Source organism: Talpa occidentalis, unplaced genomic scaffold, assembly GCF_014898055.3.
Source record: "Talpa occidentalis isolate TD23 unplaced genomic scaffold, MPIMG_talOcc4v2.1 talOcc4.3, whole genome shotgun sequence".
In the NCBI taxonomy this organism is placed as follows: domain Eukaryota; kingdom Metazoa; phylum Chordata; class Mammalia; order Eulipotyphla; family Talpidae; genus Talpa; species Talpa occidentalis.
This window is the reverse complement of record NW_023603184.1, coordinates 124,480,875-124,625,053: the sequence shown is the minus strand read 5'-3', so window position 1 is coordinate 124,625,053 and position 144,179 is coordinate 124,480,875. Positions and strand designations below refer to the sequence as shown.

The following is a 144,179-nucleotide window of genomic DNA, read 5'->3' as shown; positions in this document are numbered from 1 at the left end:
GTTTTCAGGTATTTTGACCGGGCAGGAAGGAAGAAATTATAGATTTGGGGTCATTTTTGCAGCAGTGAGGGTAGGAGATAGTGTGTTTATGAAGCACTAATTTAAAACTCGTAGGGAAACTCTCAGGTCATTTAACAAGAGTATTTGGGTGCTGGGAAAATGTGAGTCATGAAACTTCCATGATTTGATGGAAACATCCCCTCCAGACAACTGAAGTTCTTTTTCCTATGGTTCTGTTCTCACAGGCTTCTGGCTCCACGTTGGGAAAGAAGGATTCTGACTTCTGGCCAGTCTGGCTGTATTTGGTATTAGCAATCTCACATTTTGGTGCATTTCAGTATTTCAGGAATCAATTCCTTCTGGATGATTGGACCACCATGGTCACAAGGGTTGAGAAATGGGAATTTCAACTCAGTGTGATGAGTTTACACTCCAAGGTATAAGGAGGCCTGGGGGAAATAGCCCGTCCTCCTCGGCCATCACTAGCAGCGTCAGTTCCCATGGCCAGTCCTGGGTCTGGACAACACATGCCTTGTGGACAGTGTCCAGTGGGACCAGAAAGATATCTCAGTGTCTGCTGATATTTCCGCACATGGGTGGGCTGAACTACAGGGCTAACTGTGAAGGGGCAGTGAGATGGGAGGTGGCAGACAAGGGTGGGGAAGAGGGCAGAACACATTTTTGAAAAAAAAAAAAAAAAAAAAAAAAAGATTTATTTATTTATTTATGCATACAAGAACTAGGGTGTAGGCCAGAGGTGCACGGGGTGAGAGGATTCACCAGAGACAGAGTGGGGAGCAGAACAGGCAGACTGACTGAAATACACTGCTGAGGGAGCAGCGAGCGAGACAGGAGAGGTCTGCTGCACCATGAGCCTTGCTCCCTGGCCAGCTGGGGATCAAAGTCATGCTGATGAGGCAGAAAGGAGGACACCAGGCAGTTCTGAAGCCTATCCCCGTTCAGGGCAACCCACACCGGCCCAGGGTAACTTCTCTTGTGCCTGCCTTTCCAGAGGGTCCTCCACTGCATGGAGTGACCCTGCCAGAACACTCTTCCTCCTTACCATCCATGCACTGCTTGTTCTCAAGTGACCATATGCATTTGTGGTTCTGCTGGCAGGAATTGGGGAATCTTCTGCCATCAGGTAAAATCAGGGGCATCAGAGAAGATTCCATTACTGAGCAGGAAAAGGGGAGAGTGTGCTCCAGGGACCCCGGTGAAAAATAGCCGAAAACATTAAGCCAGCATCTCGGGCTGGGGCATGGCACCCATTCTCCTGCCCTTCCCAAGATTTCTCATTTCCTCCTCTGAGTGGTGGTTCATGTACAGGGCCAGCTGAGCAATGAGCAAGGTTTGGGTCATTCTCCAGGGAAGGCATGAGGCAGCTGTGTTCGTTTTCTAGGGCTGCCGTAGCAAGATATCACAGACTGGGGGGCTTAAGTAATAAGAATTAGTCAGTCTCACAGTTCTGGAGACTGAAAGTCCAAGATCAAGGTGTGTGCAGGTCCAGTTTCTTCTGAGGCCTCACCCTTTGTGGCTTGCTGGTGGTGATCTTCTCCTTAAGTCTTTCCTGGGTCTTTTCTCTGGGAACGCATCTCCTTGGTGTCTCTCGCATTTCTTATAAAGCCACCAGTCAGATTGGATTTGAATTAACCACAGTGGTCTTATTTTACCTTAATTACCTCTTTAAAGCCCTATCTCCAAATACAGTTACATTCTGAGGTACTGGGGGTTAGAGTTTCAACGGAAGGTCATAGTTGTAGGGGACACTATTCATCCCGTCACAGCGGCATATCCTGGTGATTGAAAGAAGTCACTTTATTTATTTATTTTTTTTTTATAGAGGCATGTTTTATTTATTTATTTTATTTGTTTGTTTGTTTTGTTTATACATGCACTGGGTACAGTCAGAAGCGTGGGAGGGTGAGAGAATTCACCAGAGCCAGAGCAGGGAGCAGAGCAGGCAGAAGGATCAAAGTACACTGCTGAGGGGAGCAGCGGGCGGCAGGAGAGGTCTGCGCGCCATGTGGGACCCTCCTCCGGTGGCCGGAGAGCAGCCGGGGATCGAACCGGCGCCGCAGAGGCCGTGGGCAGCTTCACAACCCAGCGCTCAACCGCTGCGCCACCGGGGAGGCCCGAAAGAAGTCACTTTAAAGTTTAATCTTTGTTCCTCTGTTCCCTATCTGCACACTCTTGGCAAGTGCTTGGTCTCTTTAGGCCTCAGTTTCTCACAAGATACTTACTTACCTCAAGTAATTTTTATGAGAATTAAACGAGAGGATGAAGCTGCTTGGCATATTACTTGGCATTAAGTATCTGATGTCTGGAAACTTGACTCTTATTCGTGAATAGTCAGGGAGTGTCATTTAGAACCAACCCCGCAAAGAAGGCGGGCATCAGCCAGGCAGAAACTCCCTGGACCCGTTGTGGGAAAAAGCACAATTGAGATTGGCACAGATTCATCCCTACAGGCACCCCAGGTCCTCCTGGCCACAGTTATTTGAATGAGTTAAAATAATACCTATTACCTTGCGGTGAGAAACAATTCTATGACGTCGGTTGGGAAGGTATTGACACCCCATTTCACAGATGTAGAGAATCAGCACATGGATCAGCACAGGGTCATGTGGAGGGAGCCCTGGAGTCAAGGCCAGCCATGGTCCAACAAATCCAAGGGCAGAGATCGTCCCACACCCTACCATTCTTGAGCTTGAAACCTAAGACGCCAGCAGCAATTCTGATTCTGAATGAATGAAAAGGTTGAGGTCAAGGGTATAGCTTTGACTTGTGGACAAAGTGTGCATGTGTGTGTGTGTGAGTGTGTTGGGGGGCGGGGTGGGGATGCCTGCTGGAGAATTGAAGGATAGAGATTCAGAGGCTGGGCCTGGGGTTAGAGTTGGTACGTGGCAGTGACAAGGGGATTAGGGGGATAATTTGGTGTTGGGTGAAGGTTTGGGCTGAGGGTGGCCATCCAGCACCCTTAGGTTTGAGTGGAAAAGGCAGGTAGGTAGGTGGCCAAGGGTGGCCACGGGCAGTTCTGTCATCTGGGCTATCAGCACCTTTCACATTTTCCCAAGCTCTCTCTGTTTTCATTAAGACCAGGACTCGCTCAGAAAGCCCATACCCCGAGAGAGTGCCTTCTCCTTTCCTGGCAGCTGTGCCAGAGCCCCTTGCAAAGGTCGATTCTTTGGTCTTCAGACCTTTAAGGCATCGGGCGTGTGTAAACTAGGTCCTGGCATTTGTCTTTGGAAACCAGAGAAGGGATGGTCAGATATTTGGAGGCCACATCAGGCAGTGGGGGAATTCTAAAAGTAGTCAGAGGCCCTGAAGAACAAGCAAGAAAGAGGATAATGGCAGAGCGGGCTGTTTTAATTTCACTTTCGGCTGACCAGGGGATGTGGGAGAGGCTGGTGCCTGCTGGCTTGGTGCAGTACTGGCTGGTGTGTGTGTGTGTGTGTTTCTTTTGCCACAGTTGCTTGCAGTCCTGTTAAAACAAATGACTGTGATTAGGAGGGAAAAGTGGAGAGGAGCCCCAGTGAGCTCCCACCCACCACCCACGGGAAACAGGAGAGAAATAGAAACAGATGCTCGGGGCTGGCACTTGGCATTAATGGGCAGACTGTTGTCATGCTCGACTGGTTTGGCTAGTCAGCCAGAGGGAAATAAATAAAATGAAGGGCCTCTCCTCACAGTGCTTTGTGGAGTCTCCTCTGGGGCCCTGGGTTCCTCTCAACTTGGGGGAGCTGGCATTTGGGGAGGGGGCTGATGGTCTAGGAGCAGCTGGCTGTCGCTGGGGGCTGGGCTGAAACGTTCCTTCCCAGCTCAGCAGGAGCACTCAGACAAATGGCTCAAGACTGCAGGCCTGGCTCCCCTCCTTCCTTCCTGAGGACTCTGTGGTCAGTCCTTCTTTTATCTCCTGTGCCCCATGCCTGGATTCTGGCCTCCATCCCCAGGTTGCCCAGCAGAAGCTCCAAACCCATGCAGCATTCTCTCACTTATGCCAGAAGGGACTAAAGCAGAGTAGGGATTTTCACACAATAGGATATAGTTCTACAATAAAAAGGACCAAACTTTTCTCCCATTCAACCACGTAAGCTGGTAACATAGGTAAAATATTAAGTCCAAGAAGATAGACACAAACATGTATGTCCTGATTCCAGTTTTTCACATGGAGTTCTAGAATTGGCAAAACTGTCTACAGTGACAGGAGTCAGAAAAGCACTCACCTCTAGATCTTGATGGTTCTCTGTGAGGGACAGGAGGGAGACCCCAGGCTGCCAGAAATGTTCTATAGCTTATGGGGGTGGGGGAAGGCTGTAAAAATTCACCAAGCTGTCTGCTTAAGATCTGTGGACTTTAATGTGTATTCTACTTCATAAAAAAGCAAAAAGCATAAATCAAACAAATAATAAGCCATAAAATAAGGTAAGCCTTGCCCTTCACTACCATCTTGAATCATGTCTTGATGATCCCTGTGTGATTACTCTTCTGAACCTCAGAATGTATAAGGGGGTATTTCAGAGATTACTTTATCAGCAGTTTGTTTAAGTTCACTCTTCTTAAGAGTTCTGAGTTTCCAAGGCAGCATTCTGGAGAGGGCGGGCCTTCATCATCTTTGAAGAAATCCTTTTGCACTGATGGATATATGAGGTGGGCCTACTGGCCTGAGGCTAGTGTGAAACATGTGAATCCTGTCTTTCAAATAGCCACCCCCTTCTCTAGTCTAGGTAGAGAATTATGCAGTAAGGAAAGGAGTCAAGGGTAGTTCCCGTGAGGAAGGCAATTGTGGGTTCTTGGTGACAAGAATGACTTGTTGGGGCATTCTCCATTACCTGATCCACTGGTAAGTCACAGATGGTCTCACTCATACAGTGTTTTCTTCTGGAACTGATGAGCAGGTACAAACCAGCTTGATGCCTGGGGTCTAACTGGGCTTCCCTTGCTCCTTGAACAGCCTTTGGTGGGACCCAAAGTGAAACACAGAGGAAGCTCTTGGAGATGATCCTAGAAAACATACAAGAGAGGCCCAATCATTTGTTCCGGGGCAGCCATTTGTCCTGGGTCCCCGGGAGCCTGGTGTTTAGCAGGGAGAGAGCGAGCTCTGTCATTAGCTTCTGTTTCTCAATAACTGACCCTCTCAGGTTGCTCCAGAGGTATTGGGAGGGCAGCTGAGTTTCTGATAAGTTCCTGCCAACTGTTTCCTTGACTGATAATGTGGGGCAGGATGAGAATGTAACAACCTTTTCTTCAAAGCTAGAATCCAGCTAACTCTGCCTCAGAAAAGTGCTGACACACAGCCCGGATGCGATCAGACACATTTCTCCCATTTTCTGCTGCTCTCGGTGAAAGCTACTGGTGTTTGATGAGCGAAAACAAGCTGCCCTGCTGAGATAGCCTGCCAGTGCCAAGCGTTTCTGCCAAGAGTGCTGAATCTCCGCCATGTTGAAGAGGTAACTTTGTGTAGCTGGGCTCAATAACAGCCCTCCTTACAAATCAGTGGGGCCTGTGACATTACCCCACTGCTCTGTAGACAGTGAAGCTAGAGCAGAAGTGTGTGTGCATGGTGCATGCCCACAACACACGTCACAAGCCCTGGAGCTGTGTGGAGGGTGGGAAACTGTTCCTTCCCATGTCACCTGAAGCTTAGCTGAAAACTACTTTCCTTACCTATATATAACATATTCTACTTGGAAAACCTGAGGCTTGGGAAAAGAAACATTTCCCTTTGAGCTGTATTTTCCCTCTATTCCTTAGGTTTATTTTCTTTTTTTCTTGCAGCACTAACCCTGCAGACTGTTAAAATCATTTCTCCAGCAGCATTTCTTCCAATAATTCTGTGCAAGTTTCTGTTAGAGACAAGAGACGCTATTAGTTATCTTTACAATTCTCTGGATAATGGAGAGACCTCCCATACTACAGAGAAATAAAAACCTGAAGTTAAGGGCACAGTGGATGGGGCTGGACACACCCCCTCTCCCATAGTTAGTGGTGCATTAATAACTGAGATAATTGCAACCATGAGGATCCCAGCAACAATAATTTCTCTGGCACATCCAGGGCAGAGTTTGCTGGTGTGCAAAGTCCTCTACAATTAGGTCCTTTCTGGAACTTCCAGGCCAGGGCTTTGCAACACTTCTTCCCAACAACCTCTGCCCCTCCTTGGTACAGTCTGCCTGGGTCCAAACTGCCTTGAATCCTACTGACTTTTTTCCTTTTCCCCTGAGTTACTTCTCTGGGACTGCCATGAAGGACTGTATCTCCATGGGGTAGTGGAGAGAAGACCCCCTTCATTCTGTCATTACAGTATAATTTTACAAGGCCTTTATAATACCCTAGCATGCAGAGAGGAGCAGGGAAGAGCTCTGCATGTCTTCTTGGTATCACAGGAATTTTCCCCAGATTTCTCTGTGGAACTTGGCCTACCCCAAAGCCCAAACGAAGACAAGAAGACAAAGGCCAAGACACACAGCAGCAGCACAGCTCCCAAACTTCCCAGAAGTTACCATGGCTAGAAACTGGAATCCCCATTGGGTTTTCTTTTTAAAACATTACTTTTACTAAATACTGTGAGTTGGCTACTGTTAAGACAATGGACCTGTCCAAGCATCTTGTCTAGGAATGAAGGGGAGAAAGACATTGTGAGGCCCTAGAGCAGATGAATTGCTCCCAAGAATGGAAAACAAATGAGCCGAGGTACAAATGGACGGAAAAACAAAAGGAAGAGATTCCCTGAACAATGCTGACTATTGATGGGAAGGGGGCGGTGGACAGAGGCCCAGGTCGTGGGACCAGCTGAGGAGTGGTGGGATAGGGTAGTTTAGCTGTCACAACTCAGGAACAGTGTCTGTTCCCCTTTGCCTTGTGAGTCATAAAAATGCCACACTCATCTCATTTTCTTGCTGCAACTAGTATCTGCCCCGCTGCTAGAATTTTTGTGGCTCTCCAAGAGAGGGTGAAGCCAGGGTCTCCCCACTCCACTCACTCTTGCTCCCAGCTGGGTTGGCATCATGTGCTCATCTGGGGGATTATTTGAGGCTGGGCTGCAGTAGGCCTGTGGATTTCAGGAGAACATATGGACTTCCATGGAACTTGACCTCTTTGTCCTGGTGAACCTGTTCATAATGAATCCAACAGGAACACAATGGCCCCAGTCTCCCTCACCCTCTGGGAGATGTGGTGAGGGAGTTTCTTTCTCTCGAGAATACATGATCACCTTGCCCTCAGGGCACATTCACAAAAGTCATTATGTGGGACATCTTTGTAGACAGTGAGGAAATGTGGGGAGCAAGGGCTGCCATATGCATTTTTCCCTCATCATTCCCTCTTCTCAGAGGGGGCTAATGGAACCCAAAGAGGTGATTTTCCCAAGTAGCACTAATCAGAAGCAGTATCAAATTCCAAACCCAAGCCTGTCTGACTTTCCCACCTATATGCTCTCTGATATTTCTTTGCGGGTCTTCTTCCTTGGACTATGGAGAGATTGTGAAACCAAGCAGGCTGTGGAGGCACCTGAGGGAAAGAGTCCTCAAGTCCTGGACAGCAGTGCCAAGTGGGCTTCCCTTCTACATGATTCAGCTTCTATTTAACCATGGGCCACCCCCAGTGTTTCTTCTAGGTCCCCTGCGATCCCCTCCTCACCTCCACTTGTTTCCCCATATGTTGTTCTGTCCAGGCCTCTAGGTTACTCTCTGGAGAAAACAACTTCTTGTTATAACCAAATGGGGTAAGTTTGGTTCAAGAAGCTCATTATACCAGCTCATCCCCCAAGTGACCCAGCCTTGGGTCTTTACACACACACACACAAACACACAAACACACACACACACACACCCCATAATGGCACCTGTTTGGAAAAAAGAAATTGAGATAGCCACTTTAGGAGAAAAATTTGCTCAATTCTGACTCTATTGAAGAAGAAACAAGAAGTTTTCTAGACACAGAGAATGGGAAACTGAGTGAAAAGCCAAGGGAGCATGGGGCACTGGGGGTGAGCAAGAGGGTGCTGAGAAGGGCAGAGTCTTCAAGGTATTTATGTCTCCCCAGATTAACTGCATATCTGTGATTGTAAGTGCAGAGAAGATGGCTGGGATCTGGAAAGCAAATCTTAAATATTCCTCTTTGGAAAGATGATGGATATGGAGGGAATATCTTAGTAATGAGTCATGGGCAAGAAAACCTGAGAGAAATCCCTTCTAAGGCAAGGGCATGCGGATCCTACAGCCGTCATCCTTTTAGGTTAGAAGTTAATGTGTTGACTGGAGCCCCATGTGGAAAAAAACTAAGGGTAAGCTGGCATCATTCAGGGACCTGATTTGTTGCTCCTGAACGTCTGTGTGGGAACACTGCGGGGGACTGGGAGGTGGGTGTCATGTGAGCCTGGAAGCAAAGGAAGATACAAAGTTTAGCATGCACACATAGAAGCTTTCTGTTCCAAAATCTAGACTTTTAAATTGGTAGAATCCACAGAAGTTTGCAAAACACTTTTGCATCATCTCACTTAAAAGCCTTACTATGTAGGAAGGGCAAGTGTGGGAAGGAGCATTTTGCAGATGAAAAAATGGGGTTGAAGCAGATGCAGTGACACCCAGCTCACATAGCTTGGAAGTGGTAGGGATCAGGTGATTTCAGGTCCACTTCAGATCAATGTGGGTTTTTCCTGGAGTTGGGGCTACAGGTGTCCTTTCCTGGGGAATGGATCCCTAGGATATTGAGTCTCTCTTCACATCGAAGATGGGGACAGATGGTGATAAATTAGTACCCACCAGATGCCCATTACATTCAATCAGTCCTGTTATTAGACACCTTCAACTTATTTCAGATTTTGGCTTGAGCACGCACCACCACAGCAAACAGCCCGCGAACATTATTGCCCTCGAGTACATTCATTTCAGTAGGTGAGTGTTCCTAAGTGGGACTGCTGGTACCAAGCACATGTGTTTTATTTTTTTAAAAATTTATTTTTAAAGATTTATTTTATTTATTTATGCATTTATGCTGGAGTGTAGACCAGAGGTGCGGGGGTGAGGGGATTCACCAGAGACAGAGTGGGGAGAAGAACAGGCAGAGCTACTGAAATACACTGCTGAGGGGAGCAGAGGGCGAGACAGGAGAAGTCTGCTGTACCATGTGGGTTAGCTCCCTGGCTGGAGATTGAACTCATGCTTCAGTGGCTGCTGACAGCTTGATAGCACTGAGACTTAACCCCTTGCGCCACCAGGGAGGCCCCAAGCATATGTGTTTTGTAAGTTTTAATATAGACTGCCTGATTCTTGCCACAAATGTCATGGCATTCACATGCCCGGCATGGGTGAGAAAGCCAGGCTCCACACATCCTCTCCTGCTACCAGTTTATTTTCCATTGTACACAACCACCATCCTTTTGGGTAGCACTTGCTGATTGCTAAGCAGATATGCTTATAGTAGCCCACTGAGTTAGTGTTAGTTAATTGCCTTCAGACACTTGACACCTAAAAGACATCTGTTCTTAAATGAGAAATGAAGCCAGTCTGGGGATGACAAGTTTCACATCAGCTGCAACTGTCACAGTCTCTGAAAGCTGAGTTTTGATTCTCCATCTGCTTGTTAGGCGGTTCTTCCCCTTCATTTATTGGCGTACACACTATAAAATGCTTTGTCCTTACTCTATATATTCACTGGGTCCTTAAAACATTCCACTTAATTCTCCATAAATCTGAATTTATACTTAGAATATTCTGGAAGGTTTTTGGTTTTGTTTGGTTTTGGTTTTGGCTTTTGCCTTTGACCAATTAATTTATAGAGATGTGCCAGGAATCAGCCATGCTGGTCATCTCTCTGCCTGGGAAGGGTCATCTGTCTAATTATTTAATAGTCATTGCCTTGACATGGGAGGGATTAGCTTGAGAGAGAAGGCTGAGGTTTAGACACATGTGCTTTGCCAATTCCAAGCCTATCTTGCAGGTGGTGGTGGAGGCACTTTTACAGCACGATGATACTTCTACATATCACATTACCATTGCTCCACATAGCAAGTAATTCTGATGACTCTCTGCTGAAACCATAAGCCATTCAAAATCCCAACACAGTGCTCAGATATCCTTTGCCTCAGCACCGGAGTCTGTGTTTGTATCCTTATGGTCACAGGCTATCTTGCCCCTGGGGTCAGTGTTTAAATATAGAAAACATCATATTCTCTGACATCACATTAAGAATTTGAGTTAAAGAAATTTATGATACTATCTACAAAGCTGTTTATTATAAGCATTGTTTTTTTTTTTAAAGATTTATTTTTATTTTTATTTATTTATACAAGCACTGGGTACAGTCAGAAGCGCGGGAGGGCGAGAGAATCCACCAGAGCCAGAGCGGGGAGCAGAGCAGGCAGAAGGACCAAAGTACACTGCTGAGGGGAGCAGGGGGCGGCAGGAGAGGTCTGCGTGCCATGTGGGACCCTCCTCTGGTGGCTTGGGAGCAGCCGGGGATCGAACCAGCGCTGCAGAGGCTGTGGGCAGCTTCGCAACCCAGCGCTCAACCGCTGCGCCACCGGGGAGGCCCCTATAAGCATTGTTTTTTTAAAAAAAAATTTGGGTGTCTTTTGATGCATCAGCCATTAGAAATTTGTCTCTGAATGAGCATAGATTACAGTGTTATTAACATCTTGCAGTTTGATGATTCAACAGAAGAAACACCCCCCCCCCCAAATATGCATGTTTATGTCTTTCTTCCAAGCATACCTCTTCTTAGCTATCTCATATCTGGAGCTCACATCATAAATGTGTCTTCAATTTTATGTACAAATCAGGTCTTTTGGTAATTTAAATACTACCGACATATCTTTATTGAGTCCTCCACAGTACCAAGCATTAAACAACAGGTTAAAATGAATCACAAGAACTTTCTAAGTACAAGACCACTGCCATCAAAATCTTCGTAAACTCAACAACTATGTAACCTGGCAGGGCTGGGGTGAGAGTTGGTTAATGGCAGTATAATGTAATGGATTCTGGATTTGAATCCTGCTTCTCACTACATGACCTGGGGCAAATTCCTTTCCATTTTTGTGCTTTGGGATTGTATCCATGAGCGTAATAATTGCACTAAACTGGTGGGTTATTATGATGAGGATTAAATGAGATAATTCACTCAAAGTGCTTGGAATAATACAGTATCTAGCTATAGAAGCGCACAATATACGTTGTTATCATTTTGGAAGAGAAGGTAGTTTTGCTGGGGAGTATTTCCTTCCTCTGCTTCAGCAATGCTAACTGATGGGGAAAATGTAGATGTAAGAGGCCCGTTAGACTGTGTGAGTTATAAGTGGTCAAGAAATGAGAAGACCCAAGGAGGACAAAGATCTGGTTCAGGAGGGGTGGGGAAGTGGGAAGTCAGCAGGCGAGAGGTTGTGGTCAAAGACAAACAGCACCACGCTTGAGGTCTTGGAGGAGGCTGAACCATGTAATGTGGTCCAGCTGTGGTCACCACACTGTGGAACAAAGGTCATTGGGGTGGAGGGGGGCATGCAGGAGGGTGGTCAGAGTACTGGACAGGTCAGTGACATGCAGGTTGAGGTCACCAGGCATGGTAACAGGGAAAAGAGGGAAAATGTGAATCATGAAGCAGCAGGGACTTGCAGAAGATGGTGTGGCCAGATAATAAGGACTTGACTGGCATAACCAAATGGCTCCCTCTTGACATGCTCTTCCCTCTTCTCTGTGGTGAGGACTCTGGGAGGAGAGAAGGCAGAGAGGGGCTGGGTTAAAGTGAGGGGAAAAGTCAGACAATAGTGTTTTTTTTGGGGTATTGTAGAAAAGTGGGGAGTCAGGAGACCACCTGAGAAAGGAGGAGAAGGGAGACTAGGCACAGTTGGGTAGGGGTGAGGGTTTATGGGGGTAGTGGTATAGGTTTCACACACACACGCACACACACACAGAGTGTAGGTGGAGGAACTGAGAGAGAAAATGAAAAGACAATGGAAAAGGATCTCTCCTTGGAGTCTGGCTCAGCCATAGCAAGCAAGAATAATAAGAAAGTGAGAGAAAATGATTATTTTTCTCCAAAGAGGAGTGGAAAATTTTGCTCCCTGATGGTCTGAGCAGCCAACATGGCCTCTCTTTCCCAGGGCAGGGGAGTCCCTGCCCATCCCTTTGCTTGGCTATTGGTGTGGGAAGTTGTTGGTTCCTGGAGGGCAGGGACCACTTGTGTGAGGTGTTGTGTCCCCTCCTCCCCTCCCCAAGACACGCAGCTGAAACCTACCTGCTGCAGGACACTTGCGGTTTCTGCTAATGTTGAAGTGAGCTGAATGGCTAATTCATTCCTGGCACCTCTGGGGATCATGAGCTCATCGTATCATTAAAGGAAGAATAAACAGGAATAGGGGAGCTGCTCAGGAGTGGAGAAACCTCTGGCACTTGCTGCCTTCCACACATCTTTGGAGAGACAAAGGGGCCAGGACAGCCCTTCTGCCTTTCCATCTCCTCAGCCAGCTCTGGGCCTGCCCTCCTGCTGAATTTTCCTACACATCTGTGAATACCACCACTGCATCTCACTCCTGCGATGCTGTCCGAGGGCCTCTCTGCAAAGAGAGAATCGTTCTTCCTGATATTGGAGCATCACACTTTTTATCCACCAGTCTTTTCCCCTCAATTTAACTCTTGCTCTCCTAGTATCCAACTGAGAAAACAGGTACACTGAAAATGCATTGCTTTTTTGTCATCTCTGCGTCATCTCCTGTCTTGTTCCATCATCTCTTGTCTTGTTCCACATGTCCCCTTCCTTCTCTTTCTGAAATGATGCCAAAAAGTACATCATCAATACCTAAAGGCTGTTTCTGGCGCTATCAAGCCTGGATCCTTGACCCCCATTGCTGCTATCTCTTCAGAGACTAAGGATAGTCCCTTTCTTATTTTCCATACCTTCCAATTCCTGGGTGTTTCTGGGTTTCCCTGTGTCAGCAGGGGAGTTATGTCTCTTCCCCTGCTTGTCTTCTTAGTGAGGCACTCATCAGAGAAATTTTAGAAAATGTTATCAGGATCAAGTCGAGAAGCCAACAACTTAAATGCTCATTTGGCACCGATCTCATTTTGCTCAGTTGGCTAGATTTTGCCTTTGGGTGAGCTAAAGTGGGGGTACTTCTTGGAGTGTAGTATAGTAGATTATCCTTCAACCTCTACCGCCCATCCAGCCTCCTAAACCCAGAGAGATTCCGCCCTGTTTTTCCAAATCCTCACCTGAAGCCTTCTCAGCAGCCAGCGTGACTTGAACCTGCACATACGTGTGGGAACAGAAATGGCCCAGCTCAAGCTCAATTTTAGGGGAAAAGGAAGTTCTGCATCATTAAACAATACTGGCCCCAGGGCAGAATTAAGTGTGGCAGAAGGAAAAGGGGTTGGGTACTGTTACCCTGCTCTCACCTAGCTCCTCACCCAGCTGCTGGTAGCTGGGGCTGCCACCTCTCTGGGTTTTCTGAAGGTTTCTTGTGTTTTCACTCTGAGTTCATTTTATGCTTTCAAAATAGAGGCCTTTGTGCCTGTTTACTATGCAAAGTGGCCACAGTCATTTTCCTCATTCTTTTGTTTTTCTTGAGAGATTTTTTTTTGGTGGACAGTTCAGAGGCTTGAAGGGAGCTCCAGAAATTGAGCAAGGGTTCAATGTTGGCTCTTTCTTCACGTAAGTTTTTCTCATGTCATCTAGAAGAGTCCATTTTCTTTAGTGTTAAACAAGTTCAATTGTTTGCTGTCTATGTTATATGTTGTTTATTATTATTTTAAAATATGTCTCAATACTTTTTCTTCTTTTTTCGGGAGAACGAGAAGGGTGAGATTTACCACAATTCTCAAAGTCTCACATGGACACAGGAAAGACTCTCACAGCCACACTCTCTTTACAGGTTGACTTTTAAAACCTCCAGGCTCAAATTTTGTTTCAGCATGTACCTGTTGAACTGCTTTAGCGTTTGCTCATGGAGTACAACCTCCATGCTGACTTGAAGAGGGAAAGCTCTTTGTTTCCCCCCCCCCCACACACACACAAAATGAAGGGTCTTCTTTCATTACAGAGGTCAGTAAACTGACCACAATTAATTACATTGGCTGTATTTTTGCATTCTTTGAGCATTTTAGAGTTCGCATTGCTAATTGTCCATGATGTTTTCGTAAAATAGGCCACAGGTTCACCCTCTTGTCTCAGAAGAAAAACAGAAGCATAAGATTAGTCAACAGGCTAATGGCACAAAGCGTTCTTGGGCAGAATGCCTGGGTGTTTTTATTTAACACACTTTTTATTGAACATTCACGCAAATCAGGCTCTGCGCTAGTCCCTCCAGGTGCACAGACAGAGGATATGGACTCTGCTGCTAACTTGCGCTCGGTCTGGCAGGAAGAGGGACACCAAAGGCTGCCCCACCAGGGCTCTGCTGTGATGGAGCTATGCCTGGTGTGGGCCACAATTTGGGAGGAGGGAAGGTGTTGATCTTGTTGGGACTCAGAGCTTTGTTTTAGTTTCTTAATCTGTTTCTCCATCTATAAATTGGGGATGAAATAATCGCTACCAAATAGGCTTGATATAAGGATGAAATATCATGCAGGTAAAGGGACTTTGCATAATTATTAGCTACTACCATAGTTGATACCTCATGTCTTGTTCTGTGGGCATGTGAGAACTTCCTTGTCTGTAAAGCCCCTCAGGACTCCTGCTCTGAGTTAATCACTCATCCTCCTAGCCTCCCCCACCTCAAGTTTCCCCATCATCTTCCAAATTAAGTACAAATGTCTCTCATGACTTCTTTTTTTTTTTTTTTTAAAGATATATTTATTTATTCATACAAGCACTGGGTACAGTCAGAAGCGCGGGAGGGTGAGAGAATTCACCAGAGCCAGAGCGGGGAGCAGAGCAGGCAGAGGGACCGAGGTACACTGCTGAGGGGAGCAGCGGGCAGCAGGAGAGGTCTGCGCGCCATGTGGGACCCTTCTCCGGTGGCTGGGGAGCAGCCGAGGATCGAACCGGCGCCGCAGAGGCTGCGGGCAGCTTCGCAACCCAGCGCTCAACTGCTGCGCCACCGGGGAGGCCCCCTCATGACTTCTTAAATATTGTAACAATAACTAAGTTTAATGAGTATTTACTCAATGCCAGGTGCTTTTCTAAGTACTTTTCACTTGCTTATTTTATCCTCTTTCCCCTTTTTCTGTATCAAAACCTTAAATTCCCAACATACCCCAAACAGCCCCAACACTAAAGGAATAGGATCTGTCATTCTCCTATATCCATGTGAATGGCAGTTAATCTGGAAAGAATTCAGCTTCAGTGGCCCCCTGCCTCCAGGCGGTTCAGGTAACGATTATAGTTGTTATGGAGCCGGCCCAGTCCCCAAGATTGAAACAGAGATAATTCTTTGCTCTTTAACTCGAAGTTGGAGTCCTTTGGAGACAAATTGGAAAAAGAGGAGGGAGGCAGCAGGGGAGAAGGGAGACCTATTTAATCTCTTTATTTTCAGGAAAACAATCATTTTAATGATTCGCCTTTTAATTTATAAAACAAACACAGCTGTGGCTTGACACCCTTTATCTGATTTCAAAGGTGCTAACCTTTCAGCATTGGGCTCCAGAGTGGCAGCCCAACACAGGAACAAATGAAGGTCACATCTTGGGCTCAGAAATGCTGCCCAGAGTTGGGGGGCAAGCCTGGGATGTCTGACAGTCCTGGTGCCGAGGCCCCTCTAGGTGATGACTCACGATGTGTGGTGGGGTCAGCTCATCTGTTTGCAAATGGTTTCAGATCCAAACACAGTAATAACATTTTATAGTAAGAACGTCTCCTCAAATGTCTGCAGCACAGAGCCTACCACAAGCTCCTTTCCCCCAGTATCGTTTATATGCTCCTAAATTTAGGACTGTTGGTTTCGTTGGTTCTCCAAGATGCAGGGACTTAGTAGGTATCAAGAGTCTCAGTCAATCAAAAGACATTTATGTTAAGAACAATGTCGACTCATGCATTGGACACTGGAACAGTAAAAGGACATTAGTGTAAAAATTGGTGTTTAATCAAGTCTGTTGCTTAATCAGTAGTGATGGCCAATATTAATTTTATTAGTTTTGACAAAAGCCCCAAGGTTACAGAAGATGTTACTATTAGCTGAAGCTGGGTAAAGGCTATACAGGAACACTCTGTAATATCTTTGCAATGTGTTTGCAATATTCCAAAATAAAAGGTTTGTCATTAAAAAAAATTTTTTTGAGCTTAGAAATAAAGATAGTTATGGAGGCACACAAAGAAACAAAATATGATATAAAAGATAACATCCCCCATGAAGCTTTGATAAAAATATATATGCATAATTTAAAAGTTGTTGTGACAATTCAGTAAGAGAATAAAAGAGTAGCACTTCTCAGACTTTTCTACACAGGTACTCCAGAGAGACAGAGACAGAAAAGGACTGGGGGGTGGGGGGAGGGGAGAAAGGAGGTGGGGGAGAGAGAGAGAACTGGAATTTAGCCAGAGATTTCAAGAATGAAATCTCTTTGAAGATTTACTTTTAAAAATCATAAATATTTTCATTCTCTCTTCTTTAGGTGCTGTTTTATAGAAAAGAATTTGTCATTCTGTATCTGCAATTGCGAGTAAAAATAGATAATCTGGGACGATTTTTCAAGTTTATTTTGTGGGTTCAGACATACCTTGATTATACATTTCTGTATCACACGTGGCCCCTGTGATAATACTGAACTTGACCTAAACCGTGTGCTCCTGGAAAACAGGTACAGCTAAGAAATTCCTACCCCCTTTCGTATTCCAGAAATGGGTGACTGCAAAGTTCTACACTGCCGTCTGTGGAATATTCTAAGGTAATCCTTCCTTGTGACTCTGGTAAGACTCCGGGATGACTCCCTCTCTACCTGTCTCTATAAAACCTCTGCCCCCTCCCTTTTCTCAGATACAGCCCTCATTAATGAACATTCTCCCTATGGCAAGAGCCTGAGTAAAATCATCTTCTTAATTGCTCTATTTTGTCTTTGATGCCTGCTTGAGAAATTAGAGCTGTATGTGGCAGAGCCTGTCTCAATGACTGGTACAGGAGATGTTTCTAAATGTTAGTTAAAAGTGTTAATAGCAACCACAATTGAATTAAATTTTAGTGCTAAATGTGTTTGTGATAGTCCAAAATAAAAGATAATGCATTGTTCAATCCCACCCCTCATTTTATACCCGTGGAAACTGGGGTCCAGTGGGCTTAATTGAGGTCGCAGAAGGTTAACAGCAGGATAGGCCCAGATGTCAGGGCTTCCCTGGTTGGGGAAGCACCTCTACACCCCATGGGGTCATGTCCCGAACTCAGTGTCCTGAGTGTAGGGGACCTGAGGCTGAGTTATCATCCCTCAGGAACCCAGCAAAGTGTGTGCATGCAGTAGGCCCCTAATAACAGTGTTTTGAATGAATGAGTGATGAAAATTATCACCTTCTTCCTGAAGTTTGAAAAGTGCTGAAATTCTTTAAGAGACACTCAGACAACAGAACTAGACTTTATATACCATTTCTGGCCCATGGGTAGGAAAATGGACTGACACAGTTCTAGTGAGCAAGCCTACTCTGAACATCATAGGGGCTTGAGACCAATATTATACCCTATTTGCGGCTCAGGGGGCCTGTTTCATATGAGATGTGTGGGACAGGAGCCATCTGAAAGTTGTGTGCTGACCACAGGATGAGTATAGTAGAAGGGTAGGAAATACAAACTGAGGCCAGACTTCTGGGGTACCAGGGCCACCTCACCTTCTTACTACCTATGTAACTTTGGGCAAGTTATTTACTTTCTCTGATCCTTAGCTTCCTCTTCTGTAAAATGGGGATAATGATAATACACCTATCCCATGAATTGTGTGTGTGTGTATTTGTGTGTGTGCCTGAATAGTACCTGGCCCTTGAATAGCCTGTACAAGAGTTAGCTATTATTATTTTTATGTACTAATACTGCCATTATTATTAGTGTTTGAGGTAACATTGATTTTCAACACTGTATGTGACTCAGAGACATAGGATCACACCTTGTCAGATGCATGTCACCTCAGCACACCCACCACCAAGACCCCCATATTCCCCCATATTCCACCATAGTCTAATTTCTATGGTCAAGACAGGGAAAAACGGACCCCCTTACATAACTATTTTATAACTTTTCTGGTTCCTCATAGCAAAGAAAGTATCTTCCCTGCCTTGAGATATTTTCTTTGTCACAGGGGAATTATCTTCGAAGCTCCTTATATGCCTGTTTGTCTTTGGCTCTAGGTACCACTCTTCGGTGGGATCTGGTCTCTTAGTCCCACTCCAGTAAACAATAAGAGTCCACATTGTTAGAGTGAAGGGTCACCTGTGAGGAAACTCACCCTCTCCTTTTCTTTACTGTAGATGTGGGAGCACAGACCTGCTCAAGGTTAAGTTTTCTTTTTTCCCCAATTATTTTTGTTGAGGTCCAGTTGGTTTGGGGGTTATAGGTTCAAACGTCTATAAATGTACATTTTCTTCCTTCTCTACAAAAGTCCACTCAGGAAGTTATGGTCCTTTGAGCTCAGCATTCCCTTCAGCTCCAGTCAGCATCAGACTTGAATTCCCCAGAAGAAAGTCAATAAACACAGGACTGAAGATGTAATATAAAGAGAAGTTTTTATTTTAATTAAGAGCTTCTTTTCCGAGCCAAATTGCCTTCCTTGGCAAGGCCATTTATAGTTGGGACCAGGACAAATGTCTTGAACTTGCTTTAACAGGAGAAGCAGGTAGAAGTGGCCAGAATGAGAGAGTGTCCTATGAGGAACCATATGTGTATGAGGCATAACCCAGTTGCTGCAAAAGATGACTTTAGAATTTTAATATTGAAGACATGTACAATAAAACCATATGTAGATAGTTTTATATAGCAACCCATAGAGATTAAGGAAATTGAGATGTAAATAGAAGAAAAATCAAATATACACATTTATATGGTAAATGGAGACAGTATAAAAGAAACCTACACTAACGTATTTGTTGGAATTGAGTACTGATTGCAGCTCTGGGATTTCTGTCAGCCAAGTCAAAGTAGGAAATACAATGGGAGATACTTTTCATCAAGTAAAAGATACTGAGATCGCCAAGATCCACAAAGCCAGATATTAACAAACAAATTTCTCTGTTGCCAAATAATCTTACTAAATGTATTCAGGTCAGAAACAGCCCGCTTGTGCTTCCTGCCCAGATTGATTTTTGTGTTTGTAGTTGATAAAGTACCAGGTATATTTTGTCTCAGAGTTAAAAACAGGCAATTAAGAAAGTAAACGGCCTCCAAAGGAAAAAAAAAAAAAAAAGGAAAAGAAAACCTTATGTGTTCCTTACTGGCCAGAGACTGTGGGGGAATGGGGAGAAAATCACCATTGCCCTGGAAAGGTTTCAGCAGGATCTCAGTTAAGCAAATAATAAAGTCCTTGAGATGGCCTTGGCTTCCAGGAAGGATCCATTTTCACGGATATGGATGTATTAACACAGGCTCAGAAATACATCTTTGCCTAAAGAAAATACAGGGCTGATATAAAGTACTGTTTGCTCTGCTGAAAAATCTTACAAGTTCTTCTTTCTTTGTTTTTGTAAAACTGAGAAGGAAAATAAAGGCTACGATGGGCCTCCTTGGTGGCAGAAGGGGTTAAGCACCTCACTACGAAGCAATCCTCAGCCTCTGCAGCACCAGTTCTATCCCCAGCCAGCCAGGGAGCAACCCACATGGCACAGCAGACCTCTCCTGTCTCGCCCACTGCTCCCCTCAGCAGTGTACTTCAGTCAGTCTGCCTGTTCTGATCCCCACTCTGTCTCTGGTGAATCCTCTGACCCCCTGCATCTCTGGCCTGTACCCCAGCTCTTGTATGCATATAAATAAATCTTTAAAAAAAAAAAAGGGCTATGAGCTTAGCAGACATGAAGGTCAGGCCAGTATGCCTCCACACAATTATGCCACTGCTCACTTCCTAGGTGGACCTATATCCTGCCTAGGTTCTCAGGAAATAGTTCTTGGCAACTAATGTATTATTTAAGAGGATGCTATTCAGGAGACCACAATTAACTCAGACCATATCCCACCCGTCCAGGGGCTGCTGCTGAGAAATCAGGAAATAAGTTCAGTTTTTATATGCTCCCTAGTTTGGGAGGAAATACTATAAAGGAATTTATTAGGTCAGTTGCTAAAAGTATTGTTATCAATGTTAAGTTTATTGAATTTGATAATATACCCATGGTTATATAAGATTTTTTTTTGTTCTTAGTAAATACATGCTGATATATTTAGGAGCAAAAGTCCATGACATACGTATTTATTCTCTGAAGGTTCAGAAAAATATCTTACCTATACATGTATCTCTTTGTAAAAGTATATACAGTTGATCCTTGAACAATGCAGGGAATGCTGACCCCCATGTAGTCAAAAATCCATAAATAATTTTTGACTCCCCAAAGTCTTAACTACTAATAACCTGCTGTTGGCTGGAAGCCTTCATGATAACATAGTCAATTAATACATATTTTGTATGTTATGTATGTATTACATTCTTACAATAAAGTAAGCTATGGAAAAGAAAGTGTTAAGAAAATAAGAGAGATACATTGACAACACTCTATTGATGTATTGATATTACAAGTTTATGTCATTTGTTTATAAGATGAATCATCTGTCAGTACTTCCATCAATATTGTCTTATATGATACAGAACACTATAGATCTTATAATATTACTAACACTAGAATCAAAAGTAAAGAGGTAATGTGAAAAAAATTCATATTTACTTACAGGTATAATGATTCATGCATTGATAATGAAAAAGCACCAAAATGATGTAAAAGATATTTAAAAGCCTGTGTGTAAGTGGACTGTATAGTTCAGATCTGTGTTGCTCAAGGATCAGCAGTATTTACATAAATATGCATACACACCTACAGAAAGAGAGCAAGAAAATGTTGAACCAACTGGCAAAATGTTAGTAGGTGAATCTGAGTAAAACACAGATATTCTATGACTTATATTCTTGCAACTTTTCTGCACGTTTGAACTTGTTGTCAAATAAAAAGTTAAAAAAATTGTGTTCTGAGATTAATAACTCTTTGAACTTGTCACACAAACTTAGAATGCCTTCTTTCCTTTTGCTCTTCAACAAGCTTCCCAAAAGAAATCCACGCTCTACCTCATCTCCCTGTCTTCAGCTCAGGTCTTGACCCAGCAAAACTGTCAGCTACCTGCAGCCCTCAGCTGTCACTCCTAGCCAGTCTCTCAATAGTTCACAGCCTGCCCCTTCACGATGTGATCTCTCTGTATTATCTAACATTGCTGACCACACTGTCCAACTGGGAACTCCTTCCAGAGCTTCTGCCCCACCTCCCTCTGATAGTATAATCTGCATCTTTCCCTGAACCATTGCTCCAGCAAATACACGCTGATCCTACCTGTGGTCTTGGGTTCTCTTCTCTTTTTACTTTCTTCCTTTCATTATCTGAACCACAAATATGAAGATAACCTTGGGAATGACTTCCAGAGTCATATCTCTGTTCTGCTTGCTCCCCCAAATTCCAGATTCCACTTCCAGCAGTTTTCACCGCAGCCTCCGCATGACTCCTAATCTGAGGCCATCTTGTAGGTCATTCAGACTCATGACCCAACATCTTCTCTCCATCCCTTCACTTCATGTCCAATCTCATTGGTCATTCTCTTCTGCAATACATGTCTAATATTATCCCTCTTATTGTGGCCACTTCCCTGGCCTAGTTACACCCTCATCATTCTTACTTTCACTGTTAGAACCTACTCTAACTGCTCTTCCCACCTCTAACCCCTACATTTTTGTCCTGCCAAGAACCTATGTTTCTAGAACACTGGTCTAAACACATCAGTCCCCATAGTGGCATCTCTTCATGATTCCCTAGCACCAACATAAAATTCAAATACCTTAACATTTAAAGTCCCCCATTATTTAAATTATTTTATTCTAATCTTATTTTCAAAACACCATATACTTCATGCTTCAGAGCTGTTTACAACTGAGAATCCTGAATTTTTCTATTCTTGAATCTCTGCCCCTTTCCTGCTCATTATATTCCAACTTTCCTGTCATTCAACACTGAACCCAAATGCTGTGCATAAAAATGTCCTCCCACGCTGAGCTGATCTCTTGCTCCTTTGGGCTCCCTTGGTGCTTTATTCTCTCCATGTCTCTACCACCTACCCGACCTGTGATGGACTCTCTGCTCCAAAGGTGGGCTCCACATTTCTTTCTTCGGTATCTTATTCATTATGGAGGCACTCGGTCAATGGCTATGATTTATAAGAAGACACTACAGACTCAGAATCTCACACATGAAAAGCAAAAAACATTTTCTACAGCCTGTGACATTTTCCCCCCTTGTTGACTAGTCTGAGGATCACATTTGCTTTTCTGGAAGCCTGGGATCTGAGAGAAGACATTCTTGGCACTGGTTGGCAGAGTTCCAGGCCACACGTTGCCTGGCCTGTGGGACTGGGGCAAGAGCAAACAGGGAGGGGACTTCTGTTGGGGATCTGAGTAGGGCTGGGAAGAAATGGGGAGAAAGGAACAGCCTTTTGGGTGTGGGACATGCCCCTAGATAGAGGGTTCTATGAGTTGGGTCTTCTGGGAAGCAGATGCTAAGATAGTCTGGAGTGTAAGAAGTATATTGTAGGGTTATAGACTGAAATGTGTTTCCTCCTCCACTCCAATGTGACTTATTTAGAGATAGGGACTTTAATGAGCCAATGAAGTTTAGATGCGATCATAAAGATGGGGCCTTGATCTGATAGGACCAGAGTCCTTATAAGGAGACAAAGAGAATTCTCTTTTAACAGGTATAGTGGAAAGGCCTTGTGAGCTCATGGTGAGAAGGTGGTCATCTACAAACCAGGAGGCCCTTACCAGAACCCAGTGGCCCCTTGATCGTGGATTTCTAGCTTGCAGATCTGTAAGGAAATAAATGCCTGTTATTTAAGACTCCCAGTCCATGGTGTTTTTTTATGACAGCATGAGCAGACTAATCCTGGGGGGGAGTGCCTGTGAAAGCTCAAAGAGCGAGCAAGCAGAATCAAGTAGAGAAAGCCTCAGAACACAGTGTAGATCTCATAAAGTCCCAGCCAATTCAATGGGGAGGTCTGAAGCCAAGACTGCCTAGAAGAGGAGTCTCACCTTGGCAAGAAGTTCAGGCCTTGGTGCTCTGCCATGCTCGCTGACTGGGGGCTCCCAGGAAGAGGGCAGCCTCAGAGCTGAGGTGGGGCCTGGGCTCTAATAGGTGGCTGACTGGCAAGTCTTTCTCAAGGGGAAATCCAAACGGCACGTCTCCATGGTGCCATGGAGGCACAGGAGAAGTGTCCAGATTGGCTAGTCCCAACTAGTTGTGAAGACATCACTGTTTCCCTCTTCATCTGTGCTCCCAACTGCACTATTCTCCAGGCTCCAAAGTTTACTGAACATGGTACTCCAGGTACTTTGCTGAGAAATATAGAGAGGACCCAAGGACTCCCTAATCACCACTTTAGTGAAATGAGCAGTGAGGAAAGAGCTTTCAAATCGTGTGTGAACTCTATAAACCAAAACCCAGGCTCCTACCCTGCCAGTAGGCGCCTGCCTCTAGCACTGACCCATAATCCCTGTTAGAGCTGTGGCCCTGAGTCTGTGTCTAGGGCCTGTTCACAACTGTTTCATTCAATTGACAAGGACTTGTGTCTTTGTCATCTATTTGCTGCCTTTGAAAGACAGGCTACTCCTCCCAAGCTTTCCTATGCTGGAAACCACTGCGATGCTACTGTCCCCTTAAGAAAGAAAGAAATGGGAATCTTGAGCAGACAGGTTCCTGCAAAGAGCACCCTCCTCTTGCCCTGACTCTCCCCTCACCCATCCCATTCTTTTCCCCAAACCCAGACTGGTGAGAAACTGCTGAGAAACAACATCAACAATTAAGTACGAGGTCACGTTTAGTTCAGCACCATTGGCTGCTTAATTGGCTGATTCTATTGCTGCTCTCCTCATCTGCCAACATAGCCTCTAACAAGCTGCTTGCAGGGCAATTAATCCTCAGGTTCCTGAGACCTGACTGATGTAAAGATCTCTTCCCTTGCTGACCATGGTTTATCTGTGAACCTGTTGGTTGCAGGGGGGAGTAGGCTCTTATTCAGAGGTTCCGCATGAAACTTAGTGGGGCTCAGAAGACCAGATGTCATAGGAGGAGGCTCCAGGATCCAGGAAGGAAAATCTAGCTTTACTTATCAGCCTAGCAAGAGCAGGCCTGACTGTCCCTCTTGGCTGGCCCTCCCGGTAGCCTAGATGAAGAGAATGAAGCAGCAGTAAACCCAAGGGTTAGAAAATGCACAAAGTCAAGCGGGCCCTCAATGCTTTGAAACTTGGCCCTGTCTGTTGTTAGTCATGTGGTCCTGGGAATGTTAAAGTTACTAATCTTTTCTGGGTCTCAGATCCTCCCTGTGTAAAAATGGGAAAAGCACGATCATTATTATACTGTCACCTACAAATGGGAATGACATTGTGTATGTAAAGTGCTCAGCATAGTTCCTGACGCCCACTGTTGGGGCAATAATGAGATTGGAGAAGCAAATGAAATCACATAGTCAAAGTCAGACATTTTCAACCCAGAGTTGGCAGAGGGAACTGTGTGAAGGGCACTGGGGAGAAGGCCTGATCCTCAGTGGGCATGGGAGGCAGCTGTGAAGTCAAACAAGTTTGAGCAGAGTTGAAACTTGGGTTCTCTGACTGCAGCCCTTAGAGGGGAGGTGTGTGTAATAGCATTGTCATCAGATGGTAATTCCACCATTCCTGTAGCTGGGACAAACTGCACACACCCATTGTGTGTGCACGTCCTTGTACAGTGATGCATTTGGTGCTTAGAACAATCCTGTGAAGTGTGTTGAGTCACATTTCAGGTGAGGCCACTGAGGCTCAGAGAGGTTGCTCTTTGCTTCAGTAGGTCATTTAGGGTGGGTGCATCTGGAGTCCATTTCTTTGGTTCTGGGTTCAGCACCCCATTATTCTCCATGATAATAGTTACCATGAACATTGTTGAGGGCCCCAGGTGCTTAGGACCCTTCTAACCTTTGCTGGGGGAGGTTGTCACCATGTGACTTAACTCTGCCTGCAGACATGCAGGACACTTGGGCCAGACCACGTTGCTGGTAAAGGCAGTGCGTGCTACAGATAATATGTGTGTCCCATGAAAATTCATTTGAAACCGATGGTACCAGAAGTAGGGATCTCTCAAGTCATGAGAGATTAGTGCCCTTGTCGAAGAGAACAAGGGAGTTCCTTCCCTTTAATCCATGTGAAGACATGGTGAAAAATGAACAGATAGCTGCCTAGAAGCAGGAAGAGGGCTGCAGGGTAAGGTAAAAAGTATCAGGCTTTTCTGCCCTCCCGCCATCAGGATAGATGACGGAACCCTGCGGTCCTGAATGCATGCCTGATGGCGGGCACCTGGAGTAGGGTGTGGGCAGAGGTAGATGGGATTCACCTGGGCTGAGAGACTGGCCTTATAAGGGCGGCGTCCCGGGGATGCTGGCAGAACCACAAGCAGAAGCAGGAGAAGCCAAGAGTGGAAGAGAAGCAGAGAGAATGCCAGAGAACACCGGAGAGCCCAGAAAGAGCCCAGAAAGAGCCCAGAGAGTGAAGACTTGCTGGGGGCTGGGATGCCTACCAGCCTGCTGGCCCCCCAGCACCCCTGCCTGCTGTATAACTGGTAAATCCCAATAAAAGCCTGAAAAGCCACTGAGGCCTCCAGGACTCTCTAGACTCCTCCTATACCCCATCTCCTGGATTAGAAAACCTGCACTGTGTCCCTTCCTGCCCTTTACAGGGCCCTCACCAGACATCTGGTGTGCGGCATGGTGATCTTCCCATCTCCCGAATGGTGGGAAATAAACGTTTGTTGTTTATGGTCTATTTTGTTATAGCAACCTGAATGGACTAAGACAACCCTCAACTCTTCTACTATCTCTTCCAGGTTGAATGTGGGAATAGTGACTTCGATGTGAACATATGCCCATCAGGATTGTTACTGAAACTAAAGCCCTGGGTTGCTCTCACAGTGCAGCATGAACACAGGTGCTGGGTCTTCCCAATAACTCCTTTCACTGCTCTCTTCTGGCGGCTGAACTGGAAATTCTGTTCCCCCAGGTATGGTCAGGAGAAAGACAAACCCCAAAGGGAAATCTTTGTTTTTAGATGTTGGGGGAAGAAGTTCTTTAAAAAAACAGAAATGATAACCTTTTGCTTTTTTTTTTTTTGAATTCTGGAGGTCATCACCAATTACTGTGCAGCCTACCAGGCTCAGGACAAGTCAGCTGGAGGTGGGTGGTGGGTAGAAATAGTGACAGATGCTTGGTGGAGGTGATGGAAGTGCTGTAGCTTGCCCACACCCCCACCATGCCCTTGGTCTCAAACTTTACTTTGTTTTCCCGATTTAGCAAGGGGATTGTGTTTATTTGACTCCTTTCATTAGGGAAGCAGGAAACGTGGGGTCTGAGTTTTCAACTTGAGCAGAGGAGTTAAGCTGCTATCCTTTAAATAGGCCTCAATAAATGTCTCGATTTTAAAAATATTTTTTAAAAAGCTATTTAAATGTTCCTGGGGAAACGAGAGAACAAGAAAAGGAGCATTTGGGGCCTCCCCAGTGGCGCAGCGGTTGAGCACTGGGCTGCAAAGTTGCCCGCAGCCTCTGCAGTGCGGGTTCGATCCCCAGCCTCCTGCGAGGGTCCCACATGGCGCGCAGACCTCTCCTGCCATGCCCTCTGCTCCCCTCAGCAGTGTACTTTGTCAGTCTGCCTGTTCTGCTCCCCGCTCTGGCTCTGGTGAATCTTCTCACCCTCTCGCGTTTCTGACTGTACCCAGTGCTTGTATAAATAAATCTTTAAAAAAAAAAAAGGAGCATTTGAAATGGCTGGGTGTCTAAGGGATGGGCCTTTTCAGAGGATTCAGCTGTTTGTTTCTAAGGAGGATGGGGTAGAGGTGGAAGAGTTATCATAGATGATGGAAATTCAAGATAATTTCACGCTATAATTTCTAGCTTTCTCCTCAAAAATTTTTACCAGAGTTAAGGCGCTAAATCGTCCTATTTGGAGTTCTATTTCTTTCTTTTTTTCTTTTTTTTTAAGTTTTTTTTTTTTTTTTTTTTTTTTTGTCCAGGCAGGCTTGTTAATGAGCAGGGGGATCGCTAAAAGGCAGGCAGGATGTGGGAAGAAAAAGGAGGAGTCCAGATAATCCACAAACTAGATAATTGGCCTGTGATTAATCAAGGGCAATATTTCAGCACTGCTTCTTTTAGGGGAAGCACAGAGCGGGAACTGAGGGAAGAGCTGGCATCTAAAACCCCTGTAGCCTTAATGAAGGAGAAATCTGTTCATCGGAGTGTTAAGGAGAATGTGATATCATACGTACCCAATTAAGGAAGCCCTTGCAAATTTTATTCACTAGAGGAAGTATTAAGAAGGGTAGAAAACTTGTTCATTTAAGATCAAAACGGCAACAACAAAACCTTATCAGTTTTGTAGACATTTCATAGACATTTTTTGGTTGGCTCCCCCGTTTCTGGCCATTTCCACCTGCCCCTTCATATTAACACCCTCAATTTCCTGTGGGAAATCACCCTTCCTCCCCTTCTCAGTTGTATGCTCCTGGGTGGTTTGATCCCCCCTCAACCCCCTCCATGCTAGGTTGGAGCTTGTGATCTGCTCGAACCAAGACCATTACATCTCTCCTGTCCTTCTGACTGGATCCCAGCTGGGAGCACCACCCTAGTCTGCACAGCAGAGCCAACAGCAATGAATTTGGGCTACTGGCAGCCATCTTGAGATTCACAAGGAGAAGCCAGAAGTATGGAAGAGTTTTGTTGTGCTATGATTAAGGTGTTACCAGGGATGGTTCTAGAGGAGAGTCTGTTTCTTTGCCTTTTTTGGTTTTTAGTGGCTGCCTTCTTCCTTGGCCCATGGCCCTTTCCTCTAGTATTTTTTTTTTAAAGATTTATTTATGCATACAAGAGCTGGGGTGCAAGCCAGAGGTTTGGGGGGCCAAGGGGTGAGAGGATTTACCAGAGACAGAGTGGGGAGCAGAACAGGCAGATTGACTGAAAGACACTGCTGAGGGGAGCAGTGGGCGAGACAGGAGAGGTCTGCTGTGCCATGTGGGTCACCTCCCTGGCCGTGGATCAAATTTGTGCTGCAGTGGCTGCAGATAACTTCATAGTGCTGACGCTGAACCCCTTGCACCACCAGGGAGGTCCCCCCTTTCCTCTATTTTCAAAGAACATCTCTCGGGTTTCTGCTTCTGTGATGATGTTGCCTTTGCCTCTTCTGCAATCATGTCTCCCTCAGCTTCCTTTTTCTAAATCACCTGTGATTATATTCAGGACCCACCCAGATAACCCAGGATTATCTCCCCATCACAAGATCTTTAATCACATCACCAAGTCTCTTTTGCATGCAGTTTCCAGGGATTAGGACTGGATATCTTTGAGGCCATTAGTCACCCACTCCAGGGATAAAGCCACAAGGAAGCCTGGTTGGTGCAGGTCACACGCAGGGGCCTGCTTCTCTGTGCTGTGATGATGGCTATTCCACCAGAGGAGACAAAATGCACTTCTCAAAGGACTCCATGGCTGCCCTGTGAGTTGTGTTTTCTTTGCTGGTGAACTCATTCTGCTAACTATGGTCATTTGTCAAAGGCAGTAGGCAATAAAAGTCCTGGCCACATTCATCTTGCCCATCCCCCCTCCAGGATGTGCATTCATGAATGCCACCTCTGTTGGCCCTGGGGCCCCACATGAAGCCTCTGCGGGTGCCCAGTTGTTGGACCTGTCTCTACTCCAGACTATCAGACCATCCATTCCTGGGAGGCAGGTCAGAGTTCCCTCCAAGGCTTCAAAAATATTGTTCCACTCATTGGCTGAGACTGGCAGTCTTTGGAGACTGTGGTAGGTGTCCAAACCCCAGGGAAGTCTTTCTCAACAGAGTCCTGAGCTGGGCTTCACGGAGGAAGAGCACCTGAATCAGTGAAAATAAAGTGAAACCACAAGGTCCTGCTTGGTGGGGCTTTGTTCTGGCAAATTCTCAGGTCAAAGTTCATCCCTCCTCCCTGTGCTGGGACATTCTGATGTGACTTTGCGAGGAGAGGACTGTTGGTTTTCAGGAGTTGCAAAACAGGACTTTATAGGATCAGCCTCTCTAGAGCAAGAAGGGGGAGAGAAAGGGAGAGAAAATTCCCCTCAGGCCTGAAGGTGGGCCAGAGTTCTTATTAGGATCAAGATTAAGTTAAGATGTTGCCCTGGCTGTTATTTCTGAGAAACTTTGTTTTAAAAAATTAATTTTTAACAGCAAGAAGGAGGTACATGTTATAACCACCTCAAAATAAAAGAACTAGGAGACAATAACCCCAGATACTGGGGAATGGCATTTTAAAATAGATTTCTCATGGATGACTATGACTTTATGTATTTATTCAATGTCCTCATCTGAGCAGAAATGAAAACATTTTGCTCATTCAGATTAATTGGGTGGGAGACCTAAGTGACATGTCTGAATTAATATTTTTTTATTATTTTCAAGAGTTTTATTATTTTCAAAAGTTAAGATTTTACCTAGGAGACGTATTCACACATTTATTACTGAGATTAAAAAAAGACTGTAGGGGCCTCCCTGGTGGCGCAGCGGCTGAGCGCTGGGCTGCGAAGCTGCCCTCAGCCTCTGTAGCGCTGGTTCAATCCCCGGCTGTCGGCTAGGGTCCCACATGGCACACAGACCTCTCCTGCTGCCCGCTGCTCCCCTCAGCAGTGTACTTCGGTCCTTCTGCCTGTTCTGCTCCCCGCTCTGGCTCTGGTGAATTCTCTCACCCTCCCGCACTTCTGACTGTACCCAGTGCTTATATAAATAAATCTTTTTTTTAAAAAAAAAGACCTTAGAATTCAGCTGTTGGGAGGTCAACATTGGTAACTGAAGGTGTGTTTTCACTGGAGGTGGGGATGTATTGGGGGGGTTTTGATTCATAGAAAATATGAATACATACAGCAGTCACTGAAGCAGTGGCCACCTATGCAGGGCATGGTCCGTGCCAGACACTTCTCTAAGCACTTTGCATGGAGTTAGTCCTTAGCACAGCCATGTGAAGTAGGTACTATTATTAACCATGGTCCATCTGTGTGGGGCCTGAGGTAGGAAGTGATTAAATAATTCGCTCAAGGGTCGTAATAAGTAACTGAGCCAGGACTCAAATCCAAGCCCTCTAACTTCAGAGCCCTCTCCCGCCCTGCACTGCTCTGCCCTAACAGTTTTCTCTGTGGGATGTCTCCCAATGGCTGGCACGAAATATTGACCTCTTGGTCATTGAGTGTCCAGGCATGGCCTGGAATGGCTGGAGCCACTTGGTTATAAACAACCACATCTAAATTTTATCCTGAATTATTATTGTATTATCATTATATTGCATTATCCTTTCTGTGTGCCAAGATGTGAGTTAGGAAGAATTGGTCTATTCATAATACAGCCTCGATGAATGAGTCACTCTGTTTGTATATTGTTTATGCTGTCTGACTAGCTCAGGATAAAGTACAGCCAGACGTTTAGGCCTGCAGGCTGGAGATTTAGTCCCCCAAACTCCACTTGTTCCTCTGGAGTCATCTCATAAACACAAGGGAGAGGGGACACAGATGTGTCCGGACCCATGTAAACCAATCATTGTCCACAAGGGTTGTTGAACATGTGCCCTCTAGTTACAGGTCAACATGATCACTTATATGAAAGACAGGACCTTCCAGCCCAAGGAGGAAAAAATCACGAAGGTTCGGGGTCACAGAATGTCTTTATGTCTCTATTTTCCTGGGTGTCATTTCCACTTTTAATAACATCTCTACCTGTCATGCCAGTGCACCTAAACTTTGTGCTGGTATTGCAATATGTTCTTTAAAGGAGAACTACCTGTTCTGGAGATGTCAGGGTGAGAGGAGTCAGCAATTATGAGCTTATGAGATAATGACATGTGTGTTTAGTGTGATGGTAAATTACACCACAGAAAAAAATTTTAAGATTCAGAGTGAACTATTTTCCCATATAAACTTACTGCCTCAGGAAAACTGTGGTTAAAATTATAAATTACCAGGAAACTTCAAATTTCCCCTAGAGAACCAAAATAGAAATACAAGAAGCAGCATCGTTGAAATCATCCCAAATTGGAAGCAATGATTATTCAATTAAAAATAAGAGTAGTAACACTTTCTGTTTATATGGTCTCTTCTTGCAGTTTTTAGCCACGAGGCTCACAGGGAGATCTTGTAATCCTAGACTCTAATCTTCTCGTCTCTATGACAGCCCCAACAGCTCGCCTAGTTCCTTCGAATCTGGCTATGAAGTAGTAGCTTCCTCTCATTTCTGACATGAATCTACTTCAGCTACTCCTGACTGTCATGGTGAGAAAATTCCTTTTAATGTCTACCCTGGATTTTTCTGCTATGATTTAACTCCACAATTTTTGCCTTGTCCTAGGAAAAATGACAGGCACAGTTAACCCTTCACATTCTTAGAGAATATGTCTAGACCTCCCCCCACCTACAAAGACAGAGAGTGCTTCTCATTTCTTCCGTTTTGGGAGGGAGTCTTCTCTGGGGATTCTCCAAACCCACATCATAGTGCAATTCCAGGGTCCACACCCTAGTGTGATGTGGCAGTGGACATGGTGGTCTCTGTGATGTACTGTCCCAGAGGCACAGTCAAGGCTCAGCTAGTGCCTAGGCTCACTGAGCAATGTATGTGTGGTTTCTTCATTCCACACACTCCAAGGGAGTGCAGGGTTTGAAGGAAAGAGTAACAGAAGTGTTCTTCTGAAAGGGCAAGACTGGTCTGGACACCACTGTGTGCTGGCCTGGGATTGTGGCTTCATTTAAGGCTAATGAAACCTCTCAGCACCCATATCTATGTAGAGGAAGTGACACCTACCTCTTACCAACTCACAGGGTGTTCTAAGATCCAACAAAGTGTGGATATCATTCAAAAACTAATTTCCTCAGTTTGCCCCATGGTTGAGTCTAGCTCATTGAGAAGGTGCAGTGAAATCTAGGACACATGGCCCTCTAGGCTATGACCCACTAAGTTAAAGATTGGGGAAAGCTTTATAATTTTATGATTTTTCCCTTTATTTCCCTTTATTTCAAATATTACAGAGGCAGCTCATTGGCAGTCGTTCCACATTGTCACTGGTAAGAGTTGTTTGGGGGGGAATTAGGGTGTTGGCCACCCCGCATGGGCAGGGTGTGGAACAGGGAGTTTGGGGTGGGAAACAGAATATTGAACTTCAGTTCTAGATCTGCCATTTGTAAATTGTGTGCCCTTGGGTATTGCGCTTAACTCCTCTGAGCCTTAGCTTTCCCTTCTGAAAAAATGAGGATGCACATATACCCCACAGGGCAGTTCTGAGGATTAAATAATAGGGTGTGGGTGTTTGTGCTTTATGAACCAGGAAGGGAAATGTGAATGTTGGTTGTTGTCCTTACTATGATCCCCATCTGGCTTCCCAGGACCCAGGGCCAATGGGGAGAGAATGTACATCACAAGTTAGTTACTTTGCTACACTGGGTGTGTCTGGCGTGGTGTGTGTTTGTGTATGAGTGGAGTGTGTTTGTCTGTGGGCATTCGTGAAGGTGTCAGATGCCAAGATCAACACAACTGAAACAGCTTTCAGTATGGAGCCCCTACTGGGTGCCAGGCACTGCGTTCACCACCTGTCTATATTACTGGAATCCTCATAACAACCCTGATATTATTGACATTTCTTTTTTTTTGATGAAAAAATGAGCCAGAAAGGGTAAGTAATAGTCCAAGTTCACACAGCCAGTGAGGAGTGACTCTAAGACTCAAACTCAGGCTAGGAGACGCTGGGACTCTTGCTTTTTCTTTTTTTTTCCTTTTTAAAGATTTATTTATTTTACGCATACAAGATCTAGGGTACAGGCCAGAGGTTTCGGGGGTGAGATTTACCAGAGACAGAGTGGGGAGCAGAATAGGCAGATCTACTGAAATACACTGCTGAGGGGAGCAGCAGGCGAGGCAGGAGAGGTCTGCTGCTCCATGAGGGTTGCTCCCTGGCCAGCCGGGGATTAAACTCATGCTGAAGTGGCTGGCGATAGCTTGGGCGTGCTGTCTTTAACCCTTGCACCATCAGGGAGTCCCCAAGACTCCTGCTTTTTTTTTCAGGTTCCACACCTCCAAGCCTTCATCAGGCAGCCCTGGTTTAAACAGGAGACCAGCAGATCCCAGTCCCACTCCAACTCTGATAACAGACTCAGCAACCTTGCCCTGCCATCAAACTATGGTTCCCTGGATGTTCTTTGGAAGACTGGAAGATCCCAAATGAGAAGTGACCAACCTGTGTTTGAAGTTACCCCAAAGCGCCTGTTCCTCATTTGGGGCATTAGTGGTTGTAACAGAAGTAGAAGTATTTCAACAACACTGTGATTAGGTACAGAAGGAGCCAAGTGGCAGCTCATCTCCATGTAAAAAGAGCTTTAGACCTTTGGGGCTCCTGTCTGTGCTGTCCCTTGTTAACAGGGAGCTTGTCCCCTGCCTGTGCCCAGCTGGCAGCTTCATGTGACATGAAGCCCTTCAAACGCAAAGAGTTTCCAACAGCCTGCAAGAGAGGAAAAAATGGAAGAAAGGTAGTAGGATCACAGCAGCAAACAAGTGAGAAATTATGCAAGAGGAAATTAACCTCTTCTGTATACAGGGGCTGGTTCCAGCTTGTGGGTCTTCTTTCCTGAAAAAATACCAGCACGGAGGGTGTGTAGAGATGGAACTGTCAGGAGACAAACAAGCATCTGGCAGTCCAAACACTTATTGTTAAATTCTGGGGTCTCAGCTCAGTCGTGACTTGATGTCACTTGCTTGTTAATGCTTGGCGGCTGAGCTGGGCGTACGTGACTTGGGAAGAGGAATGAGGATGTGATTTGTTTCAATCACATAATCCTTCATCCACAGGAAATAGTGGGACTGTTGGCTTCCCCTGGAGGCCTCCTGAACCAGAAGGCCAGCTCCGTAGGTGTGCAGTTTCACACCCTGGGCGTCTACCATCAGGGGACCCATGAGGCAGACGGGAAGAAAAACATCCCTGCATCTGACTGGGGTCGCCTCCCGCTCCGTGGGAGTGTAGGGACCAGCCGGGGCGGAGGCCTGGGCCAGAGGAGCGCCGGGTGTTACCATGTGGCAGGAGCCAAGAACACATGCGGGTGAAGTGGATGAGGTTTAATTTAGCAAGGGAAGTGTCATAACTGTCTCCTCGGTGACCACAGGGTGCAGACTCTGGGAAAGATGACTATCTGCCCACCTTTATTTAAAGATCCTTATATAATCTTAAGTATTAATAATACATGCAGGAAAATTTTTTTTTTTGGTTTTGCTGTTAAATTTTTGGTGTACAAATTCCAAAACTACCCAGCTAAGTCAAGATGAGAAAAAAAAATGCTTTGCCTTTATTTCCCCAACTTCTAAGCTCCCTCTCTTGTCTCCTAAACCTTGGATCGTGGCCTTGCTGTGGTTTCTGTTTGCTTTTCTCCTGTGGAGAAAGATTTCAATCAATAGTCTTTATTGATCTAGTAGATACTACCAAGTCTATTGCATGTTGAGGAGAAGGGAGCCTGCATTAAAAGCCAGCGGTCTCTGTGCGCCAAGTGAAGAAACAAAAGCAAGTACACAAGGTCAATGCTCGGATGACCAGCAGTCAGGCAATCTGAGCTTCTCTCACCCCAGAATATATTCTTGGTGCCATTCTTAGTGATTTCCCACATATAACCTCATCTATGTTCTTATATTTTATCATTCATGTTAGTTTGTATCATTAATGCTAATATATTTCCAATTCTGATGTTCTTGCCTGTAAGGGAGAGTCTGGCACTAGTTAGACTAGTTGTCAGGGCGTCCCCATTCACCATCTCCCTCCACTCCCTCTCCCCAATAAAATGAAACGTTTAAGCCAGACCTTTCTTATTAACAAATTTCCTGCTAAATGACTTCAGCTGAGAATATTGATTTATAGGCCTTAGAAAGCACCATTCCGCCGTGCCCCTCCCCATGGGTCTGAGGGCCTGGGTGAAACATCTTTCCTGGTGACATTGGGAGAGGCAAAAACAACCCTCCAAGAAGCAGTTCCAGAAGGGGATTTTCCCCCTTCTTCGTATTTTAATTATGGAAATGTTCAAGCACACAAAATTAGAGAAAATAATGTAAAGGAACCTCTTGACCCTTGACCTTGCCAATCTTATTTTATCTACTCCCTACTTCCCAAACTGCCCCCACCAGTTAGATTATTTTAAATTAAATTCAAAACATTTCATCATTTTACGTATGAATATTTCAGTATGTTTCCTAAGAGATAAGGACTATCTGTTCTTCTACCATAACCACATTACTATGATCACATCTAAAAATATGAACAATCCCTCTATATTGTCTAATATTCTGTGTTCAAATTTTCTTGATTGCCCCATAATTTTTTTATTATTTGATTCATTCAAATCAGAATCTAACAATGTTGCATTTGATTAATATGACTCTTATGTTTCTTCCTAATCTCTAACAGTTCTTTACCTTTCTGTTTTTTTTCCAAAGGCACATTGATGTAGTCAAGTTCCCAAAACATATACACACTGTGCCATCACAAACGAGGAAATCCTGAAAGCACCCTTGTCAACAGAGATCTTCCTTATACTATGGACCTAACCCACAGGTCTCTTTCTATTACCCCTCAGCACTTTTTTTTTTTTTTCAAGAATTATTCCTTTATTGTAAGATTTTAATTTTATTTATTTTTGCATAGAAGAACTAGGGTGTAGGCCAGATGTGCGGGAGGGCGAGAGGATTCACCAGAGCCAGAGCGGGGAGCAGAACAGGCAGACTGACTGAAATACACTGCTGAGGGGAGCAGCGGGTGAGACAGGAGAGGTCTGCTGTGCCATGTGGGTTAGCAACCTGGCCGGGGATTGAACTCAGGCCACTTTGCTGTGGGAGGGCCATCGTGGTGGTAGCGCTCTCTGCACATCTTCAGAAAGTTAAATCATCTTATCCTAATAAGTTTGCAAAGAAGGGATCCTACAACCCTGACCAGTGACCAATCCATTCACCTCTATAGTAACTCACATTTATCAACACATAAGTATTTACTATTATCCACTAGGATTGGTCTTTTACTATCCCTATTTTCTGGATAAGGAAAGGGAAGGTTAGAAGAATCTATCTTATTCTTTCTGATCAGTGGGTTTGGGCTATGAGATCAGGTTGTATAGAGGATGCATTCATTTGCTGAATCATTGAGGAAGCCTGCCCCCTTGTGTGATGTCTCACTTCCCACCAGAGCCTTTGCTGGGCCTCCAGGGTCTGGTCAGGCAGGGCCAGCAGGAGAAGATGAAAAATCTTTTTTTTTTTAAAGATTTATTTATTTATTTATACAAGCACTGGGTACAGTCAGAAGCGCGGGAGGATGAGAGAATTCACCAGAGCCAGAGCAGGGAACAGAGCAGGCAGAAGGACCGAAGTACACTGCTGAAGGTGGCTGGGGAGCAGCAGGAGGCTGCGGGCAGTTTCGCATACCAGCGCTCAACCGCTGCGCCACCGGGGAGGCCCAAGATGAGAAATCTTGATCAGAAGGATGCCTTTGCAGTTCTGGGGAAATGGCAAGGAGGCAGCAGAGTGACAAATCCAACACAGAGCTCCAATCACCTGCAGATTCCTTTTGTCCAAGCTGGGCTTGTGCCCATCTGCACTAGTTCCCTGGGGGAGGCCATGAGCAGGCCTTTCCACCCCCTCTCTCTCACAAGTCCACACAAACCACCATTACCACACACTCCTAAGCCCACACAAATACCACATCCACATGCCCTCAGACCCACACCACTTGGCTGGCAGGCCAGACCCACATGGCTCATTTCTACAAGCACATACTTGCGCGCACACACACACACACACACCCCCCCTCACTGTCATGAATAAACACAAACCCTGTAGGCAATAGGTGGATGAGTGGTGTATTTTTGGTGACAGCCAGAACTAAAGGCTGATTGACTTCAGATAGAAAGATGGTCTACCTACCTACCTACCTACCTACCTATATTTAATAGGCTTCTTTAGTTTTGGAAAAAGCAAAGGCTTTGGAGTTTCTGGTCTGTAGGCCCAAGGAGTCCAGAAGAGGCTTGAGGGTCGGTAAGTGAAGCCAGGCCTGGGAGGCAGGAGTGGGGTGGGTTAAACAGAGCTAAATCTAATTCCCCCACATCTGAAAGAGGGGAGCTTTCATCTTTGGTTCTGAGATAGCAAAACACTAAGTGCTAGCAAGATAATCCAATTTCCTTTCTCCTTTGCTCTGAAAGGGATGGTCCTGGCCCTCCTGCTCCAACTTCATGCTGGGTCTCAGTCTGGCTAAAACTCTTTACCCCTCCAGCAGAATTCATATCAAAGCCTCAGCCCCCAGGGTTCATTAGGAGGCATTTATTTCTGCATATTCTTGGAGAGCAGGAGGGAGGATAACTTGATTCGCAATGCAAATTGCTTGGCCCTAATTTCAACACTTCCTCCCTTCTCACAGAGAGATTTTGCAGGTCATTAAAAATATATGATTACCTCCAAAATAGCAGGGACAGCAGCTGCTCTGCTGGGCAGGGCCAGGTGCTGGTGCTGAAGGGTTACTGACTGATAGTGGAATGGGTGTGCGTGGGCACATGGAGCCAGCCCTTGCTATACTCTAGTCTCTAGGCTAGATCACGGGGTTGGTGGCCTCATTTTCAGGCCAAACTAGGGATTCAGACCTCTGTCTTTAATTCGGTTTTGCCTGCTGTTTCTGTGAAACATCTGAGTTCTTGGTTTTTCATCTCCGAGCTCTTGGTTTTCTCTTCTCTAAGAATGGATATTAATAAGGAGCTGGGTTCACAGTGCCAGGCACAGGGTAGATGGGCAATCAGTTCTGCAGGCCAGACCCTTGTCCACCCTGGGCTTGCTGCTAGCTCAGTGACATGTTTCTTCATATCTTCATCTTCCCCAGTTTGGCTACTGGAAGTATTGCCCAGACCTGGTCATGGTGACTGTCTCAAAAACCAAGAAAAGATTTTAGGCCAGACAAGAAGGAAACTGGTTCCATCATGATCTGTGGATCCCCTGGCAGGATGTAGAGCCCTTTAGGCAGAGCCCACCTGAGTCCCAGGACCCTCCAGCCCTGACTGCAGAGCTAGAAGATATCCTGTTTATATCATAAACACAAAGCCCTGGCAGAGCATGGATTGCTGTGTGTGGTTAATGAAGATAATTAGGGGGCCTCCCCGGTGGCGCAGCGGTTGAGCGCTGGGTTGCGAAGCTGCCCGCGGCCTCTGCAGCGCCGGTTCGATCCCCGGCTGCTCCCCGGCCACCGGAGGAGGGTCCCACATGGCGCGCAGACCTCTCCTGCCTCCCGCTGCTCCCCTCAGCAGTGTACCTCGGTCCTTCTGCCTGCTCTGCTCCCCGCTCTGGCTCTGGTGAATTCTCTCACCCTCCCGCGCTTCTGACTGTACCCAGTGCATGTATAAACAAACAAACAAACAAACAAACAAATAAATAAATAAATAAAAAACTTAAAAAAAAAAAAAAAGATAATTAGGATTTTAATAGGTACGTGAAAAGAGAGATTGATAGTTCCTCAAAATGCCAGACATAGAGTACCTCTGACCCAGCAATGCCACTTACACACCTATAACTGAATGAAATGAAAATACACAAAAACTTGGACATTAATGTTCATAGCAGCATTATTTATCATTTATTGTCAAAAAGCCAAACAACCTAAATGTCCGTCAAAGATAAATGGAGAAATAGAATGTTTCCTCTCCCCCCATGTCTCAATCTCCCTCTCTCTCTCTCTCTCTCTCTCTCTCTCTCTCTCTCTCTCTCACACACACACACACACATACACACACACACTTGCATTCATGATTTCATTTCATTATTTTGATGAAGAAACCAGGAGCATTTTACAGAAGGGGTCTGAAGTCAATCCACCCCTGGCTCCTGAGAAGAAAGGTCTCTTGTCCCCAGTCTCACTTTCTGTTGCTTTGTCTAACATATCTTCTCTACATCCACGTTATGCTTCACATCTTCAATCTTTCTTTTGCAGTTCTGGCAATCTTCCATGCCTTTGTGCATCCTGACCATGGAATGCTTTTCTCCTGTTTCTCTGCCCATTGACCACCTGCCTGTCTTCTACAGCCTTCCCTGCCCTCCCCTCCTCCTGCAGGCAGCTGGTCTCTGCCGCCTCCTTGGACTGTGGGACATCTCGTGGCTATCCCCCGGGTAGGGACCAAGCACAGGCCCTGCTGGGCTGAGCTCCTTGGGTGCAGGGCCTGCTGTTCCCTCGCTGGAATCCTGGCATGATGTGGGGCCCAGACTAGGCGCTCAAGTGATGAGGGGAAGGGACAAAGAAAAGGAAGGTGGAGGGCCAGAAGGAAGGGGGCATTGTTTTGATATTATTTCTATTTTTATGCAAGAACATTTAAAAAGAAAAAAATGGAATTAGTCACAAAAGTTTTCTGAGTTCACCTATATAATCTTTTGTTGATATTAATTTAATCATTAATAAAGTAGAAAAGGAGAAACATATTTTATATTCTAGTGAAATTAGCATAGAGGATTTTAAAAATGGCTATTTTTTAATAGTCAATATTCATTTCTCCCCTGTGGAAAAAATATTTTCCTCCCTCAGAATGACCTTGGTCCTTACTGTTTCCAAGGAAATGTGGCTTGGTTGATCTCAGGGCTGACTGTAGAACTCCCTTTCGCTTTCTTCAAGTAGAAGCACAGTCATTCTCTCTCAAATCAGAAGAGGTTTTATTTCTTTACTTTGGTTCAAACCCACCCCCTTCCACACTCCCTGTGTACAAATACATCAAGTTTGTGGACTTCAAAGGACGTTCCACATGAGTGCAGGAGATATGGGGGTTCAGGAGGTAAGAATAGCCCCTCTTTATTAGTTAGCATTTACCAAGCCTTTATAATCATTAACTCGTTACCCTAATGGAGTAATTCCCACAGGCATTGATGAGAATTGTCTGAACATAGCAGGATGGAAACTGACATTTTCCAGTCTCTAAATAGGTCCCTTTATGAGGCACTTTTCAGAACTGGTGCAGGGTGGCACAGAGGATAAGGCATTGAACTTATTTTTGTTCCAAGTTCATCATTACCCAGCTGGACCTTGACTGTGTGACCTTGACTGTGTCCTCAGCAGTACTATGGCTGACTTCAATCAGGTGAAGCAAATAGGTAGCATATTTGCACATCTGTTCACCACTGATGCCCTCCTATCACCAGAGCAGACATCACTAATCAAACCCAGCCCTTTCTCTGAGTCTGGACAGAGCTGCATAATCCCACACACCAACACTGGACTAGACTGCCTGTGAGCTGCAGCTTATTTACCATGCCTGGACCAGATAGTCCCCTTACTGTTTCTGAAAGGCTAACATTCAATAATTTAAAGTATTACAGTTATTTGTATTGTTGTGGCAACTACCACCAACAGACTCCATAAAATTGTACTATTCCATTTCAAGGATCACAAAGAATTTGCCTCTGCAAAACACTGCTAAGAAATAGGAAAATAAGCATTCCATTCCAACCAAGCCAGAGGCTGAAGCTGCCTGAAACAAAGGGAGTAGCCTGGATACTCTACAACAACTTTCAGCAGGGCTGAAAGCAAAGACTGCCACAGCAACCACTTCCTACTCCTCCCTCAGGATTAACGGCCAAGAGCCAGTCCTTCTATGCAAGGGGGAGTTCCTATAGGAGTTAATGAGAATTTGGCATTAAAATGAATTGGTTTCTCTCCTACACTGCTGGTGGGAATATAAAATGATACGACTGCTTTGGAAAGCAGTCCAAAGTTCTTCAAAATGTTAAACATAGAGATACCCTATGACTCAACGATTCTACTCCAAGATATTTACCCAAGAGAAATAAAAACATATCTCCACATAAAAATGTGTGCATGAGTATTCATAGTAGCATTGTTCAAGATAAAGTAGAAATAATCAAAAAATAGAAACAATCAAAAAAAATCTACCAAGTGATAAACATGTTAAGTAAAATCTACATCCATATGGCAGAATATTTTTTTTCTCCTTTTCAATTTTTTTTTTATTTTCATATTCCCCACACAACTGCACCCTCCCACCCTGACCCCAATCCCTCCCCTCCCTGCCCCCCCATATGCCAGAATATTATTGAGTTATCAAAAGGAATGAAGTACTGACACATATACGAATGAACCTTTAAGACTATATACTAAGTGAAAGAAGTCAGTCACAAAAGACCACAAATGGTATGATTTCATTATATGAAATATCCAGAATAGGCAAATCTATAAAGAAAGAGAGTAGATTAGTGGTTACCTGAGGCTGAGGGGGTTGAGTTGGGGTGGTGATACTAAGGGCTGTAAGTTATCTTTTCTGGGTCTTGAAAATGTCCTAACGTTGATTGTTGTGTTGTTTGCATAGCTCTGTGAATAGACCAAAAGCCATTAAATCATGCACATTAAGTGAGTAAATTGAATGGTGTGTGATTTACTCTCAAGAAAGCAGTTAAAAGAGAAAGCTGTTATGTCAGAAAAATTTTATTCATTTATGTAACTGAATGGCTTCCTTTTTTTTTTTTTTTTTTTTTTTGGTGGGACCCTTGCCGGTGGCTGGGGATCGAGCTGGCGCTGCAGAGGCTGCGGGCAGTCTCACAACCCAGCGCTCAACCGCTGCACCACCAGGGGAGGCCCTGAATGGCTTCCATTTTTGAGGAAATCTTGATGTGGCAAGTTAAAAGTGGTTTTGTGTTCATGAGTTTGTGTGTATGTGTGTGTACACACCCACCCTCATGGTGATAAGAGGATAACATCCTGTAAGAGGTTGTGATCTTCTGGTGATCAACACAATGAAACACTGGACTGATTGTTTAAAGTCTGACAGATGTGTCCCAATTCATCCCTAATAACTCTGACTTGATGAAAAAAGGAAAAAAACACGTTAAATCATGGGGTGACCCAGTGCACGATCATGCCTGTCTCCTTCTACAAGCCCTCAACCCCTCCCCTTTAAGATAAAGTCGAAACACATATAACTTTTAATGAGCTGCCCCTACTTAGCTTACCAGGCCATTTCCTGAGACTGCCCATTCAGCAGGGGCTGCACCATGCTATCCCGCCATCCGTGCAATTCCACACCTCCGGACCTTCATGGATGGGGTTTCCTCTGGCCTTCATGCCTTGCTCCATCCACTCTGTCTTCCTTATCTGGCCAAATTCAACTTATCCCGTCGGCAGCCATAAGCCTCTGGGGAACCTTCTCTGGGTCTCCAGACAGGTGACTTTGATAGCTTTTTTCTGTAAAAATCTAATTCTTGTGTGGAATACAGACACACCTAGTTAAGTAGGACTCTCTCCTCCCTCTGACAGCTCTTCAATGCTAAAGAAAATTCTCCATCATCTCAGTTTGTAGCAGGTATGGAAAACAACGAAAGGTACAGTTTTTCTAGATCTAATTCTGACCAAGGAGGAGGAAGTGGTTGGAGAAGTGTTGGAATCCTTGTGGGCAAACCACCACAGGCCACTGGGTCCCTCCCACCCACTGCAGGGTGCCTGAGCTGTGTGGCGGCCCTGAGAGCTCAGCCCAGTTCATGTGCCACTGTCAATCAAATGTGTGCTGCTGCCCTCACTGAAAACAGGCAAAGAGATGCAAGTTTTATACACATATGAATATACATATACAGTATCTTTGTAACACTTGTGTGCTTTGAAATTTATTTATTTAATAAATATTTGCAAATTTTTAATATATATATATTATAATTGTATAGCATATTATACAATATACATATAATAACATTCATACATAGTCTCATTTTTCCCCCAGAAATTTAAAGGACCTTACCCTCTCTTTCTACTCCCTTTTCCCTCTGCCTCCTAATTTGGGGACTACCTGACTAACACAGCACAATTCTAAGCAGCAATGCTCATTCTCTCCACTTAAGGAGGAGAAAAATAAGGCTCAGTGAGTTTAAAGGAATGACCTTCAAACTCTACAATGACTAGATGACTGAGCCAGGTCCCCAACCTTTCTAGATAAATCTAGTGCTTATTCCACCAACTCCAGCTGCCAGGGAGGAGGCTGAAGAGTATGTGGGAAGAGACTTCCAGAGCCAGAAATGCTGTGTAAATCATTTAGGAATAAATAAGAACTGATACTCATCAGCCTTTGAAAATATTAGACCATGCAAGAATAAGTTTTTGGGGGAAGCATCTCCTCTTTAGACAATTCCAGGCCTGAAACCTTCTAGGCAGTTAGTGAGCAAGGTTTGATGGAAAAGCAGCCTTCTGTGGTGTATATACAGAATAAGTGATGGCCCCATAAAACATGGATTTCTTTAATCTGCCGAGGGAGCACGGCGGACAAGACACCGCCAGGGCACAGCTGTGTTTACTCCAGGGTCACCTCGTGTTATTTATAATAAATGCTTTCGCTTTTGCACCAGTGACCACCTTCTCCTTTTCAGGATATGAAGTATGTCAGCACAGAACCAGACGCTGTTAATGGGCCCATACGGCTATGAACACACCAGCCGGGCCTCGATTTTATAGCCCCCGTCACGGGACACCAGGATCCTTATTAAAGAAGGGAGTTTTTACAGCGTTTGCCAGAGCACCATATTTTCTGGACCCACCCTGCAGGGAGAGGGCTCCAGTGAATACTATTGCATTATAGGCCGTTAGACTGGGTCTGGGCCATGACACTGAAGGGAAAAAAAATCACCAAATGGTATTTATTATGTGCCGTCCTGTGTTGATGTGGGCTGGGGCCTGATGAGGAAAGGTACACTGCTTAACTCCTTTCCCCTGGGAGCTTGTATTCGGAAAGAGAACACTGGGGCATACGTAAAAATTATGACCCCGTTCACCACGTACAGTGTGGAGCAAAAATGTAATTAACTTTGATTTACAGCGTGTAGTACACCCTTGATCTACTCAACCCTTCTGGGCCACAGAAGTTCTTTTCCACTTCAACCCTTGTCTAATATCTCCTTAAACGGTCTTAGGCCCTTTTTCCTATTTAGGAAGCAGAGTTTACTGAATATAATCTTATCTTTCTTTGAGGGCCAAGAATCTTGCCGCGTCAGATTGATGTTTGCAAAAGTTAATTTGCTTCCTGAGGTCGAGTTTCTCTGTGTTCTGTGGTAGGCCTGGGATTAAGTGGGTTGGCTTTGAAGTCAAAACCTGGCTCTGTGGCCTAACGAGCGGGGTGGCCTGGGACAGGTTGTTTCACTAGTCTTGAGTTTCTGAACCTTAGTGTTCTCATCTGTAAAATGGAACTAATAGTTACTTTCTTAAGACTAGAGATGAGGGGGCGTAAAGTCCTTAAACATGGTTACATAAGAAACACCAAACATAAGAAACACCAAACAAATAATAATATTTCTTGTCATATCAAGAGAAAATGGAATGTAGATAGATCTCAGGACATTGATTACACAGATATTGATTACTTGCTGTGAATACCCTATGGCCACCCAAATCTCCTTGAAGGGAGTCTACCTACCTGCTCCCCAGCAGCCAGGAAGTCACCCTCTAACTATATTTGTTTCTTGTTGCTGCTGAAACAAACCACAGCATCTACTGACTTAAAACAATACAAATTTGTTACCTTTTAAAAAATACTTATTATTTATTTATGCACAGAAGAACTAGGATGTAAGCCAGAGATGTGGAGGGTGAGAGGATCAGCCAGAGACAGAGTGGGGAGCAGAACAGGCAGATCTACTGAAATACACTGCTGAGGGGAGCAGCGGGTGAGACAGGAGAGGTCTGCTGCACCACAAGTCAGCCAGTAGCCCAGGCCTGGCTGCCACAGTATAGCGCTAAGGGAGGCCCATAAATTTGTTACTTTCACTTTTTATAAGTCAAGATGGTTCTCAGTGGGTTAAAACCAAGATCTCAGCAGAATTGTATTCCAATTTGAGGCTCTAGGGGAGAATCTGTTTCCCTGGACTTTCCAGCTTCTAGAAAGCTGCTCACAATGTTTCATCTTCCATCTTCAAAACTAGCAACAGTCACTCCAACCCCCTCTTCTGCTTCTAACACTTTTGAGGATCTTGCAATATAATATGGGGCCTATCTGGATAATCCAGGATAATCTCCCTATTTGAAAGTCAGCTGTATAGCTACCCAATTCAACATGCAAATTTAATTTCCCTTTGCCACATAATGTAACGTATTCACAGGTTCCTGAATTGGGATGTGGACATGTCTGGGAGACCATTATTTTGTCGTCTACCACAATAATTAAAGTTTTACCACTTAATTGATAAGACAAATGGGAACCAGACCAAAGTAAGTGAAGTTCAACATGCTCAGACAATTACAATGTGAGTTTATTTTGTTATCTGGGATGTTCCAGGGTTGTGAACATCTGGGAAGCACAGTATGAGGGTGTGTGTGGAGGGGGAGTTTTTAGAGGAATGGTGCATCAGCGTAGGCAAAAACGAGAATTGACAAAACTTAAAGAAACCGAACTTATGCTATTGCAAAAGATAGGAGGACTGTGCTTTGGGAGAATTCAAAAGAAGGGATTTAAGCAGGGTCTGATGAAACAACCAGACCCCGTTAGAATGATTCTGGATGGGGCCTCCCCGGTGGCGCAGAGGTTGAGTGCTGGGTTGCGAAGTTGCCCGCAGCCCGCAGCCTTTGCAGCACCGGTTCGATCCCCGGCTGCTCCCCGGCCACTAGAGTAGGGTCCCACATGGCGCACAGACCTCTCCTGGCGCCCGCTGCTCCCCTCAGCAGTGTACTTGGGTCCTTCTGCCTGCTCTGCTCCCCGCTCTGACTCTGGTGAATTCTCACCCTCCCGTGCTTCTGACTGTACCCAGTGCTTGTATAAATAAATAAATTAATTAATTAAAAAAAAAAAAAAGAATGATTCTGGATGGAGTTAGCCACCCGGATTTATTAAGTATTGGAGAGAAGAGAGAGAAAGGTTATGAGAGGATGGTCCCATAAGTCAGCATAAAATTGATTATCAAATGATAGACCATGTAAAAATCAAGTGGGGAAATTTTTTTGAAAGTTACCCAGTGCTGTCCAGGGTCAGATGCAATGTCAACTTTCTAGCAATTGGGAGGCAATTCATCAGGGTAACTCCATGAATGAGAGAGTTGCTGACTTTTTTTTTTTTTAAAGATTTATTTATTTATGCATACAAGAAGTGGGGTACAGGCCAGAGGTGTGGGGGGTGAGAGGATTCACCAGAGACAGAGTAAGGAACAGAACAGGCAAATCTACGGAAATACACTGCTAAGGGGAGCAGCGGGTGAGGCAGGAGAGGTCTGCTGCACCATGTGGGTTTTTAGTGAAGGACGTTGCACACAAATCTCTGATTTGTCTTTTCAGGGCCCTGTCACTGAAACATATTCTCTCTCGCTACTAATTTAGGTTTCGGCTTAGGGCCTAAGCCATTTCTGGATTAGGCCTCAATATTGCAAAAAAAGAGCCAGTTCAAGTTATATATATGAGGGTGTCTCTGTTTGGGGGGCTTCTTTCCTCAGTGAACCCACTTTCTCAGTTTATAATTCACTGAATAAAAGGTTAAGACGAGGCAAGGAACAACTCAAAAAGACTTGTGACTTGATCAATTCTCCTTGCCTTAGCAAAGCCAAGTGTCAGGCTTTCAGGAAAGTTAATTAGGATTATATATAAGAAAATTTAAGGTGTATTTTAAGTGAACATATCAGGGCATATGCATCCCACTTCAGTCTCCCATCACAGCAATTTCTTTGAAGATGAATCACTTATTCCAAAGATGCTGTTAAAAAACACCCTGGAGGACCTCCCCTGGTGGTGCAGGCAGTTGAGCGCAGTGCTGTGAAGCTGTCTGCAACCTCTGCAGCGCTGGTTTGATCCCGGTCGGCCGGCTAGGGTCCCACATGGTGCGGCAGACCTCTCCTGTCTCACCCGCTGCTCCCCTCAGCAGTGTATTTCAGTCAGTCTGCCTATTCTGTTCCCCACTCTGTCTCTGGTGAATCCTCTCACCCTCCCATGCATCTGGCCTGTACCCCAGTTCTTGTATAAATAAATAAATAAAATTAAAAAAAAAAAACTTAAAAAAAAAAAAACCACCCTGGATGGTTTTTTTTTAGACACTTAAGTTGCATTCTTTGGAGTATCTTGTTAGGGGCAAATATCTGTTGTTTAAAGGTGGATTTGATTTTTAACAACAGCCAAAGTTTACCTAGATCAAAGCTTGGGGAATAAGATGAATAATCAAGTAATACTATTTTAGATTTAAAGATGATGATAATATAATTGAATGGTTTTCTTGGCTTATGGATGTTTCTGAGGGCCAAAGAGTAGGAACAATGGCAGCATTTATGGGATCAGTTGGTTCCTTTCAAAGCCATTTCTTTAAAAGATAATGCACAGTTGAAGGTAAAAACTTTTGGAATTTTTTTTAAAGTTTATTACTGCTAAGGGACACTGATCTTCGTGATTCTAGAGTTACATTTTGGAGCGAGCCCAGGAGCTAAATTTTTAGCTTTGTGATCTTAAGCAAGTCACTAAACCTCTCTGAGTTTTATTTTGTTCATCTGAATAGGATTATAATATTAACTACCTCAGAAGATGACTATAAGAAATAAATAAGGGCCTCCCTGGTGGCGCAGTGGTTGAGCGCTGGGTTGCGAAGCTGCCCGCAGCCTCTGTGGCGCCGGTTCGATCCCCAGCTGCTCCCCAGCCACAGGAGGAGGGTCCCACATGGCGCGCAGACCTCTCCTGCCACCCACTGCTCCCCTCAGCAGTGTACTTCGGTCCTTCTGCCTGCTCTGCTCCCCGCTCTGGCTCTGGTGAATTCTCTCACCCTCCTGCGCTTCTGACTGTACCCAGTGCTTGTATAAATAAAATAAATAAATCTTTAAAAAAAAAAAAAAGAAATAAATAAGGTCAAACACATAAAACACAAGGTCATTTAGATAAAACACTTTCTTTATTTCATGACACATGGTAGTGTCTGATAACTAGCAGTTGCTACTTTTCTTTATCAATACATGGTATGCACACAAACACACACTCACACTTAGGTTGGAGCAAATCCACAATATGGATCATATTTGTGATGAAATGATTCTACTAGTTACAATCATTTATTGAACACTCTTGGTGGGTGTGTTTTGAAGCCTCACTGTAACATCAGAGGTAGGACTCTAATTGGACCATTTTTACAGAGGAGGAAATTGAGGCTTAATGGGGTTAAATAACTTGCCCCAAAGCTGCTACCAAGCTGTGGAGTCAGAATCTGAGCCCAGCTCTCTGACGCCGGTGCTGGCACCTTTAACCCCTTCTCAAATAGCAGCTTAGGAAGGCCTGTCCGCTCTCTTCACAGTGACTTTGGGATAGCATGAGCAGGGATTCAAGCAAGACTTTGGAACCACATGGGCTGGATTTGAATACCAGCCCACCTACTTCACTGTCACATGAGCCTCCTTAGTTGGGGAGATGAGGCAGGAGCTGTACCTCAGTCAGGGCTCGGGGAAACAGGGGCTGTGATTAAATGTGAATGAAAACCTCAATTAACTGAACATTCCAGCAAAGTGGCTTTGACCTCCCAAGCCCCCACTCTTAAGATAGGTGTGCCTCCCAGGGGAAGCAGTACTGCTGTTCTGAAAGCCTTTGGCGATAGCCTAAGTATGAAAAACAGCCTTACTGATAGTGGAAAAATCTCCTGAAAGTGGGCAAAGTGTTTCCATCAGATTATGGCTGAATTCCAATGGGGTGGAGGAGGTGACAGACAAAACCACTTAGTGATTCTACTCGGCCCACAAGTTCACACTCTGATCAAACACTTTTCCTAACACATGTTCTTGGAGAGCAGCTTGCTATCTGGGGCTGGGGGCTGCCTGCTGACCCCCAATCGTGCCTGGGGTTCCCCGTCTTCTTCCGCCCTTCCCATGGTGTCTTCTCACACAGTGACATTAAAAAAACCCTGAGTGGCCAGAGGAACATTGTTTGCAGTTTAGCCCCTGGCTGCTCATTTGTCTATCCATCCGTCTGTCCATTCATCCATCCAGCTTTTTTTTGCATGAGAGAAGTTGGCAGTTTCATAGCCAGGAGGCCTGTTATGGCTGAATCATATTCCCCCAAAAGTCATATGTTGAAATCTTTTTTATTTTTTTTTTAACATTTATTTATTTATTTATACAAGCACTGGGCACAGTCAGAAGTGCGGCAGGGTGAGAGAATTCACCAGAGCCAGAGCGGGGAACAGAACAGGCAGACTGACAAAGCACACTGCTGAGGGGAGCAGCGGGCAGCAGGAGAGGTCTGCGTACCATGTGGGACCCTCGCCGGTGACCGGGGATCGAACCAGTGCTGCAGAGGCTGCGGGCAGCTTTGCAGCCCAGTGCTCAACTGCTGCGCCACCAGGGGAAGCCCCATATGTTGAAATCTTAACCCCCCCAGTATATATTTAAAATTGCATTTGGAGATAAGGCCTTTAAGTGGTGATTAAGATAAAATAAGGTCATATAGGTGGGCCCTAATCTGGTGTCCTTATAAGCAGAGGATATTAGGACACAGATAACACAGAACAAGGGACAATCATGTGAGACACAGTGGATGGTGTCACCTGCAAGGCAAGCAGAGGCCTCTGAAGAAACCAACCCAGCAGATACCTTGAGGTTGCACTAGCCTGCAGAACTGTTGGAAAGTATATTTCTGTGGTTTAATTCACTCAATCTGTGGTATTTTGCATGGCAGCCCTAGCAAACTAATTCACAGCCTGTTTCATTTTGGGATTGCAGACAAGGGTTAAGGGAGGGCACGGGCAGCTTCCTTGTGCTGGGAGGCTTCCCAGCCATCAGCCCCTGAGATTGGGTGGTGCTGGTTGTTTGGTGCAAAGAGCTCCTGGATTTTCCCACTGCACATCTGCAACCAACACTTTGGAAAGTCACCTTTGCACTCCCAGAGCGGCCTTTCTGAGGCCACTCTGAGTCACTGCACACACTGGGGACTCCACATTAGGCTGCTCAGAAGACTGGAGGCAGCTTTCACACCTCTTGAGAGTGACTCAGATCTCGTGGACACACCTTTTGAGGTAATTCATTTTTTAAAAGAGGACTATTTATGGCATTATATGCTAAACACTTTTATCCACTTTGGGTTTGTGCTTGAATCATACCTATTAAATGATCCAAATTTCTCCCTGCCTTCTGAAAGTTCTGAGTAAAACATATTTAATGGGCACAAGGTGCTTTATTTACCAAGAATAGAACTATATGATGTGGAATTGATAATACTCAATATTCAACTGACAAAATTTCAATTGATAACTCTCACAGGTTCTGCCTGTGCTTTTCCATAAAATTCTTCTCAACCTCCCAATTTCTTACCACATGAAATTAATGCCGTCTAGTTATTGTTCCCTGCATAAGTCACTATTAGGGTCAATTTTTACAAACAAGGACTTATATTCCTACTCGGTCACCATCAGTCAATTCGCAACCAAGAAATTATTATTTTTTAAAATTTATTTATTTACATCATTGTTCATTTTTAAACAATGTTTGCTTCCCCCCACCCCTCAGGTGTAATCCCCATAGAATTTCCTTCACCAATGCACCTGTGCACCATCACCTCAGTCCCCTGTGCTCCTCCCTCCCTCCTTCTGGTCCCTCGCCCTCCTCCTCCCCTGCAGGATGTCTCTGATTTATAATTGTCTGTTTTTGCTTTGTATTTTCAAAAAAAATTATTTATTTATTTATTTATTTATACAAGAACTGGGGCACAGGCCAGAAGCATGGGAGGGTGAGAGGATTCACCAGAGACAGAGTGGGGAGCAGAACAAGCAAATCAACCAAAATGCACTGCTGAGGGGAGCAGTGGGCAAGACAGGAGAGGTCTGCCGTGGCATGTGGGTAGCTCCCTCACTGGCTGGGAATCGAACCCGTGCTGCAGAACCTGTGGACAGCTTCACAGTGCTGCGCTCAACCTGCTGCAACACCAGGGAGGCCCATGTTTTGTATTATTATTTTTTTACACTGATGTCTTATTTGGTTCCCCTATTCCTCCTATAAGTGAAACCATCTGGTATTTTTCTTTTTCCTTCTGACTTATTTCACTGAGAATAATTCAATCTAGCTCCATCCATGTTGCTGTGAATCAACCAAGAAATTCTTTACTAAATATTGAAATTAATTTTTTTTCCTGGTTGATCATCTCCATTTCCTCACCTGTGAATGAAGAGCTTTCAAGATGATCTCTAAGATACTTTCAGCTGCCAGATTTGTGATTCTGTTTTGTAAGATGGATAAATGTGTGAGTCCCTTTGTGCCCCCAAACAGCAAGCCATCATTCTAACCCAAATATTATTCATTTCATTCATTAGCTTAATAAATGTTGTCGAGTGAGTGACTGAATTAATTAATGAATCCTACTGTGTTCCTGACCCCAGGGAACATACAGATAAATAAAACAGTTTCTGCCTGTCAGAAACTCTGAAGGGTGAGGCATGTATAAACAGATGCTCCACTCAGTTTAACTCCTTTTCATTGAGTTTTACTTATTATGATAATAAAATCTTTATTTAGTGCCTACTCTGTTAAGCCCACCGCTGGGTCTTATACAATGATTCCTCATACTCACTTTACAAAGTAGGTATTATTTACACTATTTTAAAAATCAGAAAGTGAAGACTGGCAAATGACAAAACCTAGTTCTGGTTGACCCCAGTCATGCTATGCAGGCTTGATAATACGAACTATGCAAGTTTTACAGATTCTGGAAAGAAAAACAGAAGGCACTATGATTTGATCTCAGTGAGAAGCAGCAAATATTGGTCATTATGTTTTCAATTCATTCATTTAACCAACATTTATTATCTTCTCAATGTCCCACTTACACTAGACACTGGGGATAAAATTTAAAATTGAAACATTCTTTCGACCTAAAACCGATGCAGTAAGTATTAGTGAAGGAAAATTAATAATTACTGTGAGATACACGGTAGTTCCCTTGTCCTCAGGGGGCTGCTTCCAAAACCCCCAGTGAATTCTAGAAACCACAGGTAGTACTGTCACCCTGTATATATGCTGGGCTATTTTCCTATACATACATGCCTATGATAAAGTTTAATTTATTAGATGCAGTAAAAGATTAACAAGCACTAATAATACAATGAGAACATTTATAAAAATATACTGTAATAAAAATTATGAGAATATGATCTCTTTCTCTCTCCCAATATATCTTATTTTACGTATTACTTTTGGACTGCAGTTGACCGCAGGTAACTGAAACCGCAGAAAACAAAACAGCAGCTAAGAGAGGAAGACAACCGTCATAGCAACAGATGTTCTGGGGTCCCAGAGGAGCAGTCAAGGAAGATGAGTCTTGAATCTTGAAAGACGAGTAGGAATTCACCAGTAGCAGGAAAGATTAGGACATCTCCAGCAGAGGGACAAGAAAGTGCAAAGGTATAGGGATATGGACAGACAAAGGCATTCGGGAAAGATGAGAAGTTTTGGGTGGCTGAGTGGAGAGGAAGTGACTGAGACGCCAGGGCTCCTGGGGCCAGCTGGGGAGGTTGGCTGGGGTGAGTTTCGTAGAGTCACCTTCAGAACTTTTCCTATGACTGATGGCGACTTTTCTAGGGGGATAGTGACATTATCTGATTTGTTTTTTAGCAGGAGCTGAGTGGAAGCTGCTTTCAAAATAGCATGGGGAACTTTTTAAAAAATTCCTGATATCTGACTCTTCACACTAACACAACTGAAGAACTCCTGGGAGTGAGACCTAGGCAACAGCGAAGTTGAGAACCACAGGTGTGAAGGATATTCCAGAGAAGAAAGAAATTGGTGACTGGGAGGCCAGTTAGGGGATATTGAGCAAGGCCTGGAGGAACCAGCCAGGCAGCGGTTCTCAAAGTTCAGTGTACTAGAACCACCTGGAAGGGTGTTAACATGTGGGCTGCTGGGCCTTACCACCCCCTGTCCCCCCAGCTTCAGATTCAGTGTAACTTAGGTGAGGCCAGAGAATTTACATCTCCCAGATGCTGCTGCTGTTGCTGCTTCTACAGGGACCTCACTTTGAGAACTACAGGTCAGTGGCCTGCCTGGCCTTAGTGATGGAGAGAGTGGAGAGAGTGGAGATATTTATGAGGTAGGGAGAGGGAGATTGGGCCATGAGGGGATGGTGATACTATTAACCAAAATAAGAATGGAGATTTTTTTTTTTTGCTTTGTTTATGATCTGGGGGAGAAGACGTTCAGACATATAGCATTTGACATATTTCTTGGAAATATGTACGGCAAGGCACATGGTTGGCAGCTGGTAACACTTTTGTAGCTGTGAGGAAGAAATGAGGTTAATTCTGGGACAAATCCGGACCTCAGGAGTAGCCTAATTCAAGATAGGCATGGGCTGATTTCTATATGTAGCTTGAGACTATATATCATTTCTATTAGAGCCTGTACCTTTCTGACGACAACAGGTCTAATCAATAAAAGACTATGGTGATGTGTTTTTAGCCACTTGACAAAAAAAAGTTCCGTGTTACGTGTAAATCATTAAACCTGGTTGTTAAGTATAGGTAGGTCAAAATGATTAGCTGCCTCCACCAGTTTTTTCCACTTAAAGCATGATATGTAAGAGTAAACACAACCTTTATTTTTAAAAGATACAGATAGTTATTATGTTTCCCTATTATTTGTGAGGAGTTCAAGGCATTTGGCTGAGCCTCAGTTTCCCCAGTAGTGAACAAGGGGGGCTGGATTCAGTGACTGCCAAGACCCTGCCAACTCACTTCATGAGTTTGCCTTTATTCTGTGTCAGTTTTGCCAGAAGGATCTCTAGCAGTAGAAACTGAAAAAGTTTTTTGCCCACTTTAATTGAACTTTTTTAGAGTACATTTCTATCAAAAAATAGTCAGTCCTTGTTGTCAGAGCTATGTCTTAACGGCATTTCCAAACTTATTTCTTATTCCTTACTTGACAAGTGCTGTCATAGGGCTCCATCACTTCTAGACTAACAGCTACCAATAAACAGAAAATTATTTCCAACCAGCTAACATGCTGTTTACTTTCCAGAAAAATTGTACTTTCCAATCTGACAGTTGATCAAGGGGTATCCCGCTGCTGTCAGCAGGGAGAAATGTTAAAACACAGGGATGGGAGTTTAAACATTTTCTCATTATCACAGAATAAGGGAGAAAAAAACCACAAATAAATAAATAAGTAAAAAACGGCATCCAGACTCTCTAGCCCCCCGCTGGGAGTGTAATGAAGCTGTGTCATGTGACCCATGGAGTGGGCTTTTATCTCTGGCCCCAATACCTTTACTCAAGTGACACCTGTCACATGACCCACTGTAGGTCTTTTATCTGCCTTCCCCAGCCACTCTTTTGGGGAATTGTCTTTTTCAAAGATGTGTGGTCTGTCTTGGCCATTGTAGTGGGCTCTGTTAGTACAATTAGCCTGTCCTTTTTCATGCACTGCCTCGAATCCCAGCTCTTTTCCCAGGCATTGTTTAAACATTCAAATTCATGAAAGTGAAACAAAAGACAGAAAAGGGCAGAGAGGACAAAAAAAAATCAGAGCCATTATAAAATTTCATATAAATCTATAGGAATTGGAATTGGATTGGAGGGAAAATATCTATATTTTAAATACTAATCTTCATTTTTGAATGTTTATTAGAGTAAGAAGTTAATAGAATCCAAATAAACTTTGCTATCAAACTGCCTTTGATTCTAATTAGCCAGATCCACAGTGAATCACAGTCACAAACAGAAACAGGGCCAGGTGCTGTCATTTCCCACCCCCAACTTCCTTCCAGGCTCCAAACTTGCTCTTTTAGTCTCCATCTGTGTTTCTGACTGTTCTAGACTCTTACCTGACTTGCTAGGTAGAACTTTTTGGCTCTGGCAACTTTACTTCCCCTGCTTCCTTCTTCTTCCACTTTACTATGACTACTACTAATATGACTACCACCACTGGGAACACCACTCCCCCACCACCACCTCCATCACCACTACTATTATATCACTACAGTGACTACCCCCACCACTAACACTACGAGCAAATTTTTATCATGCTTACTATGTATCAGACACTCACAAGCAACACTCCAAGATAGATACTGATAGGTACAATTATTATCTCCATTATGCAAAGAAAGAAATGAAAGCACAGAGAAGTGAAGTAACCTGTGGAAGGTCACACAGCTAGTTAGCAACAGAGCGACATTTAAGCAAAAACAGTTTGACTCTTGATTCTGCTCAATGGCTGAGCAATCTTCAGAACTTTTCTAAATCTTAATCCATGTGCTTTCCTTTTTTCTGAGGTTATCTGTCTCTTCATCTCTGCAGCAAACACAGACTCTTAATCTCAATCCTGTCAATCTCTGAACTTTTATCGATTAACTCATTTATTTAGCCCACAAATCCTTATTAAGCACTGTTTGTGTGTCATGCACAATTCTAGAAGCCCAGGAAATATCAGTGAACTGAAGATTACAAACTCTTTGCTCTGTGGACCTTACTTTCTATTGGGGGCATTAGAAAATGATACACACACACACACATACACACACACAAACACACACACACACACACACCCCACAACAAACCAATGCACAAAAGGAATGCTGGACTGCACTCGAAAACATGCAAGTTCATTCATTCAAAAGACATTTAGTGAGGACTTACCTATGTGCAAGAGATTGGTCAAGGTCTTGATGCTTGATTTACATCAATGATTAAAACAAAGTTCCCTGTCCTAAAGGAACTTTTAGCAGGGGCAGGGAAAAAAAATAAAAAAAGTAAATCATTAATTACTGAACACGAAATAAAGTGATAACATGCTTTAGAAAAACTGAGCAGGGTGAGGGTTATTGGTGTATAGATGAGCTGCATAGAGTAGCTGGATAAGCTTCACACATAGTTAGAACAGGCACAAAGGCTTTAAGTAGTCAAGGAGTTAGCTATGTGCATATTTAGGAGAAAGATTCCAGGCAGAAGGAAGAGCCAGAATAAACTTAAGGAGGAAGCATCCTGGTATTTTTAGACTATCCATTTTAACTTCTCTCTAACTTCTAGATGCTTCTAACTTCTTTCTTTTTCCTTCAGTACATAAAAATGCATAGCTATTTTGAATGCTAAGCAAAGTTAGAAATGTTTCAGTCTTCCACACTCTAGCTAGTACTACATCTTTTCCATTCTTTTGTGACAGTTCATAAAGGATATTCCCTGCTTCTGTTTCTTATTATTCATTCTCTCTTTAATTCACTGTATTTTTCTGATCACCATGTCATGGAAAATATCCCCTTAGGGGTCACCAATGACCAGCAGCCAGCAAAGTGCCTAGCCTGCATATTTTACACTCTCCTGATGTTTTTCTTCTCTGTAGGTGATGCAGTTTTGGAACCTTCTTCACTTCTGCCATAAGGAATGATTCCAGTTTCTTTCCCTTTTTTTTTTAAGGATTTATTTATGCATACAAGAACTGGGGTACAAGTCAGAGATGTGGGGGGTGAGGGGATTCACCAGAGACAGAGTGGGGAGCAGAACAGGTGGATCTGAAATATACTGCTCAGGGGAGCAGCTGGCAAAATAGGAGAGGTCTGCTGCAGCATGTGGGTCATCTCCCAGGCCAGGGATTGAACTCATGCTGCAGTAGTTGTGGATAGCTTCATAGTGCTGAGACTTAACCCCTTGCACCACCAGGTAGGCCCTGATTCCTGTTTTCTACTGCAGATTTCTACTAGATTCTAGATTTCTACTAGAATCTATAATTCCTGGCCAATTTCTAGCCATTATTGCTTTTTGTCCCCTTTGCTGACTCTTCTTTTTTTCACCCTTACATTTCTCTCTTTGCACATGTCCTCTTGGGAAATCACATCTTTAGAGCTTCAAGGACATCAGTATGTAGATGATGTCCACATAGAGTCGATCCTTATTTCCTGGTTCCAGGCCAGCAGTTCCAAATGTTTGATATACACTTTAAGCTCAAGATTTCTAGAAATGCGTACAACCCTCTCTCCCAAATGAAGTACCTGGCTATGAATGATATAACAAGTCATCCAAGCCCCCAGACTGGAAACCTTACAGCCACTTTTCACCCACACTATTTCCCACACTGCTGGACCTCACAATCAATTAATTGCTCTGATAGACCCTATTGGTGGCCTGCCCATCACGCCTTCCCCACTTCCTCAGTTAAAAGAAAACTGATTATTCAGGAACTTGTTCCTCAGGAAAAGTGATCCTAGCTTCAGATCAAAACTAAATCCTGAATGTTCTCAGGCAGCCATGTATTTTCCCTTGCTAGCACTGGAGTAGTGGTGATGTGACAGACTGATCAACATAATGTGAAAATAATTATTCTTTCTTGAAAAAGCAGCACACAGGAAGAGACACCCTCTCCTTCAACTGGACACTGTCATGACTGTATGTGATGCTGAAAATCTTGTGACTATGATAGGAACCAGACTGAGAATTAAGGCAATGGAGTTCACTGAAGATGTAGTAAAGACAGAGAGAGTACCTGGGTTACTGATGACACCATCGATGCATTAAGTGAACCAATCCTGGAATTGTGGAATTCTTTTGTGAAATAATATCCCCAGGGATTAAGACACTGAATTGAGGTTTTTGATTCTTTATAGTCAAAAACACTCTTTCCCTTCTTTATTTCCCACACCAAGCTAACTTCTTCTTAATTGCCTGCCTGATAAACTCACTTTAAGACAAAGCTCAACTGTCCTTAGTTCTATGCTAGAACCACCAACATGTTGTCATTGGAGCTTGCATTTATTTCCATCTACTCCTCACTAGACTCAGAGATCCCTGAGGGAACTGTCAATTTTTTTATATTTCTAGTATATAAATGTTTGTTGAATGAATTAATGAATAGATAGTAAGGGTTATTTTATATCTTGATTCAGATTTTCTTGTTCTTACAACACAAATAATGCTTTACAAGGGTGACAATAGTCTTGGACCAATTCCTTCCTGAGCACCTCAGATCTTATTCCAGGAGCACATTAATCTATGCAGAAATTGAGAAGAGTTAGAATGAGAAAATGTGAATAGGTTCAGAGTGGATGGACTAAAATAAAACTACCCTGGGAATTCATTTATGAAAAGTGTCAATTGTAATAAAAAGATGTTAATCTTCTGCATTAATGTAACCTTTAGGAAAGAATTTCTGAGCTCTTTGGTTCTAAGAAATGTCACTGCTCAGAGTGATTTATTTTCTTCTAGAAAGTACCTTTGTCTGGATGCTCCCAGATAGTTCATTAAAAAAGGAGGAACTTTTCAAAAGGAACTCCAAGGTAGTACTAGATGGACACTTAAAATATCAAGAAATTTTAGAAGGTATTCTTACCAACTCTCATAAATATTCTAGCACTCTAAATCAATACCGTTCAACAGAAAACCTTCTCCAGTGAGAACCATGTCCTATATTTGCATCATGCAGTGTGGTAGACACAAAAGTCACATGTGGGTATTGAGTCCTTGAAATGTGCTTAATGTGACCATGAAACTGAATTTTTCATTTTATTTAAATTTAAATACAAAACAGCCATATGTGCACAGTAGCTACTATGTTGGACAATGCAGGTATGTTTGGGTGCCCCAGACTTAGTTAGGAGAGACTAGGTTTGCCATGGTAACAAATAACTTCAAAATATAAATGGTTCAAAGCAAAGTTTTACTTTACTTTTCCTCTCTACATCTGTCATGTCATCTGGGCACTCTGTTATACATTTCATCCTGGAATGAGTGCTGCTGATCACTGTAACAGAGAGGAAAATAAAAACAGATCTGGAGGGTCTTGCATTGGTAATCAAATAAATCCTTGGCCCTGGAGTGACACATATCACTCTCAGTCACAACTCATTGGCCAGCACTAATCATACAGACCTATCCACTCCCAGAAGGCCAGAAAGTATCATCCAATTATGGACCTGGGAGACAGAACTATTAGGTAAGTAGTACCAGTGACTGAATAAATAAGCAGCACTAAAATAACTAAAACAATAAATTGAGTAAAAGTGAACTGTGTTTTAAAAAGTCAGGTGTATGTCTATATAAAGGAATCGACAAAAACATGGGAAGAAAAACATACACACAAATAACAGGAATGCTCTTTTTACAAAATCAAGAAAGGAGGATTTATATGATAATTTGGTGTTTTATATATAATTTTTATTAAGCTTTTGAATAGGTGAATATTAATTTTATAAGAAAAACAAGGGAGCACAGTATCACTATAATAAAAGGGAATAACTTAGTGAATTTCCACTTTAAAAATCCTTTCTAAAAAAATAAAATGAGTGGAACAAGAACATCTTACAAGTATAGTCAGTCCACAGCTAAATGCCATTATTAGGCAATCTTGGAATTAGATGAGACTTTAGAGGTCAGCTATTTTTATCCCCAGTATGGGAATTCCTCCTACAACTTGCCATATCTTCCTGAGGGCAGGGGAAGTCTAATACTGTTATGGGAACTCATAACAGAAGAAATTGTTTAAGAATTTTTCCTGCTGTATCAAAAGTAGCATCTCTGAGCTCAATGTGTTTGTCCAGGCTCAGCAGCCACTCAGTAGCAGCCCAGTCCCTTTGCTTTGTGAGAACCCTTTACCCTGTGTAGGGAGTTTTTCTGACCCATTTTTTTTTCTTTTTGGGCTAATCCTCCATGCCTTGGCCCCTACGCCCTCTAATCTAGCAGTCCTTCCTGTGGCCTGCAGCACAGAGCTGGGGGTGGCAGTGGGTAAAGCACAGACATTGGGGATAGAGAATTGGAACATCAAATCCTAGCTTCTTAAATGTGATTCTGTGTTCTTCTCTGTAAAGTGGTGAATAACTGTTCTTACCTCTTAGTCATGTTAAGGGGATTAAACAGGATTAGATCTGTAAGCTAGTAGATGCACAATAAATATTTACTTCAACTTGATGTTTCTTTTAAAATGTGGTGAGTAGAGTCAAACCTGACAATAATTCAGATGTGATTTGATCAGTAGAGAGTAATCTAGTTCCCTTCTCTGGGAAACTGTTTTATTCCTTCTTTTCTATCACCTAAAAGTATTATCTTTGGAAGACAGGTAGATGTACTATTAACTTACTTAAAATTGCCATTTCCACTAAGTTACAGTCTTACATAAGTTGTTGACATTCTAAGCTTAAAGCATAAGAAATGAAATCAGATGAAATTTGACAGAAAAAAAATGCACTGGTTTGTTGCTCATTGGTTTTTTAATTTATATTTAAAGAGATTCTTTTAATTTTAGGTTTACAGCAATATTGAGCAGTTGTAGAAGTTTCCCATATGCTACCTGCCCCCACACAATTATAGCATCCCCCATTGTTAACTTTCCCCACCAGAGCGGTACATTTCTTATAATTAATGAATCTACAGTGACACATCATCACCATCCACTCTTAATAGTTTACATTTAGATTCATTTGTGGTGTTGTACATTCTATGGACATGGACAGACTTATAATGACATGTATCCACCAGAATAGTGTCAACAAAATAGTTTCACTGCTCTAAAAATCCAATGTGCTCCATCTATTCACCCCTCCCTCCTAACTCTTGGCAAATGTTAATCATTTTTCTGTCTCCAGAGATTTGCCTTTTCCAGAATGTCATGTAGTTGTAGTGATAATATATGTAGATTCATCAGACTGGTTTCCTTCACTTTGCATATTCACTTAGGTTTCCCCCATTTCATGACTTGATAGCTCATTTCTTGTCAACACTGAATAATATTCCATTAACTGGATTGAATACAGTTTATTTATTCATTCACCTACTGAGGACATCTTGGTTATTTCCAGTTTTGGCAATTTTGAATTAAGCTGCTATAAATATCTATGTACAGGTTTTTGTGTCAACATAAGATTTTAATTCTTTTGGGTAAATATCAAAGAGAATGATTGTTGGGTATATACTATATATCCAACATATGTGTGTGTGTGTGTGTGTGTGTGTGTGTGTGTGTGTAAAACTATATACTTAGTTTTGGGAGAAACCACCCAATTATCTTCCAAAGTGGCTGTGTCATTCTGCATTCCCACCAGCCATGAGTGAGATTCCTGTTGCCCCACATGCTTACCAGCATTTGGTGCTGTTGGAGGTTTGGATTTTGGCCATTCTACTAGGTGTTCAGTGGTACACTTGGCTTTCAGCAAGGTCTTAGTCTTTTGAATCAGGATCTAATGCTAAATATCAGCTGCCTCATTAGAGCTGTGTATTCTACAGATTTAGTATGTACATGATTACTGGAAAGATCAGAGACACTGGGGACAGCCAGACCTGAGGCTGTACCTTAACACTGGTATACTCTCAGGGAGGAGTTATTTAACTTTGAACTAGTTTCCTCTTTGGTAAAATGGAAGTAATAATTTAATAATAACAGTACTTACTTCAGTGAGTTTTATGAATAAGTGGTGTATCTTCCCTGATTTTATTCAAATAATTCATGAAAAACATTTGACCAGAATTCAAATTCAGGATTTAAGATGGACCCTTGTACCTCACCACTGTTGGCCTTTCTCTAGGTTGAATAACCACCATTCTTTGAGCACACACATCTGTCCCATCTTCCACCCACACAGTTTCATCTTTCAGGAATACCTGGCAGGTTTTGTCAAATACCTTTGACAAATCAAATACCCACTAAGGTGAATTTCTTTTGACTATTTGTATGAGTTTTTCCTTCTACCATTTCAGACTTTGGCTGTATAATTACTGTCTTAAAATTTCTTCTTAATTGGTTCCTCCTTGTTCTTTTAGAGGCTTAAAGAAGTCTCTGATTTCTGGGCAACTATTTCCTGAGTAGATGATCCCTAGACAGAAGTAGTTAGAATTTCCCTGGCTTTCTTTAGGAGTAATTGCAGAAGATTGTACGTGTGTTATCATAGACCCTCTCATTTTATTTGAGGGTAACGGGTGTGTGCACACTCATGTGTGTCTGATGGTGCAATGGGGTTGAATTACATCCTTGGAACTCTTTACTGCTCCATGTCTATTCAATATCTCCATGATCAAATCAAAGCTTAGATTAATCATCACTTTTTGTATCATCAAAGACAACTGCAATTCAATAGAAAGATAGCCAGAAATTTAATTCTAACTATCAGCTCAATCCAAATGCCTAAAATCTGATTAGGGTGGTAATGTGTTTTGATAATCCTGTTACCGAAGGAAGAAGCGCCCCCTAGGAAATCACAAGAAAGAGTCTTAAGCAAGTCCTTTTGTTGACAACTTTATCCAAGAAACCACCTTCCCTGGAGACATTTCTAAACTTTAGACTAATCCTCTCTTTGCCACAGAAGTCCTTTTGTTGGGGACAATTGTAAGTGAGCAGAGGATCAACAGGCCTCTGTAAGCACCAGCTCCCTCTCCAAGATCTTTCAATTGTCAGTCTCCCATCTGTCCTGTCAGGAAATCTACCTCCTGACTCAGGGATCTCTCTATCAAATAACAAAATTATTCAGAAATCCTTTTCACAGACTATCTTAGTCTGTGTCTAACTTTTGAGCCAATCACTGTTAAATTCTAGGGAAATGACAATAGCAATAACCTTCAATGCTTTTTCTCCAAGTGTTTTGTATCATTTGCTTATTTTAATGTTTAAAATATTCTAGGTCACAGGTTGTAGTGGCGGGAAGGCACAAGGCAGGTTCTCGATGGGTCTAGGCAGATGGGTAAATCAGAGTCCTGGAGCCCTCAATGACTATTTCAGGCTTTGAATGATCTTTCTACACCACTTGTGTGTGCGGGGCTCTTGGGCGTCCCCCGCTGCTCTCTGTCCTCTGTGACGCCTCCAGGCTCAGGTGTGCCCACTTAGGTAGGTAGGCCCACGCCATACTCCAGGTACCCACAATCAGGCATGCGTGCCCCAAGACCATGCTCCCAAGCGCCTCCTGCTTTCAAGACTGCAGATGATAGACACAGAGGCCGATGGCGCAAAAGCCTGAGCAATTTCATTTACCCTACACAGGTGATGGTATAAAAATTCCTGGCGCAGTGTAGAATTAGATATGAAGTTTCTTAGTAAGCTCAAACAAATGAAAACAGAAACAGCAGCAATGAATAAATAAAGTGAAGAATAAATAAAATAAAAATAATGAACAGCTAGTATGGATTGAGTAAGGAAAACTGTTAAAACATTATTGTAAATTTAGGGATGGAATTGTGTGCATTATAGATAGAAAAGATGATAATAAATTTTAACAGAGTAGCATCTTACCTCTTGTGAAAAGAAGTAAGAAAGCTTTAAAAATAATCAAAATTTGTCTTTGGATATACAACTACAGTTGTAATTCATCACATCCCACTATTCAAAAACACACCAAGCTTTGAAATAACACGTGTAAAGTGCCTGGGACATGGTATATATATTTAAAATCCCTCTATTATTCTGTGGAAAACATCAGTAGAAATTTCCCCATACCTGAAAATGACATTTTGAAGATGTTTTAAGAAGTCAATTCTGAGGCATTGCTGCCAGTTACAAGTCCTAATATCCCAATTTACATTTTGAATCTCCAGAAAAGTGAATATTTTAACATAAATTCAATTTAGTGGAAAAGATTCATAGGCCCCAAGTGTCTGTGTGATTACTGCTTTTAGTCTCTTTAACTCCAGCACACCAAGATTTTGCTGATCCCAAGCCATTTATTAAACAGTTTAATTGCGCTAGCATTTCCCTATTGTGGCTCATCTCCTACGGGTTTTATCTCCTTATGTTCGCAACAGAGGCCTAGGGACATCATGAGCTTACAGCAATAGACTAAATCTGCGTCCTCCAGTCTTCGAGTGCTGGCACACACACCGAGTTTGACACACTGCATTTAATTGATTTTCTATTGTGACCAATTTACTTCTGCAGGTGACAATTCTTTGTGGAAAGTCACTAGACAGAAGAGGGGCTGCATTATCTCCCTATCTTCCAATCACTTAGAAAAATAAAAGCTGTCACAGCAGCAATCACAACAATGCTATGGAGCACAACCACCTGAGACCATTTCCATCATTGTCTTTGAAGGGCAAATCCTTCACTTTATAGAATATAACGCTGGTATGTCTTATTCTCCTAACTAATGTGTTTAAATGGCATTCTAGTGAATTCTCTGTGCTAGGAAATAGTTTGCTTTGGAAAATAACATAGTATTGTGTATTGTCAAAATAGACTCATGTTCTTCATAAAATGTTCTGAGGGACAATTATAATTCTAAACTTCCCTTATCTTGCCAAATTTCTAAATACAATGTCCTTAGAATATCCAGAAGGACACTTTGATGTATATATGTGTAAGGCAAATGAATTAATCAGGTATTTTATGCCATTAGCCTCTGTGGCTATCACCTGCAGCCTTAATGGTGTTAATGCAGAAGGTGCTTGGGGTGTAGGTACGGGGCACACGTGCCTGATTGTGGAGAACTGGAGTGTGAGTGTGCACACGTGTGTATGTATGCACACAGCCTAGAGCCGGGGATAAAAGCAGCAGCATCAGCGGCAGTGAGAGGACAAGTAGCATGACTACAGGAGAGGCAAGACCACCAGAGGGTGCCTGTGCAAGAGACACCAGAGCGTGAGCCCAGACAAAGGCTTAGTTGTCTTCCCAGCCTCCCGGCCCCCCAAGCCTGGTGTCTCCCAGATCCCCTGCATGGCTGTAGGGTAAGGAAAAAATGTCAGGCTTTTCTGCCCTCCCACCATTAGGATGGATGACGGACCCTACGGTCCTGAATCCATGCCTGATGGCGGGCACCTGGAGTAGGGTCTGGGCCTATGTAGATGGGATTCACCTCGGCCTGCCAGCCTCCCGGCCCCCCAGCACCCTTGCCTGCTGTGTACCGGGTAAATCCCAATAAAAGACCTGCAAAAACCACTGAGGACTCTGACTCCTCCTTCACCCGGTCTGCATGGGATCAGAAAACCTGCACTGTGGTCCTGTCCTGGCCTCTACAATGGCCTACCTGCCAGCCCTTCCTTGCCTGTTGCCTTTAAATATCAATAGCCAAAAAGAGAGAGATCCAAGAAAAAGCAGCAAAGAGCTGAATCCTGCCCTCTGAATGACATGGTGGGGGTGGGGGTGGGGGGGTAGTGTGCTGGTGGTTGCTATCTAGGCTCCGAAAGTTCTGATGGGAAGCACAGGCAAGCTGTGGTTACAAAATGGATTACCAAATCAGTCTAATGCTTGTGCTTTAGATATAGCCAGGTATAGCCAGGGTCATAGGTTGGCTGATTCTGTGACCAGGTTCCACCTTGATTTCACTCTCTAAATTATTGTGCCCTCTGCTCAATACAGAAGGCCCTGTATGGGAAGTGTTTTTTGTGACATCTGGGTGTGTCCAAACTACAGTAGCTTTTGGAGTTGTCACTATGTCCCGCCTACCAGCAGAACTCCTTTTAAGGTATGGTAGCCTTGGGGAATCCTCCTCAGCCTCCTTCTCAAGATTACCTTGGAAGGCTGGGCTGCCCTCAGCTGATTAAGATGACTCCTGTGAGCAGCTGTGTCTGTGACATTTGTGGATCACTCGTGACTCTCCAAGCAGGCTCCTATGGTCCCCAGTACTCACCCTGAAAAAGAGAGGACTCCCTGTAACCAACTGTGCAGGAGGAAGCCCGTAGTTGTGATAACTGCATTCTCATGGGCCTTTAAAACGATCTCCTGGGCCAGGCTCTGAACCAGCTCTTTTCTGGCACCAGGGGGCAGATGAAGGGGTCCTTTGCACCACTAAGGTGACCCAACATCCTGGTTTACATGGGACTGTGCCAATTTTATTACCAAATGTTCCACATCTTAGGATTTGCTCAGCCTGCATTTGGGATGGCTGGTCACCCTGATCTCTGATTTTGTCCTATGAGCTTACAGAGAGAAACGCTAAGTTAAGAAACTCAAGATGCCAGATGTAGTCCTTTATTCCACATGGTCAGCCACAGGCCTCGCCGTGACCTGTAAGTTCTGCGTCAGGAGCATTACCACTTCTCAGGGGAGTGGGAGAGACTGGCGATGTGCATTCAGCTGTCCTTTCACAGCCTGAGAGGCTGGGCTGCCTGTCCCTAGAGTGGGAAGGAAGAACCGGACACAGAACAGAGATGCCCTTGAGTTCAGGAACCACCCTTACCACCTGGCTGCTATCACTTTTCAGTCCTGTTCACAGTAGCCTCGCTGTTGGGATCACTCACCTGGAAGGATCTTGGTGATCTCACCCTTTCTTTTCACCAGCATTTGCTCACTGGGGCTGGATGGTGACCCTTCTGGTAGGAGGCCAAGAGGTCACACATTTCTGGCTTTAGACTCACTCCTGAAACTGTAAACAAAGATTCCTCTGTAGGGAAGAAAAGAAAAGAAAAGAAAAAAACCAACGTATTATTCACTGCTCTCCTTCACAGTGTATTTTTTAAAATGACTATTATAATTTGCTACCAAAAGAAAAGCGAAAGCATTAGCCAGATTCATCTGATTTATCTACCAATGATTTTTTACTGACTCATGGATAACTCACTGCACTGAATGAACTAAGAGTTGCCAAATGCCTCCTTTTCAATTCAAGTCAATGTATACTTACCAGTATGTTTCACCTGGGTAAGGCATTATGCTAGGTGGTGAAGATGGCAAAAATAGGTATAGAACCGGGGGATACACATACACTAGCAAATGAGGGCCACAAGTGAGACACAAGCAGAGTTATGAAAGCCCTCCTCCCCCTTCCTATGACTATAAGCGCAGGGACAGCATAGACAAGTGCCTACTGAGGCTTGAAGGATGACTCTGCTCTCAATAGTCAAGGACTTCCAAGGGAGCATACTTCAGGCAGAAGTGTCGACAGCAGTGAAGGCATGGTGGAGAGTGCTGGGGAGATGGAGAAGTAATCTTGGATGGTTGGAGCAAGACAACTTTAAAAGATAAAGTTGGAAACATGCATTGTACCCAGATGGTGAAGGGAGAGATTGTCAAGGCAAGGAGTCTGGGCTTTAGTCCTGATGACAGGGAACAAGTCTCATGCTGGGCTAGGGTATGTTTCGGAAAGATGCAAATGCTTTTAGCTACATTAGGCAATCTATTTAAAATAGATGCTAAGGTATAACTTTTGTTAATGAAAAAGGAGATTTTGAAATAGATAATTATCTTTACCCTTTGACTCATGTGTTTGGTTAGTTCAGCATGCTGGCAGTTTGCATTTAGATGAATGCTTGCATTTGTTAAGCAAGTGTTATTCTGGGGTGCTCACTATGCTGAAATCATGGCCAAGACTCCAAAAGTTATACTGAAGGAGCTCATCTACAATATGGGGATGATTAAAACTTCCAGAGAGATTGCTATAAATTTAAAGGAGATAATGTATGCAAAACATCTTGTGTTGTTTAATAACTAGTAGCCATTGTTACAAGGATCAGCATAGATACCATGTGAGAAAGACAAGCAAGAGGCAGCAACCACACTGCCCTAAAGCACACCCACAAAACCCACTCAGGACAGCCTTCCAGGTGGGCAGTGCTTCCCCAAGACTCACAATTTGCTTATTGCACAATTAAACAAAAAAAAAAATGAACCTTCTAGCTTTGGGTGGAAGCATAAAATGCCTTAATGATACTGTTTGCTTGAAGCTGCTCATTCCCAGAGAGAAGAAACAGACCTACAATGTTGCCCCGCCTATGTGACCTAGACTTCTGTCTGAGATGCCGTAATCTGCAGCCCTGGCTCCTGGAGTTTGGAGCTACTCACCTGTTAGGCTGGGAAGGAGAGGCACCACATTTTGTTGCTAAGCATGACCCATTTCACAGGTACATTATTACATGGAATTCTGTATTCAACTTTCTGCTAGCTCATGCCATAGTTAGAAGAGTCAAATAGCTAAAACAAACAGTACATAAATTACAGATTACTCTCAACTCAGCTCAAGACCAAACCATTTTGGGAACTTCCCTTGGGGAGAAGTGTCCTCTTGCCTTGGGGACAGTGACTTGAAGGGCTGGGATCTCCTCCAGGTTTGCTTGCTCCTCCAGCAGGGAGGGAGGGAGAGAGAGAGAAAGGAGAAAAAGAGGAGAAGGAGAAGAAAGACAGGGAATGAAAAGGGGGGCAGGAGAGGGAGAAGGTATGAGAGGGATGTAGAGAGAGACATTATCTGGCAGAACAGTGCTGGGAAAACAACTCTAACCAAGGTCTCCAAGTTGGCTATGGACTGCCTGACTCTCCTTCCCAACTCATAGAAAAGGAAAAAGTAAACAGGAAAAAAAAAAGGCAAGAAAGCAAGAGAAAGCATGATAAAAGCAGGAGAGCAGCTCTCCTGCAGCAATCTCACAAATGCAAAACCTTCCTTGGGCTGACTCCTCATTAGCTTACTGAATCTGACAGCATAATTATTGCAGCTGCTTTGTGCTTAGAATAAATAAATATGAAAGTGGGTGTTTAAAAATTTTTTGAGAAGGGAAATTCAGTCATCTAGACATTCAGTAGGACAAGTTTATTTAAAACTTTTAGATTCTTATGTATTTAGATCATTTCTGAATGAGATAATGAGATAGTTATCTTTCTGTCTAATTGAGTTCCTACGCTCATGGCTGTTGGCTGTCACCCCTTTCAAACTTTGCTTTAACTTTCCTTCCTTTAGAAATCTGATCCTGGTGTCTCCATTTACTCTTCCTGGGCTGATAACCTGGTGAAGTCTCAAAGTCTCGGTGCACTGGAGTGCAGAAAGTGACTTAATGGAATCGAGAAGCTTAGTAACCTTTCATAGGAAACAAGATAATCAAATCTCTTTTATTTGCCTGTAAAGGCTAAAAGAGAAAGCACAAGTTAAAAAGAAAGCTTGGAAATTAAACCATCATTTCAAAATGTCTCGTAGTTGCTCTTGTCATGTGGTTCTCGCACTACTCTTTCTTACACATCATCGTCCATCTCCATCATCTGGAGTTGTTGCTCAGTGCATTTAATTATGCAGAGTGCGCCCTGCCTGTGACTACGCGGTCATTTCAGCTCATCTGCATGCATACAGGTTTCATATCTTCAAAGCTTAGCAGATCACACAGTACTTTAAAATAAAGTTGCTAACTAACATGGACTGCGCTTAAAACTCTGACTAGGGGCACGGCACATATGCATTTCCGATTAAAGCAGATGACCTTCCTTTTAAAATTAATTAGTGCCTATTTATCTCTTCCTCTCTCTCCCTTCTCTCCTTCTCCCAGGATGGCATGCATAGGAACCCTGTATTCATAGAGTTAAAAGCTTTATAAAGTAAACATTCTGTCAATCTGGGGTAAAGGAAATTAGTGCTAACCCATTGTACAGATTGAGGAATTTAGGTTTATGAAGAAAAAAGACATGTCTTACATTGGGGGAAAAAAGTCAGATCTTTTAACTCTCAGCAGACTCCTTGTACCTTTGTCTTGCCTCATTCTTTTAAACAATAAAGACAATGTAACATCAATATTAAAGAAAACTGAAAAAAAAAAGGGAGGGGAATTACCCATTGTAGGGTAAAGAAAATATCAGGCTTTTCTGCCCTTCCGCCATCAGGATAGATGATGGATCCTTGTCCTGAATGCATGCCTGATGGTGGGCACCTGGAATAGGGTGTGGGCATAGGTAGATGGGATTCAGCTGAGCTAAGACTGTGCTTTTAAGGGCGGCGTCACGGGGGGGACGCCAGCAGCACCAGCACCAGCAGCAGCAGCAGCAGCCGCCGCAGCCGAAGCCGAAGCCGAAGCCGAGAAGCAGCAGAACGAACGCTAGAGAGCCCAGATAGAGTGAGGACTTGCTGGGGGCTGGGAGGCCTGCCAGCCTCCCAGCCCCCCAGCCAGCACCCCTGCCTGCCATATGCCTGGTGAACCCCAAATAAAAAACCTGCAAAACTACTGAGGACTCTGACTCCTCCTTTACCCGATCTGCATGGGATCAGAAAACCTGCCTTGTGCCCTGTCCTGCCCCTTACACCCATAATCCTCCTAAATGAGAAGAGAATATTTTTGCATACTATTCGCAGTTTTGCTCATATACATAATGCATCTTCACAGGTATATTGCATTATAATATGCAGTTTGTTATCCCACTTTCTTTTAGGTCATGTCATAAATATTTCCATATTACTACCTACTTCTATGAATTATCATTTTAACTGGTTATATAGTACAGCAGAGTCAATATAACAACATATGTCCAATTGGTTTTCTAGTTGAATATGTTATTTTATTTTTACTTTACAATTTGGAAAATTATACATAAGACTGTAATGAATAAGTTTTTTGCATCTTGGTTTGTTTCCCCTGTTCAGTTGCTTCTTTGGATAATATCCAGGAACAAAAGTATGGGGTTGGAGGTTGTGACTGTTCTTAATGTTTCCTGATATATATGCCACAGTACTTTGCAAAGTTTGCCCCAATTTACACCACTATCAGCAGAGAAATTTAAAACTTTACCACAGTCTTACCAACACTGGGAGTCATTAAGTCAAGGGAAAAAACTAGTGATTTATTTAATCACTAGTTAGGCCATCTATTTATTCTATGTGTTGGTATGTTCCTTTCTGTTTCCTTTGTGGAAACTACTATTTTATGCCTTTGCCCAGTTTTCCATTGGATTTCTGATATTTTTCCTATAAAGTTGAATGGCGAAGTAAAACAAAAAAAAATCTACCATTGATTAAGAAATCTAAAACCAAGGGTGATTGTATATTACCAAAAAACCCCCGGTTCTCCCCTGGTGGCGCAGCGGTTGAGCTCTGGGCTGCGAAGCTGCCCACAGCCTCTCTAGCGCCGGTTCGATCCCCGGCCGCCGGCGAGGGTCCCACATGGCGTGCAGACCTTTCCTGCCGCCCACTGCTCAGCAGTGTACTTCAGTCCTTCTGCCTGTTCTGCTCCCTGCTCTGGCTCTGGTAAATTCTCTCACCCTTCCGCACTTCTAACTGTACCCAGTGCTTGTATAAATAAATAAATAAATCTTTAAAAACCAAAAAAAACCCAAAAAAACCAAAAACAGGGCTTCCCTGGCAGCACAGGGGTTAATGATATCACTATCAAGCCATCACCAACCACTGCAGGAGCAACCCACATGGTGCAGCAGACCTCTCCTGCCTTGCCCACTGCTCCCCTCAGCAGTGTATTTCAGTTGATCTGCCTATTCTGCTTCCCACTTTCTCTGGTGAATCCTCTCACCACCCCCACCTCTGGCTTACATCCCAGTTCTTGTATGCATAAATAAATAAATCTTAAAAAAACAAACAAACAGAAAAGATTAGATGACACTGAGGATCGAAGAAGAGGAGAGGGGGATGAGCCTTTATTAAACATGATTTTGAGCTCCCTTAATTGTGAGATATTAAACATATGAACAGGGGCATGTGGAATTTTTCCTAGGTAGGCTTTAAACTTTGAGAGAGCATGAGACAGTGGAAAGATTACGGGACAGGGAGTCAAGATCATGGTCCTAATCCTGGCTTTGCTACTAGGTTTCCATGTGATCTTACACAAGCAGCAATGAATATCAAGAAGACTGTCACTTGGAAGTTTGACTTGCAGTCAAATTTTAGCTCTCTCATTTACTGGCTGTACAACTTTGAGAAATTTACTTAAGACTTTCTCAGTCCTGATTTTCTAATATGTACTATGCGAATGGTAAGTCCAGCATCACCAGTTAGCATATAGATTGAATGAGAATTTATGTAAAGCACATAGATGCCCAATAAATGGTAGCTACAATTATTCTTCCCTGGGTGTAAGGAACTTATCTATATAATGAAGATAAGCAATAGCTTTAAGATCCTTTCCCCCTTCTAAGGATCTCTAACTCTTTCTTGTGGATTTATCTTGGAGGATTTTTTTAGCCAATAATGCAAACAAATTTATGCAATTTAAGGACATGGTAGGGCTAAGGGACTTGGTTTACACAGATTTCTAGAATACAATTCTCTGGAATACCATAAGTCATATCTCCACTAACATCTTGTCTAATGTTCTGGAATGGGTTGAGGACAACTTTGAGTACAGAAGGTAAAGAAGTGTGTTCTGGAGGATACTTTTCTCCTAATTTGCTCTTTCATGTACTGCTTCTTCACTAGTGATTAATGGAGGATTTAAATGATATAGAGAGTGATCTGAATTAAGCTACAAACTTCTAAAAGCAGAATAAAGTTATGAGATGCAACTCAGAATCTGCCCTCCTTCTTTCCCATAATTCCCAACCCCTTAAACCTAGCCTCTAGAAGGATAAAATATTCTGGTTAATTTAAATGAACTAGACAATAAAAGCAATAATTAGAATCAATTTGAAATCATTAGCATACAAAGAACTGAACTAAGTTTCTCTGGGTCCATTAAGAAAGGTTAAATTATTGCAAGAAGGCATACAATGACAAAGAACAAAAACTAGGATGGAATATGGCACTATTATTAAAAAGAAAAACCTTCAGAATGATGTTAGACAGTATTAAGAGAAGAATATTTCTCTCCCTGGATAGCCTCCTCCTCAGCCAAACAGACCCCATCATCTTTCAAACCCACTCACAAAGTCATTCTGGAGCCCCACAGCTGGAGTTAATCTTGTCCTTTTTAGACGTGCAACACATGTCACATTTGATCTGCAGCTATTTATACACCTGTCTCATTTCTTAAAGGATTGTAAGCTCTTTGAGGACAGGGCCCGTGACTAATTCTTCTTTGTATCCCTCAATATCACACCTAATAGGCCCTCAGTAAATCTGATGAATGAAGTAGGACATAATTCTCTCAGTATGTAGAAGCCTGGGTCTATGTTGGATTCATATTATCAAAGATAAGGAAAATGATCAAACAGGTTTAGAATAGAATAATGAAACATTATAGCTAAAGAGTAAGAGAAACAAAATCTATATTTGGTTGGGCATGGCAGGGAAGGTTACAGGAATGTAGCTTAGAGGAGTGAACTTTGGAAAGTGATATCAAGGCATCTTCACATATATTAAAGAGATAAAATTAAAAGAAGGCCTGAAGTTCTTTTATTGGAGCAAACCAAAAAATGACCAGATTTTAAGGAGGACGTTGCAAATAAGGCCTGCTGAAGGACTTCCAGAGTATAGATACTAGGGTGTTGTGATGAAGGATAGAGTAAATGCTATGTCTCCTTCCATCCTCACAAGTACAAAAGAATTTGACAATAAGAAGGCCTCTGGTCCACAGTTTTTGCAAAATAACTCATGAAACAATTACAAGCTTTTAAGTTTTAGGATTTTTTTTTTTTTTGGCTAAGATGCCGAAACCTGTTTTAAAGGAGAAGGGGGATTTAGTCCAGGAAGGAATGGGAGAGACTCAAGCCTGGGATTTGGAAGGCAAAATGGGACCAACCCACAGGGAGAGACAGTCTTTGAAGTCCTGCCAATCAAGGACCAGGGCTTAAGGACCAGACTCCTAAATCACGTGGCATTTACTGCCCCAGATAAAAAAATACTTTTGTGGATCAGTGTCTGTGGTTCAAAATGGCTAGGTTCCAAAATCAGTCTTAATTTTCTATGGGTAACATTTGGAAGGCTCCCTGTAAGAACTGAGTGGAGCCAGTTTCTAGAAGGGACAGCTTAATGATTTTCTATTCCCCCACCCCTGAATCATTAAACAATGTTCTTTTCCCAGAACCCAAGTTCACGCTGAGGGCAAAGGGAATTAAATGAAGAAGCTGAACCTGCAACTAAGATTAGAGAGTTGCCAAGGGCCTAATTTTAGGTCCCCGCTGCCCCAGCTGACGTCCCGCGCCCTGCGCAGCTGGCTCAGCCATGAGGACCACAAGTGTGGCAGTCAGCCGGCGGCTGAGTGGGAGAGCGACTCCCGAGCCATCTGCAGAAGCAATTAGCTTGCTGTTGGGTGTGTTTTGAGAGAAACTACCAATAATTTTTCCTTCGACAAATGTTTCTTCAGGTGTTCGAGAGTCAATAAGGGAAAATGTCAGTGCTTGGCAGAAATTCCCACATGCCTGCCATCCTAATATTCACGCTTCTCCACGGAAGAGTGCTCTCCAAAAGGGAACAAATCCTAGAATTCCTGGTTTCTCATACCCAGTAACCCCCAGCTTTCCTCTGGCCATCAGCTCACAACCACAACCTGATAAAAGTGTTCAGGACTTCCTGGCACCATGAGCACAGACATTGACAGACGGGAACAGCTCTTGCATGGGGTGGGGGGGGGTGTTTCTCTGCCGCTTTGCACCGGGATTTAGGCTAGCCTTCCACTCGTCACACATTTCCCAGTCACAGGTTTCATGCTTAAATTGTCTTCTTCAGAGGACAGACAATAAGAACTGGCATCTTCCAGATCAAAGGGAAACAGAATATATTTTAAAGTGACAACTTTGTTATCCAGCAACCAGAACAAAACCAGAATAATAAAATGATATAAATATAAGTCCCTACATGATTCCATATTGAAATGCCACCAGAGAGCAAAATTTCTTGCATAATTATGGCAGGGAAACTCTCTTTACAAAGCACTCACAAGAGCATGTCTTATTTTTGCACAGTTCTTATGCCTGGGGCAGCCCTCTGCAGGGATAGAGACACTGTCCCTGCAGGTTGGGAACTGTGATAACAGGCTGGGGCTCCCTGTCTGCAAAAGAGGCTCTTCATAAAGGCTCATTGCCAGGGGCAATGAAAGAGTAGTCCAGCACTGCCCAGTCAAGGGAGCGAAGCCTTAGTAGCTGTGGCCTTGGTGAGGGCAACTGCCATCCAGGTGCACAAATGGCCAGAACCACTTCTCTTTCTTCCTCTACATTTCTGTCCAATTTTCCTGGTGCTTTGCTTTCCCTGTCTACATGTCCCACACACTGTCTGTCGGTCTGTCTTTAAACCTATTTCTGCACCCCCTCCCGCATGCGCGTGCACACACGCACACACACACTCCTGTCCCCCCTTTCGCCTGTCTCTTGGCGCTGGCCCTTTCATCTTCTCCCTCGGGGATTCGAGATGTCGCTGCAGGAAGTGCTTGTCGGCCGAGGCAGCAGCAGCAGAGCCCTGTGGCTTTGACAAACCTCATTTAATTGGGAGGAAGCCAGGAGAATTTGAAAGAACTGAAACATCCACGAAACTCCTTTTATCAGGCATAATTTAAACTCTGCATGGAAAAACCCCTATATGTATAAAGAAAAGTCAACTTCCCTCCTGCTGGGAGCTCTCCTCGTCTCCCCCCCCCAGTGCAGGCAGGCTCCTGCAAGATTCCATCTTTTCATTTTTCTAAAAGTGTCAAAGTAGATTTGGGTTCTGCAGCTGGGTGAACAGAGAAGGAATACAGATTGGTTTTTCCCTTATACCCGAACGTGCACATAGAGAGAAAGACAGATAGACAGACAGATACACACACACACACACACAGAGCAGAGTTCCTGTGTTGGCTTTGCTTTCTCTGTCCAGGAAGAGACAAAACCCAAATTACTAATAACACATTAGTTTGGACAGTGATTGCTTCTTCCTAATAATGCTTCATCAGGCAAACAAAATGTGGTGCTCAGAAAACTTTGAAGATCCCCAGCAATTCTCAGTTTGTAGTAATAGATCCTGGAGGAGGACTGATGGGGGAAGTATCTTCAGGAGGTGAGAGGTCAGTGTGTATGTGTGTGTGTGTGTGTGTGTGTGCACACGCTCGTGCCCAAGCGAGAATACTTGTGTCAAGTGGCAGCTAGAAGTCTCAAGCCTGACAGAAGAAAGCTAAGACAGTCGGATCTAGGGGCTCAGACTGGGGAGAAGGACTGGATGGGAGTGGGGGAGTGGGTGGGAGTGGGGTTGGAACCAGGAAGGGAGAATTGTAGCTCTGCCTGGAATGTCTTTTATTCCACCCATATGCCAAACTCTGTGCCTCCTCCCGCCTTCCAAATTCCACTCCAAATTCACCTCCAGTTTAATCCATCTCACTTGAGTTATTCCTGTGCCTCTACGGAACGGCCTTTAGCGCTCACATATTCTCTGAACATCTGCAGCTAATGCTGCACAGACGTTACTTGTTTAGATATGATTTGTGCTAATATGTACAAGGGTGCCCTGTTTCCTCTTCCTCACCCTCTTTTCCTCCCACTCTGTAGGATCCTTGAGGTCAGCAACGAGCCTCTTTTTTCCCCTCAATTTTTATAGCACTTAATATGTTCTTGACACTTAACGGCAGCTTAATAAATACTGATGACTGATTCTTCTTACAGGGTTAAGTAAGACATTAACCCCAGTTAGATGATTACAGTTATTTCTTGAGATCCTAAGTGACTCACTTGAATAATTAAATATCTCAAGAAGTCCCAAATGAAAAGCTTTGGGCTGTTGCAGAACAATGTCTTAGAAGCAGTGGAGCCGTGCATTTGCAAAGCTTGGAAACTGGTTAGACCATATCTACGCCCTTGGGCAGTAGCCCCACTCCCACCACCCGCCTCCCGTCACCCTACCTCACCTTACCCCAGTACCCTCTTCCCAGTCTGAGCCCATCTGCCTTCCTTCTTAGCTTTCTACTCTCCAGCTTAGGACTTCTATAAACTGCTTTCAAATGAACACTGGATATTTTCAAAGAAACCCCACCTAAGGACAGTCCCCCCCCAAATAGCTCAGGCCATGACCGCACTGCCCACATCCTCCACGCAGCCCTTCCTGGCCACATTCTGAGAAACATGAGGAGACTCAGCCACATGATCCCTCAGCAGATTTCAGATTTGGGAGATAACTGGAGGCCAGGCACAAAGCTGATTTCTGGATAACTTATCCCTTCAGCTTCCTGCCTGAGAAGACACTCCCTTCTCCCTGTTGTCCCACCCCAGTGCTTCCTTTGGCTGCATCAGATTACCAATCAAGAAAGGCCCAGCTCTCCTCTCATGACATATCCATGTACCTATCATCTTACTCCCTATGGGAAAAAAGGAGGTTGTTAGAAACTTTGGTTTTGCTTCTCCTGGCAGATGCAAGCTAAAGCAAACAACTCAGAAGTAACTCTCATCTCATTTGATTTCAAAGTACAAGTGTGTAGATGGGAAATATTTGGATCATTGCAAGGAGGGCTGTGTCCCCTCCACCCACGAGTGCTCCTGAGGCTCAGAGACTCTCATGCAAACTCAGGCATGATGGGGGCCCCATCTTGTGCCTCCCAGGCAAAAGCATCACTAAGCTCACTTAAAAGTAGCAAATTCTATGATTTTCCAGTGCTCAGAGAAAGTAATTGGATTCCAAAACCTAAATGTGTACACACACACACATACACACACGCACACACACTCACCATCAGGAAGCTGGTGCAGTTGAGATGGTAGGTCACTGAAATATCCGTGAACCAGTGCTTCCTGGGCGGAGACTCGGTCTCTAGGAAAGCCTTTCAGCATTTGAGATGCCAGGTCTTCAGCTTCAGGAACCCTGCCCAACCTGGAAAAGTAGGAGAGAAAAATACAGCATCTGCAAAGGCCTTCCCTCTGAAAGATAAAGGAGAGGGGGTAGTAAAGGGAAGGAGATAGCTAGAAGAATCCTTCAAAGAGAAATTTCTTGAGATTACCAAAGTTGATGGCAAGTGGAAAAATAATCCCCCAAGCTGAAACTCTTACTTGTCATGTTACCAAGACATAGGCAAAAATCTCAGTATCCTATCATTCAGCTCTCTCTGCCTGCCACAGAATCTCTGGGCATCGTGTGTATATAAAGGACACAGAATTGCAATTATAGAAGCAGAAATATATAATTAAGGAGTCTTCTTTGAGGGACAAGGTAGTCCCCACCAAGCAGAAAAGCCTGATAGGAAATTTGCTCTAGGTTCTGGGATCCAATTCTGATTCTGTAAACAAAAAATCCAAGAGAGGGAGCAAAGATAGAGGTGACATTGGAGGGGGAAGCTTGGGTGGAAAATAACCTAACAGTGTTTCTGCAACTCAGCTCCTGAGATTATTATCTAAAACTCTACAAGTCTCCCTACTCTGCTATTGGAAAGTAGAATGTTCCTATTTGGTATGATTTGACAAGTATAATTTTGGATCTGGGAATGCTCAAAAATTTTCCCATTTAGAGGCCTCCCTGGTGGCTCAGGTGGTTGAGCGCAGTGCTGTGATGCTGTCCGCAGCCTCTGCAGTGCTGGCTTGATCCCGGCTGGCCAGGAAGATACCACACAGCACGGGAGACCTCTCCTATCTTGCCCGCTGCTCCCCTCAGCAGTGTATTTCAGTCAGTCTGCCTGTTCTGCTCCCCGCTCTGTCTCTGGTGAATCCTCTCACTGTCCCGCACATCTGGCCTTTACCCCGGTTCTTGTAAGTATGAATAAATAAATCTTAAAAAAAAAAATCCCATTTAAATGAAAGGCAATAGGGTTCTATTTTGGGGTTGAAAGGGAAACCTATACCCTAAATTATAGTAAGGGTAACTCTTCAAGTTGACCTTATATTGACTTATAAGCTTGGAGCTGAGCAAACCCATTCATTTAGCAGCTACTATATGCCAGCAGGTGAGTGGCTTGGGATATCAGGTAAGATTTCCTTCTGGCAGCTATCTACTAAGGGAGTTACACATTAATCAAATAATCATACAAATGCATAATATCACTGTGAAGGAAAAGGTCCAGATATCTGACTTAGAGGAGGTGGTTCTGGATGGTTTTCCTAAGGAAGAGACATGTAAGCTAAGAGTTGAGGAACTGGGGCAGGGAAGGGTAAGGATTCCAGGCAGAGAGATGTGGTGCTCATATAGACCCTAGAGTGGGAGGGAGAAGGGTGATTTTAATGAAGGGGAGAAAGGCCAGTGACTGGCCTGTGACAAAGGGGAGAAAGACCAGATATGAAGTTGAGGAGGGCAAAAGGCGCTGATCCTGTAGGCTTTGTGGGTCTTCATGTATCCTATTTCCTTATAATGTTTGAAAGTCTTTGCTAACCTAGTCCCAATCATTTAAGAATACTTATCTCTAGATACCATCTCACACCAGTGAGAATGGCACATATTAAAAAAACTAGCAACAACAAATGTTGGCGAGGATGTGGAGAAAAAGGAACTCTCCTGCACTGTTGGTGGGAGTGCAAACTGGTCCAACCACTATGGAGAGCTGTGTGGAGATTTCTGGACCTACTAAACATAGAGCTTCCATATGATCCAGCAATTCCACTCCTAGGTATTTACCCAAAGGACACAGAAACATCAATTCCAAAGAGCACCTGCACTCCTATGTTTATAGCAGCACTGTTTACAATAGCTAAGCTTTGGAAACAACCCAAATGCCCAAAAGTAGATGACTGGATCAAGAAGATGTGGTACATATATACCATGGAATATTACTCAGCATTCAAAAAAGATAAACACATGCAATTTGCAGCAACATGGATGGCGCTGGAAGGGATCATGCTCAGCGAAATAAGCCAAAAAGAAAAAGAAAAATACCGGATGGTCTCACTCATAGCAGGAATCTAGAAAACTTAAATAAGGGACCAGGAAAATGAATATAAGAAAGTGAAAATCAAAATCAACAAAAAACTATGAACCAGAGACACTTTTTGGGGGTGGGGGGCGGGAGGGGAAGGATTGGGGTCAGAATGGGGCGTTTGCAATTGTATGGGGGAATATAAAAATAAAATTTAATATTAAAAAAAAATAAAAAATAAAAAAAATAAAAAATAAAAACAAAAGAGAAAAAGTAAAAAAAAAAAGAAAAAAAAGAATACTTATCTCTAGAGCTTATAGACAGGTTTACAAGTGGAAAGCCACCAGGGAGATGGCTGTGCAGATCCCAGGGGCAATTAACCACAGGACTGATGATGTCGGACATTTAGAATTAAGTTGCATGGCCATGCAAATTGCCAATTAAGCAAAACTAGATGGGTTTACTTAATGTGGCATACATGTGCCAACCTGAAGCAACAAAGGAGAGCTTTCCTTTCCCTCTCCAGGTGCAGTGAAATTGGAAGTCCTGGTCCAGACTTGTAATTTGCCTAATTTTGCCTAAGATTTACATAAGAAACTTCCAGATATCTGATTCCCAGGACATGAAAGTGTTTCTACAGATAACTTTGCCCTCAAACTCAGAAGAAATTGCTTCACAGACATATTAGAGAGAGACGAAAATTGCAAATTCCCTGTCCTTGCGAATTTCCAAGCCAGTTAGGAGGGAAGGAAAGCTGGGGTGGAGGCCTGTTCAGTGGTTTGTGGCCTGAAGAAGGGCTGGTGGGTACTTTCTTCATCTGGGGTGCCCTGCCCTGGCACAGGTTTTCAGGGTCAATGAAATGGAGGGTTAGAGTGAGAAAGCTAATATAAATTGCTAGGCTGAAAGGAGATTAGAGAAAATCTCATAAAAATTTTTAGCTGGTCCATCTTGCTAGAGTGAAGGGGTAGAGTGTGTGCTAAAATTGGGGTCTGAACCCACTCTATGAACTTCCGGGAACGGGTGGGTGATGGTGGGGGAACAATGCATCTATAGGTTTCCATCGCCACACTCATCCCCATCAGTGATTTGTTCTCTCTGCACAGTCCTATACATTAGCCCACAACAGTAGAATTGTTCTAGAATTACTCTGTAGGAGCAGCTTATGAGTTGCGATCTGATTGAATAAGGAAGGCTAGGGAACCTGTTTTGAATTTGTGATAGCATAGCTGTGTGCTGCTTTTACTTCACTGCGTTTATGTCAGTGTCTGGGAAAGTTAAGAAAGGCTGATGGAGCCAGCAGGATAGGTTGGTAGAGACACTTAGAAGAACAAACCATTTTTACCAGGCAAGTCAAAGAAAGGAGATTAGGTCCTGATGGGGGATGTGAAGACTTCTTTTCTAGGGCTTTCCTATATAATAGGCTTTATTCAATTATCATTGTTTCTTTTTTCCTCCCAATAATGACCCCTTTGTTGTTCTAGGAGAGTACTTTTTTTAAAATGCTGTCAGCTTAGGATGTGGTAAAGCAGACCTGATAATATATCCAAAAATAGGATGAAATAACATGAGACACGGTTCTATAATTTTCCCACCAATCTAAAATGTGAGTGTGACCTTATTGGGCCCATGTGAATCAGGTTACCATCAAACCCCAGGGAAGGCCCTGAGGTGCATTTACAGCCTGAGCACAGCCCTCCGTACCTCTGCAGACATTGTGTAGAAGAACCAGTGTAGAAAGCTCAGCGACTTGACTCAACTGACAAAACCACAGAGATCTGTATACCAAGTCTGGTAAGCTCCACCACTTACTTAGCTTGATGACTTTGGTCAAGTTACTTAACTTCTTTGAGCCTCTGTTTTCTCTTCTTTGAAATGGGAATGATATTTGTGAGGCTTAAATGGAATCATATATGCAGCTAGGCGCACAGCAAACATCCCAGCTAACGTCAGTCCTTTTTCAAGGACAAAGCCCTCCCCAGAGCCAGGAACTTGCTCATGTGACTATCTAGGCCAGAGCTATCCAGTAGAACTTTCCGTGGTGACGGAAATATTCCATCTCTCAGCTGCTCAACGTGATAGCCACTATTGCCACATGGCTATTGAGTCCTGAAATGCAACTAGTGGAACTAGGCAATTGAGTTTTACATTTGATTTTGATTAATTTAAACTTAAATGGGCACATGTGGCGAGTAGCTACTGGCAAGCAGCTACTGACTCCTTGCTCTGATGTTCTGAGCAGAGAGAAGCTAGAAATCTGAGCCAACGTATTGCTGGGAGCAAGGCAATGGGCAGAGGCAGTGAGTATTGTGTGGCCAGAAAAGCCAACATGGTCTTCAAGCCAAAACAAATCTAAAATATCGCTCAGCTCGAAGGAGGAAGGGCGGGTAGGACAATAGCAGGAGGTTGGTGGCACTTTCTTCTGCCATGTGACAAGTGCCAACAGCAGCAGCACAGAGGACCAAGGTGGTCTGCAGGTTTGGAGTTACCATTTAATTTGGACGTCAGCGATGGAATGAAAGAAAGCCACAGGGCAGCGCTGAAATCCAAGTATCTCTAGGTAGAGGAGCCTGACTATGCTGGCGGGAGCAAGAGTGCTCATCTTGAACAAAATGATAAATAGCAGTGCCCTGGAACCTGTCTCCAAAACAACGGGGAGTTTCAGGTGATACAGGGAGTTTGAAAATAAGAGCGGAGTGTGCAGATATCCCGGGGAGACCCGTCCCTCCCAGTGAAAGATCCTCCGGTAGTTCGCAGCTTTGTGTTCCGACCTATTTTACTCTTTGTACTCTGGTACGCAGTCCACATGGAAGAGAGGCTTTTTAAAGCATATGAACAGTAAGTGTGTGGAAATCAAACAAAATTTGGTTAGGTTAAACTCTACCACATTTTCAGGGAAGAACAAGGATCAAATGTTCAGTTAGGATCTTGGCGGGTGAAACTCTTTCCCTTCTCCCCACCTGCGAGAGTGTGTTTTTCTTTGACATTTGAGCTCGTTTCCCCTGTCTCTGATGTTTTCCTCACTGCCCTTTTTGCCTCCTCACTGAAGCAAAAAGAACAGAGCCTCAGCTAATTACTCTCAGATCAAATAATACTGGTTATTGTAATTGGTCATTGTCCGAAAACACTGAGTTCTTCTTAGCCCTGAGGTTGCCTGGCACGGCTTAGTTAGCTAACCATTCCCGGAATGTCTCTATTATCTGTTTTACTTTGCAAAAGAAACTAGGGATTTGTTGAAAGCTAGTAATAAAAGTCTGCCCTGGTCTGAGAAGAGACTGCGTAGAGAGGGCCTGGGAAAGCATGACCTCCATGAATCAAGCTGCCCCCACTCCAATAGCCACTCAATGATGTTATTTGGTTTCTCTGTGTCAGAGAATAATAAACCCACTAGGTTTTCTTGCAGGCCAACACTCCCTCGTTCTCAGGGCCTCGGGCATGGTTGAGGGGGCACAAAACAATTTTAATGACCAAACTCACTGAAAGTAAAATGGTTCATAGAGAAAAACTAACAGATGCACAGGTGACTGGTTCTCTCAGATGCATCTTCCTGGGGCTAATGTGCAGTGGACTGAAGTCTAGGAGAGTGATCCTCCATCCCTGCTGAAAGATAAACTTTGCAAGGTGGGGCACTTACCTGTTCCAGACATTCTGAAGGCTTTGAGGTTTAGGCAGTAGAAACCATTCTGGAAAGCATGCACAGAAATGTCAAAAAAACAAAACAAAACAAAAAAAACCTTAAAATCTTGTGGCCAAAAGTATTAGTAAAATTCTAAATGCTCTTCTTGGCTTTGGGCAAGAGAAGATTAAGGTATCAGGTAAGCAAACTAGATTTCTAAGCTCTCCGAATTTTTATGATTTTATGGAAGGTCACTCTTATGGGTTAAATTGTGTCCCCATAAATTCACACATTGAAGTCCTAACTTAAGTACCTCAGAATGCAACATTATTTGGAAATAGGGCTGTTGCAGACACACTGTTAAGATGAGGCCTTTAGTGTGGGCCTAGTGCAATGTGACTGGTGCCCTCATAAAAAGGGAAGATTTGGACACGAAGCTACATATACCCAGGGAAGAGGCTATGAAGAGACACAAGGGGAAGGCAGCCATCCACAGGCCAAGGAGAGAGGCCTGTGGCAGGTCCTTCCTCCAGAACCCTCAGAAAGAAGCCATCTTGCCAGCACCTCAGTGTCAGAGCTAGCCTCCAGAACTGTGAGACAATAAATTTCTGTGCTTTAAGCCACCCAGTGTGTGGTACTTTGTTATGACAGCCCCAGCAAACTAATACAGTCACAATATTCAGTAAAGTCAACAAACATTTATTTAACATCTGTGTGCAGAGCATGTACTGAGGGCTGGGGAGAACACAAAAGAAATCAAAAGAAACCTCCCCACCCTGGCCGAGCTTACAATTCATTTGAGAGAACAAAGCACACATGCATGAAAAGTCACATGACAAACGAGGGAGCCGTCTCAGAGTCTCAAAAGTGGTTAAAAGTAACAGGGCTGATTTTATATGTCACTTGTGGTAAAAATGGAAGCAAATCCTGGCTTCAAGAATCCAAACTGTATTCAAAATGTAAGATAATAAAATTTCTAATTTTCTTTGGAACACTTTATAACATTGATAACATTTACTACACATATACACATGTTTCTGTTATTCTTGGTAATGATACTGCTTAACCCAAAACATAACCACCAGAATCGGAGACACTTCTCTCATTCATTCATGAAGTATTAACTGAATGCTTCCTCTGGGTAAGGGCCATCAGAGGAGCTGCAGAGGATATATATAAGCTGACACTCCGTATCCAATTCCTCTATTTCCCACTCAAAATTGAGAAAAGAGTATTTCAACTCTCGTTTAAAATGTTTCTACCTCATACTATTCTGGGGCTGGAAATGCAATTGTTTTGGTTTTAGAAGATTTCTTCCAACTCCTGTAGGAATGGAATACGCCAAGACTGTCTATCCAACAAAAAATTTAATCATAGCTGCTCAAAAAATGATTTTAACAATACTGACCTATGTGTCTGTATGTGAATATCGAGACCTAGAAGACCACCTGCCAGATAGTGAGAGTGGTTACAGGGGCTTACCCTTTTCACTTCTATGCTTATTTTCTTAACTGTATTTTCTTTAATAAAGAGCACATTGTTTTATAACTTCAAAAGTAAGTTCAATAAAAAATGGAATTTACGGTGCTACGGGTTGTAGAGTAAAAGGAGTTATCAAAAGAAAGCGATTTAAGTTGTTTTCAAGGTCAGATGCAATCAGATGTGAATCACTCTGCTGGTGTTCTATAGTCCCAGGTGGGCACTAAGGGGAGTGATTGTATATGCAGATTATTTACTCTCTGCTCAGATGATTGGGCCTAAATTCAAATAACCGGTAAAGATAAGAATATCTGGCATTTGTTTAGTATGTGTATTTCTGAACCATTTTCTGCTGCCTATTTATGGTTCTTTCCTACCCAAAGTTAAAATGTTTGCTCATTCAGTCCTATTCCAATGGCCAATCAACACAACAAAATCCACTCAAGTCTCTTCCATGTTATTTTTCTGTTCTTTAAGCTCTATGTGTTGGGCTGTTTTTGTTTTTTTTTTGTTTGTTTGTTTTTGGTCTTCAGTATATTGATAATATTTCTCAGTTCAGTGTTGTTCTTGTGGAACATGGGTGTGGAAGTAGCTGAATTAGGGTTTGAGCACTGAACCTAGGGCTCAGTCTGCTGCTTCGGGTTCTCTGACCTTGGGCAAGACATCTTAACTGAGGATAACCTGTTTCCCTAACTCAAGTTAGAATTCATACTTGTCTCACAAAGACAAAGTGACTCATTGAATCTTTTGATTCACTGAGATAATGTATGTGAAGTGCCTGCCTTGGAGCAAAAAATAAAAACAAAAACAAACCCCCATTTGCTTCTCTTTCCTTTGAAAAGTGATGGGCAGTGTCAAAGGTGTGTGGTTAGGAGAGTTCTGAACCCACACAAAGCCACTTCCCAGCTGTGCCACCAAAGGGAGCAACTTAACCTCTCTGGGTCTCCGTTTTCTCATGGACAGACAGGGAATACCTGGTTCCCTCTACACAGAGTTGGCGTGAGAGTTAGGATAGTAAGTATAATACAAGTGTGTCCTCAATTTTGCCCCTTTCTGCCTCTCTCTCTTGCTTGATGAGCACTGCTTTTCTCTCTCTTCTTTTCTCTCAGTTCTTCCTGCCTCATTTTTCCCCTTGAAAGCCTTCGATGACTTGCTTTCTCACTCTGCTGAAATTCTAACTTGTTCCAAGCTGCACTTCTTACCAGCCTGACTTGAGTTTGAGTCCTCAGCGTGGGCCAGAGGCCTGTCTCTTAGTTGTTGGTGTAGTAACGTGAACACAAAATGTCCATTTGCCACTTATAAGTTCTGGGATGTCCTTTGTGCCATTTATGAGTTCTGGGATGTGGAGGGAAATTACTTAACCTCTCTGGTTAAGTCAATTTAGAAGTCCCCAAATCCGTAAAATGGGAATAAATTTCCAGTTAACTGAAAGGATTAGATAAGATTGAGCACTTGGCATGTGTAGGGGCTCAATAAATGTCAGTCTTACTCCTTTTTCTCTTCTTGCTTTACCCGTCATTGTGGAGGGGTAGCTTGGTCTAACATGGTGGTTCTCAAGCCAAGCTGCACATGAACATCATGTGGGACAGTTTTGAAAAAGGAAGCCGTGGCTCCACCCCCCTGGAGTCTGATTCAATGAGCCCGGAGAGTCTGTTGTGTTATTACTGACTTTAATAGTCTCCAGATGTTTCTAGTGTGGCACTGAAGGAGGCAGAGGACCCTGGTCTAGCAAAACAGGCAGGTCTACCACTCACCAGCTGCTTCCACACGCTAGTCTCAGGCTCATTTCCTCAAGTGAGCTTATTGTGAGAATTCAATTAATCAATGGATATAAAAATTGCAAAACATAGTGTCTGACACATACTTAATATGTTTTTCCAGGATGTGAAAATGGAAGCATGACAAGGGAAAGATCAGTTCTCATAAATTCTATCAGTAAAAGGTGATCATCTCATGGTCTTGCCTCTTCTGTAGTCACCTTGTAGTCCCTTGTGGTCCCACATCTTACCTACACTGTGCCTATCTCTCCTCCCACATCGATGTTGCAGTTATGTTAGCTGAGAGAGAAGGATCGATGTGTCCACGATCCATCACATTGCTTTTCTATAGTAGAGCCAAAGCCCAGGGCCTTTTTGTGACCTCCCTGCTCCCTGTCCTACTCTTACAGAGATAACCTGGTGCTGAAGGACCTTATCTCTCTCCCATTGATTTTTCCTGTAGTTAAACTCTTAGAGATCAATGAAAGAAGGGCCCACAAACAGGCATTTACACAGAACCATTTTGAGAGTCCGTTTCTTTTGCTGCAAATATCTCTAAAAATAATAGGTCTAGAAGTAGCTCATTGCCCTTCTCCTTCCAAAGATGATGGAATATTTTTCTCCATTTCCTTTCTGCTGTTCTCATTTTAGAAGTTCTCATTTGAGTTCAACTGTAATCTGACATAGGAGAAGCAAAGTAAGTTGCAAAAGGCAAGTAGAAAAGCTGATCATTTTAATTTCCCAACTAAATGGACTAAAGTTAAAAAGCAGGGAAGAACTATCGCTAACCATAGTCAAATAAATATTGAAAATGCTCATTTCATAGCTGATTCAAGTATGGTAACATTAGTCCATAAGAGTTGTTGGTGGTTTGATAAAACCAGGCACTTTCTGAGCCTAAGCTCAAGGTGAAACATTTTCTAGTTACTAGAGTGTTGCCACACTCACCCTAAGGTTATCTCATAGTGCAGTCTACTGAACTACTCCTTTGGAATTTCCTGAACACAATACATTCTTGAGATACCATATATTTAAATAGTTGATAATGTTGTTAGCCCTGTTCCACTATCTCAAGCAGTAATTTTAAAACTGCATTGCAAAAATCTGTCGCGCTTCATCTCCACCCAAATACACATACTCAGGCTGATGGGTAAATGATTTAATCAAGTTCTTTATGCCACTAGCCTCTGTCGCTATCACCTGCAGCCTTGATGGTGGTAATGCAAAAGGCGCTTGGGAGCATGGGTGCGGGGCACTCATGCCTGATTGTGGGTGTGGGCATGTGTAAGCGTGCACACCTGAGACTAGAGGCCAGGGCTGTAAGGGTGGCATCACTCAGATGGACAATAGCTGCGAGAGGATGAGCAGTATGACTATAGAAGAGGCAAGACCATGAGATGATGCCAGAGAGACCCAGAGAAAGAGCGCAGAGATTCATGGGGTTTTGGTGGGGTCTCAGCTGCCTGCCTGCCTGCCTCCCAACCTCCCAGCCCCTCACCCTCCTACCTGGCCCATGCTTGCCTCTCTGCCTGCTATGGTTGTGTACCTGGTTCCCTGAGACCTGTAAAATCCACTGAGGGCTCCAGAACTCTCCTTCATCAATCTGCCTGAATGATAGTGAACCTGCCTGGTGCTTGTTTGCACAACAAAGGCCTTCACAGCAACTTGCTTCTCTCTCCCTCAGGTGGCTAGTTGGCTTAAAGCTTCATTAGTCTTTGGCTCAAGGAGTCCAAGCTTGGCTCTTTTAGGGCTTTTCCAAGTAGGTTGTAGGATCCTGTTTGGGCATCATCATCAGGATGCTGAAAGCTAGTGTTCTTACCAAGGGTGCTCCTTGGCATTTGAGCCTGAACTCTACCTCATATTTGTGACTTGTCACTTTTCTAACTCTGCATTGAAACCTATGAATTCTAAGAAAATATCCCATCGTCTGAAGCCTGTTCTTAAGGAAATGGACTTTGCATTGGAAGGGGAGATCAGGTCCTGCTCCCGGTGGGTGGATGGAGAAGGTGGAGGGAATGGGCATAATCCTGGGGGCAGTGCCATGTTTAATGTCTGCCCACACCTACAAGTGAAGTTTGAGCTGTGGCATGATCACGCTGTTTGGAGTATATGGTATTTCATGATACATCAGTAAACATTTACTGCTGCCCTGCAGTCTCAGTAAGTGCTGAAGGGACACCACCTGCAGCCAGGTGTTCAGAACTAGGAGTGCACATACCTGGAGCTTGGTCTCCCCCCCGGCTTGCTTCTGATCAAATGACTTCTATGGCATTATGATGACTATTATCTCCTAGTCATCTCCAGCCTTTCTGACTGTAACTTCTCTGCTTCCAAAGACCCCTCACCCTTTCCTGAACCTTCGATATTTTCAGGACTGAGGGTTCCACATGCCCTTTTATTTCTCTACACACTTGGAATTTTACAAACCACCAGAAGCAGATGACTTCTTCCAATTTTGTATTTCTAGATTGGACTCGTGTAATCACAGGCTTCTATTTCCATTTTTTTTTTTTTTTGGTATATCTCCATTTTTTATATCTCCATTTGGGATCTCCCAAGGAAATCACAAACCTCAAATTGTTCAAGCCTAGTATTACAGCTTTCCTCACCAATCTGTTCCTTCCCCCCTTTTATTGCCTGTGCCAGTGAACAGTGCTATCATTCTCTCACCTACTGGAGATAAGTTTCTTCTTCACAACTTAAATCCAATGAGTTACAGTCTCTCTTTGATGCTACCTCCTAGATGCTTTTTATATTTGTCCCTCCATTCCTTATCCATTGCCACTGCTCAAGCTGTGACTTCCTATTTGTTTTTTCTAGAATTGAGAAGACTAGAGTGTTGCTAAATCGTTTCTAGTTTTCACTACCACCAATGTAATTTCAGATGTAGTTTTCCAAACATTTTTTTTTTTTAAGTTTAAACACTGCCATATCACTTCTCTGCTAAAAATCATCCAATGCCTTCTCTTTGCTTATTGGTTAAAGTCCAAATTCTTAGGCTAATGACAAAGCACTTTCCAGTCTGGGTCCCATTTACTCCTCCAGATTAAATTCCAGCAATGGTCCACCACAAGCCAACATTCTTGCTTCCCTGAGCAATTGACCTGCTTGGTATATTACCAAATAAACCTACTTTCCTGTTCCTCTGTGCAAAGTTCCTTTGTCTCAAATGTCCTTCCCCTCTTACTCACCTAAAATGGATGACTAGGTCCACTTAGTCATCTTTGAAACCCAGTTTGTGTCTCTTTCTCTCAGATAGTACCATAAATCCCTCAGACAAATGAAAGGGGCCTTTTTCCTAGTGTCCCTACAGGTCCCCAGGGGATGCTGAAATAATAATATGCATGTTGTATTATTCATTTGCTTCCTCCTCTAAACTATATGCCTTGAGGCAGATATCAATGTCTTATTTATTTTTGACTCTCTCAGTCCCTAGCAGTCAATAAATATTTGTTGAGTGAAAGTAAAATTGATATGTGGATGCAAAATTAAAATGAAATAAAATTTACTAAACCTTATTTTTAAAGTGTAAATGTAACTTAAGAGAGCCCACTCATGTTTCCTGCTCTGTAGAGATTGATGAGACAAGCCACTGGCCATGCGTGGAGCAGGAGCTTCTGATTTGAGGCAGTATCGTGATATGTGGAACCTTAAGGCCCTTTCTCTTGAACTGGGAAGGAACATAGCAGGGTTTTACTTAAAATGATTTTTTTTAAAACCTGCTTTCACTCATTTGCAATCTTTCCTAATTGTAACTTCTTTAAGGTCGCCTAGTCTCCCGCCATAAAAACTAATAACTGCCATCAAATAATTAGAGTGAGAAAACTAAAAGTAACTGTAGAAGCCAGAAGAAACTATTAATGAAGATCAAAGTGGCCTGTGTATCTAAATGAAATTCATTGACTGATTTGGGGGACAGGTTAATAAAGATGTTAATAGTAACTCCCCAGGAGCTTCAGCAGCCCTGCATTAGTCCAACAATAACGAGCCTGATAAAGATTTGTACAGTCCCTGACACTGGTGGCTTCATTAGCTGGAGTGAGTGAGGGCTGCTGGAGTCCAAGGGTAGGGACTCCACTCACTTTACATTCCAGAAGGATGCCATTAAGCTCATAGATTCTAAAAACAAGTCTGGACAGAAGGACATAATCACCTGGAAACAAACTTGGAAAAGTGATATTAGCTCATCTCTAGTTCAGAGCATTGTTTTATTGCCAGATCATTCTATTTGTCTGTTGATATTTGGGAGGTAATGTGGAACACTGTGAGGAGCACCACCTTGGAGTCCAATAGGTCTTGTTATTCTGGGTCACTTAATGACGAGGAGACTCTAGGAAAGACATACCTTCCTATACTCAGCTCTCGTCTATAAAGCAGGGATGACAACATTGCTCTGATCTGATAGGGTTTTTGTGAATCAAAGTACAATAATGTATGTAAAATACATGTAAGATCACTGTTAGTGCTCAATAAACAGGAGTGATTACCAGGAACAAGGTGAATAATAGCATATGTACTTTCTTGTGAAAGCAGTCAGAATAAGATTTATTCAAGTCCTAGATGATGCAACTGGAACTAGAACCCAGATTTCTCTAACTCCTGATCATTGATTTCATTTAACAAATATTTGCTGACTATTACGTGCCAGTTTGGGGGCACATATAAGATACCAGACATACTAGAAGTGGTCAGGTTTGCCTTGTAAAAATCCTTAGCACCCTTTTCCCTATACTGTGCTTTGGGTGAAACAAATAATGATAACAGTAATGCTGCCTACAATTAGCTGCTCTTATGTAGCATGTAGATAAAATAGAGTGGGAACTAACTTTTGTTGGTACTAAAAGTTAGGTACTTTATGTGGTGATGGAGTTAACCAAACTAATTGTGGTAATCACTTCATAATACATATATCCATCAAATCTTTATGTTGTATACATACAACAAACAAGATGTTATAATCCTATCTCAAAACATTAGGTACCATGGCAGATGCAATCCAATAATTTCATTTATTTCTCAGAACAACTCTGCAATATGAGACAGAGGAACTCAGCACAGTTAACAGAAGGTGATCAAGGGTTAGCTATATGGATTGACCCATCTCCAATCTAGAAAATGCCTATGTGTGGACCTGTTAGAAAACCTCTTTTTTCTATAAGTGTAAAATGGACTCTGGCAGGCAGTAGTAAGGATTGGCAATATGCTGTCTTGTGCGTGGAACAAAAGGGACACTTAGCATGATAGGATTTCTCTCATTTTGCAGGTCAGGGAACAAGGAAATAAGTAACTTTCTCAAGTGCCTCCAGGTAGACAAGGAGGAGCTTGGAGCTGCCATTCCATGGAAGAGTTGATGCCCATAGTCAAAACTCTCAGATCACTATCTCTCTCCTTGGTTCAGCCTACCGAATAACTCCTTCAGTTAGTAGGTCATGAGACTGAGCAGATACTGATATGGATCTTACAGTGTGTTCACAGCAAACACACAAACACGTGCTCAGAAGCTTAAAGCACAAAGCATGGGAATTCTACATCTACCCAATAGGGACAAGGATCATTTCAGATTTTAATCATCATCTGTCCCATAGTGGTGTCAGATGAAGTGAATTCTTGCACTGGATTTCAGATCAAGATAAACCCTTCCAAGACTATGGCTAAATTGCTGTAATAAAGTGAGGTCTGGTGTCAAGTTTTCTATCCCCGTTATTTCTTGCTTCCACCTGGTGGTCAAAAGTTGAAAAAACAGGAGTGCTGAAAATAACTGGGCATCAGCAGGATCCATTCGACTATCGTTTATAGTACATCTGATTCTGGGTCCCTGCAGGGCTTTTAGTACCGCTTTCCTGCCTTTTGATTTCCACTACGTTCCTCCAGTGGAAATCTTTCCATGTTAGTATTCTTTCCTGGGGCTGAAAGAACCAGGATAATCCCGGATGCTTCCCTGCAGCTGAGCTCATGTCACAAATCAGGCATGATTTTCAGCAGATATTTCTTTAAAAGTTTGAAGGCCTCTGTGGACTCTATTCCCTTCTCAATGGGAACAAGCATCAAAGAGACAGGAATAAAATGCTTTACACGCACATCAGGAACTAATTGCCAATTTGGCAAATGCATTGACTAATGTCATGCGCTGTTATTTCTAAATCCTCTCCTGTCCTTGACCCCCAGTATCTAGATGTAAACTTGGAACCATTAGTGGAGAAGGATAAAGTCTTCTGGTGCCTCAAATGGAATCGAGAGGGATTTAAACTCAGTGCTTTTGAGTGTTGTGAAATGAACCCAGCAGTACATTAATGCTAGGATTTGAGCTCACACAGCATGAGCGCTTTCAAAAACCGTGTTTAAGGAAGCAAACAGAGCCATGACAGACCCTTTCAGTGGAGCAAAAGGAGCTGGATGAAACAATCAATGACACATTAAAAACCACAACGGGGCTATAATCATGTGGGCAGAAAAAAAAGTTTTTCTTTATCACAGGATCTTTGCATTTAATGAGATGGTGACTGAACAACCTCCGAGGAGTAAGGCTTCCATTTACTTTAGCTGAGAAATGTCTAAATATTTAGTTGATTCTCTTAAAAGTCCTACATGGTTCTGTTGCAGACTGGTCTCCAAGGTATGCTCTTATTAGCTCTGTATTTTGCTTGGAAAATCTATTTAAGGGGAATTGGAAAAGTAAAGTCAGAAAATATTACTATTGAAAGCATGAAAGTTGACTTTTTTCCCCTTGAAAAGTTAACTATTTTTAACATTCTCCAAATACTTAATTTAAGAGCAACACATTGGCAGTTAATACTTTGTATTAATTGATTCTAAACATACTTCTTCTATACCTTATTGGTTTCAGTTGGACCCAAAGGGTTTGAGGCACAACAGGGGGGATGCTAATAGGGCCAAAGGAACTTTACATAAATGTCTACCCTTTAAATTCACACGACTGCCTCATATTAGCAGATTGTAGCCAAGCCCAATATCTAATTTGCTCTAAGCTTCTGGGATCCTCTATGGCACAAACCCAGCATATCCCAGATGGGGTATCAGTTGGGGCTTTCATCTTTTTAGACTTTCTGATAGTAGAATCTCCTCAGCACGCTGTCCTTTATTATTGCTTCTTGTGGACTTTTATTAAGGATCACCAAAATTTCTCCCCTCCCTCTCTTCAGGAGGCCAGCACAGTCCCCGCCAGTTTGATTAATGTGTCTTAGCTAATTGTGTGAAAGATGGCAGGCCTTTAGCAAGTGTGACCAGTTTATTGTTCAGCCAATCACAGGCGCCTCAGTTAGCATGTGAAAAGGGGGTGTGTTGTTGGGGGAGGGTTAGTGTTCTGGCGGCTGAGTCAAAGAAGGAGCATTTTGGGGGGTCACAGAGCAACACCCACTTCTTTGAGGGGATGTTACTATGCTCTACTAAACCTGTAAACCTCTTACTCAAAGCACTTTTTTTCTCCTCCCTCTTTTTTCAAGGAGATCTTTTTTTCCCATGGTGCAAGCAGGCAAGACACTGGCTACTCTGCAGATGGAGTTCACGTTCCAGGGTTTTTAATATTTCACTTTTATATTTCTGTTAGAGAATGATCCTGCTGAGAGTCTGGGAATCTGTGCTCGTCAGAACCTCCTCACTGACACTTGGATATATTGCTCTGAAAGCTATCCCAGGAGAAAAGATTAAACAAAAAAAAAAAAAAAAAAAAAAAAAGAAAAAAGAGCTCTTACTTTTCAAAGCCTACTTCTCAATCTACCCACATCAAAATAAGACAACTGGCCCTTTGAAGTGGAGGACACAGAGCTCTCAGTCAGCTTGCTTAAAATGGGAGGTAGGATGGGAAGGAAGGAGGAAAGGAAGGAGGAGAGGAAGGAAGGAAGGAAGGAAGGAAGGAAGGAAGGAAGGAAGGAAGGAAGGAAGGAAGGAAGGAAGGAAGGAAGGAAGGAAGGAAGTCAAACGTCTCTAAAATTATATCTCTCTCTTACCTTGCCCAGATTTAATCAGGCACAAGACTCTGATGGCTAGAAAATCTATAACCCTACTTATCAGGGCCCCAAGAAAACAGGTAACTGATCAGAGAAACCTGTCCAGCTGGGTGAACACCAGGTGTTTTTTTTTTTTTTTTAAACTGGTATAAACACAAAATGTCTTCCCAGATATTGTCCAGACAGAGCTTGGAAATGGCAGTGTGGACAGTGATGGACACTGGATTGTTCTGCCAAGTTCTTTTTTTAAAATATATTTTTTAAGATTTATTTATTTATTTTTTAAAGATTTATTTATTCATGCATACAAGACCTGGGGTACAGGCCAGAGAGATGCAGAGGGTAAGAGGATTTACCAGAGACAGAATGGGGAACAGAACAGGCAGACTGACTGAAATACACTGCTAAGGGGTGCAGCAGGTGAGACAGGAGAGGTCTGCCTCACCATGTGGGTTGCTCCCTGGCCGGCCAGGAATCAAACTTGTGCTGCAGTGGCTGTGGATTGCTTCATAGTGTGGTGCTTAACCCCCTGCGCCACCAGGGAGGCCAGACTTATTTATTTATACAAGAACTGGGGTACAGGTCAGAGGCATGGGAGGGTAAGAGAATTCGCCAGAGAGTGGGGAGCAGAACAGGCAGACGGACCGAAGACACAGCTGAGGGGAGCAGCAGGTGAGGCAGGAGAGGTCTGCCGCCCCATGTGGGTTGCTCCCTGGCCGGCCGGGAATCGAACCTGTGCTGTAGAGGCTGCGGACAGCTTCACAGCGCTGCACTCAACCCCCTGTGCCACCGTGGAGGCCCTGTTCTGCCAAGATCTGAGCTCTCCTGCTCCCTCATAATCCCGATACCAGCTGAATTCAAAGTTAGGGAATCTTACTACTGCTTAGAATGAAAAGAAAAGGAAGGGAAATCTCAGCCAGGATGGTGTTAACAGTCTCTTCTGTGACATTTTTCTGGCTCCCACCCTCTCTCCTATTCCCTTAATCACTGGTGTTCATGTGTGTGGAAGCAGCAGCAGCTCAGGGTTGGGGGTGGGAGTGCGGGTAGCTCAAAGGGACTTCTTGATTCACGTAAGGGGATGTCCATGGAATACAAATGTGAGTGACCCTTTTAAAATATAGTCCTTATGACTGCTTTATTAATAGCACTGACTCCATGACCAAAATATGCTGGACTTTAAGTTTTACAAATATGGGATTAGACATCTTGGCCGTAACTTATGGTTATGACTCCCTTCCACAAGCGGTCTGGCCCACCGCTGCATTCTGCCCAGCTCCTTGGGAGTGGGGCTCACAAGTGAGTGTGCCAGTAGAAAGAGCTGGTGAAAGAGGGGATGAATCAATACAAACCCAATCTCAGGGACTCAAGAATGTAGTGCAGACCCAACACATAATACAGCACCTGATAGGTAGTAGGAGCTTGACAACTTTTTACTAATTTGAGTTAAATTAAATCTTTACTAGAAAAACAATGCAAAGTAAGATTCTTATTGATGTTGGGCCTGGAGAATTCTCTTCATAAATAAAAAATTGCACATCACTTTGCAGCAACAGCAAAATGAAAATGCAATGTATTTCTTGCTGTTTTATTGGAACTCAGTTATGTTATTTCATACAGAATTTGTTAGGGAGGCATTTTGGCCACATTTTTATCATTCCTGTTCTCATCAAGGCATTCTGTATTAAGGATCTCTGTTTATTGCCTGAACCAATCTGAAACCCAAATGTTTGAAGTTTGAGGGACATACATGGTTATCATAGCAGCTTTGTGTTGACATCATCCACATTGTTTTCTACAACCAACCTGTGACCCTAAAGTTCTGCTTGTGGCAATGGTAGGAAGCTGAGAGATCCCATTTTCACCTGGAGAGGAGAATGGGTAGGAAGAGGTATAGACAGGTGGAAAAAGGAGAGAAACAAATTCTCCTAGAAACCAAAGCAACTGGAGATAGAGCCTATTGCAGGCTGGACCATGGCCTCCATAAGACAATGTTCTTTTTTCTACCTCAGAACAAAAAAGGAAATATCCCAAGCCTTATGGCTGGAGAGGCATTTTTCTCAGGTGCTAAACTGTAGCAAAAATAGTTAGAAATTGCAAACTACTTGTAAGTCACCCTAAGGCCATTTAGCAATGCACATGAGACTTCACAAAGCAGACCTAACTTTACAGTTCATCTTTGACTTGCTGTAGGGTTTCCATAGCCCAGTCAACTCAGGGTGCCTGAGAGACCCTTACATGTAGTTGGTTTTCCCTCCCAATTTTGAGGACTAAATGATATACATCACTGCATATGTTTAAGGCAACACAGCATGGTGGTTTGACTTACATATACTGTGAAATGATGACCACAACAGGTTCAACTAACAGCCATCTTTCCATACAGACTCAATAAAAAGGGAACGGAAAAAAGGAAAAACAAATTCTCCTTGTCATGAGAATTATCAGCATTTACTCTCTAACTTGACAACTTTCCTATATATCATCCAGCGATCATGTTGTACATGTTGTACAAACTGCAAGTTTGTACCTTTTGACCACTTTCCTTCAATTCCCCCTCTCCATACTTTCTATCTTTGATAACCAAAGGCTGGTCATTTTTCTGTAAATAGCTGAGTAAAAGTATTAGATGCTGGAGAAAAGAAGACAAAGAACTAGCCTTCTATGTCTTTTGTTTTCCTCTTTAATCTTTTAAATCTTCCTACAGAGTCTCCTTTCAAGAAACCCTTCCTGGAATAGTTTATACAAGTTACAAATAACAATTTGGGGTAAAGCCGTTTTTAGTAATGGGACGACTCAAGGAGATAAAGACTGGAAGGTGTGACTTGGGTCACAGTCACCCTAATTTTGTCCTTATCTCTACATACCAACCTCCCCTTTAATCCTGCCAGCAAGAGTATAGTTTTGGAATGGCCATCACCTGGTTCTCCAGCCTCCACTGTGGTCTTTTACCCTGAAGCTCACTGCTTACCTCCTCCCTTGTCTTCACATTCTGGAAGTGACTATGAGGTAATCTGAGCCCACCCCCCCACCACCACACACACACACACAGCCATGGGACCATTTCTCAGAGACTTTCCCCAGGGACAACACTTGCAGTACTTCTAAAATCCAACACTAGGAGTCAGTTCTAGGGACCAAATGTGTGACAGAAAATAACCAGGTGTCAGGTATAGAGGCAATGGATGGATTCTTCACTAATGGAGAGATGTCTTACTTGGCTGGTCCTAGGCTTAAGGAGCATCTACTTCCTTTCTGTTGTATTAGCTCTTTTTGTGCTTTATGGACACAATAACCTAGCAAATCAGTGCAATGGTAGTCATCTTTGAAACTAATAGTTATTTTAAATTCTTACTCAGCTGGCTACTTGTGTTTTATAGAGTGGGGGTGCTGATCTAACCTCAACTACTAGCTCAGTATCCTCCTTATACAAGGGTTGCTCAAGGAGATATGAATCTAAAAAGCTGTCCAGGTCTATACTCACTGTTGAGTCAATAATAAAACAAGGGCATACTGTTTTGTGGCCAAGCTCTCACACTTCTAATTCTCAGAGCATTAAGAAGTTCAGATCAACATTACCTGGATTGTAGTTAGGCAGCTTAGAAACCCCAGGCCAAGTGTCCTCAGTAGGGACTCCCAACACCTATATAAAGAGAAGAGAGACAAAGAAAGATGAGGGGATGGGACACAGGGTAGATGGAACAGATATGGAAACATAAAGACCGATCAGGGAGGCATAAGGGAGAGTTAGGTGTATGACATGTAGGCCAGCTGATATATACAAGAAACTTAGGTTTTTCCAACATTTATAATTTCATGGGAAGAAAGCTGAAGTATATTCCTATGGGCCTGTGATGGTTAATTTTATGTTAACTAGACTGGGCTAAGGGATGTGTCATTCCTGTGAATCTGTGAGTTGTTTTCTGGAAGAAATGAACGCTTAAGTTGGTAGGCTGAGTAAAGTGATTCACCCTTATCAATGTGGATGAGCATAATCCAATCTGTTAAGGGCCCAAGTAGAACAAAAAAGCAAAGGAAGGGCAAAATCTCTCTTCTTTCCTTTTGAGCTGGGACATTTATCTTCTCCTGCCCTTGGACATCATTGGTCCTGGTTTTCAGGCCTTCAAGACTCTAGGGCTTACACCAGTGGCCCCCTCAGTTCTCAGGCCTTTAGCCTCAGATTGCATTATACCACCAGTTCTTGCAGGTGGCAAATCTCACCTTCTACAATTGCATAAGCCAACTGTGATAATATTATAAATTTCCTTTTATAAATCTGTATATATCCTACTGGTTCTGTTTCTCTGGAGAACCCTGATGCACACAGGTCTTAAACCTGTGTCTTCACTAATTCACTGGTTATTCTGAGGCAGATCAAAGCCTTACTTAAAGTCATATTCTTATCAATGAAAATCTATTGCATGGTCACCATGTAGGGAGTTGGGGCTATAAAGAGACACAATTTACCCTTGTCAGTTTAAATTATGCCTCAGTAAGGACATTCCAATGTTCCCTGAGGTGCTCAAATTAAAAAGGATTTAAACACTGACCTTTAGGCAGTAGAATGTTGGCTAAAAAATGATCCCAAATCTAACTTGTTTTTTTCTACCAACTTCTTGTTTTCTCTGTGGCTTAACAGAGAAATACGGTATGTAAGTTTTAACTGGGGGATTGTAATAGTAATATCACTTGAAAAAGAGCTCATTCTTTTGAGGAATATCAAATTGAAGCCCTAGTTTTTAATTAACATGAAAACAAAAATCTCAGCGTATAAAATCAAAGCATCATATCTCAATATAAATCTTTTTAAGAAGTTCTCATACAAATTCATGTGCAAAATGCTGAATATAGATGACAGCCCAACTGTTATGGCAGGAAATCAATTGACTGATAATAATCATTCAGGAATTCAGAATCTTAATATCTGCCAGCTTACTGACTAGAACTCTGGCTGAGAAGTATACTCTGTACTGCCTGTTAGCTTGTCCTCAAACAAAAGACACTCAAGTGCTATTTTCTCTCATATAATAAAAAAATCACCCACCCAGTAAAAACTTCTTTCTTTGATCCATTCCCTAAACAAACTGAAAAGCTGCTGAGAGGATTATAGGCTTTTCCTATCAGCCACCCTGAGCCTACGGGAACACTAAGGATCCTAGAATCCATTTTGAAAAACCAACTGGACTAATTCTTCTTTTGTCGAAGAAGTCCACAGGACGGGAAGCTAATTCTTCTTTTTTAACCTACCGTCTTATGTATTTGCACAGATGTGCATGTAAACAAGTGGGTGTGATTCACATGTACCTATACATCTTCTGTGGGCTGCCAAAACACAATGAGAAGAAAGTAAAGATAACAAGGAGAAAACAATAAAGGAAATAATGGCTACATCCATATTTTCTTTAAGGTGAAAGTTACTAGGATTGTTGGCTATTTTGTCTTATGTTTAATTAAGACCAGTAAAATGGACACCAAAAAATTCTGAAACATTGTCCTAAAAGGTTTAAGATGTTAAAAGTTCAAACAAAAATTCAATATCCTTTATTTAGAAATTTGATGCTCAGTTTCTATTTGAAAGTTATTGAATTCTTTTTCACTTGAGAAAATTACTAAAGCTCCACTTCACTGTCTGGGAAACTGAAAACCAAAAATTGTTGATTTACTCTCTCCCTGAAGGCTCTTAAAAGGCAGCTAGCGAGTGCTATGTTTGAAACCACAGTGAGCTGCAGGGGCTGTTTATCTGCCTTTCTTGGAATGGAAACTTTAAGGCATTTTGATTAATGGATTTAAAGTCTGCATAGTTTATTTCATTCTGATTTTAGAAGTGCATCTGGGATTATTTGTTAAAAACATTCATTGAGAAGATTAGAGTTCTAAAAAATGGGTCCGAAAGCAGCGACAACTGTTTCAGATGTGAACACACACACACACAGAGTTGAGAAAGATGGTGAAATAAAGATGCAGCACTTTTCATTATGTCTTACTTCCTGAAAGTGAGATCTCAGGATAAATGTAGAGGAAAGTTGTGGTTAGAAGTTGGGAGAAATAGGATGGACCCACTGCTTTCAAAGAAGCAATTCCTACATCAATATTGTAGAACCCAAAATAGCTTTACTATTTTCACTTGGGTAACCTATGTTTAGTAAGACACAAATTCAGGAGCTATTTGTAATTTTTAAAGTGCTTGAGATGTAGTCATATACAAGACAGAGTAGATGTGCGTTACTGAATGGGATGACTGTCACTTCGTCCCCAGAGCGTGGAACTGCACATGTGATAACAAAACTATGGTCTCTACCTGATTGGACAGGACCAAGGGAAATGAGGTTTAATAAATATGAGCTCCTGGCACTCATCAGCTATAGCTAAGCAATATGAAACTTACTTCTTTGATCAGTGCATATTGAAAGTTAGATTGAATTATGCAAATTGATAACTCATGGGCAGGGGAGAATCTAATGAAGAGACAAATATGATTAAAAATGATAGGAAGCTACAATGTTCTCTTTATGCCTTCTCCAAAGAAGTCACAACTTTATGGAATCAGAAAATCAAATACAATTTAAGATGCTGGAGACTCAGCGAGGTTGGTTATGTGACTTGCACTACTTCATTACCTAAAGTTAGAGCTGGGTTCGGAAGTTGTGTCTCCTGATTCCAGGCCAGTGTTATTTCTAATATGTTTACTTGTTTTAAATTTGTAATGAGTTGTCATAATGTTCTAAATAAGTCCCTTTGATTCATTGCAGGGTAATAAAAATAATGGTAGAAATGAGTGTGGTTTCCTGGTAAGGACCAGTTGGACTGATTTATTAAGACACACTTGTTTTTGCTGCATCACTCATGTTTTGAAACATTATATCCAGATTCTATTCCAAATTCTTTCACTTACTGAATTACCTAAAATATCCTTCAGATGGTATCAGTCATCAAGATCAGTCCTGGAAACTTAAATCATTAGCTAGAGGGTCATCAGGTTCTGAGAAATGTCTAGCCTTTTCTTTCTGTTCTATGATCTTCAAGTGCTGTGCTACATGCAAAAAACTGTAAATTATTGCTTTCAAGAGCACAATCACTAAACATAGTATATAATATTAAAAAATCAGTTTATATGGAACATTTTAAATATACCAATAGCATATCTTATTTCAGTATTATGATTACTATTATATAGACATCCCTTTGCATATATATATATATATATATATATATAATTTGTGTTTGCTTTACATATATTTACATATACTTCACCTTTTGCCCCACCTAGACTGGTCAACACTTGAAGCCACACATCATGCAATTTTCCTATTCTTTCATGCTTTGTCACTTCATACAAAACCTTGCAGAGTATTTTATATGGTGAATGCTGTCCAATAAGTGTTTTTTCCTTAATAAGTGATTAGGAAAACCTCTTCAAATGGGTTAAAGATTATTGTAAGGTGAGATCTAGGTTACTTGTGCTTCCTCTATTGTGTATAAGGTATAATACTATGTAGAAAAACAGAACAATCAGTTAAATGTTAGGGAAGGCTTATTAGCAGTCAGGTTATTGAAACATTTCTACAGTTATAGTTGATGTTTCTAGCCCCATTTAACAAGAAGGAAATTGAAGCTCAGAGGGACTACATAATTTACTCACATTCATATAGCTAGGAAATAGCTAGAATTCAAACCCAGATCTGATTCCACAGCCATTGCGTTAGGCGACTCCTAGCCTAGATAATGTTATAGCATCTACTAATGCTATTTGAAGGTTGCATTTATCTGTCTTGCAGGAGAGTTTTGAGAAAGAATCTTTTGGCTTGAAAAATAAGTTCTTCATTTTTCTGTTGTTTCCCCATAAAATTTAATTATAGTGATTAATTTCTACAAAATATATTAAATTCACAAAGCACATTTTCATTTATCCAGAATACAAGGTTTTCTGGGTCATGAGTCTGCAGCACTAGACTGATTTGCATAGAATTTCTTCATAGAAATGAGCTGTCGACCCCCTAACTCATTTCTCTTTTCATAAATGTTCCCTGAGGATTTTCTTTACTTTTATGTGTTATTAAATATGCACTCAACCTTTTTTTTTTTTTTTTTTTTACCTTTTTTAAAACAATAAATGTAGGGCTCGGACTCCACATTGGGAACACAATTTAAAAATAAAAAATTTACAACATTCCTAGACCAGCAAAAAGTTTGCAGCAACGAAATTAAAAATGTAAAAGAGTTTGAGAAACGTTCTCTCACCTGCACACAAAAAACCTATTAGGGCAATATTTCCCAAGACTTCTTTCTGTATGGGAGACTGTTACCAAGAATTCTCCAGATACCCGCTTGAAGCAAGCAAACTTAAAAGGAAACAGAATCCAGGATAACAAATGATGCCCTTCCCCCCAATTTAAAGTACATGCTACAGTGTGGATGAGCTTGAACATAATATGTTAAATGAAATGAGCCAGACACAGAAGAGAAATACTGTATGATTCCTATTACACATGCTACCTAGAATAGGCAAACTCAGAGAGACAGAAGGTAGTGGAGTAGTGACAGGGGCTAGGTGAGGAAAGGTGGGGAGTTAATGTTTAATGAGTACAGAGCTTCAGATTGGGATGATGAAAATGTTTTGGAAATGGGTGACAGTGATGGCTGCACAATGATGTGAATGTATTAATGCCAGTGATCTTTATACAAAGATCAATTGTATGTTATGTATGTTTTACCACAATTAAAAACAATCACCCCTAAACCAGAAATATGACTATAGTACATGGCTGATAATCTAAAAGGGAGATAGAAACAAAGGACATTAAATGCGAATGAAGTAGGAATAACTAATGAATAAAGAAATGGAACCCCATAACTAAGAACAGCTTGATATCTTAAGAATCTGGCTTGGAAGGAGCATGATAAATAGTATACTTCTCTCATGCTTACATAGGAAGTCTTTGTTTTATCAAAGTTCTATGAAAATTTGTTCTTGTTTTCAGCTGAAAAATATCCACGGCCAAATACATGATAGAATTAGAACTGGGATTGGCAAATCAGGGCTATACTTAAGTAGGAGTATCAGAGTGGTCCTGTGAGATTGAGACAATTGTAATAGGGAGCAGGTAGATTCATGGAGTGCTATGAGACAATAGATATTTTTTGGACCACTCATTTCCAAGGTGCTTTTACTAAAGCAAATACCACAGTTTCCACAACCTGAATATATAGCTTAATATCTCAAAGTAGACGGACTGCTTCATTTGTCTCTCGGGCAAATTTGGTTCAAAGTTTGAAATGCATATAGATCTTCCTGTGAAGAATTTTCTTACCTCCCAGATCTTCTCCAGCTGTTCAAGGATGTTGGAAACTCCAGGAAACAAAGGTTGACCCTGGAACATTTCAATAAAGATGCAGCCTGCACCCCTAGCAAAGGAAACAGGAGTCAGCCGACACTTACAAGGAAACCACATGTGAGAAACTGAAGTAACATTTCTCCTCTCAAGAAGTATTTTGGGGATAGTTAAGTAGGGGCCACATGCTAGTAAAAGTCTCGGGCAAAGAGACTATGCCACACCAAAATAAGAATGCTATCTTTTATTCAAATGGAATGCATCTAGCATTTAGGAATATGTTATATATAGCAAGCATTTTAGCTCATTCAAGAACATCCACTATCCACTTAATGAGAAGAGGGGAAAGTACTCAACTTCCAGACTGAAGACTCTGTTTCACTGAATATAAGATACTGTCCTGGTAAGAGGAACCATTATTTTATATACCATTAAGAAAACAAACAAGAAAAACCCCCTTCCAGTTAAACTACGACATACATGTTCAAAATGGCTCTTTTCTACTTATTGAAAGGGCTGTTACAAAATTTTAAAATTTTTTTCACATAATATTTATTTTTATTTTACTCTACTCTAATGCAATTTTTTATAATTTTATTTTTAATTAGACAAATTATTTTATCATATATCATACTTGTGCATGCAAAAAAGTAGAACCTTAAGTGAAATAAGTTCAGCATTTGACTCAGACTCTTTGATGTCTATGTTTATCCATGATATCGTCCTCTTTCAGGAGTTTGATGATGCAGCATCTCTTAAAATAATCCATAAAAAAACTAAGAGTCATTGATGCTGGCTCCTAAATTGACCTTGCAATTATGTGGGGTTAGCCTACTTTTGACTCCTGCTTAAAGAATGTTGCTAAACGTGTCTGATTCACTCTCTCCCCACAACCATTTGGTTGCTAAGGATTAAAAAAAAAGAAGAAGAAAAAACCTCTTCTGTCTGCAAGACCTTCTTCCAAGTCATTGACACCCATTCTACAAATTTTGATGCTGGCACTTTTGATGTTCACACATATGCAATGGTAACTACAGTCACAACTGTAGCCTGGCTGGCTGGCTGCTATTGTAAGATGCATTCTGATCAGAGATGTGCATTTGAAAATAGATTAAGTGGGTGAACTATTAATTTTCTTTCCTATATCATCAAACGGGAAGATAATTTCTTTTCACACTGGTGGCTGGGGGGAGCCAGAAAGAATTCACTTTGTTATACAATTTCCTGGTATTTTTTCCACATCATAAGGACAGTGTACAAAATTATACAAAATTAACTGAAGAAAGTTAGATATTAAGGCCATTATGTAAGTTAGCAACAGTAGATGTTTGTATTATTCAATAAAATACTGATGTTTGGTTGAAATCTGCCATTTGCATTTTTATGGTTAGTGCCATATAGGTATTCTTTTGCATCTTTATTAATCTTCACTCACCTAACAAATCAAGAATCAAAGGACATATCTATATCTATGTCTACATATGCTGTGTGTGAATGCATGTGTGCATATATACATGCACTTAGAATACTTCTAAGACAAACAACATTCCTAAATTAATTTTACTTTGGTACCTGGAACATACATACCAATCAATGGAATGATATAGAAATACATCTGTGTTCCTTAAGTTGGAAAGATGGAAGGCATTTTCTAGTTTAGGCATTATTCTTTAAAAATCGTACAGTTCTGGGCCTCCCTGATGGTGCAAGGGGTTAAAGTCTCAGCACCTTGAGGTTATCCACTGTAGCATGAGTTCGATCCCTGGCCAGGGAGCTGATCCACATGGTGCAGCAGACCTCTCCTGACTCACCCACTGCTCCCCTCAGCAGTGTATTTCAGTAGATCTGCCTGTTCTGCTCGCCACTCTGTCTGTGTGAATCCTCTCAACCCCTCCCCCCAACACCTCAGCTTTTTTATGCATAAGTAAATGGAAAATTTTTTTTAAAAAATCATAAAATCCCTCTTCCTATTTTTTTCATTTGTTCTTCAGAAACATTTTTTATTTTTGTTTGCTCCCTAAAATTAAGAATACAAGTTGTATGGCTATCATTGCTTTTGCCCACTCTAGACTAATCTTAAGCAAACATTTTAAATATTCTGAATGTTCAGGTCCAGAAAGGGAACCAGTTCCTATTTATTTTTATTTCCCTTTCTTGCCTTAAATCTTCATTCTTGTGGCTCTTTATACCCCACATATTTTTTAGGCTTCTCAGAGGATTTATGTTCTATGGAGATACCTTTGGGGCAATCCATGTACATGAAGGGGAACTTCACAGACAGCAGAGGTTGAGGGGACTATTACCTGATGGGATCAAACAATGAATCCTTCCAGAAAGGAGAGATGCACTGTGATCTCTTCAGTTAAGTTAGAGGAAATATTTTATGTTTTCTGCTTTTACTAGCTCTCTTTCTAACCTTTTCTCTATTCTGAGCACGAACAAATTCTTCCACAAGAGAGAAAAATTTCCTCAAATTCCTTAGGCAATCTCTGGGCAAATAAACCATCTCAGGAGTTTTAGATTTTTTTGGAGGTGCAAGGAGCCATATGATATTTTGAAAAATGAAATTATGAAATATGAAATTTTCCCATATGAAAATTTTTTGAAATTAATTCAGAATAACACAATATATGGCAGTCACATGACATTTCCATTTGCTTTACCCTGGGCTACACTTTACATTTGGAAGTTTGCAGTATGATATCTAACTGTAAAGAATCTCACAGATTGGGACAACTTTTTGTAGTCTTACTACCAGAAACTGCGTAAAGTCAGTTTTGAATAGGGGACTTTATGTACCAAAAGTAAATCCTTCTTTTAAACCCAGTTTACCACAAAATGGATGACTTTTGAAAACATTATGTTAAATGAAGTAAGTCAGACATGGAAGGTCAAATATTACATGATTCCATTTAATTAAAGTACTTTGAGTAGTCAAATTCTTAGGGACAGAAAGAACCAGGTTACCAGGGGCTACAGGGAAAGAGTAATACTCAGTTATGGGTACAGAGTTTCCATTTGGGATGATGAAAAGTTTCGGGCATGGGCAGTAGTGATGACTTGCACAGCAATTCAAAAATGGTAAAATAGTAAACTTTCTGTTATGACATTTTAACACAATGCAAAAAAAGTAAAAACAAAAGGTTACTCATCATAAAACATTTGATTTTTCTCACTGAAACTACTAGTGGAATCCTTTAAGTTCTGAAAAAGTAGCAGCGAGAAAAGATGTTTACAGACTCACTGATGTTGGTTCTAACTGTTAGGTATTACCAATATGTCCTACCTCACATTTTCCATAGTTCAATAATTTGCTCTTGTACTCTCACTGACACTAGGCTTATAGTGAAGGAAACATTCTTGAACTATGTGTCGTAATTAGTTTCCTTAACACAAAAGCTGTAATTCACACCCAGCGTCACCTGCCTCCACAAAGGCATTCTGTTTGTACCCTGTGTTACAGCATGACCTAACAGGATTCTCCTCCGCTTTTCTTCGTTTGTCAATTAGAAATCTTCTCCCTACTCATTTCCTCTCTCATTACTTTAATTTTTTTTAAAAAAAAGGAGGAAGAAAACTCTCAATGTAAACACCCAATATCTAGCAATTATTTAGGGAGTGAATAAATGCAGTAAACTCAATGAAAGATGCTTATTGTTCTAGTTCTACATTACTTTTCTTTTTAAGTTGTACTGGGCAACCAATAATAATAGTGGAATGGATAAGAGTAGTGATAGTAATTTTAACTTATAATTAAATTTTATTTTTCAAGTCTTATCAATATTTATGGTTAAATTCATGAGCCATTTACAAATGGGATATCATACATTTTTGTATATAGAGTAAAAAGATTAGGGATACATTGTTTAAGAGTGACTTACAGAACTGGCTTGATGAGCTGCAGAAATTACCTAGAATGCAGCACAGAAAGTTAAGGAGATGGAAAATATGAAAGAGGGGAGAAGAACTATAGGGGAGCAGAATATGCCACCCCAAAATATGCCACTCTAGTATAAGGATTGTTTTAAGCTGAAGACAATCGAGAAAAAGCAGAGGACAAGCTGTGGCCTCCCCTATCTGCCTGAAAGCAGGGCATTAATTCCCCTTGAAACTCCCCCAAAAAATTCACGATTAAATTTTAAGGAAGATTAGCATATCACTGTCAAATACAACTAAATATACATGGAAAAAAGATACTGTATGCAAGAACCAAAAGAAACAATAAACAGTAGAAATAGGCTTACAAGGACCTTTGCTCTAGATATGCAAGACCTTAGAGAGAAAATCATAAAACTTACTATAAGGCATTAAAGTAGAACTAAACATGTGGAGAGATAGACCATGTTTCAAAATTGGAAACAATATTATAAAAGTGTTATTCTCAAAGTGTTCTATATTTTCAATGTAATTCCAATTAAAATCCCATAGAATTTTTCATGTAACTTGAAACACTGAATCTAAAATTATGAAAACTCAAAGGGGAAAAGTAACCAAGGCTCTTCTGAGGAAGAAGGTGAAATAAGAGGGGAGATTTATACTACCAAATGTCAAGCATTATTAGAAAGCTATAGAAATGAATACATTAGGATATGGGGCAGAGACAGTTACATTGACCCCAGTGGAACAGAATTACAGAGCCCAGAAACAGACCTGTGTGTTTATGGAAACTTGGTATATGAGAGATTTGGTGTGACAGTTCAAGGAAGAAATTGGAGTGAGACAATCGGTTAGCATATACAGAAATCAATTCCCAATGTATTAAAATATGAAAGAGAGTAACCAAGTTAAAGAGAGTAACCAAATTAAATGATAGATTACTATCCAGAATATTAGAACTCCTGTGAATTAATGAAGTTATAAAGGAAGAGAGCGACTGAGAGGGAGAAAGAAACTTAGAGAAACCAAAGGAAAATAAAATAAAGACACATAAAGGAGAAAATACAAGTGGCAAAAAAATCCATGAAAAAAAATCCAACCTCATTAGTAATTAGGGAAATGCAAAATTAGATCACAATGTGAAAGCACTGTACAGGCTTGATTAGCAAATTTTAAGAAATCTGTTATTACAAAGTTGGTGCAGATATGGATAAAGGCCTATCACACATTGCTGGTATATAAATTATCACAACCACTTTGGAAAATAATCTGGCACTATTTCACGAAGTTGAACATTCACATACCTTAGGACATGCAAATCTATTCCTAAGTACTCTAGAGAAATCTTGAATCCAAGTATAAGCATGATAGGAAAACAAAACAAAATACAACACAAACTAAACAATTAAGATGTTCATCAACATAAAGTCTAGCTGTGTAGAAACATATTGAGTGAAAAAAGCAAGTCACAGAAGACTAAAAAAAACAACACTGTTTTAAAATAATAACTCTAAGGCAGGTAAAACAAAACAATACCTTTTAGAATCAATGTAAAATTAAAAATAAAAAATATTATTTTTAAAAGAGGTAAGGGAATGATGATAAAAAAATATTCAAGGGCCTCCCTGGTGGCACAGGCGTTTCAGCACAGCACTGTGAAGCTGTCTGCAGCCTCTGCAGCACGTGTTCGATCCCAGCTAGCCAGAGAGAATCCCACATGGTGTAGCAGACCTCTCTTGTCTTGCCAGCTGCTCCCCTCAGCAGTGTATTTCAGTCAGTCTGCCTAGTCTGTTCCCCGCTCTGTCTCTGGTGAATCCTCTCACCCTCCCATGCATCTGGCCTATACCCCAGTTCTTGTATAAAGATTAAAAAAAAAAATTCAAGCTAGAAGCCCCTCTGAGGAAGAGGCAGATGGATGGGGAAAAAAACACAAGAAAATGTGGCTGTTGGTGGATTATGTTCTAGCTGTATACTAGTGAGACTCATGGAAGTCACTTGATTGTGTCTCTTCATTGATACTGGGTTTCTCAATCTTGACACTATGGACATTTTGGACAGCAGAGAGCTTTGTTGTGGGGGGCTGTCTTGGCCATTCTACCCACAAAATGACAATAGCATCCCCACATAGCAATGGCATAAAAATGGCTCTGGATATTGTCAAATGCACTTGGGGAGCAAAATTGACCCTGGCTGAGAAACATTGAAATATATAATATATATGTAATATACTTAAAGTATATTTTTTGACTATTTTAAATGTTCCATAATAAGACAGCTTGAAAGTGATGAGTAGAAGTAAAACTCTGCTTGTGAATCACAACTAGGGAGAGATCATTAAGAGCTGAGAAAGTTAGAGTCCACCAATGGCCTTTGATGAGAAAGTGCAAAGCAGTAGGAGCTGATGGTTTCAGGAGGGTTTTGACTACCACAGATATTTCTAGAAACGATACGAGGTATTGGGAAATCTGTGACTTCAGGTACACTGGAAGAAAATTTCTACAATCTTTCTCGATACTTTGGAAATCCTAAAGCTTAAGTTAACCTTTTAGGATACTGTTACGTTTTTATAATCTATGATAAACTAAAGAAAAGCAACAGGGTTTTTGTTTATATAAAGCCTTCTAAGGAATTGAAATAAATAATATATTTAGTACCTTTGAGGAGGTGACTATGACTGCAAAGTTACTACCTTCTCCTGTGGTCTCTGAATGACTGTTGGTTTCAGAAATAAGATCCAGATCACATCACACCACTCCTCTAAGATGATGATTGCTGAGATCCCACATTCACTACTGCACTCCCTTAATTCAAAAGCCCCCGCAAAGATGTGATTTTTACTTGATGGCATCTATATGGTTCTTGTACTATTATTCCATTGAAACCTTCATGAGGAGAGTTACTCACTCTCATTTTGAAAATGGAGAAACTAGACACAAAGAGGATACATGACTTTTTAAAAAGGTAACAATTTATTCAGAGTAATTGATTAGAAATAGAATTGACATGGAAATTGGGTCCTTTGACTCTTGGTCTGTTTTTTCTAAATCTGTCATTGAACTATAGGGGTGTGTGGGCACACATGTGCAGACATATGTGTGCATGTGTGTGAGTATACACGTGTGTGAGTGTGTGTATCTGTGGTTTGGGAGTATAGTCTGTTTCTCTGAAGGCAGAGAGAGAGACAGAGAGAGCTAGGAGAGGGGGTGTGGTAGAAAGAGTATCAGATTCAGAAGAATCTTTCTTTAATTGCTAAAAATTCACAGAATGATTGGAAAAGTAAAGTGCAATGTGTATTTGATAATACTTTATGTTTCTGTATATAAATGTTACTGTTATTTAAAATATAGTGAAGATGATAATACCACCCTCACAGGTAGGATAATTCATATTTTCTTCATTTTTGGTACTACCCTTACCACATATCCAGCTCAGAGGAATAATCAGTGGCTCCCAGCAAAGCATCAGGAGGGCGATACCAGAGGGTCACAACTTCTGAAGAGTATGTCTGGCTAGGAATGGACTTGGCCCGAGCAAGACCTGACCGAAGGGAAAAAACATAAATCATTGTCCTGTTTTTTCCTGGAAATCCACAGAGATGCATTCTGCCAACAACAGTTAACTGGCAACATAAACACTTTAAAAATAATGTACAAACTTTGTGTGCTTTTAGTACAACTGCTCAACTATTTGATCCTTGTGAATTTCTCATGTGAAATCAAGTGAATTTCTTAATTTTTGGCCTATTTTACAGCTAGAAGTGGCCCCCCTCACAACTAAGTATAGTAAGGTGACCAGATTCTTGCCTATTTGATATGAACAGAAGTGACATGTGAACTTGTAGATCACACCCTTAATGGTGGGGTTAAGCATTCTTCCCTTTTCTCCTTCCTTCAGACTGTTAGAAGAAGGAGGTGGCAGCTATCTAGAAGTATGCAGTTGGGGCAATATCCGAGGCATGCTAGGGCCTCACAACAGCTGAGTGTGGGCCAACATACCCTGGAGTCACCATACAATCTCTGCTTAGGTATGTGAGAAAGTTAAGTTTCTACTTTTTATAGTTTGGGGTCTCTGTAATAACAATGGAACTCAGTCCAAGTTAATATGACCACCCTCCATTTTTGCAGTCCAGAAACTCCTAGGTTAGTGGCTATAGGATGGCAACTGCTAATCCAAATTAGTTTGGTAGGATCTCTGAGGAGTCATTCTCAAGTTCCTCTGCAAATGAGAATATTTTTTGTCAGTTCCTTATCTCACAGAATGACATGATATATAGCTGGGAAAGAAACCTCAATAAATAGGTTTGCTTTTGTGGGAAATTGATAAGCAAATATCAGTTAAATGTTAACATGTCCAGATGAAAGCTGGACCTGCATAAAGTATAACCCTTGTTTCAGAATAAAGTATTACAGCTATTTTACCACCATTTGACATCTACCAAACAGAAGAGTGAGTCCTCAGCTCATGCAAACCAGTATTAGTGACATCATTCAGCATTTATCTTTCTCTGTCTGACTTATTTCACTTAGCATTATCCCTTTAAGCCCCATCTATGTTGCTGCAAATGGCAGGGTTTTTTTTTGGATAGCTCAGTGGTATTCCACTGTGTACATATACCACATCTTCTTGAGCCACTCATCTGTTCTGGGACACTTAGGTTATTGCTGTAATTTAGTAAATAGTTCTGCAATCAACATGGGAGTGCAGGTTTCCTTTAGAATTAGTGTTTTTTTAATTTGTGGGGTAGATGCCTAGAAGTGAAATTACTACGGCAAATAGCAAATCCATGTTTAATGCAAAGCAGTTTTTCAACAAATATTTATCAAACAACTACTATGGAGCCAGTCACTAGGGATATAAAAATAAGCAAAAATGGACTCAGGCTGCCCTCATAATGTGTACAGTGTAGTGGAGGAAACAGAATCATCACACACATATATGTGTGTAATTATAAAACTGCAAGTGCTAACATGGAAAGATATAGTGACACCTGGAGAAATCTGCATCACTTTGATGAGAATAAAAATCTCAGATATCTTTAGCATGACACCTGTATCAATATACATGTAAACAGGGACAAGTGTCCTGAAGCCACCACCCCAGCAGAAATCTACCTTACATCTTGGGGTTTACCTCTCTTTATCCTGCCCTACTGGGATAACCTTGATCTACTCTGATAGAACTTGTGTATGCAAAGCCGATTTAGGGTAACAGACTAAGTATACTTCATTCTTCAAATCTCTCTATATCCAGAATGATGTGAGGTAGTAGAGGTGCCCACGTTTAGGATCCAATTAGACTGGGGCGTAATGGAATCCTAAGAAGCTACCGATTCCCTGTTTCTTGCCTCACATTTCCTATATGGTGCTTTGATATCCTCACAAAGCTTCATATTCCCTGGGCCTCTACTTTTCAAAGGCCAGCCCTAGTCAATGCTTTAAACATGTGCACACAAAAGCATCATTGTTCACATCCCAGAAAGAGACTCGAGGGGTGACTTACCAAAATCAGCCAGTTTGAGCTCTCCCAAGTGACTGAGAAGTAAGTTCTGAGGTTTCAGGTCCCTGTGAAGAACGTGTTGGTGGTGGATGTATGCCAGGCCTCGCAAAAGTTGAAACATGAAAAGCTGGAAGGAATGAACACCTTATCTAAGCAGATTTGAGCTACTATGTGTTGATTTCTCCTCTAAATCAAAAACAGTCATCTGAAAGAATATAGTAAAAGTGTCTCTTGAGAGACCAAAAAAAAAAAAAAAAAAACAAAAACGGAGAAGAAGAAAAAGAAGAAGCAATTTTATATTCAGAGGAGAAAAGACTGACTAGGAAAGGTAGTAAGTAGACCAGGTCCTAAACAAAGGAATTCTGGCTTTTCCTGACATCGCATGTCTTTGATACAGAAAGCATAATACTTCCTTAAAAATCTAAAGTGAAACTTTAAAGTTTCCTTTGGAACACTAGTTATTGATTTAGATGTGAGATATTTAATTTTTCTTCCCCACCAATGAACTTGGCATGTAAGATCAAAGTTGACCCGGAAATGATATTCTAAGGTTTACAACTGTTTAAGTTTCCCATGCACTCTGATATGAATCCTTTTTAAAACATAACACAAGGAGACAGACCAGGAAATATATCCTTGGATGGTATTAGGAAATAAAGGAACCATTATCTTTTTAAACCTATTTTTAAAGTCTTAAGTTCAAAGTTGAAAACAAGGGAAATTTATAATATAAAGAGGAAAGAGAAACCAAAAGAAATTATCCCTCAAAAAGATAACAAGGAATAAATAGTAGACAGAAGAAAGATGGAGGGTGGTGTGGGGGGACAGGTACAACAAGAAAAGCATATTCTGGGACCAAATTTGAAGATGCAATTTGTGGCTATAAGGTACAGAAACTAAACATTATTATGGTCCAGCCAATAGAAAAGCTTAAGGAGAAGAAAAGAATGCTTACTATTCTGTGTTTTTTGCTCTTTTCCATTGCCAATGGCATTTGAGAATTCAATCACCAACTAATGTTTACAAAGACCTACGCCATCTGAGAACATGTTCTGGCAGTTCAGAAAAGAAAGGGTCACTTTTGGCATTCCTGGGGATACTGGCAAAATAGCAGATGCAGACCTGTGCGGATACATCCTCCATTCCCATCACATCTTGGTAAGTAGGAGCTTCAGAGAAGCTGGGACCTGTACAGACCTAACAGTGAATTGGAGACACTGAGTAAATTGATGAGCAACATGGCATGAGCAAAGCAGGAGCCTGCGAGTTTACGTAGCACAGCACAGCTGTGGCTATGTAGGCTCCATGCAGGTCCCAACCAGGTTCACAAGACATCCAGGAATGTCAAACGTTTCCTGAGACTTCCTATTTCAAGTATTCACTGGCTCCGACTTCCCAATGCTTTTTCTTCTCGGTGCTTCAAACACACACACACTTCTGATTTTACCACTCATCATCCTATTAACTAACAAACCACAAAATTCCTATGCTGATATTTAATGTTGATAGTCCAATCAGTTATAAATCTAAATACCCATGGAAAAGATAATATAAAGATAATATAATATAAAAAGATAATATAAATTCAATTCCAGATAAGATGCCATAGTCTGTGCTTAAAAATGTTATTCAATCTGCTAGTGCTAAGGAAAGAGGGAAATGGAAACAGGTAAGATAGAAAGACAGTGAACAGTGAGGGCTAGAGACAGAAGGAAGAAAGGAAAAATAACATTGAGGAAATGCATAGCACCTTTTGCCATCCTTAAAACAAGCCTGTGGGGCAAATATGCTTGTTTGTGATTTACAGATAAGAACACTAGGGCTCAAGCAAACTTTAAAATGTCTAAAGAGTGAGAGCCAGCACTCAAATTCAGACTTACTTAACTCCACTACACTATCCTGAGAAAAGTCAGAAAATTATAATATGACAGGGAAGGAAACAGTTGGCTGGCTGAGTGGGAGACAGCCTCTACTGGCTAGTCTGAGATGCTTTTTATGTCCCAAGTATAAACTGTTCTCACTAATTAGTTAGTCACACCCACCAGCCTCCTTGTTCTTCAGTACCTTTCCTCCCTGGCTCCACCGATGTCTACAGGCATTTGTAAATGGTAAAGCACTGTCGTATTAAGGTATGATATTCCATAGCCACAATTCTCAAAACTGCAGTTTCTGCTAACTCACCTCACCACCCACTCACTCTTTAATCCCTTGCAACCTGAATTCTTGCTTCAACACCACCAAAGCTTTACCAATAATATGACCAAAATTGATGGTGTTTTCTCAGTCAACATTGAGCTAGACCGTGGGTGACTCTTTCCACAGAGGTTTCCCATTCCCCAGGGGTTTGTTATGTTTCCAACACAATGAGGATCTTGGGAACAAAAGAATTTTGGTGGACTAGTGCCACCTGGGCTGGGAATCCCTCAAAAACACAATCGGATCTGTCAGCCAACTCCAGCAGGGAAGGCTAGGCCTTCCCACTCAGCAGGGATTCCTGGAACTTGTTCTATTGGAAATTCAACACAGGCCAGTCTATGATTACCTTCTTGTCTTCTATGGTCACTACTCAAAATATAAGCCTCCATGACTATTTTTTTAAAAGATTTATTTATTTATGCATACAAGAGTTGGGGTACAGGCCAGAGGTATGTGTGGGGGGGGTGAGAGGAATCATCAGAGACAGAGTGGGGAACAGAACAGGCAGATTGACCAAAGTATACTGCTAAGGGGAGCAGTGGGCAAGGCAGGAGAGGTCTACTGCGCCATGTGGATAGCTCCCTGCCTGGGGATCGAACTCATGCTGCAGAGGCTGCAGATTGCTTCATAGGTTGTGTCTTAACCCTTGCGCCACCAGGGAGGCCCATGACTATTAAACTCCCATCTCCCCAATACTACTTCAAAACCATTACTTCATCCATCCTTAAGTAAAAACCCCTGTTCCTGAATTTTTATGCCATTTGACTACATCTTCCCACTACATTCATGCTATTCCCCACTAATCTCCATCATTTCCTAAAAACTTGGGGACCTGGGAGACAGTTGTCTCCTTAACATCAATTCCCATGTGAACAAGCTCAATCAACCTCCTCAGCAATAAGATCTGCTTCTCCATTCCATTTCAGCCCCTCACTCCCAAGGTCATACACTGGATCTTGCCATCAAATGCAAACTTTTGTCCTCTGAACAACAAATTCACACTCCTATAAAAATGACTTCTGCCATGATCTTCATTCAGAATGTTTTTACTTTGGTCACCAATGTCTTTTGTGCTGGAAATCCAATGTATACCTCTCACTCTTTCTCTCTGCAGCTTTTGGTAGTGTTGCCCATGTCCCCCCTTCTGGAGCTCTTTCTCTCATTGGTCTACCACCATTTCTTAATTGTCCTCTTACTGCTCTAGCTGCTTTTTCATAGGTTCCACCTTCTCTGCTGATCTCTAATATATTGATATTCTTTAGGGCTCCATACTTGGCCTTCTAGAAGGCTAGAAAAATAACTGCTGATTCTTCCATTTCCAATCAATTCTAAGAAACTGATTTCATGAATGTCTACATTCCTTCACCATCATCTTTCATCTGTGTCACTATTGCCCTGATGAGCCTTAGTCAAGGCTGGAAACCTAAGAGACACCAGCATTTACAGAATGAGATGAGGAAATGGGTACAAGGGTGGGAACAGAAGGAAAAACTAGAGAATATGGTCAGGGAACCATAATAGTAAAAAAAAAAAGTGCTATCCTCCCTTTAATCTATGTAGTGTGATGTGATCTGAGTGATCTTTCTAAAATAAAACTCAGAATTTATCAACTCCTTGTTTAAAATCATTTAATGACTCTTTATACAGAATAGCCTGACATAGCATGACCCTTCATGTTATGGCTCCTCACTACCTTTCAAATCTCATCTCTAACTACCCCTGATGGCTAATTTTAAACTCCAGCCTTCCTGAATTATCTTTAGCTCTTGGAATGCACCATGTCCCCTCTGGCATTCTGCATCGTCACAGCTGCCTCTACTCTGGGAAACTCATCCTTACCCCCACTGATTTTGATTGGATAACTTCTTCATTTGTGCCTCCATCTACCTCCAACATAACCCTCTGTTTATTAGTACATCCCTCAAAAGCCTACAAAGTCCTTGCTGTCAAATATGATTCTCAGTGTTATTTCTTTTTTTTTTTAAAGATTTATTTATTCATGCATCCAAGAACCGGGGAACAAGCCAGATGTGCAGGAGGGTAAAAGGATTCACCAGAGACAGAGCGGGGAGCAGTCTTTAATTGCAAACTTCATGAGTCAGTTATTTTCAAATCTGTGTCTCCAGCTGATATCTCCCTTCTGAGTAGAATCTCCTTTTCCATTACCTGCTGCTCATCTACCTGTGGATATTCCATTTCAACTAGGAACTCGCCATGTCTAAAACAAGACACTCCTCTTCCTCTCCCAGCCAATTATTTCTGTTAACAAAGCTACAATTCTCCTGGTGAACCACACTCAAAACTGGTCAGATTTGGCACCACCCTTTCCCTCTTTACGCACAGTTAATCACCATGTCCTGCCTCTTGTTTCCATTTTTCATTCCTTTCCATTCATACCTTCACTACCATAATTTAGGGCTTTATGACTTTATCTAGACCCTTGTAACTAAAGTATAGTCCTCAACCAGCAGCATCTATAGTGATCACCTAGGAGTATGTTGGAAATTCACAAGCTCAGATCTCACCCTAGACTAACTGCATCAGATCCTCAGGTCATTCGTCTGTTCATTGAAGTTTGAGAAGCACTGGGCTAGACCACATCAATAAACTCCTAACTGGAATCCCTGACTCCAGTCTCCTCTCTTTAATCTATCCCACAGACCACAGTTACATAAATTTCCTTCTGATCATGTCATTCTCTCTCAACTCAAACCTTTTTAATGACTCAACTGTCTAAGGAATAAAGTCCACATCTTAGAAAGTGAGGCTCTCAGCCATCTCCCCAATCTATTTCCCCAGACTTACGTATCCTATTTCACGAATATATTCTACATTTCAGGCCAAACAGGAACAGAGTATGGCACTAGTAGAAAGAAATTTTAACAAAGAATCACTTTTAGCCAAGCCAAACCCTAATTCTATAACCTCTAGCAAAATATTTGTCCTCTCAAGCTTTGGATTCCAATTCTGCAAAATGAGGACGTTAGTTAGATCAGCCCAGTGTTTTTTAAAGCTTTTTTGACTGCAATCCACAGTAAGAAATAGATATATAATATCTATTGTATGTATATACACACATGCACATATATACACACACATACATACCCAATATTCACATCCATACATAGATATACAGTTTCAACTAGAACACACATTGCACAAAATAAGCGACACTAAGTACTAAGTGTAACATACTATCATTTTCTATTCTCTCTCATCCATTCCACTTCATTTTTAAAAGTGCTGGTTATGGGCCTCCCAGGTGGCGCAGCGGTTGAGCGCTGGGTTGCGAAGCTGCCCGCGGCTGCGACGCCGGTTCGATCCCTGGCTGCTCCCCGGCCACCAGAGGAGGGTCCCACATGGCGCGCAGACCTCTCCTGCCGCCCGCTGCTCCCCTCAGCAGTGTACTTCGGTCCTTCTGCCTGCTCTGCTCCCCGCCCTGGCTCTGGTGAATTCTCTCACCCTCCCGTGCTTCTGACTGTACCCAGTGCATGTATAAACAAAACAAACAAACAAACAAAATAAATAAATAAATAACATGCCTCTACTAAAAAAAAAAAAAAACCCTAAAAGTGCTGGTTATAATCATCAAATTGATTTCATAACCTACTAATAGCTCAGAACCCAAAGATTTGAAAGACACTGCGGTCTCGCTACCCCTAACGGTCCATGACTTTTGAATCCTTGAACACATTCGCACTTCCCAGTTCCATACCTTTGGTGAGAAGATTCTTCCTGTAAAACCTTCTCCTATTCCAGCCTCTTCAAATACAATGCTTTGTTTTATGTCTTGACTTAATGAAGCCTCTTAAATGAGAAGATACCTGTTACTCCTTGCATGTCTACAATGCTAGGTCTTACTTCCTCCTTCGCATTATTCATAAATATTTTGTAATACTATTGGCGTATATTGCTCTTTTCTTTTTCCTTTCTTTTTTCCCTTTCTTTGTGTTTGGTTGTAAGTGCCTTGAGGACAAATAATCATGACTTCTATGTCTTCTTATCCTTCACAGCATTTAGCACAGCATCTGTTATGTGTGGGCACTCAAGCCTGAAAACTTTTTTCAGTTTTTCCTCTCTATGCCTTTCATCCCTTGCTCTATCCATACCTGTCAGTAACCTACATGTCTTCACTTCCTTCCTTAGACTATGCTCAGTTCCATCTTTTCAATTTGCCCAACTGTCTTTTCCTTTCACATATCTGGCAAAAACCCACTTTTCAATCAGTCCAACTGCTTTCTCTGCACCTCTATTCAAATTTCTAAATATTGTCATTAAAAGGAATTCCATGATCATACGGATAATTTAATGGTTTCCATCTTCACCAGGGCCCTTAACTCATCACTAGACATTCCTTTTTGGCTTCCCTACTTAGTACTCTATCCCACTTTCAATAGCTATAACATTGGTTTTCAACTCTCTTCAACCTTGTGACTTCAAGCTTTTTTGTCTTCTTGTCTCTAAGAATGGAGATTCCCTTACTATGCAGTCTTCATAATATTCTTAGCTAACGACCATAGTTATCATTTTGCTTGTTATGCCCTATTTAAGGTCATTGAAAACAAGAAATACAACTTATTTATTATTGAAACCTCAGAACTTAATATAATACTAAATATTTCTTGAATGAAATAATCAATGAATATGTAAATATTAAATGAATAAATACTTTATATATAAATTTCATAAGGTTATATTAATGGAAATGGAAAGTATGAACTACAAATGGCTTCTAAAATTTATAACAGGGCCTCCCCGGTGGCGCAGCAGGTTGAGCACAGTGCTGTGAAGCTGTCCCACAGCCTCTGCTGCAACACGAGTTCAATTTCCAGCCAGCCAAGGAGATTCCTACATGACGTGGCAGACCTCTCCTGTTGCGCCCGCTGCTCCCCTCAGCAGTGCTTTCGGTCCGTCTGCCTGTTCTGCTCCCCACTCTGTCTCTGGTGAATCCTCTCACCCTCCTGCACCTCTGGCCTGTACACCAGCTATTGTATAAATAAAAAAAAAAAAAGATCTTTAAAAAATAATAAAAAAATAAAATTTATAACAAATGTGCATTACCTCTACTTAAGAGCTTGTTGTTATTGATATTCCAATGACTAGAAAACTGGAAGTTGGTCCCACATATAATAGGATCTATAGAGCAGGCAAAAGGGTAACTGATTAAGAGCCAACAAAGATACTAGTTTGTTTCCTACTTCTATTGGGAAACTATAGCCATAACACCAACTTGATTATAGACCACCATAAAGAAGGTATTTGTTTTATGATGACCTAGCTTCACTTCTTACCTTTTAATGAAATTCCTTTTAATTGGCTTACACTTCTAAAGATACATTTGATGATAACAATGACTGACAGTGTTAGGCTGCCCAGAAAACAGATAAATATTGCATCATATTTTGAGGGGCAACTCCTTTTAAAAAAAAAATTTCTCTAGCCCATCAATGATGTCTTTCTTCTGATTTAGTATCATGAGACTTTGTCTTGTGGTAGCAGTCTGCTTCAAAATTCTCCTTCTGTGGGCAAGCGAGAGGAGTCCTGAACCTTAAAGTACTCACCCTGACATTGTGAGGATGAAGCCCTCCTGGGTGCTGAGTCATATACTGGGCCAAGTCTGTATGCTAGACAAAATGGTTGGAGAGCAGAGTCAGCCATGCTTGGATAAGGTCCCAAAGCAGACCAGAGACTTTATTGTCAGAGGTATTACAAAGTTTAGAATTTTGGAGAATAAGTTGCAAAAAGTACAAAACCAGATTTTTTGAGACCCCCACTGTTAAGGTCAAACACAATGTGTCTTTCTTACTGATTGCTCTTAGAAGGAACCCTGTTTCTTAGCACAAAGAGATGCTAATTTTAAATGACTGCTATTGAACACAATGACACAAGCATGTTTCACTTTCCAGGGAAGCAAGATAAGTACACATACCTTGTGATTCCTGGTTTTTTGAATACTTTTTCTTTCAAAAATATAAAATGAGTTATTATTTTTGTAAACTTTTGTACAGTTTTTAAAATCCTTGTGATTTACATTTTTATTGTCTGGGAAAATGTTGAGTTATGCCCACATAGTGATTAAAATAAGTGCAAAAGCTTTATTTAGGGAGCAAACTCAAAAGTGCTTATTTATTATTGCTGGTGATGGGGGAGGGAAAAAACAACAAATATATTGCATAAAGAAGCAGAACTAAAGAATGAGCATGAGAACAATAGTTTCTAGTAATCACAATAACGAAAATTTCCATGACACTTTCCACATTGTACTGAAAGTTTTATCATGCCATAAAATATTAACAGATTCATTATGTGAGCACTAGTCTTTTTCCTTACTTTGTAAGATGCTGTGGCAACTCACCATGTATTCAAAAACAAATGTCAGTGTCTCTTTGGTGTGAATGATGTCATGCAGGAGCACAACATTAGCATGTTTCAAACCCTTCAGGAGAGAAGCTAGAAAAATAAAACAAAATGTTAATTCAGTCATCGATAATGAAAGTACTGTTTTAAAGATACTAAGCAATATTTGTTTTTAAAACATTTCAAATCAAAGTCTTGTTTTTTACTGATTGAAAAAAATTCTTATTTTTAAATAACATTTAAAATTACAAATGACCTTCCTTATTTGCTAAATGATGAATCATTGTGTTATATAATTTATTTTTCTTACAGTTTAGATTAGTTGCAAAACGCATGCTTCCATTTACCTAATCAATTTCATCAAAGCACTCAAAGCACTTTGCAAATGCTTTCCTTTGGGAATTTTATCATCTCCACTTCAGAGGTACAAGAGAGGAGGCCTGGAAATATGAAGGTCATTGGAAAGCAGGAGTGTGACCATTCTCTAAAATTCAAAGTCCCATAGTGGGTCATCAGGGTCCATGGATGTGATTGGTAGTTAGCAGGGATAAGAGCAGTGAATGAATAATTGTTGAAATATAATAGAGAGTGTAAGGATATCTTAAAGGGAGAACCACGGACTTCTATGGAAGGAAGAAGATCCAAACATGAAAAGAAAAGAGGCCAAATGTGGAGACTCCAGGGGGGTAAAAGTAGGGAGGACTGAGGACTATTTCTTGCTTTTTCAATAATGGTTATTATTAGGTGATTAAAGGAAACCTTAAAGGGGAGAGGTTACCTCAGAAAGTCAGTGAGTAGGCTATCTTTAGGGGTTCCAAAGATAGGAAAACACCTAGCTTCAGGAATGTGGAGGCCAGAAAGGCACAATAAGGAAATGGTGAGTCTTAGCTCATAATATTCCTCCATGAAGAAATGGCATCCTTCAGACTTAAAGGAAAGTAAAATTTAAGTTTCAAAACTTCAGTCAGTGTTCTCCAGGGTATATCTGCATAACATGAGTCTCCTATACCAACTCTCTCCCAGAATTCTATAAAATTAAAACACACTCAAATATTTCCTTCAAATTCTGGGACAAAGTGACTTTCTTTAGGAATCTTACCTTGCTGTAATGATCCTCTATTGTTTTGCCCTATGGCAGCCATTCTCTCTTTAGTGGGGACACTTCTATTTTCCTCTGGGTAACCAACAATCTTCTTACTCAGCCCCATGCTATTTGGCGGGACTGATACCCCCCAAGGGTGGATATGTGATCCAAGTCTGGCCAATCAAAGCACAGCAATCCCCTAGCCATAGTGACTGGTGTATTTATAGGCACAAAACCCAAGCCTGGGAGAACCCTACTTTGATGGTATCATCTGGAAAGAAGTGTTTTCTTGTCCATGGTGAAAACTGAGCTTGTAGAATTTAGCTAGGAGCTGCTGTGCCCAGATTACCAACTTTGGTGAGAGCATGTTGGGGAATAAAACTAACGCAGAAAAACCTGTGTTGGAGAATGGAAAAGCATGGATTCCTGGTGACATATACAGGGAGATGGCCGTAAGCCCAGTTATCTGATCTGTGAGCCAGCAAATTTCTTTCTTTGTGTACATCAGCTCAAAGGTGGGAAACGCTTACCACCAAAGAGCCCTTATTACACCTGTAAATCCTCCTTTGCTCTAATGACTCATATGCTAACTCTTACTTTTTGCCCCTTGAATCCTTATAAGCTAAATTTATCACTCCACTTTTACAAGAACATTGCTTTGTAAATGTAGTTTCACAGGCATCTGTTTAATGTCCGTAGTCTGGGACTGAGGCTACATGGGAACAGAGGGAGTGACTTTTCCTCTTTTCCGAAGGCTACCACACCATCTAGAGCAATCCTCAGCCTAGAGTAAGCACTTAACTTATCAGATATATTTGTCAAGTGTCTTAACATCTGACCATGGAGCCAGAAACTCTAATGAGTTCCAGATCTTTCACTTTCTAGCTGATTGAACTCATGAAAGAATCTCAACCCAACTTTCAATCATTCCGTAGAAAAAGAGATAATAACACCTTTTTTTTTTTTTTTTTTTTTTTTTTTGGTGGGACCCTCTACGGTGGCCAGGGAACTAACCGGCGCTGCAGAGGCTGCGGGCAGCCTCTCAGCCCAGTGCTCAACCGCTGCGCCACCAGGGGAGGCCCTATGATAAAATATTTTTTAGAGGCCAAAGTTTCACACAAAATACTGTAGTTTACTTATGTCTTAGTCAACTCACATTGTAATCAACTTACGTGGCATAGACAGGATAGCTTAATCAATAGACATTTACTTTTTTTTTTTTTTCAGGGAACAACAACTATGGAGTTTATTTAACAAACCAGGGAAAAACAAAGAGTTACTGAGGCCAAAAAAGACCCTTACCTCACCCAAAGCAGTGTCCAGTGTTTATTTTATTTTATTTTATTTTTATTTAAATTTCATTTTTATATTCCCCATACAATTACAATCCCCTTATTTTGACCCCAATCTCTCCTTTCCCCCCCCCCCATAGAGTGTCTCTGGTTCATAGTTGTTTGTTGATTTTGATATTTTCTTTCTTATAGTTATTCTTTTTCCTGGTCCCTTATTTAAGTTTTCTAGATTCCTGCTATGAGTGAGACCATCCGGTATTTTTCTTTTTCTTTCTGGCTTATTTCGCTGAACATGATCCCTTCCAGCTCCATCCATGTTGCTGCAAATTGCATGTGTTTATCTTTTTTGAATGCTGAGTAATATTCCATGGTGTATGTGTACCACATCTTCTTGATCCAGTCATCTATTTTTGGGCATTTGGGTTGATTCCAAAGCTTAGCTATTGTAAACAGTGTTGCTATAAAAATAGGGGTGCAGGTGCTCTTTGGGATTGATGTTTCTGTGTCCTTTGGGTAAATACCTAGAAGTGGAATTGCTGGATCATATGGAAGCTCTATGTTTAGTAGGTCCAGAAATCTCCACACAGCTCTCCATGGTGGTTGGACCAGTTTGCACTCCCACCAACAGTGCAGGAGAGTTCCTTTTTCTACACACCCTCGCCAACATTTGTTGTTGCTAGTTTTTTTAATATGTGCCATTCTCACTGGTGCAAGATGGTATCTCATTGTAGTTTTGATTTGCATTTCCCTGATTACAAGTGATGTTGAACATTTTTTCATATGCCTGTTGGCCATTTGCATTTCCTCTTCAGAGAAGTTTCTTTTTCGCTCCTCTGCCCATTTTTTGACTGGATTATTTTCTTTGTTTTTGTTGAGTCTCATCAGGTCTTTGCAGATTTTTGGATCAGTCCTTTATCATTAGTGTTGTGTGCAAAAATGTTCTCCCAGTCGGTGGGGTTTCTCTTTGTTTTGGTTATTGTCTCTTGCTGTGCAGAAGCTCTTTAATTTGATGTAGTCCCAGCTGTTGATCTTTGCCTTCACTATCACTGCTTTGGGTGATGTGTCTGTAAAGATGTCTTTGATGTGCATATCATGTAGTGTTTCGCCTATATTTCCTTCAATGTATTTTATGGTTTCAGGTCTTATGTCTAGTTCTTTAATCCATTTAGAGTTGGTTTTTGTGCATGGTGAATAACACCCTTTTTAACTTGGCTTCACAGGGTTGACATGAGGATGGAGTCAGTTCCATGCACGGAACTCTTGGTAAATGTAAACCATCATACAATTGCAAATTTGAATTAATATCCCAGCACTTAGCTGCTTTGCCCACCTTCAACTTTTAACCCCCAACTCCCAGATGAACATCTTAAAATTTTATTTATGTGTTGTTTCTGCTAGAGTGTTCAACACTGTCCATATTTACAATGATTTCTGAACATCAGTTAAAAGTGCTTGTGTTTTATTTTAATAAGTTATGTTCCTGAGTTTCTCACCCTCCTGTTCCCTCACCTCCAGCATTACAAAGTACACAGCAAAATTAGATATTGAAAAGATATGGTAAAGCTGGAATTGCTAAGAATATTAAGATATTTTAATTTTATTTAAATACATTTTTAGCCTCTCTTAAATATATTACTAAAGTTTCCGATGTTTACTTTTAAAATCATGATAGCATGTTTTGTTAATAATGGCTTCATACTCTCATTTGTTAAACAGTTCAAGGAATAATATCTACTTAGGATGGAGCTCATGATTAACAATAGTGGGTATAAATATTTTAAATGCTTTTCTTGATAAATTTTGTTTTATAGAATAGGAAAGGTGTTGGTTTTGACTTTCCCTGTTGTTTGCTTATATTTGCATTAGTCTTATCTTTGATTTACAATTTCCTTGCAGAAATCTTTTAAGCCATTAATCCATTTGATGAGAAGTCTCCACTGCAGCACATGCAATTCTGCTCAACATTTTTTCTCAGATCCTCATTCAATTTAACAGCAAATCTGCCTACAATACCTTCAAAACATGTCTAGAACTCCCCCCTTCTTGCCATCCCCTGTGCCATCATGCTGGGCCAAGCCACCATTATATTCTGAATTATTTCAAGTGTCTCCTGCCTCCTTCCTTCCTATAGTCTCTTTTCCACAGAACAGCCATCCACTGTGATCCTTCTTTTTTTTTTTTTTTTTTTTTTTCAGAGAGACCAGCTATATATTTTTTTAAGGTTTTATTTATTTTTGCATACCAGAGCTGGGGTACAGGCCAGAGGTGAGGGAGGGTGAGAGGATTCACCAGGGACAAAGCGGGGAGCAGAACAGGCAGACGGACCGAAGACACTGCTGAGGGGAATAGCGGGTGAGGCAGGAAAGGTCTGCCACGCCATGTGGATTTCTCCTTGGCCGGCCGGATCGAACCCATGCTGCAGAGGCTGCGGACAGCTTCACAGCGCTGCACTCAACCGCCTGCACCACCAGGGAGGCCCCACTGTGATCCTTCTTAAATGGAGCTTCTTAAATGTCTCCTTCCTGGTTCCAAACCCTCCAGGGTGTCTTATCTCCCTCAGAGTAAGATCTAAAAGACCTGCAATGGCCATGCAGCCTCATTACCTCCCTGCCCTCATCAATTCTCACTCCCACCCTTGCTTATTTGGCTCTGGCCACATTGCTCTCCGAGCTATTCCTTAGACACTTCCAAACACATTGCTTCCCCAAGACTTAAAACAACCAATGTTTCTGCTGAATCCTATCTCATTGCTCTGCATGTTTTCTCTAGGTTTCTACTCAAATGATATATATGGTCTTGGCTTCCCTGACGCCTCTCCATGACAGAGCAGTCCTCTTCTTCTCACCACCCAGTGATCTTCTATCCCTGCACCCTGCTTTATTCTTCTCCATTTGCCATCTCTGACATATGATACATCTATTTATTGTCTGTCTCCATTCTTAAGAATATAAACTCCATCAAAAGCAGGTGCTTTTGTCTTTTTTTGCTTATTGCTATAGCCAATGTGCCTAAAACAATATCTGGTATACTGTAAGCACACAATAAGTATTTATTATTGAACTAATGTCACTAATGACCTGCTATCATTTTTATATCTATGATATAGGTTGGCACAGGTTGTTTCTGCTAAAGATAATTTTATTTTCTGTTTATTTTGGTTGTCTTCTTCCTTAGATTATAAAATCTGTGTTTTGGCCATAACTATTACTGCTTTTTCAACAACTCAGAACTACTGAAGTATTTATACAGAAACTGTGAATATTAATGAGTAGTAATGGAGAATTTATATCGCAGAGTAGCTGATGTCTAAAGCATCTGTCTTACAGTATTGGTATATTGTTCGTTCCAATCACTGGAAGCATCTAAAATGCCTACAATTTCAGATGTGTGGGTCTTGTACCCAAGAAGGAAAAATCTTCTACTTCATAAACTTCATAGTAAAATGTAGTGTGTCCTGCAGGATAATCATCTGAGAGGTGCAAAGGCCAGCTGAGAAGGGATGAGATCCTAAAATCAGAATTCTGATTCTGGGAAATTTTTTTTTTAATAATTCACATGTTCTAAGTATACTTGGCTTTATTTTTCTTCAAAGAAAAGACACAAGGATAAACTGGGGTGTCTTTATAGCTTTCTAAAAATATGTTTATAATGATGATAATAATAATTAACATTCATTAAGCATTTATTACATGCCAAGGCATTGTTTTAAGAATTTTGCATATACTAATTTGGTAGAAAACCAAAGAGAAAACCAGAAGAAAACAACATAATCCCAAAAATCAGGAAAAATTACCCATGACGAAATGTTACCCAGCTCATTTTAAAAAGGTGAAGGATTTCCTTACATTTTTTAAATGTCCAAGGTGTCCAGAGTGACCAATTGGTTGAATATTAAATGGAATTTAATCTGATTTTCATATAGATATTTAACAATTTTTAAAAATTATCATTTTCATCTTGCAATGATATGAAACCTTAAATTCTTGATTTTATCAATTTTGTTGGGGTTTGCAGTTGAGGAAATTTTGAAAAATTTGATGCTTTGCAAGTGCAATGGGTCATAACATCCTGATGTTACTCTGGCTCTGGTCTATAAAAGATGATGACAAGAACAGGGTTGACTCTCAAAGTCCTGGAGCATGGCTATATGTAGTGAGTGCCTAGTAGTTAAAGGCCCCGCTAAGAGTATGAGCTCTTTGAGGGCATGGATTGTTCTGTTTTGTTTTTGTATCTCTAATACCTAACACAGGCCTGGCATATGAACATCAATAAGTGCTTGTGAATTAATAAAGACCAGACAGTTGTAATAAGTTTATGTAGGAGTTCAATAATGAAGCCATTTCCACCTCCAGCCCCCCTTGGGCAATGATTTAAAAAGTGTGTAGTTGCTGATGTTACATTTTCTCTGACTTTGTTGTCACAAATCAAGTCAATGAGTCAATGATTTATTCATTCTAATAAAATATCTATATACATTCAGATAAATATTAAGATAAATGTTAGATAGTTACCATCTAATTTCTTTGTAATTATAACCCTGATCACATACTTTTGTCTTGGCATAATGTTGTTTTATAAAAAGGCCTCTGTGCACATGTACTATGTCCGTGATGAAATTTGACTACATTCACTGAAAGATGCTCGCCAACCAGACATGCTACAATCTATTTGTAGTGAGCAGTGATTTAGTGGTATCCTCTGATGATTTATCTGGTATCCTCTATCTCATTGTATGACCTTGGGGAGGTTCCTTAGTTAACTTTGGCTCAGTTTTCTCACAGATGGATTGGGAATAAGTACTTTGTAAGGCTTTCTACCAGGAAGTGATCTTAAAACATTCTCAGCTGAGGGGCCTCCCTGGTGGCGCAAGGGGTTAAGACACAACCCCTATGAAGTTATCCGCAGCCACTGCAGCATGAGTTAGATCCCCCACCAGGGAACTACCCACATGGCACAGCAGGCCTCTTCTGACTCTCCCACTGCTCCTCTCAGCAGTGTGTTTCAGTCAGTCTGCCTGTTCTGCTCCCCACTCTGTTTCTGGTGAATCCTCTTACCACTCCCACCTCTGGCCAGTGCCCCAGATCTTGTATGCATAAATAAATAAATCTTAAAAAAAAAAAAAAACATTCTTAGCTGAAACTGTTTCTAATTAAATATCACAACTCAACAATGCTATAGAGTTGATAGAATCAGAACTGACAAATATACACTATTATATATTATTTGAAAGTGTGTGTGTCTGTATTTTGCTAAATGATTATACAACTATATTATAAAAACAGATTTCTATTTTTATTTTTACCATTGCTAAGGAGAAATGCTTGAGTTAAAGATTTTTAATAAAGTAGAAAGGATATTGTAAGGGCAGGAACGGGCACAGTGTAGGTTTTCTGATCCCATGCAGACTGGGTAAAGGAGGAGTCAGAGTCCTCAGTGGTTTTGCAGGTTTTTATTGGGGTTCAGCAGGTACATGGCAGGCAGGGGTGCTGGGGGGCTGGGAGGCTGGCAGTCCTCCCAGCCCCCAGCAAATCTTCACTCTATCTGGGCTCTCTGGCATTCTCTGCTTCTGCTTGGGGCTTCTTCTCTTTCGGCTTCTCTCTCGGCTTCTGCTGCTGCTGGCGTCCCCGTGACGCCCCCCTTAAAAAGCACAGTCTTAGCCCAGGTGAATCCCATCTACCTTGTGCCCACACCCTACTCCAGGTGCCCGCCATAAGTGCTTCTAAGAGTCTAAAAGCCCTGGGTTTAGGGCCTCCATGGCGCAGCGGTTGAGCGCTGGGATGCGAAGCTGCACGCGGCCTCTGCGGCGCCGGTTCGATCCCCGGCTGCTCCCCGGCCACCGGAGGAGGGTCCCACATGGCGTGCAGACTTCTCCTGCCGCCCGCTGCTCCCCTCAGCAGTGTACTTCGGTCCTTCTGCCTGCTCTGATCCCCGCTCTGGTTCTGGTGAATTCTCTCACCCTCCCGCGCTTCTGACTGTACCCAGTGCATGTATAAACAAAACAAACAAACCAGCAAACAAATAAATAAAGCATGCTATAAAAAAAAAAAAAAAAAAAAAAAAAGATAATGGGGTAAGGAGAGTGGGAAATTTTATCATAGGCCTAGTTTACAAAAAAGGTTAATTATATGACTGTTTCCTAAATAAGTGCTTCTAAGAGTCTAAAAGCCCTGGGTTTAGGGCCTCCCCGGTGGCGCAGCGGTTGAGCGCTGGGTTGCGAAGCTGCACGCGGCCTCTGCGGCGCCGGTTCGATCCCCCGCTGCTCCCCGGCCACCGGAGGAGGGTCCCACATGGCGTGCAGACCTCTCCTGCCGCCCGCTGCTCCCCTCAGCAGTGTACTTCGGTCCTTCTGCCTGCTCTGCTCCCCGCTCTGGCTCTGGTGAATTCTCTCACCCTCCCGCGCTTCTGACTGTACCCAGTGCATGTATGAACAGAACAAACAAACAAACCAGCAAACAAATAAATAAAGCATGCCTCTATTAAAAAAAAATAAATAAAAAAAAATAAAAAAAAAAAAATAAAAGCCCTGGGTTTAAATAAAAGTTCCTATTATTATAGAAAGATATTTAAAATGTTGCACATTAGTAACTTGTTGATAGTTTAATAAAAGTAGTGAAAATATTCTTTTATAAAAACTTAAAATATTAGCCTAGTCAAATGAAAATGTTTCCTCCAGACTATAAAAATAAACATTAAAAATAGAATTCTAGGTCTTAAGGCTTTTGGTTGAGAGAAGGCTAAGGAGCGACTTTTTACAACCCAAATTCAGGTTCAGCTGCTTCACATGCCACTTAAGTTCAACTTCAACAAGATTAAAGTCATATACCTGAGGTGCACCAGTGGGGAACTCAGTTCCAGGTCTTCTCCAGTCCCCAAGATTGGCTCCCCTAAGTCTGTCCCCCCCACAAAATTGTTGAGGGCTTCACCAAGATAACCTATGACTGGAAGGGTCTGAGAATTACAGTGAAATTGACCAGGCATAACAGGTCCAGACGAGGTGGTACCTTCTGCCTCTGCCTCATCATCAACACCCTCAAGGAACCACCAGGAGACAGAAATATGCAGAAAAACATTAAGCATAATGAAAACATCACTTTTGATGACTGTCAGCACAGACTGACAGATGCGGCGCTGATCTTTAGAGAACTCTATGGCGCCATTAAAGAGATCCTGGGGTTGGCTCAGTCTGGGCTGCCATGTTGATGCTACCACCTTCATGATATCATCAATTACATCAATAGTGATGTGGTGGAGTGCACAGTTGGTTAAGAGCCACAAAGGAAAATGTTTCAATAAAGGATCACTTGACAAACTATATATACATATGTATGTATACATAAATTCTAGAACCAGTTTTGGAAGTTTTTTTTTTTTTTAAGTGGCTATGGAGGTAGCTAAACTTTTCGCTACCAAAAGGGTAGGAAACACACCTATTGAGGGCACTACTATGTGCTCCACAGTCAGCCGAGTGTCTGGCTATAGGAGGTGCTCAACAAATGTGTGTAGAATGAATGCATGGAGAGTTGCATGGATTTTTGAATCAGAATGATTTGGTTGAATGATGGTGTAGGATAAGGTAAAAGTATCAGGCTTTTCTGCCCTCCTGCCATTAGGATAGATGATGGAACCCTGTGGTCCTGAATGCATGCCTGATGGAGGGCACCTGGAATAGGGTGTGGGCATATGTAGATAGGATTCACCTGGGCTAAGACTGGGCTTTTAAGGGCGGCATCACAGGGATGCCAGCAGAAGCAGAACCACGAAAGAGCAGAGAGGAGAGAAGCAGAGACCACCAGAGAACGCTGGAGAGCCCAAGCAGAGTGCTGGGGGCTGGGAAGCCTGCCAGCCTCCCGGCCCCCCAGTGTCCCTGCCTGCTGTGTTCCCCTATCACCCTGCCTGCCTTGTGCCTGGTAAAGCCCAATAAAAGCCTGCAAAAGCCACTGAGGGCTCCAGGCCTCTCTCTTCTCCTTTACTCTGTCTGCTGGATCACAGAACCTGCTCCTTGTCTTCCTGCCCCTCTACAGATGGCTACATATTGGAAAACTAATAGCAATATCTACATCCAAAGATTGTTAAGAGGACTGAAAGAGGTAACACATGAGAAGTATCTGGCACATGTATTAAGGTATGTTTTCCTTAGTGCTGTTCATATTTTTGCTAATTTCATATTACCCATTAAGATCAAATAGTATTCCAAACGACCTGATTAATAAACTGCCACATGTATTCTAACTATATAGAGAAAGACCATACATGCAATAAAATCCTACTTAATAAATCTTTGGCTGATATACCATCAGAGCAGCCAAACTGTTCAGGAAAATAACTGCTTCAAGGCTTTTTAAAGAAGTCTGCACGTGGCTTTCGGTTGCCTTTTTAGCTAGTGACCCTGGATTTTAACTAATGAACTCCAGCTGTTATTATTTTGCCGTTCAGCCCTTCTCATTTAACCTTCCGTCTCTCTGGTCTCAAATCCTTGAAGTTCTTGCAGGAAAAATGGGACAGTGCCAAAGTTTTCAAGTGGGGCCTCATATCATCTTGAGGGGAGAAGGCTCCTCTAACCAGGGCTCCCAGCCTTTACATTGGTGGAGAAAAGAAACATTCATTGTTGGAAATTGGATGCCTAACAACCTCCAATGTGTCAAAAAATCCTTTTGTGGTTTTAATATTATACAAGCAAAGCATTCAGTAAGGTAAGTCCATAAAACAAACCAAGAAAGTTCACAGTTGAATACTAAATGTAATTGCAAACACCTGTGGTGGAGAGGCAATTCCTTGGTAAATATGCAATAAAAGAAACATTTAGCATACAGAACAATACAGATCCAGCTTTTCTGAACCCTGCTGAGAACCATCTGTTAGCAAAACCAGCGAAAGATTTCACTGTTAAGTCAAATGTCTTTACCTGAAAAACTTGGCTGTGGGCAAAATCTGAGCCAGGCAAGCCTTATAGGCAACAGGCAATTTCAAGAGCACACAAAGCAAACACCACCATGGTAATAAGTGAACCTGGGCCTAGAGACACTCTCTTATGCTGTGGACCTAGGGATTTCCAATATCTTCAGAAATGCTTTTTAACCTATCCACGTATCTGTTTCTAAATTTGATCATTCTTTCATGGGGACCACTAATAAGTGCATTAGTAAATGCAGCCTTCATTATATTAAACACTTAAACCCATGCTTTCTTCCAGAACACACCTGATCCCACCAAGCTGAATGGCTGGCTAACCCAAAGCCATTTGGCCATTCTACTTAAATTCAAAATGATGTATTTCCCAGAGGCTCTGAAAGAGTTTTGGAAGTGGCATCAAATTCAGTTATAAACTCATTTTCTGAATTATTTTTCCATGCCTGTTTGCATAACCCATCTTTCCAGACTCACTTCAAAATCTACTGACTCCATTAGCCATACTGAGACTGACTGGTTTTCATCTTAGTTTACAAGGTCTTTTTTTTAACCTCCATTATAACACTTGTAACTTGAATCATCTGTGCTAAGACTGAAAATTATGTTGAGCAAAGATCAGGTCTTTTTTTTCCCCCCTCATCCTTCACAACATCCAACAATAATCTCTGCATATATTATGTTGCTCATTAAGAAGGGAAAAGTAGTTTAACAGGAGATGAAGACCAGGAAAGAGTCATTTCTCTGTTTTTTTGCTGAGATGGACAGCAATCCTATCTTTTTTCTTCAAATGGTTCATGTAAAAGGCTAATAAATAGCATTTTAATGATTTATTTTCATATATTGGTTTCTTGATTTTTATATTAAAAAGTATCTGTCATCATGATGGTAAACAAGACATCACTAAGGGAAGAGAAAGAATTGAGTAATAACAGCAACATTTGCTGAACTTTGGAAAGAAACTCTGTGACAAGTGCTTTATATGCATAGCCTTATTTAATCTGCATAACAACTTAATGAAATAGGTTCTATTATTCTCTGTCTGAAATAAACTAAATCTAAAATAGATAAAGCAATCTAACCATGGTCATACTAGTAGTGATTGGTAGATCTAAGATTCAAAACCAAAGTCTATCTGACACCAAGTTCCTTATCCATTTGCCATCCTAGTCAGGGTATAGAGAAAATATAAGCACAACACTGAAAGCACATGCTTTCCAAGGAGTTATTCAAGACCTATCTGTAATTTTTTCAGGTAAAATTCCCACTGAGATTTCGTGAGATTACATTATTTTTCCCTCTTTTATGTGGATTTTTCTGGGATTTTAGATTTAACACCTAGCAAGGCACAAAAACACACAAAAGGTATTAAGTAAATACTCATTGAGTTTATAATCTTGGTCAACTAATATAATAGTTTTGAATTTTAGTTTCCTCAAGAGTAAATAATGAAATGATAGTGTAAACACACTTGGCAATCTGTTATAAAGAATAAAGTTGTGGGCCTCCCTGGTGGCACAGTGGGTTAAGACTCAGCACTATGAAGCTATCGGCATCCACTGCAGTACAAGTTCAATCCCCAGTCAGACACAGCAGACCTCTCCTGTCTCACCTGCTGCTCCCCTCAGCAGTGTTTAGTAGATCCACCTTTTCTGCTCCCCACTCTGTCTCTGTGAATCCTCTCACCCTCCCGTACCTCTGGCCTACACCCCAGCTCTTGTATGCATAAATAAATAAAAATAAATCTTAAAAAAAAAAGAATAAAGTTGTAATTACAATATTCTAGAAATTTCAAAAGCATTATGCTGAATGGATGGATTCAATGCATTTTTTAAGAAGATTTTATTTATGCATATAAGAACTGGGATATAGGTCAGAGGTGCAGGGGGAAAGAGGATTCACCAGAGACAGAGTGGGAAGCAGAACAGGCAGACTGACTGAAATACACTGCTGAGGGAGCAGCGGGTGAGACAGGAGAGGTCTGCTGTGCCATGAGGGTCAGCTCCCTGGTCAGGGATAGAACTTATGCTGCAGTGGCTGGTGATAGCACTATGGCACTGAGACTTTAGTCCCTGCTCCATTAGGGAGGCACTCATGCATTTTTTGTTTTTAATCAAATCAAGGACTTAAAACAGATCTCTTAAGTCTATGGCACTGAGACTTTAGTCCCTGCTCCATTGGGGAGGCACTCATGCATTGTTTGTTTTTAATCAAATCAAGGACTTAAAACAGATCTCTTAAGTCTCCACTCCAACTGTCCTTACCTTCCCGGATAGCTGTAAATGGGACTCCTTCCTCTGCATTCATGCTGATGACTTTCAAAGCCACGAGTTGTCCATTTATCCTAGAAGAATTGGGGAAAGGACACACTGAGATGTTTTACAACAGAATTTTTTAAGTTTAACAAAGTAGTTTTCCTTCAAAATAGATTCTAGCATATAAATCTATATATTTTTTCAAGATAAAGTTTTCAATGTCATATACATATATTCAATATGTACCAAAACAATTTTTTCTCTTTACCAAAGTATTATATATTCACTCTAGAACATTTGGAGAATACAGAAAATTACAAAATTCCCCCACCCAAACACCAAACCCATCTTCATAACATGTTCATGAATATTTTTTCCTAACATGCATATTTTCCCTTTTATTTCCCTTTGTAGGCATATTTGAACCATACTTAACGTTCATCTGAATTATTGTATTCACTTCCAGTAGCTTCCCTGCTTGAACACTTGCACCTCTACTGTCTACTTTCAACAGAGTAGGCTCAAAGCATCCTTTTAAAACAAAAGTCAAAACAAGCCATTTCTATTCTCAAACACGCTATTATTTCTACATTTCACTCTGAATAAAAGCCTGAGTTTTACAATGGCCTCCTGGGTGCTCCCTGATCTGCCCTTGACCCATGAATATTTCTCTGCCCTCCCATATTCATCATTTTGTTCACTAAATGCTAAGAGATTTTAATACACGTTTAAATACAAGTTAAGACAAGTTTATAATATAGTGGGAGTCATATCATATTACCAATAACCTGTTTTGCACTATTTAACTTTTTCTTTTTTCATTCTTATTCTATGTGATATGTAATAATGACATAATATTTCATCTTATAAATACACTAGGATATAATTAGCCAATTCCAAGTGCTTTAAAATTATTTCTAACTTTTTTGCTGTTATAAAAATATGGTAATGGGGGGGCACAATTGTATGGGGAATATAACCAAAATGAAAATGCATACATTGTGCAAAGATGAAAAATGATGTAATATTATATAAAATAAAATATTAAAAATAAAAATAAAATAAACAGGAGGGGTCTCCCCAGTGGCACAGTGGGTTGAGGGAAAAAAAACCAAAAAAATTAAAATATGGTAATAATCATATTTGTAGGTAAAATTTTCCACACAGCCCCTATTATTTTTTTATGGCAGAGGTTGAAGTGCCAAACCGAGTAGTATGCAATGCATACATTTTATTGTTTTGCATGCCTGTTCCCAAGTTATGCCACAGAGTGGTCATGCCACCTCTCCCTCACCAGCACTGGACAGGCTTATGTGCTGTATCATTTATTTTTTATTTTAAGGTTTCATTTTTTTTAAATTATTCATGCATACAAGAATTGGGGTACAGGCCAGATACGCGGGAGGATGAGAGGATTCACCAGAGACAGAGCGAGGAACAGAACAGGCAGACTGACTGAAGTACACTGCTGAGGGAGAGCAGCGGATGAGACAGGAGAGGTCTGCTGAGCCATGTGAGTCACCTCCCTGGCCAGTGGCTGCAGATAGCTTCATAGTGCTGATCCCCCTGTCCTTGTTTTTAAGGACCTTGACAATTTGGGGCATTCCTGATCAATTATTTGAACAATAGGAGGCCTTACTGGAATTTTTCTGTTTTTCTTATAATTGGACTGATTTTGGGGAAGGTATAAAGTACAATCTTTATCACAATATTTTAAGGGCTCATAGCATCATCATCATAATTTATGATTTTTGATATTGGCCTTAATCACCTAGAGGAGGGAGTGTTTGTCAGATTTCTTCACTGTGATTACACTTCTCCCCACTTACTTTCTACATTGTACTTTTGGGAAGAAAGTCAGTGTGTAGCCCACACGTCAAGAGTAGGGACTTAGCTCCACCTCTTTGAGAGGGTTTATCTACATGAATTATATGGAATTTTCCTGTACAGGAAATTTATCTTTTCTCTCCCATTCACAAATTTATTGAATGATTTAGTTATATTAGTATGTACTTATAGCTATTTATTTTATACTCTGAGTTAAAATCTAATACTGGTTTATTTATTTTGTTGCTCAAGTGTGTCCTCTGGGAGCTCTTTTAGTTGGCTCATGTATCCCTTTGACATGCTTCCATAATGTGGGGTGTGTTTTGGAGGGTATGCTTTTGTTTAATCTTCATGCTTAAACTAGTAGGTAAAAAGGTTTATCACATTTTAATTTATTTCTTTAACTTATAAAACTTATAAGTACTTATAAAACTGAATTTTTATAACTCTGTTTGTTCTTTAGTGTTCTTTTGCAATTTGCCTATTTGCAATTTGCCAACATTTTTACACTTGATCTTAGCCAAAAGGCAGAGAAGCGATTGCCAACATTTTCACTAAAATATTTTTCATGCACTTTGTACTGATTTCTTTTGTTTTCCATATCACATTTTTGAAACTTTGAACTTTAAAGTTTTAATATTTTCCAAATTGTTTTACTCAGAGCAGTTTTGTGAAAGCCTCCCAAGCCCACAAAAGGTTCCTGGTCAAATATGTTTAGAAAATGGTTAATATTTTTAGATTTTTTTCTTATTCTTTCTTAGACAGTCATAGCACTGACATTTTACAGATGTAAAGAGTACTGACAATAAAGGATTGCATTTGATTTGTTCTAGGGTTCCATGTGTCAATTTCACAATGGTAACTTTCAATAAAATATCTATTAAGGTGACTCAGAATCAGGGCTCCCTAGAACATGCTTAGAAGGACATTCCCAATTTTCCTTATGGATTCTGATTGAAGTGTTACAAATAGAGACTTTTCCATTCTATAGGTGACATAGAACTCCCTATCCTTCAAATTGCTATAGGTTTTCTTCTTCTTGTAACTCTTGAAATGAGTCCACTGGGAATTCATATTGTATATTTACTTTTTCCAGATTGCTAAAAATCATCCCAGCTCCAATGACTGGGCTCTATTTTTCGCTCTGTTGATTTAAAAAATCACCATGATTAGGCCACCCTGGTGGCTCAGCTGGTTGAGCGCAGTGCTGTGTTGCTGTCCGCAGCATGGGTTCGATTCCCAGCCAGCCAGGGAGATTCCCACATGGCGTGGCAGACTTCTCCTGTCTCGCCCGCTGCTCCCCTCAGCAGTGTATTTTGGTCGTCTGCCTGTTCTGCTTCTTGCTTTGTCTCTAGTGAATCCTCTCACCTTCCTGTGGCTCTGGCCTGTACCCCAGCTCTTGTATAAAAATAAATCTTTAAATCACATACACACACACACACATACAATCACCATGATTATATATTAGATCTTACTAATGTTTGAATTTTTGACAGTTCTGGACTTATAAAAATCAAATGTTCTCGATTTGTCTTTTCTTATACTCATGCCACACTGTTTTAATTATTGTAGCCTTTGAACATTTACAATACATTACAACTCTAAATTAGAGAATCATTGACATCTTTGCACTACCAGATTTTCTAATCAATAATCCTAAACTTTCAAGGGCTCCTGAAATGATCTATAAGATTCTATGCAACCACTTTACTGCAACTTCTCCCCATCTTCATCTCTTTCCATTCTCCCCCTTCAATGCCAGGCCTGCTTCTGCCTCAGGGATGTGTTATTAGCTTTTCACTCTGCCTGAAGTTTTTCTCTACTATATATGCATACAGATCACTCCTTACTCGTGTCTGAGTCTCTGCTCAAGAGTTCACTTCACAGTGACACCACTTGTTTTATTATTTTCCAAAGTACTTTCACTCTTTGAGAAACTCAGTATTTTACTAATTATTGTATTGCCTCTCTCAGCCCCACGAGAATGTACACTCCATAAGAGTAGAGATTTTTGTCTGTTTTGTTCTCCAGTGAATCATTATTGGCTAAAACAGTTCCTGGCATATAGCAGGCACTTAACAAAATGTTAGTAGATTGAATGAATGCCTGTCTGGCTCTTTCTTCAAGTCTTTTATATCCTTTGGTGAATCTTTATGTGAATTCTGCCCATTTTTGATGCTAATGATTTTTGTTGTTGCTATTGTGAGAGTAATTTCCCCTGCTACATTTTCAAATTGATATTGTTAATCTATAAAATAATTTTTGATAAATATATTTTGATCTTACAACCATTCACCTTACTGTTGTTCTATATTATTACTTCCAGAAGCTTCTTAGATGGTTCTTTTGGCTTTTTGTCAAAAATACTATAATCCACAAAAATTATTTTGTATTTTTTTCTCATCGCATGACTAGAACATTATAATTTTTAACAATAATGGATAGTGTACACTCTTGCCCTATCACTCACTTAATAGTAATGTCTCCAGTATTTAACAACAACAACAACAAAATGTATGTGGGCTCTTAATATTTTACATCATAATGAAGAATTACCATTCCATTCCGATTTTGCTTAGAGTTTTAAACTAGTAATTGATGCTGAATTTATTAAATTCCTAGTACCATGATATTTTAAAACTTGCTTTGAAATTATAGATGTAATGCCTTCACAGTAGGGAAAAAAGAAAAATTTGAGTGATCCTTCTTTCCCTACCCTAGTTTCAACCACTAGGGGTATCACATTTTAATAAGCACTTATGTATTTTTCTTGACTTCTCTATGCACATATAAATTTATGCATGTACAGTACATCTGAGTTCTTTTTTTCTACATGAAATCACAGGATTGATATTGTTCTATATGTTGCCTTTTTCTTTTAAAACCTTGAACATCTTTTCACATTAATACATCTATTTTATTTCATTGTATGGTGATTATTTGGCCAGTGTTTGTGATCATATTTTCGCTTTTTCTATTGCAAATCTTGCTGCCATGAATACTCTTTTCTGAGTCTCAGTGCATTTGGACAAGTATTTCTAATTTTTTTTTTTTTAATAGAGGCATGTTTTATTTATTTATTTATTCATTTGTTTGTTTTTGTTTATACATGCACTGGGTACAGTCAGAAGCGCGGGAGGGTAAGAGAATTCACCAGAGCCAGAGCGGGGAGCAGAGCAGGCAGAAGGACCGAAATACACTGCTGAGGGGAGCAGAGGGCGGCAGGAGAGGTCTGCGCGCCATGTGGGACCCTCCTCCGGTGGCTGGGGAGCAGCCGGGGATCGAACCGGCGCTGCAGAGGCTGCTGGCAGCTTCGCAACCCAGCACTCAACCGCTGCGCCACCGGGGAGGCCCTCTAATTTTTTTTTTTTTTGCTATATTACTAAGCTAATTCCCTTGAAGGAAATATTTTATATTCTCAGTTCCTAAGACAGCATATGGAAGTGAATTAAATTCTTTTTCCATATAAATTTAAAAAATATTTCCTTTAAAATCTGTCTTAACAAGTCAAAACAATAACACAAAGCACTAAGATAAATAATAATCAGTCTTGTTGTATCTGTATTAAATTTTGTAAATTAACATTTAACCACCTTTGAGCCATTAGTTTTGCTCCAGTGGAGTAACATAATTACGGAAACCAGAACTTCTGACTTCCCCATCTTGCCTAAAAAGCAGTGGAGCCCATTGAGTTTTCAAGCATGATTGACAGTTTGTTGTCAGTCAAAATGGGCACTTGACTTCTGGAAAAGCAGTGTTTTTATTCTCCAGTTACACTGTATATTTAGCACATGTGGAAAATCCAGGATTTTTTTTTTTTTTATGTCATACTTTGTAGAAACCAACTTCAGTTTTTCCTGTGAAGACAAAGTAGAAGAATGAAGAAATTCTCAAGGTTGCTACTGCAAACATGTCACTGATTTAAGGAGGTATATGAAACCCTTTAGAGACACCTTACCAACTGCACTTCCCACCTGGCTGAAGAGCAGGTAGAGAAAGTCTACTTTCTTTGAATTAAAGAAGAGAAAAGAAAAGCTGATAACATTTTAGAGATTCAAATATGGGCAGGATATATTTGTTTTTCTTTCAAGATTCTTTAAAGTACCTGTCTCTTCCTATTGATTTTGGTGTTGTGCTCAAGTCCCAGAAGCCTTGAACTTCTGCCATGTGCCGCCTGGCTTTATAATGTCAAGTGAGGATTGAGGTGGGGGACTCCTCAAGTCTGAAGTCTCTACCAGCTATGAGTCACTCACCTGCTAATCCCCTTGTAAACTGTAGCATAAGAACCTTCACCCAGCTTCTCCAAGTTCAAGTAAGATGAGGCCACCCCAAAAGGGGGGCTCTTCCTCTGTTTAAGGGGAATGGGGAGGGGTGAGAGATGGAAAAGAAAAAAAGAGCACTTTTTTCAGTGTTGGCTCCCTCCCCCCACATCCTCCCTCACCTCCCCTTCTTCCCCACACCACCCACCCCCCCAGGGAAAATTAGACAGTATTCCCACAATATACTTGGGAAGGCCTGCTAAGTCCTAGACAAGCAAATGTTAATTTCTTCTTGATCAACATCAGCTGCTCACTCACCCACTGAAAACCCTGCCTCAGATCCTCTTCCTGAAAAGAATCACTGTTACTCTCTGGCCCTTTACTCTTGAACTTCCGGGCATGGACAGCCTGAGGTCCCCTGGGGTGAAATGAAGTCATAGAACATGATGCTTCTTTTAGGTCTGTTAGCTAAAGAAAAAAGAAAACACAAATAAAATTTTTGCAAAGTCAAGACTCAGTAGCTGGCATAAACCATTTTTTCTTTACTTGCCTAATTTTCACTTTTCAAATATTTTCTAAGCTTCCTACACCCTCAAAAAGGAAGTCCGTAACCTAAATGTCAGATCACTAAAAGAGACCATAATGATATCAACTGCTGAAACACCACATATTTTCTTCACCCAAAAATATGTCTTTAATCCTTAGGTAAGCCAGACTCTCTTGATGGATGGTTTCTAATTTTCTGCATTTAACGCAGCCTTCCCCCACCCTCCCGCCCCCAAGTCCCTTTATTTTCTCTCTTCAGGAGAATAATTATCTAGTTTACTATTGCTAATAAACATGAGCTAATTACTGAAATTTTGAATCTGTAGTATACCAATACTGCAGCTTGTTTTTTGAGGGTCAGCTCTGCAATTTAATACTTCAGAGATTTCAGGAGAACAACTTTGTCACTTGAAGTGAGTTTCCTGCAGCCCAGGCATAGCATAATTCTTCCCCTTTGGTTTACAAGAAAAAAATCCCAAAGTTGATAACAACAGCCATAAATTCTGTGACTATAACAGAATTTTTTTTTTTAATGGTTTAAAGCCATCACAGAAAAATCTGACCCTACTTCAGAAAAGGAGTCTCTGAACTCCTTCATCTATCTAAAGAGGAAGATGCTCCTCCTGGGATACAGATACCTCGATCGCAGCCTCCATGGTCACAGGCGCGCTCCTCTGACAGCTGTGTGCATCGCCTCCCTCCCAACAGCGATGGCAGCTGCATCCAGGCTGGAGAGTCTTTGCACACAGCTCTTGACCCATAATCTTCTAGGTTCAAGGAGAAAGCCGCACTTGAACCTCTCCCCCTCTGCCTCTCCTGTCCTCGGTCACTCCCTTTTTGCCAGAGGTCAGCAGTGCTGGAGCTTTCATATGACTCACATGGGGCTCTGCCTTGAACAGCCTCATGACTTCAGCAGTTTTTCCTTATCGGTTTAAGAAACTATACATCTGAAAGGCTGCTGTCTGCATTCCTCTGAGCACAACTGAAAACTGGGTGGCTAATTATTGGGTAGAATAAAAGTTGGCAAAGTTTCTTAGTCCAGTCACAAGTTAGTGCTGTTGGTATGCACTGCTTTTTTTTTTTATTTATATTTCTCATCCTTGTAAATAATAATGATATTTATTAGGCTTCTCTGATGCTAAAGTGGGCATATTGAGAAATATTTTCTCTTTGCCTTTCATCTGAAAGCATTTTGCTTTTCAAATTTTAGAATACATCTGCAATCTAGCCAACTTTTAATAGTCAGAGAAACCACAGAGTCATAGAACAGGAAGAAAGCTGGAGATATCTACTTCATCTCTTTGCATTGAAGCAATAGTGTATCTGATAGTCCCAGAGGGATGGTCATTCATTCATTGATTCAAAAATTATCTAGTGACCACCTGTGTTCTTATTATATAGAAAATGATGTTACCCAATGAGGGAGAGTGAGGTTTGCTTGAAATGCCACTTTCTTTCCCTCTCTCCTGTCCTCCACATAAGTGTAATTAATGTTTACTGTATTAATAGCACAGCAAGTCAAGGAACTAGTTCAAGCTCGTTTGTAGGCTCTGAACAGAACTTTTTTCTCTGAGATGCTCCTAAGGTTATTATAATTATAATACGCTAATCAGGACAAGACAGAATGTGGGACACACACACATGCATGCACGAACATATCATGTCTGTTACCACACCAATATTTATGGATATTTGCTATATGAATCTCATGATGGCTTTTAAAAACCCCTTCATATAATATGAGTAGACATTGAAGTTTTATTTCAAAATTTCCACAAGAGACTCCAAACTGAATAAATTAAATATATACTTAAGTTAGAGATATTTAGTAAAAATTAAAAGCGACTAGTTACACTAAGACAGGCCATTACACTTTTGATTGACAATCAACAGAGTAACAGAAGGTAGTTACTCAGAATATTTATTAATTTCATTAGAACTTATTATAATTTTGAGTATAATAATTTTGTCAGAAATATGATTTCTTTCTTTTCTTTAAGATTTATTTATTTATGCAAGAACTGGGGTATAGAACAGAGGCACGGGGAGAGTGAGAGGATTCACCAGAGACAGAGCGGGTTGCAGAACAGGTAGACAAACTGAAACACACTGCTGAGGGGAGCAGCGTGCGAGACAGGAGAGGTCTGCTGCATCATATGGGTTTCTCCTTGGCCAGCCGGGAATCAAACCGGTGCTGCAGAGGCTGCGGACAGCTTTACAGCCCTGCGTTCAACCTGCTGTGCCACCACGGAGGCCCTGATTTCTTTCTAAAGGGAGATTGTGACTCTCATTATATAAAGTTACATGGTCTGACCAGGTTTGAGTTTTTTTTAATCAACCAAAAGTTTCAGAATTTAGAAATTAAGCTTTAGAATTTAAATCTCATTTTTATTAGTGCAGAGGATCATTCATCTAGTTACAAGTATGCTAAAAGAGAATAGCTTTCCATTTTTTAAGGCTTAAAATGCTGTTTAGCTACTAGAATGAACTAGTGAGGGAAACTGGGAAATATCCTTCAGAATTTCAAAAATAAAATAATTTATGGTCTTGTAAAAGTTAAGGAAAAATATTAGATGACTTCTT

General features: G+C 41.6%; 1 protein-coding gene across 1 annotated transcript; it reads right to left on the bottom strand.

The window, feature by feature from the left end:
- Positions 1–65,558: 65,558 nt before the first annotated feature.
- Positions 65,559–142,357, bottom strand: CDK15 (cyclin dependent kinase 15). Its single transcript, XM_037523847.1, has 14 exons — positions 142,235–142,357; positions 141,369–141,518; positions 141,045–141,139; positions 134,974–135,053; positions 121,428–121,522; positions 120,634–120,696; positions 112,880–113,003; positions 110,797–110,917; positions 103,484–103,577; positions 97,755–97,818; positions 82,997–83,045; positions 77,260–77,399; positions 66,244–66,386; positions 65,559–65,634 (listed from the first exon to the last, which is right to left on the bottom strand). Exons 1-13 carry the CDS (start codon positions 142,355–142,357, stop codon positions 66,277–66,279), a joined length of 1,308 nt encoding a protein of 435 aa, XP_037379744.1. The 3' UTR covers positions 65,559–65,634; positions 66,244–66,276.
- Positions 142,358–144,179: the final 1,822 nt, after the last annotated feature.

Excerpts from the sequence above, each read along its gene's own strand:
- CDK15 (XM_037523847.1), bottom strand. The coding sequence starts at position 142,357 with ATGGGTCAAGAGCTGTGTGCAAAGACTCTCCAGCCTGGATGCAGCTGC. Across the intron at positions 141,519-142,234 it reads CCATGGAGGCTGCGATCGAG|CTAACAGACCTAAAAGAAGC; the intron begins GTATCTGTATCC and ends TTTTTTCTTTAG. Across the intron at positions 135,054-141,044 it reads GTTTACAAGGGGATTAGCAG|GATAAATGGACAACTCGTGG; the intron begins GTGAGTGACTCA and ends CAATTCTTCTAG.